Source organism: Taudactylus pleione, unplaced genomic scaffold, assembly GCF_031769625.1.
Source record: "Taudactylus pleione unplaced genomic scaffold, aTauple2 ptg000377l, whole genome shotgun sequence".
Classification (NCBI taxonomy): Eukaryota; Metazoa; Chordata; class Amphibia; order Anura; family Myobatrachidae; genus Taudactylus; species Taudactylus pleione.
This window is the reverse complement of record NW_028284778.1, coordinates 1,021,668-1,165,846: the sequence shown is the minus strand read 5'-3', so window position 1 is coordinate 1,165,846 and position 144,179 is coordinate 1,021,668. Positions and strand designations below refer to the sequence as shown.

The 144,179-nt window shown below is 44.6% G+C and overlaps 7 protein-coding genes across 15 annotated transcripts in view; 4 read left to right on the top strand and 3 right to left on the bottom strand.

Moving 5' to 3' along the window:
- LOC148507989 (uncharacterized) overlaps nucleotides 1-11,421 on the bottom strand; it is an 18,028-nt gene extending 6,607 nt beyond the window's left edge. Inside the window, exons 1-3 of one of the 2 annotated variants that reach the window (XM_088445097.1) lie at nucleotides 11,350-11,421; nucleotides 3,225-3,360; nucleotides 1,690-1,778 (exon numbers count right to left, since the gene is read on the bottom strand). In XM_088445097.1, coding sequence (XP_088301223.1) covers nucleotides 1,690-1,767 — 78 coding nt within the window. In that variant the 5' untranslated portion in view covers nucleotides 1,768-1,778; nucleotides 3,225-3,360; nucleotides 11,350-11,421. Of the gene's footprint in view, nucleotides 1-1,689; nucleotides 1,779-3,224; nucleotides 3,361-11,192; nucleotides 11,320-11,349 lie in introns of those variants that run through there. The other variant, XM_088445098.1, reaches the window with a different exon arrangement.
- On the top strand, nucleotides 10,562-43,069 carry LOC148507988 (uncharacterized). 2 transcript variants are annotated; one of them, XM_088445089.1, is made up of 5 exons: nucleotides 10,562-10,581; nucleotides 20,882-21,010; nucleotides 21,439-21,627; nucleotides 23,997-24,075; nucleotides 40,368-43,069. In XM_088445089.1, the coding sequence occupies exons 2-5, from the start codon at nucleotides 20,933-20,935 to the stop codon at nucleotides 42,296-42,298; spliced, it is 2,277 nt and encodes a 758-aa protein (XP_088301215.1). In that variant the 5' UTR covers nucleotides 10,562-10,581; nucleotides 20,882-20,932; the 3' UTR covers nucleotides 42,299-43,069. The 2 variants fall into 2 exon arrangements, with proteins under 2 accessions (XP_088301215.1, XP_088301214.1); XM_088445088.1 differs by lacking the exon at nucleotides 10,562-10,581 and adding an exon at nucleotides 11,629-11,700.
- An 8,349-nt stretch (nucleotides 43,070-51,418) lies between these two features.
- LOC148507987 (uncharacterized) lies at nucleotides 51,419-57,501 on the top strand. The gene is made up of 3 exons (XM_088445102.1): nucleotides 51,419-51,452; nucleotides 52,735-52,801; nucleotides 55,380-57,501. Exons 2-3 carry the CDS (start codon nucleotides 52,771-52,773, stop codon nucleotides 57,185-57,187), a joined length of 1,839 nt encoding a protein of 612 aa, XP_088301228.1. The 5' UTR covers nucleotides 51,419-51,452; nucleotides 52,735-52,770; the 3' UTR covers nucleotides 57,188-57,501.
- A 9,938-nt stretch (nucleotides 57,502-67,439) lies between these two features.
- LOC148507986 (uncharacterized) lies at nucleotides 67,440-85,158 on the bottom strand. 4 transcript variants are annotated; one of them, XM_088445105.1, is made up of 4 exons: nucleotides 85,077-85,158; nucleotides 78,590-78,752; nucleotides 70,706-70,824; nucleotides 67,440-69,324 (listed from the first exon to the last, which is right to left on the bottom strand). In XM_088445105.1, the coding sequence occupies exon 4, from the start codon at nucleotides 69,305-69,307 to the stop codon at nucleotides 67,478-67,480; it is 1,830 nt and encodes a 609-aa protein (XP_088301231.1). In that variant the 5' UTR covers nucleotides 69,308-69,324; nucleotides 70,706-70,824; nucleotides 78,590-78,752; nucleotides 85,077-85,158; the 3' UTR covers nucleotides 67,440-67,477. The 4 variants fall into 4 exon arrangements, with proteins under 4 accessions (XP_088301231.1, XP_088301229.1, XP_088301232.1 ...); XM_088445103.1 differs by lacking the exon at nucleotides 70,706-70,824; XM_088445106.1 differs by lacking the exon at nucleotides 70,706-70,824 and having other exon boundaries at nucleotides 85,093-85,150.
- A 13,242-nt stretch (nucleotides 85,159-98,400) lies between these two features.
- Nucleotides 98,401-107,358, top strand: LOC148507985 (uncharacterized). The gene is made up of 5 exons (XM_088445092.1): nucleotides 98,401-98,505; nucleotides 99,438-99,588; nucleotides 103,946-104,137; nucleotides 104,883-105,006; nucleotides 105,088-107,358. The coding sequence occupies exons 2-5, from the start codon at nucleotides 99,505-99,507 to the stop codon at nucleotides 106,842-106,844; spliced, it is 2,157 nt and encodes a 718-aa protein (XP_088301218.1). The 5' UTR covers nucleotides 98,401-98,505; nucleotides 99,438-99,504; the 3' UTR covers nucleotides 106,845-107,358.
- Nucleotides 107,359-114,859: 7,501 nt separating this feature from the next.
- Nucleotides 114,860-123,679, top strand: LOC148507984 (uncharacterized). Of its 2 annotated transcripts, none has more exons than XM_088445094.1 (5): nucleotides 114,860-114,946; nucleotides 117,408-117,540; nucleotides 119,427-119,618; nucleotides 120,457-120,535; nucleotides 121,817-123,679. In XM_088445094.1, exons 2-5 carry the CDS (start codon nucleotides 117,463-117,465, stop codon nucleotides 123,577-123,579), a joined length of 2,112 nt encoding a protein of 703 aa, XP_088301220.1. In that variant the 5' UTR covers nucleotides 114,860-114,946; nucleotides 117,408-117,462; the 3' UTR covers nucleotides 123,580-123,679. The 2 variants fall into 2 exon arrangements, with proteins under 2 accessions (XP_088301220.1, XP_088301219.1); XM_088445093.1 differs by having other exon boundaries at nucleotides 120,412-120,535.
- An 11,251-nt stretch (nucleotides 123,680-134,930) lies between these two features.
- Nucleotides 134,931-144,179, bottom strand: part of LOC148507983 (uncharacterized) — a 13,730-nt gene continuing 4,481 nt past the window's right edge. For 2 of the 3 annotated variants that reach the window (XM_088445085.1, XM_088445086.1), the window contains exons 4-6: nucleotides 143,967-144,149; nucleotides 143,787-143,862; nucleotides 134,931-137,041 (exon numbers count right to left, since the gene is read on the bottom strand). In XM_088445085.1, coding sequence (XP_088301211.1) covers nucleotides 135,003-137,041; nucleotides 143,787-143,862; nucleotides 143,967-144,149 — 2,298 coding nt within the window. In that variant the 3' untranslated portion in view covers nucleotides 134,931-135,002. The remainder of the gene's footprint in view (nucleotides 137,042-143,786; nucleotides 143,863-143,966; nucleotides 144,150-144,179) is intronic. The other variant, XM_088445087.1, reaches the window with a different exon arrangement.

Below are 144,179 nucleotides of genomic sequence, written 5' to 3'. Positions count from 1 at the left end.
TAAATGCAGCAATCACCTGTATTCATGTATTGCTGGGATACGTTACAATTCATTATGGCTGATGTAGAATTTAAAACGGAAATAGTCACATTATTCCTATTGATTCCTTTTCCCACACTGATAGGAAAGGTAGGGTCACACATTATACTTTCCGAGGGGGGTTGCTTTTCGGCCTCTACTCACCTAACGGGTAACCCATTGGTGATGGCAGCCTTGGTGTATTTCAAAGTCAATAAATGAATGGTAATAAGTGTGACAAATTTACTTAACGGGCGGGTGGGGGGGGGGGTTGTCTGTCAGTTATGTTTTTTGCTTTTGAAGCAGAATTTGTTAATTTTCCTTCCCATCATAGGCATTTTTGAAAGACTCCGGTTACAAGGCTGGGCATAATAGTTTGTGTAATGGATGGTGCTCCATGCTTTTGGCCCCTCCTACATGTAATCAGCCTTATGGTCACCTGAACAGAGCCTGGTTGTTCTAATCAGATAAGACTCTATGCTGTGGGAATCCTGTGGGAAGCGGTCACATTGGCCTCGTCTGCTCTGCTAATGCCGGTCATGATAGGAGTGTGTGGTCATGTTATTAAAACATTTTCATTACATAGGGATTGGAGTTGGTACCTCCACGAACAGATTAGTAAGAAGAGTTCTACTGCTTCACTGTGCTGGAGATGTGTTTTGTTTATCAGGGAAACATGTTTTGGGGTTCCTTTGAATTTAATTATCCTCTCACACCTTTACATTTGTAATGCAACCAGTCCGGCACTGACCAGCCTTTGGGCTGAGTTTCCACATTTATAGGAGTGGTTTCATGTTGCAAGACTTTCCAGCATGGTCCTGTCCAGTCCAGGTAGGTGACTTCAGAAACGGCTTATAGAAAATACAAGGCTACACTGACCCTTCTTTATTAGTGGCCATAATGATGTTGGACTCTTGGTTTAAGATTTATAAATAAACTATTAGTGTCTAAAATGTATCTCTACAATAAAAGCAATGAGAGTGATGTCAATGTGACACTCCCAGACTCCCTCACCTCCCCAGTCAGGTCCCTGTGTTAGTAATAGAGATAAGAGTGATGTCACTGTGACACTCTCAGACTCCCTCACCTCCCCAGTCAGGTCCCTGTGTTAGTAATAGAGATAATAATGATGTCACTAAGACACTACCAGACTCCCTCACCTCCCCAGTCAGGTCCCTGTGTTAGTAATAGAGATAAGAGTGATGTCACTGTGACACTCTCAGACTCCCTCACCTCCCCAGTCAGGTCCCTGTGTTAGTAATAGAGATAATAGTGATGTCACTATGACACTCCCAGACTCCCTCACCTCCCCAGTCAGGTCCCTGTGTTAGTAATAGAGATAATAGTGATGTCACTGTGACACTACCAGACTCTCTCACCTCCCCAGTCAGGTCCCTGTGTTAGTAATAGAGATAAGAGTGATGTCACTGTGACACTCTCAGACTCCCTCACCTCCCCAGTCAGGTCCCTGTGTTAGTAATAGAGATAATAGTGATGTCACTATGACACTACCAGATTCCCTCACCTCCCCAGTCAGGTCCCTGTGTTAGTAATAGAGATAATAGTGATGTCACTGTGACACTCCCAGACCCCCTCACCTCCCCAGTCAGGTCCCTGTGTTAGTAATAGAGATAAGAGTGATGTCACTGTGACACTCCCAGATTCCCTCACCTCCCCAGTCAGGAGGCAGATGATCTCCAGGGTGAGATTTAATATCCTGTCAGACATCTCATTCCTGTTCTTGTCCATCCTTATATGACCTGCATAGACAACATAAATAACATAAAATATTACATACAGTAATTAAAATAGAACTGAACTAAATTAATAATCACAGCCAGCTAGCCACCGCAGATCACCGGGGAAATGGCACCACCTTTCCCAGCCAACAGCTTTAACACAACGGGACACAGAGTGAAGGGGCGAGCAGCAGTGACCGGTAAGTGACACGCCAACACCACCCTCAGCTAGCTAGGCCAGCCCACTCACCCACCTTCCCGGGCCCCACTTTACCGAACCAGAGTTTGACCGCTTTATTGCGGCAAGTAGAGCATGCGCCTGCATGTTTGTTATGGCGCACAGCGCACATATACATTGCCATTTAATAAGCTGAGCTGTGTGCATATGACTGAATACATTCTGCATGTATTATGGGGCAAGATTATTCTGGATGACAAACTAACTGCGGGTTTAGCTGATGAATCCTTTAAGGAAAAAAATTATTCTAGATTACAAAATGGTGTACACCCAGGTAACATTTGCACCTTCTATCTGTTATGGTTAATGCTCAAAACATGTAAAAAACATGCAGTCTACCATATAGCATTTCAGCATTATAAAGGTAATATGCACAGGTTACAGTAACAGGGGGGCGGAGAGAGAGAAAACAGGAAAGGAGTCAAAAGAGGTGGAGAGAGAAAAAAAAAGTGAAAAAAAAAAAAAAGGGTGATATAAATATCAGTGGTCGCATCAACTCATGTAGTGTTCACTCTAGCACCCTGCACCTGTCACAACCTGTGCAGTTCCTCTTTCCTGCCTGGGGTGTCGCTCTCTACTCTGGTGCTTCTAGCACACTCTGGTCTGTATCTCAGCAGTTTGTTGCATCGGCTGAGTGTGCTAGAAGCACCAGAGCAGAAAGCGACACCCCCAGGCAGGAAAGAGGAACTGCACAGGTTGCGACAGGTGCAGGGTGCTAGAATAAACACTATCATGTACAGTCGCCTATGATTCGTCATTTCCCAGGCGCTCCTCCAGATCAGTCTCTGAATACATAAACCTGATCATTATCCTGCAGAAGAGAAATGCTTAACAGCAGGAGGAGAAAGCAAATAAAATGTTGGCCAAGACACAAAAAAAAGAAAAACCAGCACAGCAGTGGTTTGTTTTGTTTTCTGAAAACATTAAAGTTTGTTTAAAATAGGAAAAAAAAAAAAATAATAATAAAAATATATAGCTTTGAATTTGTTAGTACTAATTATACATTTGAAACGTATGAAGACGTTGGACAGTAGTAAAATAGAGGAGTTGGAGTCTAACGTTTGGCGTACTGACTCCACAGCCCTGTTTACGGCAGGGGCTACATTCAGTAATTATATTTATTTAATTGATGTTTCTTCTTAATTAAGTTGGACCAGCATAATATTTCACACAACTGAAGACCGATCGTCCAAAGGGAAAGTGGGGACTGAAATGGTTTAAACACATACCGAAAACTCAGATTACAGGAAGTTACAATGGAGCCTGGCTGACAGTGAGCAGCTTGTGTGTGGTATAATGACTGGTCTCTTCTCAGCAGCCCAATTCTTGTGGACAGTCCAAGTCTTATCTTTATCACCCGAGTGCCTGTAAGGATGTGCATAAAGTAGGTTTTGAAGAGTTAGTAGATTTAGGAGACATGTGATACTTATGCCTAATAGAAGATCAGCCCCTAGATCAGGGATTGGCAGTTTAATATAGACTTCAAGGCCCACCTACCCTTTATAGGGCCACACATTACACTTAATGCCAAAGAATGATAAAATAGATCTAAAATAACCCTCCCACAATATAGACCTCACAAAATGCCCCCACATACATCCAATCCTCACAAAATAACCCCACTTGCACCTAATCCTCACAAAATGCCTCCCACATGCACTCAGACCTCACAAAGGCCCTCATTCAGAGCCGTACGCTCTGAGCAGAGCGCACGCTCTGAATGAGGGCCGCCCTCCATAATTATGGAGCGTCCTCCTGGACGCTCGTATAGCTGTGGGTCACCACCCACAGCCTATACGAGCGTGCAGTTTGATGGCCGCGATGGTCTTGACCATCGCGACCATCGCCACTGCGAGCCGGAGCCTGCGGTGGAGTTTTTCAACCGCAAGGCCCGGAGTGATTTTGGCTCTATCAGAGCCAAAATTACTCCCACTGACATCACAAATGATGTCAGTGGGCCGGCTTCTGACGGCAGGCGTTCCCTTGGGAACGCCCCCGTCAGGGAGGCACGCCCCTGGCACGCCCACCAAAGGGGGCGTGCTGTCAATCAACATCGACAGCACGCCCCCTTTGATCAGACACAACGAGCGAAGGAAAGTCCTTCGCTCGTCGCGTCTGGCGCATGCGCACGACGGAGCTCCCGCCGTCGTGCGCATGCGCAGTGCACAACATCGACCCACTTGCGAGCGGACAGCCGCTTGCGAGTGGGTCTGAATCAGGCCCAAAGTGCGCCCTCAAATGCACTCAGGCCTCACATATACTATTCATAGAACACCTACACATTAACCTGCCACATGCGCAACAGGGAATGAAGAATAGCCGCTGGTTCATATCCAAACTTCCCCCCCTTAAAACCTAACCCTGCTATGCTCCCTAAACCTAACCCCGTGTGGCTAAGGGCGCCCTGAACTTACCTCGTTTGGGCTGGCGTCCTTCGGCGTTCAAGCATCAGTATTAGCTCCCAACAAGCCCACCAGAGCTCCCTCACTCACTGGATAATCTACTGAAAATTTTTCTTTCGGCCTCTTATCCGCTACTCACTGCCCTCCTGTCCGTATGCGATTATCATTAATGCGGATGCCTTTTTGTTTTTTCCTAAGCAGCTCCCTATCCTCTCCTTATTGTGCTTCCTCTAAAATTTCCCGCTTCTCCATCACTACCCCACCCCCCTCTACTATATACGCCTGTAACTCATCTCTCCTATTCATTCTCTCTGCCCCTCCCAACTTGTGTCATGACTACTTCATGGCCCTGCGACGATCTGCGAAGCTCCTGTGATTGGCGGGGTGGGGGCTCACCCTGCCACGGGGCCTACAGAGGCTTATGCCACCTCAGCCATCTTGCGTGACTTGCATGCAGTGTACAGGGGCCATTACGTGACACAGAAGTCTGCTACTCCTGTTCAGTCTTGTTCTCGGCTTTCTAACAAGCCACGGTCGCTTTAATCATACAGAATTATTCACAGACCGATTAAAGACAAGTTTTTCTTCTATTTGTTCAAATTAATAATTGCAGCGTGTGGTTATGAAGCAGTTCTGCTGTATAAGTTTGGACCTTAATACCGGGTGTGATGTGTCACACAATATACACACAGATACGGATAACAATATTACAGTGCGTCACAAGGCAGCGCTTATCTTCTCACCGTAATATATTGGTTATTGTTATCTGCACTCAACTATTGTCACCTTTATATGGTTTCTAGATCATTTATTACATGCTGTATTTATTTCCCGTCCACCCCTTTATAGGGGTCAATTCAGTTAGGCGCGATTAGTTCACGCCTGTGAGCAATTGCGGCTACTAAATTGCTAGTGTGACTTTATACCGCACTTACGGGCTACGTACAAAAAGCCACGGGCAAGATTGGGCCGTGAGACCCCCCTTGCTACTACTTAACTGACCCCATAAAATCAAACCATTGCTATTCTCTCTTGTAACACTATGGAAGAGATGTATCAAACCTTGAAGCGAGATAAAGTACCAACCAATCAGCTCCTGTCATTTTACAGGCTGTGTTTGATCATTGCATTGTTTTCCATGTGTGTGTGATTACTGTGTGACCCATCGATTCAGCAAGCAGCGCGTTCCCTAGCGGGGAGTCCCACTGTAACAGTAACGCGGACTGTGCTGCATGTTTCTATGAAGGACACTCACAGGGTGCGACAGGGGTTAAGTACATGAAAGATTGGGGAAATCAACCTGAACCCCCAGAAAGTGGCAAATAAGATAGCAGGGCAGTGTAGGACGCGGTTAGTGGCCATTAGCAAAGTATTGGAGGCTGTTACATGGCGTAAAATGGTTAATTTCTGCAACCTTTACAAATTATTTAAAAAAAATTATAGATAACCAGCAAGTGCATTTCATCAAGTAAGTTCCGAGAGCATTGGGGGGAGGCATTAATATGTCTCTATGGTGATTTTTAAATGTATATACAACTTTGTAAGAAAAAAGGCACTTGTAGCTCCTATCTGCAAGTACAGAAACCTCTTTCCCATCAATACAGCAACTCCACATACCTGTGCCTCCTCACTGGCCCCTCTACATACCTGTCCTTCATCACTTACCCCACCACACCCGTCCCGCATCCCTTACCCCCACCGCGCCCCTGTCCCACATCCCTTACCCCCACCGCGCCCCTGTCCCGCATCCCTTACCCCCACCGCGCCCCTGTCCCGCATTCCTTACCCCCACCGCGCCCCTGACCCGCATCCCTTACCCCCACCGCGCCCCTGACCCGCATCCCTTACCCCCACCGCGCCCCTGACCCGCATCCCTTACCCCCACCGCGCCCCTGACCCGCATCCCTTACCCCCACCGCGCCCCTGACCCGCCTCACTAACCCCCACCGCGCCCCTGACCCGCCTCACTAACCCCCACCGCGCCCCTGACCCGCATCACTTACCCCCACCGCGCCCCTGTCCCGCATCCCTTACCCCCACCGCGCCCCTGTCCCGCATCCCTTACCCCCACCGCGCCCCTGTCCCGCATCCCTTACCCCCACCGCGCCCCTGTCCCGCATCACTTACCCCCACCGCGCCCCTGTCCCGCATCACTTACCCCCACGCGCCCCTGTCCCGCATCACTTACCCCCACCGCGCCCCTGTCCCGCATCACTTACCCCCACCGCGCCCCTGTCCCGCATCACTTACCCCCACCGCGCCCCTGTCCCGCATCACTTACCCCCACCGCGCCCCTGTCCCGCATCACTTGCCCCTGTCCCGCATCACTTACCCCCACCGCGCAACTGTCCCGCATCACTTAAACCCACCGCGCCCCTGTCCCGCATCACTTACCCCCACCGCGCCCCTGTCCCGCATCCCTTACCCCCACCGCGCCCCTGTCCAGCATCCCTTACCCCCACCGCTCCCCTGTCCCGCATCACTTACCCCCCCCCGCGCCCCTGTTCCGCATCACTTACCCCCACCGCGCCCCTGTCCCGCATCACTTGCCCCTGTCCCGCATCACTTAAACCTACCGCGCCACTGTCCCGCATCACTTACCCCTCTGCACACCTGGTGATTATCAGTACCCCGTAGTCAGCTATCAATAGCGAACAAGACCTGGGGCTGCGCTTACTATCAGTGTCGGGCTGTTGATTTCTAGTACCCAGGACAGACGGAGCCTGTGCTAATCACCTGCCTCTTACAGCCGGTCTGCAGTGCACACAGCCTGACTATCCTGATTGTTAGCCCTCTGTAGCCGGCACCGGGGTAACCTGTGACTTTATCCTGCCGAAGGCAATAAGCCAAGCAGCCCAACACAATACTGGAGCGTGCAGCCGGTCTCTTATAATAAGAGACATCCTGTGCCATCTTTTCCACTGGCCAAGGCACCCGCAACAGCTGACCATTTAATATCACTCCAAAGCTAGGCGCTTGGTGTGATGACTGTGACTGCAGCCATCTTGGGACATTTAAATACAGTACAGTATTTAAAAAAACAAAAAAAACACAACACTATTGGTACAGGTAGAGTCACCCAGTGACTGAATAATTTCTATTTGGCTAGTCATTTAAAATTAATATTACTATTGCTGCACTTCCTGTACAGTCTGTGAAAAACAGGTGCAGGTAAATACACTAATTTATACAATTATTAGTACGTCTGTATATTTAGACCAGTGGCGCGTTGAGAGGACGGGGCCCATATTCACTCACCGTCTGGGGCCCCCTCCTCTCTCACCGGTTGCCGTCAGCAGCGGTAGACTCCTGGCACTAAAGTGTACCCGGAGTCTACAACGCATCCGCAGATCACCGGGGAAATGGCACGGCAGCCATTTTCCCGGTGATTTCCTACTGGGCATTTGGAAAACTCCGGTAAAATGGCCGCGGCGGCCATTTTCCTGGCGTTTTCTGTAGCGCTACTCCGTGGGACATCGGAGAGGTAAGTATAAAAAAAAAAAAGTATGGGTGTGGGCCCCATCCCTGGACCCCGTGTGCACCGCACACCCTGCACCCATTATAAATACACCCCTGATTTAGACACTGTATCAGGTTGTGATTCAAACATTGTAACAGTTGCTAGTTACCAGTGTCTGCACAGATTCATATGCTAGTGTGGTTATATGCTTTTGGATATTCCATATAAATATTTTTGTTTTTTAAATAAACGTGGTCTCAATATCGCGCAATAAGACGTAAAAAAGACACCCGGTGCTCACAGAGTCTCAAGGGACCAGGCGCGGCAAGAGGGGCTGTTTGGCGCGACTGAAGCAAAGACGAGTGAGGACACATCTGTAACTAAAACGAACACATTCATTCATAAGGGGCAATCCAATTAGCCGCGAGGGGTGCGAATCGGGTGTGTATTGTCGTTGCCACAGCTTTCAAACGCCTGTGACGACACCGCATCTCGCACTCCTCTTTAAAGCTGAGGGCACAGTTTTGAATGAGTTCAGGCTGCCATCCAGTGCGGCTGTTGTCACGATGACTTACACACGCGAGTGCATCGCTTTCATTGGATTGACCTACTGTACATAGGTACACCTCAATATATATAGGAATTTACTTACACACATACACTAATATACATACTGTAGGCAGTCATATCCATATGCAATACCAAAATACGCATACCTTCGTACATATACACACACATACAGGCACTCATATACAGAAACAAATAGGTACAGACGGACACACATCCATATACAGGTACCAAATACACATATACTTAGGTAACATACAGGGCCGTAACTAGGGGCGTGCAAGCAGTGCTGCCATACAGAACGCAGGGCACCATCTCTGCCCCACAGCCCTTGCTTCTGGCTAGCAGAATGCCTGGAACGGCACCGTGCAGTCAGTATTTCTGCCGCAGTGCCGCCCACAGCATCCATCGGATGATCCAGGCATGCACCCTGCCGTCTGTACAGCTGCACTTCATAATGCTCTGAGGGGGCGGTACATGGCATTCCAGATCCTTGTTATGGCGCAGGTTACATACTGTGTAAAGTGCTGCAGAATATATATATATTGCTCCAGTGTGAGGCACGCTGGATTTATAGACTTGGCACATTGCAACCAAAAGGATTGAATGAAAATCTAGGATTACATTGCTTTTTGTAAATTAGGCAGTTAGTCTTTTTCCCTGCTGTATTTTGCACCTATTTGGCAATTGAATGTATTTTGATCGTTTTGTGAGGCTATGTTCATTTTGTTTTTAGTATTGTTGCCGGGCAACGGGGGTCGTGCTGATGACGTCACAAGTGGGCGCTCCTTAGCCGGACCCGGAAGCCGTGGCGACACACGTGGTGTGGTGAGGGGTATATGTAAGTGTGCTGTTTATCATACATTTTGTACCTTGACAAAGATGCAATAAAGCATCGAAACGTTGGAATTATATCCTGCTTACTTGCTTTATTTATACCGGAGTGCCGCCGATTTGGTGTGTATATATATATATATATACACACACACACACACATATACATATATATGACTACATACAGTACTGTACAGAAGTTTTAGGCACACATTAACTAGCAGATAAAGGGGTCTATTTACTAAGCAGTGTTAGGGGACAGAGTGAAAAGTGATAAGAAAGTGATAAGGTGCCAGCCAATCAGCTAATCCTAACTGCCATCTCACAGACTGTGTTTGAAAAATGACAGTTGGGAGCTGATTGGCTGGCACCTTATCACTTTTCACCCTGTCTCCTAGCACTGCTTAGTAAATAGACCCCATAGAAACGACTGCACGATTATGACATTGTAATCGTGCAGTCGAATGACAGTCTGTGCTGTGCCTACACTGACCGATCAGTCATTCAGTGTAGTCACATCAATCATCCCCTAACATGCTCAACCTGACGTTATCATCGGGTTGACCAGCATGTTCGGGCGATGATTGATGTCGTTAACGACCAGCGGGAGCGCGCATTGCTGGTCGTTTCCGACGTCAATGTACCCGATTCAGGCACGATTCTTGAACAATTGAAAGATATCGTTATCGTTCAATCACTCAAAGAAATCGGCAAGTGTATGTGCGCCCTTAGAATGATTTCAACAATAGAAGTGTTAATAGTATATTTTAATCAATTAATAAAATGCAAAGTGAATGAACAGAAAATAAATCTAAATCAGATCAATATTTTCTGTGACCACTCTTTGCCTTCAAAACAGCATCAACACATGTACATCGCCAGAGCATCATCATTAGTGACTTCTTTCTTTGGTTTGTTAATGAAACCAGAGAATAAGTCAGATCAGGAATTGGAGGCTGGAGGTGAAGGCTCACCGGGCAGCCTATTGCCCCCACCACTGCCCTAGATCACAGGTTCTCAAACTCGGTCATCAGGACCTCAAACAGTGCATGTTTTCCAGGTCTTCTCACAGAATCACAAGCGAAATAATTAGCTCCATCTGTGAATCTTTTAAAATGTGTCAGTGAGTAATGAGTACACCTGTGCACCTGCTGGGTAACCTGGGAAACGTGTCAGTGAGTAATGAGTACATCTGCGCTCCTGCTGGGTGACCTGGGAAATGTGTCAGTGAGTAATGAGTACGCCTGTGCTCCTCCTGGGTGACCTGGAAAATGTGTCAGTGAGTAATGAGTACACCTGCTGGATGACCTGGGAAATGTGTCAGTGAGTAATGACTACACCTGTACACCTGCTGAGTGACCTTGAAAACGTAGAATGCTCGGGTCTCTGAGGACCGCGTTTGAGAACCATTGACCTATATGAAGAAAAAATGTCTCTAACACAGATACGCTGTATTTTTGTAATTTTATTGCTATCCCGGCACTCACTGGCTTTGTGCTTTGAACTTTATTTTATTTATTACCAGTTATTTATATAGCGCACACACATTCCACGGCGCTTTACGGAAAATAGTTGGCCATTCACATCAGTCCCTGCCCCAGTGGAGCTTACACACAATAGGGTTAATTTTTTATTGGGAGACAATTAACCTACCAGTATATTTTTGGAGTGTGGGAGAAAGCCGGAGTACCCGGAGGAAACCTACGCAGGCACAGGGAGAATATACAAACTCCAAGCAGATATATATATATACATTTCACGTGAAACAGAAAACTAAAATTACTTAGACGCTATGGTCGTAGAGCGAGTAGAACAAATGCTAAACCAGGAACATCCCACCAGATGAGTCGCCGAACGGTTTTGTATATTTAGCAAAATAATTATAGAGGGAAAAATAGAGTAATAATGATAAAGAGAGGCTACAGCCCAATTACCTGCAGTCATCTGTGTACCCCATGGAAATAAAATGGCTTATTGTACTCCAAATTACCTCCCCACCTTGTTCAACACAGGTGAGTGTGCTCTGACCACAAGAGCTGACAATCTATAAAATCAATATCTGTGCCTCATGATAGCTAACCAAGCACTTACCTGCTCTTTACACTTGGCTTTCAGTGGACAAAATCAACGAAAACTGCGGACTCCCTTACAGGCTGCACATCGGGAATTTTTCTTTTCAACTAATACTTCCGAGTTGTGCGGTTCACCAGACTTCCGATTTGTGCGGTTCACCAGACTTCCGGGTACTGCGTTCCACTGTACAGCGTATTTTCCAGTCAGAACGTCCGTGATCTGCGTTCCACGGCACTTCCGTGTTCCAGCTGCGTTCCACCAAGCTCTACCCGGAAGTGTAATTGTATCCAGGATGGGGGGGTGTCCACTGTCCTGCTATTGTGTGTTGCTGCTGTGAGTTAGTCTGGCTTTTGGCAAGCAGGACTGTAGGTGAGTGATGCATTGCTCCATATTGTGTATGTCTAGCAGTGTGGGAATAATAAGATGCCCCTTCTCTGCACCCAGACTTCTACTGCCGGGCTCATTGCCCCCCTCCTAGGTTGGATGTGTGTATATAGATATGTATGAATGGACTCCTCTATTGATTTCTCATCACCTGGGGTGCTTTATACCTTAGTGCCCATACTGTGCATCAGGTACTGTAGATGTGCTGGTGTCAGCAGGAATAACATCTGTGCTCACGGTGGTATTTACGTGGGGGAGCCACCTAACAGCACTATCCCAGGACTTTTCCCATAGTTACTCACACAAGAAGCTGCAGGACTAGCAGCTTGATATAAGATGTTGGTCTGTATAGTGGGAGACCTGGTCAAGATTTAGTGAGTTCCCTCTCATAATGGATTTGGGTAACGTTCATCCTGTGTGACACTTATGTATTAGGGGTGAGGGTGACATGCACTAATATCACTCAGACTGGTCTAATGGTGTTGGGGAGCGAGATGAGGGTCACAGAATTTTTTTTTTTTTCTTGTTTTATTTTTTTATTACTTTTTATTTGTTTAGTGGTGTGTTTATATAGCAAGTGGTGCAGTCATGGCCGTGTTTTTGATATGTGTTTGTAATTTAATTAAATATATTATTGTTTACATTTCTGATTGAGCAGCGCTTCCCTGGGGGGGAGGAGAGAGATTTATATTTTTCCTTCTCACACAAGTTATTATTATTAATACCCATAATAGAGCACAGTACTGTTATTAAATGTTGCTGGGATTTGTAACAGTGGACCTCATTCAGAGCCACTCGCAAAATGCGAGCGCTCGCTCTGAATGAGGGCGGCTGCATCTTTGGAAAGCGCTGGCCACTCGCTAAGCTGTGGGTGACCACCCACAGCTTTAGCGAGCGGCCAGGTTGATGGTCGCGATGGCGACGAGACCCTTGTGGTAGGGTCTCGTCTACTGCAAGCCCCAGGGAGCTTCCTGCTCTGATCGAGCAGGAAACTCCGTACTGACATCATTGGTGATGTCAGTGAGGCTGCCCTCAAACGGTCAGGCATTCCTTCAGGAATGCCTCCATTTGTCTGTCCTCCCCCCCACCCCGCCTACAAAAAGGGGCGAGCTGTCGATCACCATCGACAGCCGCCCCTTTTGTAGTGAGCCCTGGAGCGAGAGAATTTCTCTCTCGCTCCGGGGCTTGCGCACACGCAGTGTGGCCGCTGCGCGTGCGCAGGGCCTCAACATCGACCCGCTTGCGAGCGGGTATGAATGAGACCCAATGTTCAGTGTCCTATCTATAGTGGGTGCTTGGACCTTGCACACGCACCTGCCTGTGTATAAAGTTGTCCTGAGGTTCTCATGTCTGTGAAAAAAAAAAAGTTCTTCTGCTAAATTTTTGCATCATTTCCGGTGTACAGTATGTTATCTTCTTTTAAGGCTTATAATTTACTAGTTTTATTTTTGTTTCTGGTTTGTATTTTAACTTTGTGTGTTTTGTGGTACATATGATCACTGGTGTCCGGTCGACACATTCCGAATGTCGAGAATCGGTCAATATGTAGACATTCATTTAGGTCAACATCGTTAAAATGACGTTACATTCAGAATGTTGACATATGGGTTTTTGTTGACGGTTAGGGATATGCAAAAATAGCCCAAAAACCCATATGTCGACATTCTGAATGTGCCATTTTAACTATGTCGACCTAAATGAATGTTTACATATTGATTGTCGACCTATTGACCATGTTGGCATTTGGAATGTTAGCCTTCTGAATGTCAGCCAGTCGTACAACACCCTAATCATGATGTAGGATGTAGTCATCAGACCGGCAGACGACATGCCACCAGCCTGAATCCCAACGCTGAAAGCCTGACACGGGATTTAAGCTAGACGTCGATATACAGACGGCTATCTTAATATCGACGCCAGAATTTAGAAGGACGCCAGACCGAACGAGGTAAGTCCGGTGCGCCCTTAGCCGCGGAGGGGGGGGGGATGTTAGGTTTAGGTAGCGGGGTTAGGTTTAGGTTTTGGCAGAGGAGGGTTAGGGTTAGACACCAAGGGTGGAGGGTTAGTTTTAGGTACTAAAGGGGAGGGTTAGAGGGTGGGGAGGGTTAGGGTTACGCTACATGAGGGAAGGGTTAGAGGGGGAAGGGTAAGTATACTTACCCGACCCCTGTAGGAATACCAACTATCGGGATGCCGCTGTCGGTATTTTGACAGGAGGCATCCCGACAGCCGGCATTACATACCCATTCCTGTTATGTAGAAAAAAAGGAGATTTGCTCCCCAGCACACTGCAGCAAAAACAATACTTAAATCCTACATGATAATAGCGATTCAGAGGTATTAGTTACATACATTTGCAAATATATGAATAAGCGCCAGGCCAATCGTCAAGGCTCCTCTATACTGGCGTCCCTAGCATTAAGGGGTTCACGTCCGAGAAGCAAGGCACCCCAAAAAAATTCCAACCAAGGACCATCCCCAGGGCATCACACGAAAAGGGAAAAAGGTGATAGTGAAGTATAAAGAAAAGATGTGTAAGTATAAATCAATAAGTGTTAATGAAATGAGAAAGAATTAAAATGACATAAATAATATACAAACAAATACTTTTATCACTTTTCTATTTGTTTGTATATTATTTATGTCATTTTAATTCTTTCTCATTTCATTAACACTTATTGATTTATACATACACATCTTTTCTTTATACTTCACTATCACCTTTTTCCCTTTTCGTGTGATGCCCTGGGGATGGTCCTTGGTTGGAATTTTTTTGGGGTGCCTTGCTTCTCGGACGTAAACCCCTTAATGCTAGGGACGCCAGTATAGAGGAGCCTTGACGATTGGCCTGGCGCTTAATCATATATTTGCAAATGTATGTAACTAATACCTCTGAATCGCTATTATCATGTAGGATTTAAGTATTGTTTTTGCTGCTGTGTGCTGGGGGGCAAATCTCCTTTTTTTTCTGTGTTCAGAGTAAACCCCGCCCTTTACAAGCACCTGTGTTATGCAATTAAGCTGATCTGAGCAACTACCATTTCTTTTGCCATTCCTGTTATGTACTTGCAGAATACAACTGTTTATTGTATAATACACAAGAGAAGAAAGCATAGTAGAAAACCTGCGTATTGATTCCCAGCATATCAGAAATGAACTCGCCGTCTTATACAAAGTGCTGTCGGGTTGAGAATTTAGTGCAGATCAGGATTAAGGGCCTGATTCATCAGCGATCGCAATTACGTACACAGATTGGCCAATTGTTCAGTACTGTGCATGCACCACGCTGCGCTTGTGCTGTGATCGCACTGCAATTACACATGCACACAGGAATCCATCGCAGAGTGAGTGACAGGCTGTGAGTGTTTGGGGGTGGCGTTAGGGAAGTGGTCGGAAAAACGCAGGCATGCCTGTCCGTCGGCACCCCGTTGCATGAGCATGCATAAATTAGCCATCGCGACGGCATACGCAGCTTGAGTACTCACTGCGTGCGACATGTTCCCTTCCATATGCTTTCAGGGCAGTGGGACTAAAGCACAAAATCTATACACACCTCCACACTGCTATCCTGGCACCGTGTCCCTCCGCTCTCTTACTGTTGCCATGGCTCCAGCCCTTGTCCGATGGAAGGATTACTTCACCATAACCCTTGCCCGGTCCAGTCCATTGCCGAATGCCAACACCCACACTCCCCATCTAAGCCCACCAACTCCATGGGGAGATAAAAGAATAAGGGGGAGATGTACCAAGGAGGAGTGTAAAGAGTGGAGAAGTGGACCAGTTCAGAAGTTGTCCATAGCAACCAATCAGCTTCTGCCTATCATTTTATAGACTGTACTTGGATGCTACCTTGAAGCTGATTGGTTGCTGTGGTCAACTCCTACATTTTTTACACTGCTTGATACACCCCCCCCCCCCCCCCCCCCCCCCTTCCTATATCTGGCAAAGTATGAGGTTTTGTGGATAAACCAAGGCAGAGGATCAAGGTGCGTAAGTGAGGAGACATTGCTTGCTGTGTGGCCAGCTACACAGCGAGGGGCAGTTGGTTGCCACCACAGCTCGTCTGTTAGATCCAGATACCCCAAGTGGGCCAGACGGAAAATGGGGAGACTCAGAGTTATTGAACTGCCTGCAATTAAAGCAGACAAAGGACCCCTTAATGCCCATTGGTTGGCTCCTGGGTTACCTTGTCGATAAGGATTAGACCATTTAGGCCTGTCCGTGCCCTTTGGCTGGCACATGTTTTGTCTTACTTGATAATAAGTCACTAATATGGTCCTGCTGGAATAATAGGACAACTGTAGGTAATTCTCACTGTAAATGAAATAATTTCGCTCCCCTCCACCCCAGTATGATGCACCGATTCCAAAAGTGGTGATTTAAAAAAAATATATTCTCTTATGTAACCAGTGATGATCAAATGCAGCTCCCTGCTCCAGCCTATAATATAACTGATTTGATGGGCATAATAATTACAAACACATAGAAAGGATTACATTATTTAAATTTATTAAGTAATATGGGATTAAATACACTATATATTTGTATAATCTGTTGGAATGATAGAATGTTATAAACCTAACTATTGGAGTTATATCATATTTGTAATATGTGATTAATGGAGTGTATTGTGGGAATTTAGTAGTGGTGTTTATGATAACAATGTAAATATATGTTAATAAGAGAGAACTAAATAATGTACTATGTAATAATTAAGTGAATTTAATAAATCAATATGCTAAGTAATTAATAGAGATTAATGTACAGTATTATAAATAATATTTGTAACATAAATATTGTATAATGTATATGAGTTGATAATTGTAGTTTGTTCAATAAAGAATTATCATAATTTAGGGATAGATGTCTATATATATATATATATATATATATATATATATATGATGAACTGTATTTGATATTAATCTTCGTAACTGTATAAGAGTGGATAAGATACAGATTTAGATCTATATAATTAATGATAATAATGGGATGAATGGATATAAACCTAGGGGATCATAGTATTATACACAATGTATTGTAATATGAATTCATTGATTCTTTTTTAAAATCAAGATATAGGGGTCTATTGCAACAGTGACGATGTTGACCATAATATTATCGGGCAACATCATCATGATTTTTGATGAATTATTGAAATTTATGGCTGCTATTCAGCATTATTTTATGCAGGGACAGCGGTTGCGTTAACACGCTGTCCCTGCGATGTCACAGAAGGCATTGTTATCGGTTTCCGAAAAGAATACCTTCTGTTTCTGCGCATGCTCAGTTTTGTACTCAGGAATAGTCTCCGTTCCAGCTTTGCGGTGACCGTCGACGGATGTGTTCAAATACAGTCTGTCCAAAGTGATTGACATGTGTACACAGGCTTTTTATTAGTATGTATGCATGTATATTTATGTGCTTTTATATTTAACATTTATATATAAATGTTAAATATAAATGTATACAGGCTAATATAAAGTCTGTGTACACATGTCAATCACTTTAGGCAGGTTTGACAGGCTCTAGAGTGACTTACCTGACGGCGGTCACCGGAAAGCAGGGACGGAGACTGGGTGGTGTTACAGACAGGGGCGTATCTATAATGGGTGCGGGGAACACGGGCCCCTGGGTCCAGGGGGGCCCCGCACTGCACAGCACACCCTGCACCCATAATATTACTTACGTCTCCGAAGTCCCACGCCGGCGCGGGGGTCCAACGCTGTAAAACGACTGGAAAATGGCCGTGGCAGCCATTTTCCCATCATTTGCGCATGTTCAGTACGACGGGAAAATGGCTGGGGCGGCCATTTTCCCGGTGACCTGTGCATACACTATAGACTCTGGGCACACTCTAGTGCCCAGAGTCTATAACTCCGGCGGCGGCCACGCACAGCTCAGTGCGCTGCCGGGCGGAGAGGAGGGGGCCCGTTTCGGAGACTGTACACGGGCCCCCTCCTCTCTAGAAACGCCCCTGGTTACAGGATGCTGAGGGTCTTATGGGAAAAGTTCCCTCTGTCCCTGCAGTTTTCGGGGAATTTAATGTATTTTCTTCATATAACGCCATTCTGAGATAGTAATGATTTTTCAAGTGATTTAACGCTTTTTGCTTAGCTGAATAGTAAAAAGTGTTACAGCACTGTAGAGATCAATGACTGATCCCTATAGTGCAGTACTCTGCCAGATGGAAACTAATAGAGAAGATACTGGCATTATCTTCTCCATTAACCCATTGCTGATTATGATTTTGATTTCCGCATTTTTTATGTAAAAAAAAAAAGAAATAATTGCTGACCTGATAACATGAGTAAGGATCATGAAAACGCGTCGGCGTTAAGCTGTAAATGTCTGACAAAGTGCCCCAAAATAATATAATGTATGCTGTAATGTGTGTATCTAATGCAGAACAATAGAGGTATGTAGAACGAGGGAGATGGACCGTGATGGCAGAATCAGTGTGACACGGAGCTAATGGATAGAGGGCCTGTTTCTGACCCGCTCGCGAGCGCTGTACGCTCGCAAGCGGGTCGATGGTGCCCAAGTGCGCATGCACACGACGGGGGGAGCTCCATTGTGAGCATGCGCGAGACCCCTGGAGCGACGGGGAATCCATCGCTCGGGGTCTCGCACCAAAGGGGGCGTGCTGTCGATGGTGAGTGACAGCACGCCCCCTTTGGTGGGCGTGCCAGGGGCGTGGCTGCCAGACGGAGGCGTTCCCATGGGAACGCCTACCATCAGTGTCTGGCCCCACTGACATCACTAGTGATGTCAGTGGAGTGATTTTGGCTCTGATAGAGCCAAAATCACTCCAGGGCTTGCGGCAGCGATACCCTACCGCAGGGTCTCCGTCGCAAGCCCGATGGTCGCGATGGTCTTGACCATCGCGACCATCATCATGGACGCTCGCATAAGCTGTGGGTGGTAACCCACAACTATGCGAGCGTCCAAGAGGCCCGCTCCAATGTTAGGTAGGCCGGGCCTGATTCAGAGCGAGCGCTCTGGTCAGAGCGTCCGGCTCTGAATCAGGCCCAGAGTGACCGTGGATGGCCGCACTGGTATAATAATACTGTGTAGAGAAAAACATTGTGGCATAATACTGGTCATTGAAACAAGTGATATGTGGGAGACCTGTGTTGAGAACAGAGCTTGTATATGAATTAAATACAAGTAAGGTTGAAGTTATGAGGAGCAATATATAAAGGCTACTAATTATGGTCTATATGTAATTGTATACGTTACACTGATTATAAATGAGAACTGCCACATACTGCATAAATAAGAGGACAGATTTGAACTATTCACAAGCCCGACATATACGGGCAGAGGATCTGTATTAGTGCCGTGTCCTATGAGTATTAAGCGTGCAGTGTGCGTAACATATTATGAATGCTTAAATCCATGATAGAAAGTACATAGGACAAGTCTATATACTGGGCCTGATTCAGCAAGGAACGCAGTGGCTAATACGCAAGATATCGATCGATTGTTGCGTACTGCATAAGCAGCGCGCGTGCGCGAACTAGCCACTACGATCGGTACTGCGATCGCAATGGCTACGCAGATCCATCGGAAAGTGATTGACAGAAGTGCCGTTTGGAGGTGATAACGGGGGGAGGGGGTCGGCTGAACGCAGGCCTGCTAGTGCGTGTGCAAGTTGTTACAGGGGCGTACATAAATTATACACTGCAAGGGCCCTACGCAGCTTCAGCTCCCATAGCGTGCGTCCATGTTTTCTGAGTTAGGTGTGACCTTGTGTAAGTGTGCGTGAGTGGTCGATGGTACTCGATGTGTCCGATGGTTTTGCTATTCATCTAACGATTATGGATGTGTGTAAGGTAAAGTGGGCGTCCTTATGTAGTGCTGAGATTGCATTGCGATCGCCATGGATTAGCATACTATCGCAGTGAGACCCCGTGTAATCGCTATTGCATTCACATCTACGTCCCTTGCTGAATCAGGCCCACTGTGTACTGTGATATTCTGTACCATGAATAGGACGCGCACAGACGACGTGTGTGAATCCTCAATGTGAGCCGCCGATACACAGGATAAGAGATCGGAGCCATTTTAGATTATAGGTTTCAGATCTTTCCCTTGAGACAAAACACAGTGGGATACATTTGTCTGAATTGGCTGCCATTTTCCAATAAGTATACCCTGTAGTGAAATCATGCCCCTGTAGCTAAGGGTTTAATCTATGACGATATCTGGATGCACATAGTAAAAGTGGGATGTAGTTAATAGACCGGCGGACTAAATGCCGCCCGGTCTGTATCCTGACACCAGAATGGAACAGAAGATAGGCGTCGAATTACCAATACCCATCTTCATCCCGTCGCTGGAGTGCCGAAGGACACCGGACCAATCAAGGTGAGTCCAGCCGTCCCTAGCACTTAGCCGTGGGGGGGAGGGGGGGATTAGGTTTAGGCACCTCCCCGGGGAGGGTTAGGCTAGGGGAAGGGGAGGTTAGGGTTAGGCGCCGCGGGGGAGACTTAGGGTTAGGCAACACCCCGGGAGTTTAGGGTTCGGCATGCCTAAGGGAGGGTTAGGTGACTTGCCTGCCGCTGCCGGGATTTCTAAACAGCCGCCGGCATTTCAATCCCATTCCAGTGAAAGTTTAGAATCCCATAAATAGTTAGAGGATTGGTGTGCCTTAATGAAAGGCTATAAGGCTGTGCATCCACTTTACTGCTGTAACTAATAATAAATAACTGTCATCGGTGGAGAGCCCTGTTGTGTACGGAGAAATATCACAGCAACCTAACAGCAATAAGTGGGGCACAGAGACAAATTACAGCCTTGATTTTAATTTTCATTACTATTCTTTCATTTTATTTTGCTGATTTTAATAAAGTGTCACTTTAAATTACATATACATGATATGCATTTAGAATGACAGGTACACTTGAAAATGCAGTGTTTATTGCATAGATAATACACCAGATTTTTACTTTGGTGAGACTCTGTTGTGATTGATTTGATGGGTCTGCAGACCTCCGTTGCCTTGTCGTTTTGCCTGCCTATATAATGCACCTCAGTGTTCTGTAGGCGTTACAAGTGCTATATTTCCAAGCTCTTTGCAAAAGGCATTTATTTATAGTTTTCATGTATTTTATATTCTTTCCTCTCTTTTTTTTTTTTTTTTTTTATTTATTTTTGACAGATCTGTGACGGGTGAGGCTAGACTTTCTCCAGACCAGCACAAACACTAATAATGGTAATGGACAGAGAGATGATGTTTGAGAAGATATTAAATCTCACCCTGGAGATCATCAGCCTCATGACCGGAGAGGTGAGGGAGTCTGGGAGTGTCACAGTGACATCACTATTATCTCTATTACTAACACAGGGACCTGACTGGGGAGGTGAGGGAGTCTGGGAGTGTCACAGTGATATCACTATTATCTCTATTACTAACACAGGGACCTGACTGGGGAGGTGAGGGAGTCTGGGAGTGTCACAGTGATATCACTATTATCTCTATTACTAACACAGGGACCTGACTGGGGAGGTAAAAGGTTCTTGGAATGCAATAGTAGTGGTTTATTTCATGTAAATGGTAAAAGATAGTCCTGGTCATCACTTGTATGTCAATTAATAAAACTGGAACCTTGACTTACTAGATGTTTATAAGTGTATAATAAAGTGACTGTATATACTTGTGTTCAAGATCAGACATTTTTGTATAGTGATATTTCTAAATGATTCTCCTATGAGTAGGATTATATTGTTGTGAAGAAGTCTTGCGAGAATATGACACCCAGCTGCTGTCCCCATGTGTCTGGAGGATGGAAGAAAACCCAGAGCCCCATCACGGTGCCCCCACCTCACTTACTGATACATAAGAAAGACTATGACCAGAAGATCCTGGAACTCACCAACAAGATCATTCAGCTGCTGACTGGAGAGGTGACTGCTGGGAATGGGACATTATACAGTAACACCAGGGGATGTGTCTGGGTGATGACTGGAGAGGTGAATGCTGGGAATGGGACATTATACAGTAACACCAGGGGATGTGTCTGGGTGATGACTGGAGAGGTGAATGCTAGGAATGGGACATTATACAGTAACACCAGGGGATGTGTCTGGGTGATGACTGGAGAGGTGACTGCTGGGAATGGGACATTATACAGTAACACCAGGGGATGTGTCTGGGTGATGACTGGAGAGGTGACTGCTGGGAATGGGACATTATACAGTAACACCAGGGGCTGTGTCTGGGTGATGACTGGAGAGGTGACTGCTGGGAATGGGGAATTATACAGTAACACCAGGGGCTGTGTCTGGGTGATGACTGGAGAGGTGAATGCTGGGAATGGGACATTATACAGTAACACCAGGGGATGTGTCTGGGTGATGACTGGAGAGGTGACTGCTGGGAATGGGACATTATACAGTAACACCAGGGGATGTGTCTGGGTGATGACTGGAGAGGTGAATGCTGGGAATGGGACATTATACAGTAACACCAGGGGATGTGTCTGGGTGATGACTGGAGAGGTGAATGCTGGGAATGGGACATTATACAGTAACACCAGGGGATGTGTCTGGGTGATGACTGGAGAGGTGACTGCTGGGAATGGGACATTATACAGTAACACCAGGGGATGTGTCTGGGCGATGACTGGAGAGGTGACTGCTGGGAATGGGACATTATACAGTAACACCAGGGGATGTGTCTGGGCGATGACTGGAGAGGTGACTGCTGGGAATGGGACATTATACAGTAACACCAGGGGATGTGTCTGGGCGATGACTGGAGAGGTGACTGCTGGGAATGGGACATTATACAGTAACACCAGGGGATGTGTCTGGGCGATGACTGGAGAGGTGGACTGCTGGGAATGGGACATTATACAGTAACACCAGGGGATGTGTCTGGGCGATGACTGGAGAGGTGACTGCTGGGAATGGGACATTATACAGTAACACCAGGGGATGTGTCTGGGCGATGACTGGAGAGGTGACTGCTGGGAATGGGACATTATACAGTAACACCAGGGGATGTGTCTGGGCGATGACTGGAGAGGTGACTGCTGGGAATGGGACATTATACAGTAACACCAGGGGCTGTGTCTGGGTGATGACTGGAGAGGTGACTGCTGGGAATGGGACATTATACAGTAACACCAGGGGGTGTGTCTGGGTGATGACTGGAGAGGTGACTGCTGGGAATGGGACATTATACAGTAACACCAGGGGATGTGTCTGGGTGATGACTGGAGAGGTGACTGCTGGGAATGGGACATTATACAGTAACACCAGGGGATGTGTCTGGGTGATGACTGGAGAGGTGACTGCTGGGAATGGGACATTATACAGTAACACCAGGGATGTGTCTGGGCGATGACTGGAGAGGTGACTGCTGGGAATGGGACATTATACAGTAACACCGGGGGATGTGTCTGGGCGATGACTGGAGAGGTGACTGCTGGGAATGGGACATTATACAGTAACACCGGGGGATGTGTCTGGGGGGCTGACTGGAGAGGTGACTGCTGGGAATGGGACATTATACAGTAACACCAGGGGATGTGTCTGGGTGATGACTGGAGAGGTGACTGCTGGGAATGGGACATTATACAGTAACACCAGGGGCTGTGTCTGGGTGATGACTGGAGAGGTGACTGCTGGGAATGGGACATTATACAGTAACACCAGGGGCTGTGTCTGGGTGATGACTGGAGAGGTGACTGCTGGGAATGGGACATTATACAGTAACACCAGGGGCTGTGTCTGGGTGATGACTGGAGAGGTGACTGCTGGGAATGGGACATTATACAGTAACACCAGGGGATGTGTCTGGGTGATGACTGGAGAGGTGACTGCTGGGAATGGGACATTATACAGTAACACCAGGGGATGTGTCTGGGTGATGACTGGAGAGGTGACTGCTGGGAATGGGACATTATACAGTAACACCAGGGGATGTGTCTGGGTGATGACTGGAGAGGTGACTGCTGGGAATGGGACATTATACAGTAACACCAGGGGATGTGTCTGGGTGATGACTGGAGAGGTGACTGCTGGGAATGGGACATTATACAGTAACACCAGGGGATGTGTCTGGGTGATGACTGGAGAGGTGACTGCTGGGAATGGGACATTATACAGTAACACCAGGGGATGTGTCTGGGTGATGACTGGAGAGGTGAATGCTGGGAATGGGACATTATACAGTAACACCAGGGGATGTGTCTGGGTGATGACTGTATTATTGTGTGTGTCAGGTTCCAATAAAGTGTCAGGATGTCACTGTCTATTTCTCCATGCAGGAGGGAGAGTATAAAGAAGGACACAAGGGTCTGTACAAGGCCATAATTACTAAGGATCACCAGATACATACATTATCAGGTAAGCGAAAGCTTAATTAATGTAACTATCTACAATTCTACATGTATATGAATCTGACTGTTAGTACTTGCCTGCTGTACCCTTCTTGCTGTTTGTGAAAAGTCAATGGTTACGATTCAATTCAGCATGATGCAGAATAGCTCCCAAGGCTACTCAATTCAGCGCACTGTTAAGTCGGAGAATGCCGGTTTTTGCGACTTAACTTGGGTGTTAGTCACGAGAACCGGCATTCTGCGACTAAAGTGCCGGCCGCAAGACTGCTAGTGCCGCACTAAGCTGTCAAACAGCCGCATGGCCGGCACATTTGTCGGTTTTCCCCACGCACCCCCAGGAGGGTGCGAGAAGAAATCCTTTAGTCGGACCATACATTGCGCTGAAATTTATTATTTATTTATCAACAGTTTCTTATATAGCGCAGCAAATTCCGTTGCGCTTTACAATTTGAATTAACATTATACTGGGTTGTAAAAGACATACATACATAACATACATAAGGGTAAGAGGGCCCTGCTCGCAAGCTTACAATCTATAGGGAAATAGGAGAGGTGCTACATATTGCAAATTGGTCCAGCCCGATTGCAGATGTTCTTGGTGGGCTGTATAATCCAATCACACTGGAAAGTGGCCTAGGGTTAGGAGGATGTTAAATTGAAGAAAGAGAAGATGTGATAGGTGTTTACTATTAGAAGAGAGTTCGATAGGGAGCTATAAAAGGTTATGTGGGTGGTTCTGGAATCTGATGAGCTTGTCTGAAGAGGTGAGTTTTCAGAGAACACTTGAATGTTTGGAAACTAGTGGAAAGTCTTATTGTGCGTGGGAGGCCATTCCACAGGGTGGGTGCAGCCGGAAAAAGTCCTGTAACCGTGCATGGGAACAAGTAATGCGCGGGGATGAGAGACGCAGATCTTGTGCAGAGCGGAGATGTCGGGTTGGAAGATATTTCTACTTCAGGGTCCATAGGGTATCCACAGGATACCTTGGGGTATAGGCGATGGCGGCAGACATCCAGGCACCACAGAGTTAAATTTTCAGCCTCCCAGGATGCACTGGGGTCCCTCTCCTATACCCCGCCCCCGAGCCTCAGGCCACTCAGTTTTCGTAGGTGCCTGGCCGGACCAGTCGCACCGTACAGAGGGGGGTCTTTTTAAGGCCCCTGAATATTTCTTCGCAGCTGTGGCTGCACAACTAGAGTGCTCCAGCATAGGACAGTCAGTATTGACGTCCATGCTGTCACTCCTACACCCCGCCGGTACCAGAACGACGGTACCGATCCGGGGATGCTGGTAGGTAGCTGGGGTCACAGCTAGCGGTGATCCCCGGCTACCTGGACTGTGGCCGGATGCACGGGGAACAAGGTAAGCGGCGGGGTCCCGCGGTGGGCACCTGCCGGTAACACAGTCCTGTTTGGTCCCCAGACAGGGGGCTCCCTGGGTACCGGCTGCGCGTGGGGCCAGGTACTGATCCTGAGCCTTCCACTAGACCACCAGGGACAGCGGGCCGTAGCATGTGCGGTACAGCGCGGCGTCCCAGGGGTTGATGGCACGCCAGGGGAGAACGCCTTCCCTGTCTCACAGCCGGCGTCTCCCCCGCTGCACAGTGCCATTCCACAGCGGTCTGAGCGGGCTGTGTCAGCGCTCCTCCCCCGGGCCCTGCCTTCTCTCTGCTCCTCGGTGGCCATTTTCTCACTACATGTGCTGGGGATGGCAAACGCTGCTGGAAGCTGATACAGATGCCATTGCGGTCCGGGTCCCCCGCATACCTCTCCTTCAATTAAGGTCAGTGTATGCAGCACTGTTTCCTACCAGGCTCTGGTCTGTGTAGTTGATTGCAGTGCCTGTAATGCAGGATGTTATCTGTGCATTGTATGTGACTTAAATGCTAGCGCTGTTTGCCTGTACTTTCATTTCTGACTGTCAGCCTTTTCCTATCCCTGTTCTTCTGCTACAGCCCTTGCGGTGCGGTGTCGCAGGGTGTTTATTACCTCACAGTAAACGTGGTTTTTCTGTGTGGGAGGTCACATACGCTCCGTTCACACTCCTCATGTCGGACAGTGAACGAGGATATCCTCTTCCAGCTATAATGTACTGATATCATGTGCAGTTAGCGGAGGGATATGTAGACGCTGAGGGTTTATGGAGGGCATGTTGTATTATATATCACGCCCCATTTCTGTCACTGTGCCTGCACAAAAAAGGGGACCGCCCTCGGCTGGCTAAGATGCTTACAGCCTTTGTGGGCAACGCCCCCTGCGTTTCCCCAAGGGGTTATCGCAGCCTGTGGTGGTCACATCACATGCAGGGGTCCGTGGACAGTTGATGGTACCCCAGTGTATCCTGTTTTTCGCCCCCCCAGGTCTCGCAGGAGCCTGTGTGGGTGAATTTATTGTCCAAATGGTATAGCACCTGATGGACGTTTTACAGGGGGAGTCACCATTTCGGCCTTCTAAACGGCCTTTCGGGTCTCAGACGGCTAAAGACATAACGTCTGATGACGGTGACATTATTGACTTTTTCAGACACGAGCCCCTTAGTGCAAAGGAAGCGTAGTCTGGGTCTAAAGTCTATATACCTGGCCTTCTACGGGCAGTCCGTGCGGCTTTGGTTATTACATATCCCCCGTGGCTAAATCCAAATATGCGTTGCCACTGTAATTCCTCTATCTGATCATTTTAGAGGAGGCGTGGAAAATCCGGGTAAGCGGGTCCAGCCTCAAAAACGGTTGACCTTTTGCATACCCCTTGTGCGGATAATTACATTTCCGAATGGGAGTTACCTTTACGGGTAGATTCTCATGTTACACGCCTAGTGAGGAGTGCTACGTTGCCCATGCCCTCCAGGTCCTCTTTGAAGGAAGTTCCAGATTGCAAGGTGCAAATATATCTAAAATCCAATATTCCCTTGCTGGAGGGGCTTCCAGGCCGGCTATGGCCGTGTGCTGGGGGGCCAGAGCCATGGAACACTGAGTAGGTAACTGGATCTCTGCACACTGACTCTCCAGCAGAGCAGGTGGATAGTGGCAAATTCTCAGAGACTTTGCCACGTTCATAGTGAGACGGTCTTGCATATAGCCTACTCCTTTCCAGAATCTCCTCGGCAGCAGTAGCGGCTTGCCGCTCCCTGTGGTTGCGCTCTTGGAAAGCGGATGCAGATTCCATTTGGAATGCTTTGCCTTTTACGGGACAAGTCCTGTTTGGCCCTCGTCTGGACATATGGTGTGGCCCTGCAGGCAGCAGCTACGTCTACGTGTCTGTCATCGGCTACAGTCCCATCAGGGTCTGGGACTTTGTCTTTTCGGCCCTGTGAGGCCAGGGTAAGTCTAAAATACAGCTTTCCAAGACAGTCAGTAGCCAGGAAATCTGCTCAGCCATAAGAACAGGCTTGGAGTACAAGACGTCCTACTCCCAAGTTGGACTATAAGCCTTCAGCCTCACGGGACGGGCCTCCTCTCGGGAGCCCCCAGAGTCGGAGGCCGGCTTCTCCAGTTCGCCCAGTGCTGGTGTCTGACCACCACGGACACTGGGGTAAGAGAAGTATTTGCTTGAAGGTATGTCTTTTCCTCCCGGTAAAAGCCTCCCAGAAGGTTTTTCGTTACAGGTCTTCTGTCAATTCAGGACTAGGCCCTGTAATTTTTGAGGGTGTTACACTCTATGCTCCAGGCAGGAGTTATAGTACCTATTCCGTTGTCCCAAAGGGGAACGAGGTACTACTCCATCCTCTTTCTGGTACAGACACCCAATGGGTCTTACCAGGACATTCTCAACCTCGAATCCTTCAACAAATTCTTAAGGGTTCCTCGGTTCGGGAGGGGGACCCTGCATTCCATCATTCAATGGAGCCTGGGAATTTTGTGGTGTCGTTGGATATATTCAGGGTGACTACCTGAATATCCCTCTTTTCTTAGCACACCAATGTTTTCCTCAGGTTTGCAGTGGTCGATAAGCATTTCCAGTTTCTGGTATTGCCCCTTGGTCTGGCCTCCGCGCCTCACGGTTTACCAGGGTCATGGTAGTTATGGCAGCCCACCTGCGGAGGTAGGGGGTCCGCTTGTTACCCTATCCGAGTGACCTCCTGTTGTTACACGGTCTCCAGAGATACTTCAGTGCCATATGCAACGGACAATATCTGTGTTGCTACGTTAGGGCTGACTGATAAACTGGAAATGGTCCTCTCTGATTCTTCAGAGGATGCTCCATATCCCAACATCTGAGGATCTTTGTGATTGAGGAAAAGATCTCTGCATTACAGGCAAAGGTACGCAGTTGCCTGCAGAATCGCCGAGTGTCTATTCACTTGGCAATGTGGTTCCTGGGTTACAGGATGTCGCTGTTCGACATGGTGGAGAGTACCCAGCTTCACTCTAAAGAACTTGATCCTCTCCGGATGGGATGGGTTGCCCCATAGGATAAAGTCAATAGGCTTTCCCCGGAGGTTTGTCTCTCTCTGGCCTGGTGGCTGCAGAAAGCTCACCTAAACTAGGGGCACCCCCTTTGGGATTGCGGACAGGGTCCTTCTGACGACGGACGCCAGTATCCGTGGCTGGGAAGCATGACGGGTCCACACTTGTTCCAGGTCAGGTGGACACCAGTAGTTTTTGCGCTTCCCATAAACATCTGAGAACTCTGAGCAGTATTCAGGGTTCTCCAGCATGCAGGACAGGTCCTCTACGGAATACCGTGCAGGTACAGTCTGACAACGCCATCATGATGGCTTATGTAAACCACCTAGGAGGTTCCCGAAGTCAGGCGACACTAACAGTGGTGTCCCGAATTCTGGCTTGGGTGGAAGGCTATATCCCTGCCATCATCGGCAGTGTTCATTCAGGAATCCTTGGAAAGCAGGCTTTCTCAGCCGTCAAGACGTGCATTCAGGGAAATGTCCTCTTTATCAGGAGGTGTTCAATCTTCTGGTGAACAAGTGGAGCCTTTCAGAGATGAGACTCTTCTGATAGACGTAGGCAGGTCCAGTGGACCTTCCAAGTTGTGTACCTCGTCCCTCCGTTATCCCTTCTTCCTCCAGTAATAGCAAGAAGGAGGCACGCTCCTGCTGATAGCTCCAGCGTAGGCCAGATGGCACTATTACTCAGATCTTCGGAGCCTCTCAGTTAACACTCCGAAGCTGTTGCCTCTACGCCCGGACCTGTTGTCTCAGGATCCTGGCTGATCCCCAGACCTGGGTTGTCTGTGGTGGAGACTGCCCTCCTAAGGTCTAGGAGTTTTTCCAGCTCTATAGTTAACAGGGGCTCTGTCCATGCTAAGAGCTCGGAAGTTTTTATCTGCAAGAGTTTACCATTGGGTATGGTATACTTTCTTTCAGGTGTCGCCCTAGAGACTAGGCTCCTCGGGTATTCCGGATATCCAGAGGTTGGCTTTCCTACAGGTGGGCTTAGATAACGGTCTTCGCCTTGCTTACCTCAAGGTGCAGGTTTCTGCCCTGTTAGTATGGTTTCAGTGTAGGATTGCTACTCTTCCTGATGTCTGCACCTTTGTGCAGGGTGTACGTTATATTCAGCATCCCTTTGTTCCACCTGTGGCTCCTTGGGATTTGGCTGTGGTCCTTAGGGCTCTCTGAGGACCGCCATTTGATCCACTCGGCTCAGTGGATTTCAAATGGCTTACGGCTAGGACTGTATTCCTTCTGGCTCTTAATTTGGCCAGTAGGATCTCAGAATGGGAGGCTCTGTCATGTAGACCTCCCTTTTTCTCATCTTTCCTAGGAACAGGGCAGTGCTTGCCTTTACTTCCCCAGTCCTGTCTGCTGGTGAGGCCTATTTGGCTGTGGTACGGGCGCTAAGAATTTAAGTTGACCGTACCAGCCCATTTGGGAAATCAGACTCTCTGTTTTGTCCTTTCTGGTTTCCATAAAAAGGGTTGGCCTGCCACTACGCTAACTTTGGCAGGATGGATTCACAGGTCTTCCTGTTCCATCCTCTATTAAAGCTCTTCCACTAGGTCTGTGGGTCCTTCGTGGACAGCTCGACGTGGTGCTTCAGCGGTGATTGGCAGCCACGTGGTCATCTGTCCATATTTTTGGTAAGGTATTATGCTTTTGATACCTTCACCTCTCAGGATGCTTCTTTTCGGCTGCGGATTCTCCTTACAGCACAGGAGCGTCCCCACCCTTAAAGGATACTGCTTTGGGACATCCCCAAGGTATCCTGTGGATACCCTATGGACCCTGAAGTAGAAAATATGAGATATGGTAAGAACTTACCCTTGTTATCTCTATTTCTACGAAGTCCATAGGGTTCCACAGGACTCCCGCCCTGTCGCTCCTGTACTGCAGATGGGCTTTGATCTGGTCACCGGTTTCTCCGTCTCCTTCTGGTGAGAATGTGATTCTTGTGTGTTCCAGACTGTCTTCTCTCTCTTTTTTGCTCCTGCTCCGGCCTATGGCTTGTTACGAAACTGAGTGGCCTGAGGCTCGGGGGCGGGGTATAGGAGAGGGACCCCAGTGCATCCTGGGAGGCTGAAAATTTAACTCTGTGGTGCCTGGATGTCTGCCGCCATCGCCTATACCCCAAGGTATCCTGTGGAACCCTATGGACTTCGTAGAAATAGAGATAACAAGGGTAAGTTCTTACCATATCTCATATTTTTGAGACAAGTGAAGAGATGTATGTTGGAGTGGTTTGGTTAATAGCTTTATGTGTGAGTGTAAGTATTTTAAATTGAATACGGTAGAAGATCGGCAGCCAGTGGAGGGACTGACAGAGTGGATCAGCAGACACGGAACATTTGGTGAGAAAGATCAACCTCGCAGCTGCATTCAAAATGGATTGTAGTGGGGAGAGCCTGTTTTTGGGAAGACCAATAAGGAGACTATTGCAATAGTCAATGCGGGAAATAATGAGTGCGTGTATTAGAGTTTTTGCAGTGTCTTGTGTAAGATATGGTAGAATTTTGGCTATGTTTCTTAGATGTATGTAACAGGATTTAGAGACAGATTGAATGTGGGGAACAAAAGACAGTTCAGAGTCAAGGATGACACCTAGACAGCGAGCTTGTGCGGTGGAGTTGATTGTCGAGTTGTCAACAGTAATAGAGATATCAGGTTGGTAACTGCTGTGGGCCAGTGGAAATATAATTAATTCTGTTTTGGATATATTAAGTTTGAGGTGGCGAGATGACATCCAAGATGAAATGGCAGAGAGACATTCAGTGACACGGGCCAGCACAGATGGTGACAAATCTGGGGAGGATAGGTAAATTTGAGTATCGTCCGCGTACAGATACTGAAATGAGTCGCGTCCAATAAAAACTAGTTTAAAAAAAAAAGAAGAAAAAAATAACAAACAGTAACATATAAGGGATGAGGCAATAGTACAGTCCAGAGAACATAGCAACAGGTCAAGGCAATAAGCAAACAAGTAAAATCCAATGGCAATTTGAGATCAGACACAATAGAGAAAAAACAGGTTTATCTAGCAGCAGGGAAAAATCACAATCCCTGGGGTCTAAATTTAAGTGGCTGATATGGCTGGAAAGCCCTGACCTTCCTCTACTTCCACACGTATTTTTGGAAAATTGGACCTTTAGGTGGCAGAGCAACGACCGGTCAGATAAGTGTCCCTGGCTTCCAACCGGCCTGTTTTAAGTCAATGGGATTTTGCCATCAATTTGGAGCCTCGTTGTTAACAATCCATGGGGTTAAAATTTAAGTGGCTGGTATGGCTGGAAAGACCTGACCTTCCTCTACTTCCACACCAATTTTGGGCAATTTGGACATTTAGGTAGTGGTGAATTAGGAAAAAAATGTAATCTATCACTTGTACACTTACCTATGTAGTTGTCTGTATAATCTACATTACTGCTCTTTAGACTGCACAGTTCCTGTCTTCCTCTGGCAGCCCCATGACGTCACTGGTGCTGCTGGAGCACAGGAGTACCGCGGGGAGGCCGGTCACTGCCATAGACTAAAGAAGAGGCAGCAGCTGCAGAGAGTAGGTGGGAGGCAGCACCACAAAGCATGGGGGAAGTCATATAGAGCATGGAGAGACTGTGTGTAGCAGGGGGCAGGCAGTGCCACAGAGCATGGGGTGACAGTATGTAGTGGGGGAAGTATCATGGTCCAGAGGACAGGATGTAGCGGGGGAAGGCAGCACAGGCGAGGGGGTGGGATGGAGTCAAGGAGAGGCAGAAACTGCACAGACCAGGAGGGAGATGGGTCAAACCAGGCGGCGGGATGGAGCAGAGGCAGCAGCTGTAAAGACCAAGAGGGGTGGCGGGACAAACCAGAAGGTGGGATTAAACAGAGGAGAGGCAGAAGCTGCATAGACCAGGCGGGGTGGCGGGACAAACTAGGAGGTGGGATGGAGTAGAGGAGAGACAGCAGCTGCATAGACCAGGAGGGGAGGTGGGACAGACCAGCAGATGGGATGGAGCGGAGCAGAGTAGAGGCAGCACCTGCGTGGTTGAGGAGGGGAGGTGGGACAGCAGAGAAGAGGCAGCAGCTGAACAGACCAGGAGGGGATGTGGGATGGAGCAGAGAAGAGGCAGCAGCTGCACGAACGAGGGGAGATGGGATGGACAAGGGGGGGAAGGGATGGAGCAGAGACGAGGCAGCAGCTTCACGGACCAGGAGGAGAGGTGGGATGGAGCAGAGAAGAGGCAGCACCTGCATGCACCAGGAGGGGAGGAGTGATGGACCAGGGGATGGGTCAGAGAAAAGGCAGCAGCTATTGGCAGACACTACGTGGCAGTAGTGTCAAAATGGAAGTCCACACGGCAGATTACTTTACCAGAGGGTGGTTTATTAACCAAGTAGAAACATGAACAGGTAACACAGGGTTAACAGCAGGTACAGGTTACAAGAATTGTTCAGTTGCAGCCAGGAGCATTAGGGTTATGCTGGGTTTTGCGGTACGCCAGGGTAGTGCACACATTATATGCTGACTTAAACCATAGTTGCCAACTTTCTGGCTGCCTCCGACCGGAGGCATAGCAGGCAGTGTTGGGGCGTGGCGATGAGGCCACGTCCCCTGCTATACGATACAGAGATTATCGCCATGCAGCCTGGGCGGGGCTACGATGATGAAATTCAGTGCGAAATGCATCATCTGCCGCCCAGATCGTTCACTTCACAAGGTAAGTAGGCGGCTGGCTCCGGGAGGTTGCCCACATTTCCAGGTGGACAGGAACGCCACAAGATTTTTGTTAATTTCCGGGCCTTTGGAGAAGGGTAGGCAAGTATGGCTTAAACACTGTAGGATTTACATAAGTATTCTGCGGTTGGTGTCTGAGTGGACTTTAGCTTCTCAGGGCACTCTCCATTATACGGAGTAACTCAGGGCCACGTCCATTCATGCAGGACGCCGGTGAAAAGACGAGTGGTAGAGTAGCTCATGCACAGAAGCATCGGGTTGGAGGTCGGGCCTCTGTGGAGGGCCGCTGGGTCCTAGTGTTCGGCGGCCACCGCATAAAGAGGCAGCGCATAGCCCGTCAAAAACAGCAACTGCACGGACCAGGAGGGGAGGTGGAATGATGAGGAGACTGAGGCCGGGCTGACTGCAGCTATTCCTTTCCATTACAGCACTCTAGATGACGGCCCCATCAGCCCACCCCTTATGCCACTGCTGCTGCTATTTAAACTGAAGGGCACCCAATGAAAACCCACTCCTGCACTGATTGCCTCAGCTGCACCAATCAGAGCAGCTGACAAACATAGTTGGTAACTAAGCAACAGACAAACTAGTTCTAACAGTCCCACGGTGTTCCACTTCATACATGTGAAATTGTTCCACTTTCATAAGTGTCTATGTAGGAGCACAGCTGCCTTCACAATTTAAGGATATTTGAGGATATCTATTACTGCTAAGTGGATGTCGAGTGAAGACTTGTAAAAACTGTGGAGTCCTGACTAGGTTCATCAAAGCCTTTCTGAAAGCGTTTTGAATGATGAAATCATTCTTCTTCCTGTGCGGCAGAGCCCAGGCAAGAGCTTTTCCAGAAAGGATCAAGGTGCTATATAATCCCTGGGAGCACTTCCAGGCTGTAGCTTTATCTGAATACCGCACTGGTTATGTGGGACCCTATTACAAAAATGGTGCATGGGGAATATGTGGAACTGGTAGAGGGTTGCTTGGCCATCAAGTGCGGTAACGCTCATATTGATTGTGGCAAGAGAAGCCTGAAATCATTGGGTGGGGGGGGTTAGACAGAATTTGCAAGAATGTATTTATATAGGCCTACTTCTCCACTTGCTAAGAATGGCCCAAGATAGCCAAGGTGGGCACAGGGACATTCGTGAGGAACATGGCCTGAGAAAACTGTCATAAATACTATTGTTGAACCCATTTCACTGCCAGCAGTTGACCTTGGCTCACCTGGGACATCTAAATGAGTAAATGGTCTTTACCAAGGTCCACTGAAAGGAAGTGATGGACTGTGTCATACGAGATCCACAGACTGAGGCTCCCAAGGTTGTCCCACTAGGCAGCGGTCGACACAGAGTGGCCCAGGATATCGGGCCTTATTTGTTAATGGGTGCATATTTATGGGATAATCTGACAGAGATTGCCGGATCTTGAGATAGTTAACTGGACTATCAATAGTACATATATTTTTTTGTTTAGAATATTTTCAGTTTTATCTACATAAGCTATACTCTGGGAAAGTGATTGCGCATAAGACACTAGCCAGTTAGGAGATCCTATGCTTTTTGTCAATCCTAAATCATAGGGTCACTCCTAGAAAATGTTTTCAACCTTCATCGACAGAGCCAGGCTGTAAAGTTATACCGTCGTATAATCTATCACCGGTATCAGAAGCTCTGGATGACTTGGGGAAGTTCAACATCAAAGTGCCGGGGAAGTGTGGTCGACAATTTGGCCAATAGTCATCTCAGCTTTTGAGAAGTTTACAGAGTACAGTAATGTATTCAAAGTTGGGGAAGATGTTCAGGGGAGCTGAGGCAGACCGGTTACTAGTGCTGAGATAGGTGTCATCATTATCCTCACTACTATCATTAGAACCTACATGACCCGCCCAAACTTGATGACATTTGTGACTATTGAGTTCTAGTAGAGTTATCAATAGAGATGAGCGGGTTCGGATTAGTTCGGGTTTTCCCGCCAAATTTGGATCTTTCCCCGCCAAAATTTGGGCCTCAGAAAGAGGCAAAACGTCATCTTTCATGGACAATCCTCATCATTGATCCCTGGTCCATTACTATAACAGGGATGTGACAGCTGCAATGGATATTATTGCCCCTGTGCGTATATGACCCCTCATACCACACCGTCAAGCCCCTTGGTTTGACAATAGTGTTAGTGAACTCAAGAAAAGGGGGCGTAGACTTGAAAGACGATGGAGGAAGACTAACCTGGTAGAGGATAAGTTAACATTAATCAAACATATAAGAGAATATCAATCAACAATCACCCATAAGAAAACAGAGTTCCTTTCAAATGAGATCAAGGCAGCAAACAATAGGCCGGCTCAGCTTTTCCGTACAGTGGAGATGCTTTGCAAACCAGCATGCCTGCAGCATGATGAAACCCTCTCCCAGTCAAGATGCAATGAGTTTGCAAAATTCTTTGCAGATAAAGTATCCTCCATCCGGGCTGGAATCCCCACAGTGCCATCAAAGGAGTGCCAAACTACCAAGCCTGCCAAGGTAAGCCACCTGTCTCCCTGGAACAGCTTTGACATAATGGATGTAAAAGACATTGCTAAAATTATCAGAATGTTGCGACCCACCACCTGTGATCTGGACCCTGCCTCAACCAAGCTTCTGATAGGGTGTATAGACATTATTGGCCCTGTAATTGCAAAAATAGTTCAATGCTCTTTGCAAACAGCCATTTTTCCAGAACCACTAAAGGAAGCAATTGTTAGACCACTTCTTAAAAAAAATCTAATTTAGACCCCGACTGCATGACCAACTATAGACCAGTATCAAACCTTCCTTTACTAGGAAAAGTCATTGAGAAAGTGGTGGCAATGCAACTGGAAACCCACCTGTCTACCCATGATATTTATGATCCATTCCAGTCAGGATTCAGGAGAAGACATAGGACTGAAACAGCCCTGGTATGTGTGCTTAATGATCTTCTGATGGCAAGAGACAGAGGTGATTGTTCAATCTTAATCCTTCTGGATCTCTCAGCAGCATTTGATACTGTGGACCAATGGGATTCTAATTGAGCGCCTGAAAAATTTCTGTGGTCTGGATGGCACAGTCCTTAAATGGTTCAAATCATTTCTCACTGGCAGGTCACAGAGAGTTTCTTCTGGAGTAAACTCTTCATCACCAGTGCCACTTCCATGCGGTGTCCCACAGGGTTCTATACTATTCCCCATGCTTTTTGCAGTATACATGCTACCATTGGGTGAAATAATCAGACGTCATGGCCTGGTCTACCACTTCTGTGCAGATGATACACAACTGTACCTGTCCTTTGCTCCAGGTACAAAGGACCCAATAACAACCCTAAATGGCTGCCTAGCTGAGCTTCAGGAGTGGATGAGTGCCAGTTGGCTGCGACTGAACCCTGATAAAACAGAGGTCCTTATGATAGGTCACAGGACAGGGCTACAGCATAGCCAACCAACAGGATTTACGCTTGGGGGTTCAGAATTACAAAACACTAAACAAGTGCGGAATCTTGGTGTTGTCCTGGATAGTGGCTTGACACTTAAACATCAGGTATCAGCCACAATCAAATCCTCATTCTTTCATCTGAGGAACATAGCCAGAATCAAGCACTTAATTCGCTCAGAAGATCTGCCTAAAGTCATACATGCATTTATATCATCACGCCTAGACTACTGCAATGCCCTCTACCTCGGTCTCCCAGCAAAAGAATTACACCGCTTGCAGATGGTACAAAATGCAGCTGCCAGGCTATTAACCAACCAGCCCCGTTCCAGCCACATAACACCCATTCTCTACTCCCTTCACTGGCTGCCTGTCAGATGGCAAATTGCTTTCAAGATTGGATTAATAACTTACAAAGCCCTTCATGACCATGGCCCAGGGTACCTGAAACAGCTTCTGATTCCTTACTGTCCCACTCGATTACTGCGATCCATTGACGAAGGACTATTAACAGTACCTAGAATCTCACGGAATTCGTCTGGGGGTCGAGCTTTCAGTTTTGTGGCTCCAACCTTTTGGAACTCACTTCCCCGCACAGTTCGAGAGGCCTCCACTCTAGAGTCCTTCAAAAATAGACTCAAGACTCACCTATTCACCCAAGCATTTCACTAATGTCCCTTGTTTAAGCTTATTTTGTATTTTGTACTGTAAATGTAAAGCACTTTGAGTCCTTTAGGAGAAAAGCGCTATATAAATAAAATTATTATTATTATCATTCCTGGACTTCTGTCCAAGAATGATGATTATCCATGAAAGATGACATTTTGCCTCTTTCTGAGACACGATTTTTGGCGGGGAGAATCCGAACTAATCTGAACTAGGGGTGAGCGGGTTCGGATTTCTGAAATCCGAACCCCCCGAGGCCGACCCGAGTCAGGCTCGACTTTTCCCGCCTGACTCGGATCTGAAATCGAGGCAAAACGTCATCATCCCGCCTTCCGGGTCTCGCGGGTTTTGGATCCTATATAAGGTACCCGCGTCGGCGCCATTTTCTCACTTGGCTGTGGACAGTGAAGAGGGAGGGTGGGAGTAAGGGCTGGCTGGGCTGTGTAGTGTAGTGTAGTGTAGTGCAGAGTAGTGTTGTGCTGCGCTGTGCTGCTGTTGTCCATAGGGGCTGTCCACTACTTCAAAGTCCATAGGGGCTGGCTGGACTGTGTTGTGCAGTCAGGTGTACACTCCAAAGTCCTGTGCAGTGTCCCAGTCCTAAAGGGGTGCTGTAGTGTTGTCCAGGGGGTGCTCTGTCCGTCAGGGGTGCTCCCCCCAAGTGCTAAAAAAAATACATATATTTTCTGTGTTTGTGAATTGTGTGCGCAGTAGCCGCACGTGCATCAACAAAGTAGTGCCAAGCGTGCGCCTGTGTCATAAGTAAAGGGCCGGCTGGCTTGACCGTTAAAGGGTGCTGTAACCCCCAAAGTACACTCCAAACCAAATAAAAAAATATTTTCTGTGTTTGTGAATTGTGTGCACTGTGGCTGCACGTGCATCAACAAAGGAGCAGCGCCAAGCGTGCGCCTGTGTCCCATAAGTAAAGAGCCGGCTGGCTCATTTCTTAAAGGGTGGTGTAACCCACAAAGTGCACTACTCTCCAGCAAAAATAAAAAAATATTTTCTGTGTTTGTGTGCGCCTTAGCCGCACGTATATATCAATATAACATAAATGGAGGACCAAACTTTCTCCGATAAAAATAAAATAGGGAAAGATCAAGAACCACTTCCTCCTAGTGCTGTTGCTGCTGCTGGGAGTTGTTCATCATCCCAGAGAGGAAGTAGGAACACAACTACTTTTACTAAACAATTGACCCTCCAACAGTCCCTAGCGATGAGGATGAAGTACGACAGCAGTCATCCTGAAGCAAAACGTATAACTGAGGCCTTGACTGCTATGTTGGTGTTAGACGTGCGTCCGGTATCCGCCATTAGTGCAGTGGGATTTAGACAATTGATGGAGGTAGTGTGTCCCTGGTTCCAAATCCCATCTAGATTCCACCTGCATCCTCAAAGCAGGAGTGACAAGCGTGCGTCTGTCTGTTAAAGGTTGGTGTAACCCTCAAAGTGCGCTCCACAAACAATAAAAAAATTCTTCTTTCTTTTTCTCTTTGTGAAATGTGTGGGCTGTAGCCGCACCTGCATCCTTAAAGCAGCAGCGACAAGCGTGTGTCTGTCTGTTAAAGGATTACATCGGTGACAGCATCCAAGTAGGCATGTCAGACAGTCCGTACCTGTACTGGCAGGAAAAAGAAGCAATTTGGAGGTCCCTGTACAAACTGGCTCTATTTTACCTGAGTTGTCCCCCCTCCAGTGTGTACTCCGAAAGAGTGTTTAGTGCAGCCAGGAACCTTGTCAGCGAAAGGCGTAGGAGGTTGCTTCCACAAAATGTGGAGAAGATGATGTTCATAAAATGAATTATCAACTCTTCCAGGGAGACCAGCCTCCAGAACGTACAGAGGGACCTGTGGTTGTGGATTCCAGCGGGGACGAATTAATACTCTGTGAGGATGAGGATGTACACAACACTGAAGAGGGTGAGGAATCGGTGGATGAGGACGACATCTTGCCTCCGTAGAGCCAGTTTGTGCAGGGACAGATTAATTGCCAGCTTGTTTTGTGGGGGCCCAAACGAACCAATCATTTCAGCCATAGTCGTGTGGCAGACCCTGGCGCTGAAATGTTTGGTTTGTTAAAGTGTGCATGTCCTGTTTATACAACATAAGGGTGGGTGGGAGGGCCCAAGGACCATTCCATCTTGCACCTCTTTTTTTTCTTTGAATTATGTACTGTTTGGGGCCTAGTTTTTCAAACTGCCATCCTGTCTGCCACTGCAGTGTCACTCCTAGATGGGCCACGTGTTTGTGCCGCCCACTCGTATCTCTTAGCATAGTCATCCAGCTACCTCGGTGCAACCTTTTGGACATAAAAACACTATTGTGAGGTGTGAGGTGTACAGAATAGACTGGAAATGAGTGGAAATTAAGGTTATTGAGGTTAATAATAGCATAGGAGCAGAAAAACCCACAAATTCTGTGATTTTAGCTGTTTTTATGCTTTTTTAAAAAAAAATACAGATCCCAAACACAAAACCCAGAACCCAAAACACGGAAGGGTGGTTTTGGCAAAACCAATCCAGATCCAAAACACGAAGAAAGATCCAGATCCAAAACCAAAACACGAAATGTGGCCTGTGCACACCCCTAATCCGAACCCGCTCATCTCTATTTATCAAGTGTGTGAGATTAGCACCATGTTATGTATGCCTGAAGAGCTTGAAATAATGTGTACAATGCCCTTACATTTTATTTTAATCATGTATTCATAACAGCAAATACCATTAAATAATCCTACAATAAAAAAAAAAAAAAAAACTAGAGGCGGGGGATTAAATCGGAGGAGCCCGCAGTTTTACGTCCTGATGTGTGTCAGTTCCGTACCACTTCAGCCTACTAAATAGGAAGTAAACTGCGATATTGTTTTGTACTTTTGCCCGTTATGCAACATTTGCTATATCAGGAGGGAGTTTTTAGAGTTCCAAATGACTTATGGTGAAAGACTGAATATAGTTATAGAGAGGTGTAGCGGAGAATATCAAATAATATACAGGTTTTATCTGAATAGCACCATATCGGCAAGACTTGTATTATTATAACAGGAATTTTTTGTCGATTAAATCTATTTATATGATTGTCCTTTTCTCCTCAACAGGTTTCTCTGACACCAGCAAAAGCCTAAATGAGGAGTTGCGTACAAAAGAAAATCTAATGGACTCCAACAATTATACACCCACAGATCATACACCGTATACATCTCATATTAAGGAGGAATCAGTCTTATGTGATGGAGGATCCCTCACAGACATTGATCATTATACACCCACAGATCATACACCGTATACATCTACTCATACTAAGAAGGAATCAGTCTCATGTGATGGAGGAGAACTCACACACACTGACATGTATACATCCACAGATCATACACCGTATACATCTACTCATACTAAGGAAGAATCAGTCTCCTGTGATGGAGGAGACCTCACACACACTGACATGTATACACCCACATATCATACACAGTATACATCTACTGATACTAAGGAAGAATCAGTCTCCTGTGATGGAGGAGACCTCACACACACTGACATTTATACTTCCATAAATCGTACACCGCATACAACTACTCATATTAAGAAGGAATCAGTCTCATGTGGTGGAGGAGACCTCACAGATACTGACATGTATACACCCACATATCATACACAGTATACATCTACTCACATTGAGGAGGAATCAGTCTCATGTGATGAAGGAAACCTCACAGATACTGACATGTACACGTTTACTCATATTAAGGAGGAATCTGTCTCATCTGATGGAGGAGACCTCACAAACACTGACATATACACGTCCACAGGTCATACACAGTATACATCTGCTCATATTGAGGAGGAACCAATTCAATCGACAAGCTCTGAATGTTTGAAATCTTTATCTACTAACACAAATCTTGCCTCACTCCAAGACCATCATGCAGGAGATACATCTTATATATGTCCTGAATGCGGCAAAAATTTTAAAACTCCACATACACTTGGCCAACATAGAAAAACCCACACAGGGGAAAAACCATTCTTCTGCACTGAATGTGGAAAGTCCTTCGCCTTTAAGGCCTATCTTAAAGAACATCAGAGAACACACACTGGCGAGAGGCCGTATAGCTGCAATGAATGCGGCCAGTGCTTTGCCATTAAATCCAACTTATCTCGACATGAAAAAATTCACACAGGGGAGAAACCGCACGTGTGTAGCAAATGTGGGAAATGTTTCTCCCAGAAATCAAGCCTGGAGCTGCATCAGACGTTTCACTCAAGCGAGAAGCCATTTTGTTGCCCTGAATGCGGGAAATGTTTTAGTATTAAAGCAAAGCTTGCCAAGCATCAAAAATACCACACAAAAGAATATTCAAATGTGTGCTGTGAGTGTGGGAAATCTTTTATCAGTAAAACCGAGTTGCGTATTCACCAACGAACACACACGGGAGAGAAGCCTTACTCCTGTAGTGAATGCGGGAAAGGTTTCAGCACAAAATCAAATCTTAATTTGCACATGAAGGTTCACGTACGGGAGAAGCCATTTTCTTGCCCCGAATGTGGGAAGAGCTTCAAAAGAAAATCCTCACTTGCTGCTCATCAGATGGGACACACGGGAGTGAAGCCATTTTGTTGCTCTGAATGCGGGAAAAGTTTCCACAGTAGACAATACCTTTTAAGACATGAGAAGACCCACTATGTCAAGAAACCACATTGCTGCCCTGATTGCGGGAAGGGTTTTGTTGACAAGACGAAAATGTTGGAGCATCAGATACGACACACTGGAGAGAAACCGCATTCGTGCACAAGTTGTGGGAAAAGTTTTGCAGTCAAATGGGATCTGGTCATCCATCAAAAAATTCACACAGGGGAGAAGCCATTTTCTTGTCATCTGTGTGGCAAAGGTTTTGTCTACAAGTCAAAACTTGTCATCCATCAAAAGAGACACACGGGGGATAAGCCGTATCCATGTCCCGAGTGCGGGAAGTGCTTTGCTGTCCAGTCAGATGTCCGTAAGCATCAGAAAATCCACAAATTACCTCAGTAGAGTGCTCCCTGTGAGGGAAACCTTCATAGAAGGATTCAGAAATGTCATTATTATCTTCCTGTTCACGACAACACAATAAACTTCTCGCAGACGTGAGTTATCTAGAATTAGGGCAACAGGGCCTATGACAGGAGACAAACAAAATGGCTGACATTTTAGGAAGACTAAAAATGAAGTCAGTTGTAGCTACATTTTTCTGGGCTATCGTGCTTCATCGACTTAATGCAAATCGCGCTACAAAGCCCTTCCCTTGTGTACATCCACGTGTATGAATGTGCAAGGACATGGACGCTCACTTAAAACATCCGTAGACACTGTATTACAGTCTGGTGCTTCTTTAGGCGCCACCATTGGGCGCCCCATTGAAACTTGCACCCACACTATGACAGGGGCAGTTTCTCTGTCTGAGTTCGGCCTGCTAGGTCAGCGGTTGTGCGTTTGTGTAGGCAGCCATTTTCACTGATTCCCACCAGAATCACATAACATGCCCATGAGAAGTGAAATGGCGGAGATGGGCGTCCCTGTGCACAAGATGGTGGCTGAGTCATTTGGCTTTTTTTTTATCTGGATTTTAGAATAGTCTTTGCTTAATAAGAAAGTAAACATGGGGCAGTTTGGGAGTGGAGAACGAGATGGCTTCCAAGTGGTTGATGACATAACCCGTGTTGATATAATACGTTTTGTGACGCCATCACTGGTTATATAACTCATTACATTACTGTATTTAATTTTATCTGTTTCTATGTTGTCTATTTCAATACAGTTAATTTTTTAAAAGCTTTGAGTACGAGTATGTTTTCAATGTGCACTGTTTAAAAAATGACTGGGAAAAAAAGTATGTTTGTGTCAGTGGGTGGGTGACATCTCAGAAGCCATGTAAAGGCGATTTACAACATTTGTTAATGTAAGTGTAACGCATTCTTATAACTTACATCCCAAGTAGCAACCTTGTGCCATGGTGGTGTCCTGCTCAGAATAGTTCATCCCACCAGTGTCTCAAGGCTTCTTTGTCTGGCATGGACCACCTGATGGACAGGACATTCTAATATAACTGGTGCTGCTCTGTCCAATCAGAGCCTTCGTTAGTTACTGTCCCGACAGGTTTGACTTTGAACTTCTCCCAGTTTCTACCTTAGAGACAAGAAGTTTTACAGCGCCGGTGGTAATCCTGATCCACACAGGTCTGCCAGTTGGGGAGATGTGGTCAATTTTCTCTACTCACCATGGCCACAGTTACCAAACGTAGCTAGATCACAATATTAACATGATTTTACCTTATTTTGGCTATAACATGAAGGGCATTGTCTCCTAATCGTTCTCCCAGATTGTACAGACAGACTGGTCCTTACATAGGTGGTCCCGTCGAGCCAAAAACTGTTCAGGGAGGTGACAAAAGGTCAGTGTGGAGCTGCAATGTAAATGCTCTTTTGAGACATGGTGCGCCTCCTTTTACTTCGAAAGCGAATGGATTTGCCGGCCTCAATGGTAGCTAAGATCAGTTCTGTAGGCCAAAGGGTTCAGACGAGGCCGACGAGTACACTGAAGAGCAGCAGCAATATTTCTTATTGCAGAGTAGGATTATATGACATAGAGAGGGATCCTTTCCTGCTTGGCGCTTGAGGTATGCAGTTCCATTTCAATGCTTCATTCAGCCCATGTACAAAAATATTCCAACACATAAATTGACACATTCTAGACAGTCCCCTCAATCAGTCAATAATTACCTTAAACTGCACGATATTTCCCATAAAAGTTTAATTGAATAAAGAAGGTGGTAAAAAATTGGTGATATTAATCTTCTTATACATTTGGCCTCTTGAGTCCATGCCTCTTCTCTTCCTTGTGCTGACATCTTTCATCACCACTGGGCAGAGCTTGCTTGCTTGCTGCCTCTTAGCAGAGGTGGAGGTAAGGTGACAGTAACAGAAACAGGGAGAGTAGCAGATAAGGAGGCAGTTAGAACACAAACATAATTATTCTTCCTGAAGAAGTCAATCTAGTCATGATGAAACGCGTTGACCCTGCACATCCACACTACTCAGTTACGAGTCCACATGTAGACACAATCTCTCTTACCAGTAAATACTGCTACATAAACAATGATCTCAAATTGAAGAATGTTGCAGTCCAGCTACACATTAGATCCTGTGTAGCAAGCTACCTACCTATATGGTCTCTATTGCTTTATAGACAGTGCTTGAAGTGTGCCAGTATACCAGCACTGAGCCACCTGCTGCCGATGGAAGATCTTGTCCCGGGCTGCCAGCTGGTGCACCGGCAGATATCCATGGATGGAGAGACTGCAGAACCACACCGCCGTCAATTCGAATCTGGAGCTGTCCGCGAGCCAATTGGAACTCGCAGCCCAGCAGCCAGTCAAGAGCAGGTGCCACTGTCTCTCCGTGGATGCCTGCTAGGCAGGGCACCAAATACATGTGGAGATGAGACTGAGGCTGCTGGAGGGACACAAGAGGAAGGTAAGAGGCTGCAGGGGGGGGGGGGGGTCTTGTGTTATAAGGTGCATTACTGTGTGTGGCATAATGTGTATAAGGGGCATTACTGTGTGGCATAATGTGTTATAACGACCACTACTACTACATGGCATAATGTGTTATAAGGGCCCCTACTATTGTGTGGCATAATGTGTGTAAGGGGTACTACAGTGTGGTACACTAAACTGATGAAAAGGGTGTGTGTCTTAAGGACATGCCCCTTTTGAGTGGCCGTGCCCCCTTTACATACCCCCACTTCGACCACTGTTTATAGATGAATAGTTTGATATTTTTGCATAAATGTTCTTTCAATTACCTTGAGAGCCTGCCTCCCACATTCACATGGTAGAACATTGGATACCACAACACATATGGGCCTGGATAAGTGGGTACAACAAAAGTGTTAGTACATCTGCTTTCAAATTATGCTAGACTAAAATCCTGCCTCCGCCTTACTGCATGCATTCACAATGCACTCTCTCTTGAGGTGACAACTTGGACATGAGGAAACTAAGAAGGTGGTCGATCTAGGGCTCTATACAGAAGCAACTAGTAAAATCATCCAATCTTGATCCACAAACCTCCACATTATTGTGTCATTGGATGCCGCTAAGGCATTCGATTGAGTGGATATTTCTTTGGGAGACCATGGAACATTTTGGTATTGGCCCGGGTTATATTAAGTGGGTAAAGCTGTCCTATACGGATGCTGTGGCGAGAGTGTCAGTGAACGGATTTATTTCCACATAATTTTCACTCCATAGGGGAATGAGGCAGGGTTGTCCCCTGTCACCCATTCTCTTTGCTATGGCCATTGAGCCCTTAGCTTGCATGATTAGAGATCATTCTGACATTCACGGGTTTCAGCTAGGATCAAGGGTAGATAAAATTGCGCTGTATGCAGATGACATACTATTATTTATCACGCAATATGTTACCTCTATGCCTAAGGCTCTTGAAGTTTTTGATTTATTTGGGAAATACTCCGGTTATTGATTAACTGGGATAAATCATGCATCCTACCCTTCAGGGGGACTTGTCCCAATGATCCTATTATTAATTTTCCTCTAAAATGGGTGAACTCATTTAAATATTTAGGAATATGGATCTCCAATACACCTCAACAATATCTGCCATTGAATATGTTGCCGCAAATTGAATATCTTAAGTCTCGTGTCCCAGTTTGGAGTAAACTGCCACTAACTTTAACGGGAAGAGTAAGTTTAGTTAAAATGGTTCTCCAACCTAAAATCCTGTACATTCTCTTTCACTCTCCGGTGTATATCCCTCAGAAATTTTTTAGACAGATTGATAGCCTCTTATCTTCACTAATCTGGGCCAACAAAAGGGTCAGGATCAAATTGGATACTTTAACTAGACCTCGTGATTTTGGAGGCTTGTCATTACCCCTTTTTAAATTTTATTATTTTGCTGCACAATTAACATATATGGGAGTGGATTAATGATCAGGCGGATAATTCCTTGCCCGCCCTGGTCATGGCTCATTCCAACACAGGTTTATCACCATTGCAGCTAATATTGAGTGACAATATACGTATAGTTAATATGCCCATAATCAGGCAGATCATCACGATTTGGAGACTGGTCTCACGTCTATTACAAGCGGAGGGCATAGATCCAGATACTCCTCTTGCTTATGCTAATTCCTTTAGGGAGCTCTCTGCTCTTCAGGTCGGAGAAGCCTGGGGTCAGTGGGGCGTGGTGTCTATTGGACAGATAACTCAGGCAGAAACTCTAAAATCCTTCCATCAACCTCGGCTAGAGTTTGATGTCCCTAACCATTTCTTCTATCGATACCTCCAGCTTAGACATGCTATCAATGCTCAGTTCTCTGATGTTCCTCTGTCTTTACAGGAGTCTCCCATTAAAACCTTATCGCAATCTGCTAGTTCTAGCCGCTTAATATCTACGATATACTCTAATTTATTGAACAAGCATCATAAGTCTGATTTATTATCGTTGAAACAGCAATGGGAAAATGATATTGGGGTAATGGAGGAGGATGAGTGGAGAGTGGCTCTTGCCAGCCCTCGCACCGCCACCTCGTCTGTTAGATATCAGCAGATACACTATTTCATATTACACAGAGTATATATGACACCCGCTCGATTAATGAGTATAGGGGGTAGGTCGGACTCAAAGTGTCTTAAATGTAATTCAGCCGAGGGGAACTTTTGGCATTTATTATGGTCATGTCCCTTGGTACATACCTTTTGGCAAGGGGTATCCCGTGTTATTGTCTCTACGGGTATACCTCAGGATATTATTACCCCTAGGGCATGCATTCTGGCAGTGATAGATGCAGACATAATCGACAAACATGCCGTACGCTACACTACCAATCTCTGTACGCTTGCCAAAGTCTGCATAGCAAGGGATTGGATGGCGACCACTGTGCCAAATATGGAAACTTGGTTATCCTTGGTTGGGGCGGTTGCTGCACATGAAAAGTATGTTTATACCGCTAGAGGCTCTATACGGAAATATTATGGTACCTGGGAAAGATGGCTCGATTCTCCTTATAGCCATTCAAGGTTGTTGGCTCCTAGCCCGCTCATTGTCTAGTCCCAAGTGTTTATATCTAATTACCAATAATAATAAGATTTGATTAGTGCTCTGCAAACTGTCTTTACCGTGTATAGTTATGCCCAGATAAGGTATTTGTTGTTTGATATGTATGCGATGGAAGATATACAGTATACATGTTATTTGGATAAGAAGTGAAACCACACCCACAATTTTTTTTTTATGTATTATTATTTTTATTGTATTGTTTGTATTGATGTATAATTATTAATTATTGTATATTTAAAAACTCAAAAAATTATTGGATTAAAAAAAAAAAAAAATCATCCAATCTTGCAGAAGGCACAACTTTAGACATGGGACTCATTGCAAACGTCATCTCTTTTTTTTTTTTTTTTTTTCAAGGCTTGTGGGGGCCCCCGGGGCCACTAAGTTGTGGGGTCGCCCTTCAAGCCACACGGAGTCAACCCCCCTGCCCCCCCCAAACCACACAGAGCCTACTCCCTCCACCCCCACCTCTGATTACCTATCTGACCTCCCGATTCCGGCAGAGCTGCTCCCTAGTCCAGTAACATGGACGTGAAGTGTCACATGATGACGATGAGGGGACTCGGGAGCTGCTTTGCGGTCTGTGCTGTGTGCAGCCGCATTGACTGTGCTGTTGCAGGCACTAGAACACAGATTTTCGGCAGCTAAGCCCCCATCCGGTAACAGGCGCCACTGGACACTTGTTCTCAGCAGGATCACACCGACCCTGCGTGGGGGCCCCGGGGTTACCGCCCCTGTCACCCCCCCCCTTTAATCCGGCCTTGGTTTGACAATATTTGGAGAAATCGGAGAAGCAGAAGTGAGTTTATAATAGGAAGTATAGTAAATATGTTAATAGGCTCTTTTTAATGCTGGAGACTAGGGGTATATTTACTAAAGTGCGGGTCTTTAGAAGTGGAGATGTTGCCCATAGCAACCAATCAGGTACTAGCTATTAAAGTCTTAGGACCTCATTCAAAGGCGGTCGCAAGAAGCGTCTGCTCGTTCTGAATGAGGGCGGCCGCTTCATTATTGAAGTGCAGCCTCCTGGTCGTTGTAGTTACCACCCACAGCTTAACGACCGACCAGGTTGATGGTCGCGATAGTGATCACCATCGCAACCATCGGGGCTTACGACGAGACCCTAAGGTTGGGTCTCGGCACTCGTAAGCCCCAGGGAGCTTCCTGCTCTGTTTGAGCAGGAAACTCCCTGATGATGTCAGTGCGGCCGCCCACAAAACGGTAGGCGTTCGTTAAGGAATGCCTTCGTTTTGCAAACCACCTCCCCCGGCCCACCTACCAAACGGGGCGAGCTGTCGATCAACATCGACAGCCGCCCCTTTGGTAACGAGCTCCGGAGCGACAGAGTTTCTCTGTCGCTCCGGGGCTTGCGCACGCGCAGTGCGGCCGCTGCGCGTGCGCAGGACTAAACATCGAGTTGATTACGGGCGCATCGGCGCTTGCGACCGACTCTGAATGAGGTCCTTAATACTTAGGGGTATATTTACTAAAGGTCGATTTTAATCGATTTAAAATTGATAAAAATCAATTAATATTGATGTGTTTCTGGGGCTAAATCAGTTTTTTAAGTAATAGTAAATGTGTGATTTAGCCCCAAAAACACATCGATGTTAATCGATTTTAAATCGATTAAAATCAAGCTTTAATAAATATACCCCGTAGAGTGGATAGGAATATTGTAAGGGGGTGTCTGCCAAAAGCTAATAAAAGGACTTGGCATATGCTGGGTCACCATGGCCCGACCCTTGCTCCACCCAGTGCTCTGTCACACCCTATCCCTCCCGTGGTTGTATACTTACATGTTCCCGGTTCCCGCGGCTGGTGGGTCCTCCATCCTCTCTGGCTAGGGGCTGTCCCATCAGTCACTGCAGTGATAGCCATTGGAGGAGTGGCTCTAACTGCACATGCATGTTAGAGACAGGACAGACCTTAGAGATTATATAGATATGGGAAAAAGCACCCACAAAGCACCATTTGCTGGGAATCTGAAGATCAACACAAATTCTTTAGAATATGTGGTGCAGTCCATATATACTAGAAGTCTCACGATGGTGTCTGAAAATGAGTTTAAAATATGTTGATGGAAGGAATCTGAAAAAATGTCACCCATGGTCAAGTTAATTCTAAGCAAATTCTAAATTCACTGTATACGAATTCTTAATAGAAGTTATCTCATGTAAAGTCAGGTCTAATAACGTTTACAAATATATATGTAAATGTTCCCATACCTTTGCAGAACTTAAACATTCGCTCTGTAGCTCAGTGTTAAATATTACTCTCTTATCAAACATCTCCTACTAAAAGAGTCGTACAATACATTTTTTGCAGAGTGTTATAGAGCAGTTTCAGTTGGGTTGCCCCAAAATATAGGTTACCTATCAAAATAGTGACAATGTTCACATTTGGGACTGCACTCTGTACTCAAAAACCAACGTGAAATGCTGGATGGACCAAAAATGGATCAAGCTCTGTCTTTGAAGTGATGGCCACACAGGACAGCTCATCATTGCTGGGTCTACAACCACGAAAGGCTGTGTACCACAAAATAGACTGAGCCTTTCCATGGGATTGCTGACTGGTAGCCTGCTGTTTATTGATTACATTTTGCCTTGCAATCATAAACCTGTACAGTAGACAACCTCATAGGTTCATTTTTGTTAGAAGGTGGAACACTGGTGACAAGGCACTACGATTGGAGGGCATAGAACCACAACCATGCATGGACAATTGTGTGACATTATGCAGGTGTTATTAAATATTAGCTTTTCTTCCTAAAGTACCAGGATATTTAATATATAGCTAAGCTTAAGACAGGCAATTGTGTCTTTTTGATTGGACATGCCACGATAATGCTTTGCTTGTCCACCAGGACCGTACACCATACTTACACTTTCTACATTCTCAAGGCCTGTGGCCTACAGAATAAATCAAGGGGAAACCGGAGATGGGAATCACCAGAATAGTGAGTATCCTCTGCAGATCTCAGGTGGTGGATGAGATTTAGGTACAAAATTACTGGAAGTAAGGAAAGGTTGGCATAGAGCAATTGTGTCATACTGTATGTCTGTAATCATAACAATTGAAGAGCTATCAGACTTGTCAGGGGCTGCGAAGCCACTAAGAATTATAGGCCCTCTCACAAGGGTTGATCCTGGGCCCCCTTCACTGTATTCTTGAGGCACCTGAAGAGTTAACCCACACCCTCCAGTGTCCCATTTGTTTCCACTGCAGAGATATTACCCCACCACACCACACACGTGACAATACATCTACCCCTCTCCCAAATGCAGAGTGTGTTTCAGTAGGGACTGATCAGCACTCGCAGTGACTGCGGAATAGTGATCACAGGTGACCGCTTCAATCCCACTCTCTACACTTTCGTAGTTGGCGCATGAGCTCCAGAATGCATTCTGGGATGCAAAATGGGCATGCGATGTCGGTGGTCTCAGACCCCCAGAAGGGAAGGGGGGGAGGCGGACCAGCGGAAGAAATCAGCAGACCCAATTATCTCTTTAAAATGATGGAAGACGGAGAACATGGACGTTTGGTACGCTCCAGGGAAAGCCTGTCTGGTGGCAACCATGCCAGGTAAATTTGGTGACACCACCAGACCCCCTTCTCCCCCCCTGAACTGCCAGCCCCCCTCCCTGGCAGTGCTAGACCCTGGGTGCTGGTTAAGTGCTGCCAGTAATTACAAATATCACTGTCACCTCCCAATGTTCCAGAGGGACACAGTTGGGCTAATGGGGGAGGGGGCATCATGTATATCTGACAGAATACAGAAGCCCCTTCCTCTTCTGGCACCGACCCTCGGGATTAGCCGGCTAACAACCCCCTCGCAGTATACGGAGGGGAGGTGACAGTGATACGGTTCAGAATATAAGCGATAAAAGTTGGCTGGAAGGCGCCATGGCAACCACGGGTGGAACGCAGAACCCGGAAGTGAGAGGGTTCGCAGGCTGATGACGTAACGAAAGGAGGACGTGACATTTAAATCACAACCCGGAAGATTAAATTGTCCCACAGACAGAGAGCAGCAGCCAGAGTATCTCCTACTCCTGCTATAAGTATGCCATGTTATATAGTGCTCCATGTAATAATATATCACTACTCAATGTTATACATATCTCCACATATTATATCTCTCATCTATAATATAATATATATCATTATTCAATGTTTTACATATCTCCATATATATTCTCTGTATTATCCATCACTATTACATGTTATATATTTTTACATATACAATATAGAGGTAAAATAGTATATCATTATTCAATGGTATATAGCTCTCCAGATATTATATATATATATATATATATATATATATATATAAATATGTGTGCATTACTATTCCATGTCACTATATTGCTCTCCATATAATATTGTATCACTTCTCTATACTATATATCATATTTACTGTCTATAGTATAGATATTTTCCATCTAATAGTATATATCCTTAGTCCGTGTTTTATACGTCATATTATTATATCTCTCATCTATATTATTTATCATTATTCCATGTTCTATACCTCTCCTCTATATTATATATCATTATGCCATGTTATATCTTCACTATAGTATTTATCAATATACCATGTAATATATGTCATTATTCCATGTTATATATTATTCAACTACTGTTGTTACTATTGCATCTTCTCATTTCTCTTGTTACTAATCTGACTACTCCATACATTGTGTGTATGTATGTATGTATATATATATATATATATATATATATACATATATATATATACACACACACACACACACACACATATTGTATTATGCTTTTTTTTTCTCCAGGTATCTTCTTTCATCAACTAAGTGGTGTATTATATGATTATTCCATCACTCACATGGCTCTTTATGGTGGTCGTGTGTGTTGTCCTCGTGCATCTCACTAAGGTCAGATTATTAGATGTGTTTATTTTTATCTGTCTTTGTGGAGGTGTGACACATAACCATGATCTAATTGTCTATATAATCTTAACAATGTTTTGGTGGTGTGCAGGCCACTGTTATGCAGTTCAGCCATTACTAGCCAGCCATATATCTGAGTAATTGTGCCTAGGACTTTGAGGTGTTCTATTATCTTTCTACAGCGCTGTGTGAGAACTATGGAGAGCTGAGGTTGTCCACTCTCATCCGTTGCCCAGTTGTTACGTTATGGCCAGGTCCAAAATTAATCCTCCTCATACTAACATCAGAACATCTCTAGTGGTGGTGTGAATTGAATTGGCCTCCAGCTAATATATTAACATAGTTGATATAGGTTTATGTAGTAATATAAAATATATTTGTTTTTATGATCATGCTGTCACTTTATTTCTCTATGCAGGAAAGGAGAGTCCTTGGCATAACATATGACTAGACTATGGAGAATCACCAGACCCTTCGATCGGTGGGTAAGTGATGTATATAGTATATGTTATCCCCATGTAAATACCTTCTGAAATTGTTGTGGAAACAATATAGCAGCTTCAAACAAGTAGTATTGAGTCCCAAAGATCAATGTGCAGGTCCAAAGCATGAGCGGATAGATATCGTGGAATATAATTATTTGTTACAACCCAGCATTTTAACCAAAAATGTAAAACCAAATTTCTGATTGAATGTGATAGAACAGTGACCGCTTGTCAGTACAGTCCTGACAACACTAAAATTGTCTCAGTCCACTTCTATCTCTGGTATAGGTACTCGGAGACCTTATACTAATGTAGGATCACTGTAGGGGCAGCAGTTCCATCACTCCAATCATAAACCAAAGCTACATTTAAACTTAAACATAATCATTAAATACCATCATTAAATGAGGTTCGCAGGGGGGGGGGGGGGAGAAAACCACCTCTAGGTTGCGTTTCCAATTAATGACAGAATTTTTTTTAATTGTTTTTGAAAATTAATTAAAAAAATACTCAAAAATAACATAATACACCTATTTATAATGATAAAAAAATAAAACAAAGCTCAAAACATCAGGGTAATACTATTTAGCAGAAGAAAAAAAAAAAGGACAGCACAGACTACAGAGATTTGGTAACATCGCAAGATATCACTGAAACATAAACATAACATCATGGTGTAACATGTATACAAAAAAAAAAAAAGTAGACATAGAAGTACCAAAACATAATATTAGAAAAACAAAAAGTCTATCACTACCACTAGGGGTAAAAAAAAAAAGTAGGTAAAAATTACTGGAAATAAAAGTATATCACTATGTCCTTGTTATTGATTCAAGCAATCAGAATATAGGGACATCGGACCTATCATCTGACGAATTAGCATACCTGGACTGTAACCACCTCTGCCAAATATGATTACATTTAGGCTCAGCCTTACAGGCAATGTATAGATATCGTTCGTGGGACACTGTGCTATTGACCAAGGAAACCTATTCTTGGAACTCTGGACCTGTAGTAGCCATCCACATAAGTGCAATGCAAACCTTGGCAATGAATGACAGAATTGACTATAACAGATCGAACCTAGAAGCTTTGATATTTCATAAGCAAACATCAGGCCATAGCAGTGACTGACTGGGCAAAATGTGATAATGCCCAAGTAAATACTGTATATCAGATATAAAACACCCAGGTACTATATACTAAAATTGAGACACTTTAAAGTTTTGATCCAAGGTGTAAAAAAAAAACCAAAAAACAACTCTTATTCAGAGTTTATTAGGTTAAAATAGTCATTGCTTTCTCCCTTATAGAGGGGTGGTACCGTAGGTGAGTTAGGCTAGTTACTGAAGGCCCTGCTCCAGCAAAGAAGAGAGAGTCTGCATCCAAGGCTTGGAAGGCGATCATTACTTAGCATAGTTACCGTTCTAAAATGATCACAAAACCTCAACCTATTGTCTGGCTTTGGAATTATTTAATACTAGATTCTTCAGTCACTTTAAAAACTACATTTATTGGACCGAATCAAAAGATTGCATGTTTGAGCTTTTGATACCCACTACCCATTTTTGGTTAACACTTAATGTAGCCACATAATAGATGTGTCCAAAATGGCATCTGGCCAAACTGAAGAGAGCTGGCTGTTCGCTAGTCAGGCTAAAAGGTCCGAATCCTGTGGGACTTTAAAACTGCCATCAGCTCATGGACACACACAGAAAATGGTCACCAACCTACAGCATTGTCATCCACGCATGATTAGATTATTCTATCAAGAAAATGAATGTATAGAAGGGCTATAAAGGACAATGGCAGAATTTGACATGCAAATCAAGCCCGTAATAGTCAGGTATACCAAAACAAAAGGAGCATAGTAAAGATCATATTATAATATAATGATGTGATATAACACAAACTTAAGAAACAAAGACATAACAAAAAAAAGGTAAAAGAAGGATGGCATGGGGAAATGTGCACTCAAGGTAACCAAAATAAGTCAATCAAGGCAAACACTGAATACAATTGATTGGCAATTGTATTCAAGGCCTGAGGTGACCGCCAATGCCACTGCGGTTGCGATTTGTTTGCAGACTCGCAGCAGTGATAATATGCAAATGCTAGTTTCAGGCTGCCCTTTGTGTACTAGTGTGCGCTGAACAGTGCAAGTCCTGAGCTGCCCACTTTCAATGCCTGTGAATACTGCAAATCCACCGGTGGTTCCAAACACTCCACCATCGGCGCACTGTCCGGTCCACCATCAACATTTGCACCAGCCTATGGCAGGCGAACTCCACCTTAACATGTGACTCTGTAAGCAACAGCGTAGGGAGCCATACACTCGGGGTGACTCTTGCGCCATAGGGGTTTTTAAGACATTTCGCGCATGAGCAGTAAGCAATCGCTCAACTGTGCAAACATAGTAACTGAGTCCACCTCTGAATGAAGCCCTCAGTGTAGAATGTAGCAAACTGGAGATTGAGGTATATGTTTGTATTGGTGTCTAATCTGGTAACAAACGCTCTACTCCGGTGTCTGATATGTAATTATTTCATGCTTAAACATATCTATTCCTCCTCGACAGATCCATACGTCTGCCGAACAAATGTGACGGAAGATGGTAGTCTCAGGGAATGTAAACCCAAGGAACATCTAGGGACTACTATCAAGGAGGAATCGGTGTCCAATAATAAGGGGAATCTCATGGTCAACACATCGACGGAACATCAGGAGACAAAATGTAGCTCTATGCATATCAAGGAGGAATCTGGGTCATGTGACGGTGGATTTCTCCCAGACTGCGCGTCTACCAAACACACGGAGACACAACACAACGCTACACATGTTAAGGAGGAATCCGGCTTATGCAAAGGAGATATTTTGAAGACTGACTTTGATACATCCACGGATCATGCACTGACACAATATTTATCTATTCAAATTAAGGAGGAATCTTTGTCTTCTGAAGAAGGAAACCACAGAGTTACCCTCACAGAACACACACAGTACCCATCTAAGCATATAAAGGAGGAATCAGTCTCATGTGAATGGGAAAATCTCACAGACACTAATACACCTATAAAACAGGAATCTGTCTCCGGAGAGGAAGAAAACTTCACAGACACTGAGGCGTTGCAGACAGAATATTTATGTATTAAAATTAAAGAGGAATCTTGTTCATCTGAGGACGGGGACTTTACGGACACTGACAGTTACAGGAGCATAAACCATACACCATTTCCATCTCCTCATAGGATAAAGCAATCGATCTCATGTGAGACCGCCAGCAGTAAGTTTACCTGCCCGGAATGTGGGAAATGTTTCCCTTATAAGTCAATGCTTACTGCTCACGAGCGGACGCACACAGGAGAAAAACCGTTCTCCTGTTCTGGCTGTGGTAAATGCTTTACAACTAAAGGCTATCTAATCGTTCATGAGCGGATTCACACAGGCGAGAAGCCGTTCTCCTGCTCCGAGTGCGGGAAGAGTTTCACCGCCAAGTCCAAACTTGTCCAACATAAAAAAATGCACACGGGAGAGGAGCAGTTTGTCTGCGCCGTCTGTGGCAAAAGTTTTCCCGAGAAAACCCGGCTCGCTAAGCATCAGGTCACTCACACAGGAGCCAAACCGTTTTCATGCTCCGAATGCGGGAAGTGTTTTACGCAGAAGTCGAGCTTGTACGAACATCAGAAACTACACACCGGGGAAAGACCGTTTTGCTGTGCCGAATGCGGCAAGTGTTTTGTTGGGAAATCAAATCTCGTCGCTCACCAGAAAAGCCACACGGGTGAAAAGCCATATGCGTGCAACGAATGCGGGAAATGTTTTATTAGTAAGTCGGAGATCCGTAAGCACCAGAGAATTCACACCGGGGAGAAACCATTTTCCTGCCTCGAGTGTGGGAAATCTTTCACCTGTAAGTCCAATCTTATTTTACACCAGAAAATCCACACCGGAGAGAAGCCGTTTTCCTGCTCTGAATGTGGCAAATGTTTCCTCAGTAGATCGAATTATTCCCGACATGAGAAAAGTCACAAGGGGGAGAAGCCACACACGTGTTCTCAGTGTGGGAAATGTTTTACCGATAAGTCGACGCTCGTGGCACATCTGAAAAGACACACTGGAGAGAAGCCGTACCCGTGCCCAGAGTGCGGCAAGTGTTTTGCAGTCAAGACGGGTCTCTTTAATCATCAGAGAATCCACAGAGGAGAGAAGCCATATAGTTGCTCAGAATGCGGGAAAAGTTTTATCTACAGGTCGAAACTTGTGGTGCATCAGAAGAGACACAGCGGGGAGAAACCACATTCCTGTCCCGAGTGCGGGAAGTGTTTTGCTGTGAAATCTGGTCTCGCTAATCACATAAAAACACACAAACCCAAGGTGACATCTTGAACTTAGAAATCGAACCTTAAATGTAAAATGGACAGGATCATGAAACCTCTAGCTTTACTCTGGAATTGGGAATGTTTTACACAAAGGAATGTATTATATGTTCTCTTGCTACGCACTCAGGGCCAGAAAGGTGCACTGCTAGGTCCCATAGGAAATTTTGGGTAAGGGCTGTAAAATACTTCTCAACTCCTAGGACCCTGGTTTTCTCTTTAAGGGCCGGATTCAGTTAGTGGTGAAAGCTGACTTTTTTTTCGCTATTCATGAAAATGGCAACATTTTCGGCAAAAAAAAAAACAGTAAAAACAAAAAAAAAAAAAACGGAGAATAGTTTTCTCCATCCCAGGCCAGGAGAAAAAAAAAAAGCAAAATCCCTATTTTTGGCTAAAAAGTGGGGATTTCGTTCAGAAACCTTTGGACACCCCCCCCCACACCCCCCCCCCCCCCCAATGATAAATTACTGGGTGAAAAAAATCATAAGTTGCGTACTTTGTCGAAAATTGACCGCGCAAATTTTGGGCGAAAAAAAAAAAGCCGTTGAAAAAAAAGATAGAAAGCTATTTTTTTCCAGGGAATTACTGTGCCAGGTAAATTGGGGGTACATTAAAATGGGTGCAAATATATATTAATGTTGTATAAGTTCTTAAAAATATTTTTAAAAAGCCTGCTGTGAATGCGCGCGATGCTTAAAACACCTGCATCCATACTGCCCATCGAAAAATCAGACCAAATACGTTAAAACCATTTAACGTTTTTTTTTTTTCACCCAAAATTTGCTCGGCCGTTTTTTTGTCAAAGTACGCAACTTATGATTTTTTTTTTCCGGTAATTTACCATTAGGGGGGTGTCCAAAGGGTTCTGAAAGAAATTCCCACATATTTAGTCAAAAATAGGGATTTTGATTTTTTTTTTTTCTTGTCTGGGATGGAGAAAACTTTTCTCCATTTTTTTTCGCCTGTTGGTTGCTGTTTTCGCCTGTTTTTTTAACAAAAATGTCATTTTTTTTTGGCGAGAAACGGACGTTTTCGTCAATGGCAAAAAACACCACCCTTTTCACCGCTAATTGAATACGACCCTAAAGCGCAGAGTGGGGGCTTCTGGGAATGCGCAGGTCCAGCGCATGCTAAGATCAGGTCTACACCTTTTACAGTAGAGCTGGGACCTTATAGTGGGGGGCATTCTGGCATTGCTGGGCCCACCTCTTCTCCAGGCCCCGAAGCCCCTGGACCTCCACCAGTGACGGTAGTTCTGCCACTACACCCACAAAGCTAACAACATAATTGTATAACTTTTGTCATAACCTTCATGTTTTAAAGGTGTACTTGCTTTGTGTATTATAACATGTAAATATGTTGAATGCAGGAATGCTTAAATTATGTTAAAAGCATGCTTACATGTCTGACGGTGTGATTTGACTTTACAGTCAGGTGCATAAATATTGGGACATTGACAGAATTTTCATATTTTGGCCTATATTCACCACCACAATGGCTTTGAAATGAAACAAACAAGATGTGTTTTAACTGCAGACTTTCAGATTTAATTTGAGGGTAATTACATCCAATTCAGGTGAACGGTGTAGGAATTACAATGGTTTCTATATGTGCCCTCCCACTTTTTAAGGGGCCAAAAGTAATGGGACTATCAACTCAAAAGCTATTTTATGGACAGGTGTGGGCTATTCCCTCGTTATTTCATTATCAATTAAGCAGGTAAAAGGTCTGGAGTTGATTCTAGGTGTGACATTTCATTTGGAATCAGTTGCTGTCGACTCTCAATATGAGATCCAAAGAGCTGTTACTATCAGTGAAGCAAGCCATCATTAGACTGAAAAATCAAAACCCATCAGAGAGATAACAAAAACATTAGGTGTGGCCAAATCAACTGTTTGGAACATTCTTAAAAAGAAAGAACGCACCGGAGAGCTCCGCAACACCAAAAGACCCGGAAGACCACGGAAAACAACTGTGGTGGATGACAGAAGAATTATTTCCCTGGTGAAGAAAACCCCTTCACAACAGTTGGCCAAATCAAGAACACTCTCCAGGAGGTAGGTGTATATGTGTCAAAGTCAACAATCAAGAGAAGACTTCACAAGCATGAATATAGAGGGTTCACCACAAGATGTAAACCACTGGTGAGCCACAAAAACAGGAAGACTAGATTAGAGTTTGCCAAAAAACATCTAAAAAAAGCCATTACAGTTCTGGAACAACATCCTATGGACAGATGAGACAAAGAATAACTTGTACCAGAGTGATCGGAAGAGAAGAGTATGGAGAAGGAAAGGAACTGCTCATGATCCAAAACATACCACCTCATCAGTGAAGCATGGTGGTGGTAGTGTCATGGCGTGGGCATGTATGGCTGCCAATGGAACTGGTTCCCTTGTATTTATTGATGATGTGATTGCTGACAAAATCAGAATGAATTCTGAAGTGTTTCGGGCAATATTATATGCTCATATTCAGTCAAATGCTTCAGAACTCATTGGACGTCGCTTCACAGTGCAGATGGACAATGACCCGAAGCATACTGCAAAAGCAACCAAAGAGTTTTTTAAGGCTAAAAAGTGGAATGTTATGCAATGGCCAAGTCAATCCCCTGACCTGAATCCGGCTGAGCATGCATTTCACTTGATGAAGACAAAACTGAAGGGAAAATGCTCCAAGAACAAGCAGGAACTGAAGACATTTGCAGTAGAGGCCTGGCAGAGCATCACCAGAGATGAAACCCAGCGTCTGGTGATGTCTATGCATTTCACACTTCAGGCTGTAATTGCCTGCAAAGGATTTGCAACAAAGTATTAAAAAGTGAAAGTTAGATTTAGGATTGTTTAGTTTGTCCCATTACTTTTGGCCCCTTGTGGGAGGCAAATATAGAAACCATTGTAATTCCTACACCGTTCACCTGATTTGGATGTAATTACCCTCAAATTAAATCTGAAAGTCTGCAGTTAAAGCACATCTTGTTTGTTTCATTTCAAAGCCATTGTGGTGGTGAATAGAGGCCAAAATATGAAAATTCTGTCAATGTCCCAATAGTTATGCACCTGACTGTATAAAAAGCTATACAGGACGTTAAGTGGTTATCTTGAGAGACCAATTGTACTGTTAAACCAGGGGTGGACAATAAGGGGCCCTCCGGCTACTGTTGAACTACACATCCCAGCATGCCCTGCAACAGTTTTCAGCATGACCAAATACCTAACTGTGGCAGAGCTTGCTGGAATGTGTTGTTCTACAGCAGCTGTGTCCACCCCTGTGCTAGACCTTCATACAAGAAGATAACAGCGGACTCCCTTTGTCCGACAAAGAAAAAAAAAAAAAAAATTAAGTGCAAATAAGAAAAAAAACAAAAGTTAAGTGACGTTATCTCTTCTGGAAATGCTATTCCATGCAACACATACCAAAGTTATCCTGTAGGAGTCTCTACACTTTTGATAAATGTTGTTCCTTGGTCCATTTAATGGAAAAAAAAAATCTTTTAAGCCTGAATTTTTTTTCCAAAATTTTTTACTCCTATAGTGGGAGCAAGATAAAGTGGAGAAGCCGCAACCAATCAGCTTCTGTCATTTTATAGACTGTGCTAGATTAATCACAGCTGGAAGCTGATTGGTTTCTATGGGGCAACTTCTCTTAGTGGAAGGTAGGACACATGTCACAGAGTAGTATACAGCTATCAGAAAATCACACGGTCAGGGTTTTCATACGATCACAGGAACCGCCACACCTAATTCTACATTTTGATCAGCGAAGATGGTCAAAGCAAGAACAAAATACAAAAATAGAAGGACGGGTGTCTCAGTGATACCACAATAAATCTGCACAGGCTGAAATGCTCCAGTGTTTTATCCAGAACGTACGATAGCAAATGGCCATGACTGGTTGCAGTTGTACGGAGATCCCCTAGAGAACCTGTGATATTTTTTCCCAAAAAAAATGTATGAAACAGAAAATTAATACTCTGCTCAACCATGGATATCCTTAAAACCTGGACTGGGAATCTCTGTCCGAAGTAACACTGCTAATTACATAATTACAGCTCAGGCAGAACAGTCCTTATATACCAGCCATTACCCGTGTCTATGCAGCCGTATGCAAGTAGATGGCTATTTTGCCTCAAAACTCGAAAATACATTAACCCAGAGGTTCCCAAACGCGTTCCTCAAGGCTCCCCAACAGTACAGGTTTTAGAGATATCCATGGTTGAGCACACTGTTACATCAAATTGACTGATGTACTAATTAAGTTACCTGTGGTCACACATGGATATCCTTAAAACATGGACTGTTAGGGTGCCTTTAGGACCGCGTTTGGGAATCTCTGCATTAACCAACAAAACCAGGATGTGCAGTATTGTGGTCTCAAGAAGGCCTTGCTCGAGTACTTACAATGAAAGGAACCATCAGTAGCTCCACCAACTTAGATAAACAAGGGGAGTAACAGGTGGTACAATTGAGTAGGCTGTCCCAGCACTTGGACGTTATACCAGCGTATGAAAGCCAGCACAGACAAGAGAACAAGCCTGCCTTGAAATCAGTATGGGATCAAAATGGTTCTTTAGTTGATTAGGGTTTTTTGGGGGGGAGGTCATAGCCCAATGAGGTCTTATCCCTTTAACAGGGGAGCCGCCAGCTCTGTTATCGCTATAAATTCTCTGTTGCTGTGACCTCTACAGAGGATTATAAGGGAATTGGGAAGGAAAAGAGTTAAGGATTTTATACTGGCCTGTTGGAATCTTTTAACCGCTCAAGGATGCGGTAAGAAACACTGCAAGCAACAAGTCCCACTGGTCCTCAGCACTACAGTGCTATTGGTTAAGTAAAAAAAAAAGACCTGTAATTACAATTGGTGGAGAGCAGGCAGCACTTTACTGGCGAAAGGCCGGTGTGCTAAGTCACTGAGGGGATGGGGCTTACATACACTACAGAAAAGTAATCGGACATGTGTGGGGGAACAAACGTCCCGTATCTCCCCCCCCCATCCTTTCACCTACAGACCTGGGGTACAATGGTTTGAAAGAGACGAGTCTCCTCTCTTAAAGCTGTGTGTACCCTTAGAAGTGTTTGTCCAGTAATCAGGGTGATCTGCAGATAAAACCCCCTTACACTATTGAATATCCTCCCTCTGTCCTGGCAGGTACTCTCGTTTGAAAGAGGAAAGTCCCCTCCGTCAAATGATGTGGTCCCTTAGTTCCTGTCTAGTGATAACATGTAGAAATGTCGGCGCTGGCGGCTGTGCGCTAGGGAAAGACATTGGAAGCCAATGGTTAGCAACCATCGATGTTTCTGATTAGGTGGAAATACTTTTTCCATCGAATACCAGGAATTTGATGGTTACCAGCCATCGGATGCAGCTTCCCGATGCCCATACGATGGCTAGACGTGTTAAGGGGAGCAGCGGAAGAATAGATGCCATGCGCATGCTCATGGTATCTATTCACAATGTAGGGGCAGCCAGGGGACAGCCCAGCATCTCGAGAGTACTGGGCACGCCCCCACAGTGACTTAAGTCAGGGGAGCCATGAGGCTCCACCTGCTTTCACACAAGTCCCACCCCTTTTTGCACAAAAGTATAACCATCGTATACTATCGATTTGTTGCGATGCGATGGCTAGTTGCCATCGCATGATTTGATGTCGGAAGCCCGGCAACCATTCAATGCCGGGCTACTGTTGTCAATTCCTGTGCGCGCCCGAACGGAGCTCCATCAGGCGCCATCTTGTGGCCTTCGGTGCGCAAGACACTTGAATTCCCCCCCATAGAGGTGAGGAGCTGCTTTAGCCTTTAGATATATAGATTTTAGCCATAGGTGTTTTCTCCAAAGCGGAAGAAAAATAAATACAACAAATTATTTTATTTTTTTTCACACTTCCAACAGAGATCCGTGTAGAACATTATTCTATGTATGATGCCATAAGTATTAAAAAAAAAAAAGTCTTCAATGGCAGAATAAACAAAATAATCTGGTGAACATAAATTGAAGATTATGGGAAAATAATTGTTATTTTGGTCGTTTAATACAAATAAAGTTGGTTTAAATGTGTACTTAAAAAAAAAAAAAAAAAAAACTCAAAAGGACTAATTTGGAAAAAGGAAAAAGCTTTTGAATGTGAAAAGTATTGAATTATAGAAATGAAATTAGTTTTTACTGTAGTAGAATATATGACTGTTATATGATTATAACTATGTTGTTACAAGTGTGTCTAAATATATGACTAAATTACCAGTAAGCCGAGCACACCAGGTTCTTGCATAATATATAGACATTTTAGGCCACGCCAAGTATCTACAATATTAGATAGTTTTGCTGTAGTACACTTGGGATTGTTCAATAAAACAAAAGAAAAAAAAAAAATGGACAGTTATTAAACAAACATACAAAAAAGATTTACAGATGCACAACTCCAACATTACTCATTATATATAATAATAATACATTTTGCAAATAATAAAAGAGGTTTTGGCATAATCATGGCCATGGTTATGGGCCTACCCACCGTGCCCAGGTAACCTCTGCGGGTAGGTCCCTAACCTACTGGGGTTGAAATCCAGAGCGCAGGATACGCTGGTTTGGGGTTGTGCATCTGTAAATCTTTTTGTATGTTTGCAACAATAGTCTCCACAGGTAGCACCTCCCATTGTATATATTTTCAGGGTGTGCAGTCTAGGTCCCCCCTTTCCACATATTCTATTTAGTGTATTCTTATGCACACTTGAAGGTATGAGACGCCTTCAATCTAGGCTAACACCCCTTCCCACCTGTCCCTTATTGGTTTTAAGCAGGGATCTGGCATTTTGACTGCACTTTAACAAGAGGCACAATCCTAGGTAAGTCCTAAAAATGTTTATACTGCAGTGCAGCTAAGGGTTGATATTTGGGGCGTGGGTCCCCTGAATTGCTTTGGTTGGGCTGCTTCAGGGCATCGCATTATATACACATATTTCCTTTCTTGCACTTTTAGTACATCCATTGTTTGTTTATTATATATGTATTATTTTAACATCTTTATTTTTCACCTCCCTACATGCAGCAGCAGCTGCTCTTATCTATCCTCCACCTTTTTACACTTCACCTTTCCTTATTGGAGCGATGCCCTGGGGTGGCTCAGCTGGGCTGGTTTGGGGGTATCCTGCGCTCTGGATTTCAACACCAGTAGGTTAGGGACCTACCCGCAGAGGTTACCTGGGTGCGGTGGGTAGGCCCATAACCATGGCCATGATTATGCCAAAACCTCTTTTATTATTTGCAAAATGCTATTGCAAAATGTATTATTATATATAATGAGTAATGTTGGAGTTGTGCATCTGTAAATCTTTTTTGTATGTTTGCAACAATAGTCTCCACAGGTAGCACCTCCCATTGTATATATATTTCAGGGTGTGCAGTCTAGGTCCCCCCTTTCCAGTTATTAAACAAACACTGAATATTTAAAGGCGCACACCCAAATAGAAAACAAAATGGTGTTTAATCAGTAAGTTTTGTATTTTTCCTAGGATATTCTCCTATAAGTAAGTCTTCCCTAATTTGTGTTGCAGATTCCTATGGGTAACATAGCCAGTTGCTGAGCCAGTCAGTCACCAAGCTCCTCGGTGGTCACATGATAGCAGACAAAAAATGGGACAGGTGATTTATGCTATAAGACAGAAGCTCTAAAGCTCTCCATACAGGTCATGTTTTGAGAATTTCTTTCTGTGGAAGCTGACCCAGCACAATAGATTAACTGCATGTGCATGAATAAGGAAATCCAGAAAACATGACCTTTTGGAGGTAGTTGAGGACTGAAGGTGCTATAGAACATTCCAAAGCCTGTTATTAGTGGTGAAGTATGACGCTGCCAACTTGTTTCATAGATAATTGCAGTACATACCATTCCGTGCTTCATCCAAAAGAACTGAAACGGATACGGTTATACAGTGAGTTCCCAACGCTTTCTCCAATCCACTCTCTTTTTACCTCCAGTAACATGACCTTGGGTGATGATTCTGCTGGAGATCACCAGATATGTACACGCAAAGATATTTTGCCCCAATATATTTTATGACCACTGGTCATTATTCAAAGCGACAGTTCAGAAAACTATATATTTACACAGATTTATTTAAAATATTGTAGCACATTTACCATTGGTCATTTGTCAAACCCTAAAAAGATTATCTCTATCTCGAGGCCAGTATACTCTGACAGCTTGACTATATCTGGCAGTTATGAGGGTAGTGGATAGCGATCGATAGACAATGAAAAGGTCCAGTGTGTCTAGGTAGACACCAAATGGTCGACAGGCACAAAATGTCGAGCTGGTCAAAATGTCAACATTAGGCTGGTCAACACATGGTTTGTTTGGGTTAGGCAGCGGGAGGGTTAGGCACTAATGAAAGGGTTACGGTGAAGATTAGGGTTAGAAAAAAATAAAAGTGTCGACCATTTTTTTGTGTGTCAACCTTTTGTATCAGTCGATCTTTCGATCTTCATCAATGTCAACCTTTTCTGCGTCAACCTATTGCCAGTGTACCATTTGGTGTCGATCTTTTGACTGTCTATCTAAGTAGTGTAGATCATTTAATCCACACCCAGGGTAGAAGAAAAAGGCATGTCAGCAATACAACAGAGCAGGCAATTAGGATTGCACACATCTAATTTAGTATATATTACCAGTCTTCTTCACAAACGCCCCAACACACTTACCAGCGTATGGTCACCCTGGCTTTAGCACAGTGAGGAATCCATTAAATCTGCTCTATTTCCCGTACCTCCAGCAGATACCCATCTCTTCACACTCCCTGCATACTAGGGGGTACATTTACTAAAGGTCGATTTTGATCGATCTAAATCGATGTGTTTCAGGGGCTAAGTCGCACACTTACTAACATTTAAAAATCAATATAAAAATAAAAACATCGATTTAGATAGGGGTAAATTTACTAAAGGTCGATTTTAATCTAACACTGCCCTCTGACCATTTACCTTTCCCGCCCCTGGGAGCAGCCACAATTTCATCCTTCACACTCTGTCACTCAATGAGTCTTCTTTGTGAGGTATTTTGTTGCTCAATGTCACAAATTATATATATATATATATATATATATATATATATATATATATATATATATATATACATACATACATACTGTATATATATATATATATATATATATATATATACACACACACTGTATATATATATATATATATATATATATACACACACACTGTGTGTGTGTGTGTATATATATATATATATATATATATATATATATATACACACACACACACACACATATATATATACATACATACACACACACACACACACACACACACACATAACTTAAATATGATTAAACAGTTTTGCCCCAATGTAACAGTCTTCGAGTTGCAGGCAACGTTAGCCGCTATATTTAAAGCAGCAATTTATTTTATTCAAATTTATTTTAAAAGGAAAGCCCAGGTTGATTTTGCTTTAAAACAAATTGCCACTTTGAATCTAGCAGCTACATCGCGGATATCTCGCAGCTGCCCACAACCCGGATTCTACTACATTCGGCCAGAGCCGTAACTACACTTTTTAGTGCCCTGTGCCAGAGAGAGCATTGGTGCTCCCCCCCCCACCTAATTTTTTAAATAGTTACATAAGATAGTACACCTGAAAAAGGCCCATGGCCTCATGGACAAGGGCCAGGGAAGAGATAGGGGAGGCTATGAGATGCTGAGGATAAAAGAAGAGGAAGCTACAAGTGAGAATGATAATAAACAGGAAAACTGGCAGGCCCAAACAGTGCCCCCTGTCCTGCAGTGCCCTGTGCCATGGCACAAGTCGCACTACCCTAGTTACGGCCCTGCATTCGGCTATTTGTCTGTTGTCAGTTTTGGGCACCAGGAAAAACGGTCTTAAAAGTGCAAAAATTGATTTCTGGCCACAATAAAATACAAATTATAAATTGAAACATCACATCTGAAGACCAGGGTTCCAGACCTGTGAAAAACAGAGCTCAGGACTGTAGCGATCCCAGTAAAAGGTTTAACTTTGGGACACACAATTCCAATGGACGTACTTTGTATAAAAGAACCAGATCATGAAATATATATGATTTTCAGATTTATTACTCAATTCAGACATATTTAAACTTATAGAATACATTATTTGGGGTTATGCACAAGAAAATTGGTAGTTTAAAGTTCACGATTTATTTATATTATAAAAAAAAATAAAAAAAAAATGAGGGACATATTTTTGTTATCCCAGAAAAGTTCTGTTTTTTTTTTTTTTTTTAAATTAAACTTTATTCCCCATTCAGGACACCACTATAGCTTCTATCTTGTTGTGAACTTTTTGATGAAGAATGAGGCCCGATTTGACGGCAAAACATTTCCCGCACACAAAACATTCGTAAGGCTTCTCTCCCGTGTGCCTGTGCTGGTGTATCGCCAGATCCGACTTATGGAGGAAACATTTCCCGCAGACATTGCAGCAATGGGATTTTTCCCCGTTGTGAGTCTTCTGATGGTTATAAAGATATGCTTTCCTAGTAAAACTTTTCCCACATTCAGAGCAAGAAAATGGCTTCTCCCCTTTGTGGGTTTTCATGTGTTCACCGATGTAGGACTTACTGGCGTAACACTTGCCGCATTCAGGACAGGAGTACGGTTTTTCATTCGAGTGACATTTTTGATGGATCGTCACATCAGATTTGTTCATAAAACATTTGCCACATTCCGGGCAGGGAAAGGGTCTTATCCCCGTGTGCTTTTTTTGATGATGGGCAAGACCCGACCTCCCGAAAAAACTTTTACCACATTCGTCGCAACAAAAAGGCTTCTCTCCTGTGTGAATCCGCTGGTGGTCGGCGAGGATGGTTTTACGAGAAAAACCTTTCCCACACTTGGTGCACAGATACGGTTTCTCGCCCGTGTGGGTTTGTTTATGCCGGTCGAGCGTCACTTTTAGAGTGTAACATTTCCCGCAATCGGGGCAGCAGTACGGCTTCTCTCCCGTGTGAATCCTCTGATGCTTAATTAGATTTGCCATTGAGGCGAAAAAATTCCCACATTCGGCGCAAAAGAACGGTTTCTCCCCCGTGTGCGTGTTTAAGTGTCGGCCGAATTCCGCTTTGACGGCAAAACCTTTCCCGCATTCGGGGCAGGTGAAGGGCTTCTCTCCCGTGTGTTTCATCCGGTGGACGTTTAGGTTGGATCGGCAGGAGAAACGCTCGGCGCACTCCGAGCAGGCAAAAGGCTTCTCGCCGGTGTGAATTCGCTGGTGCGCTGCGAGAATGGGCTTGGTGCTGAAACACTGGCCGCATTCAGAGCACGGGAAAGGTTTTTCTATCGTGTGGCTTTTCTGGTGTGATACAAGTCTGGATTCCAGAGAGAAATGTTTGCCGCACTCATTGCAAGTGAACGGCTTTCCCGTGCTTTGGCACGACACCGGGTCCTCATTAATACGAGCAGAAGTGTACTGTGTCTGCAGATTATCAGTAGAGGCAAAACTGTCCGTGTCTGCGAGATCGTCTTCTTCACTGGAGACCGATTCCTCCTTAATATGAATAGATGTGAATGGCGACTCTGTAGGTGTACATACCTCAGTGAGTCTTCCTCCTTCATCTGAGGCGTCATCTCCCTCTACATAAGTAGCTTTATGTCCTGTATCCGTACAAATGTCAGGGTCTGTGAAACTTTCTTCTACTGGTAAGACAGATTCCCCCTTAATATTAATAAGAATAGCTGAATACTGTGCATTAACTGAGGGTATATCAATGTCAGTGTCTGTGAGGTTTCCTTCATCACATGAGACTGATTCATCCTTAATAGGAGTAGATGCATAGTGTATATGACCTATGGGAGTATCACTCTCAGTATCTGTGATGTCTCCGTCCTCACTGGAGATAGATTCCTCCTTAATGTGAAAATGTGAATAATCGGCGTACATTTCACTGTCCGAGACATTCCCTTCAGATTCTTCCTTAATAGTAGCGGGCGTGTTTTGCCCAAATTCCTTCGCCGTATTGTCGACACAAATATTACCGTTTAGGTCACACGTGGTTGAGAATTTGTCTTCCTTGTTATCCCTAATAAAGCTGTGATCTTCATTTTTTAAACCTGACGGGGGGAAATGGAGGTCCATTCCTCCAGGGGATAAATCTGTAGATAGAAAATACATCATGAAAAATGTCTGAACACAAATTAGCAGCTTTATGAAACAGTTTACACACACGTGTCCTTATACATCTTTGCTGCAGTCGCGCTAAAAAACCCCTCTAGGCGCGCCAGGTCCCGCGAGATTCTGCTAATGTTGGGCGTCTTTTTTTTGCCAAAAATGTGACTAAGTCGCTGATTCATTTGATATGTGACACTTGTATATCTGTGTGTACGACTGTGGGGCATATTCAATTGAGGGCGAGAGTAGCAAAAATCCTGCACCTGCGAGGTATTTCCTACAGGTGCGGGATTTTTGCTATTCGATTAGGTGCGGATTTTTTCCTTTCTTGAGCGCCGGGAGTTTGTTTTTTTTTCGCACCTCCAGAGCAAGTTTGAGTTTTCCTAAAATCGTTATTTTTATGAAAAATCAGTAGGACTTGCTCTGGAACCCCAGCGGTAACCCCCCTGAGGACTAATTAAGCAATTGGAAGTTTCCAATTAGCTTAATCAGTCCTTAATTACTTACCTTCTGCAGCGCGGTCTTCTGCATCCAGTGTTGGGTCTGCAGCAGCGGTGAATATGCAGTGTGTGTCAGACTTTGTAAGTGTGTATGCCCCCTGGAATGGGCACTGGGAGAACTACATCTCCCAGCAGCCCTTGTGCATCCCTACAGCCCCTGGGACTCCCGACAGCCCCCTCCCCAGTGAGAAGATGGAAGGGAGACCACCAGGAGCTGTAGAGACCACCGGATACCCCCGGGCAGGTAAGTGACTTTTTTTTTTTTTTTTTTACGCGCCGCAGGATTTTCAGCTCTGAAAACCCCTCAACCACTTTTTTTATTAATTGGATACCGCGGGTATCGGGAGCGCGCATAGCCGCGATAATCCAAGATTGGGCGCAAGGATTTTTCCTTGCTGAACCTCGCGCCCAATTGAATATGCCCCTTAGTCTCTGGATCTGTATATGAAGTGGTACAATATAGCGGCTGCAGCTTTTTTCATTCCAAGTCTTGTTGTGCCTCATATACAGACTCAGGTGCAGACAGATATACAAGTGTCTCATGTCAGACTGATCAGCACAGTCTGCTGGTGCGTCCCAGTCTCATCCCATTGCAACTTAAGCGCATTTTTGGCAAAAAAAAAAAAAAAGATACTCGACGCTAGCAGAGTAGCATGAGACCTGGCGGCTCATTCACACCAGGCAATTCGCGCTGTGTGGCGTAGTGAGGACACATCTCTACCATTCACTAGTTAACGGAACTTAACAACTATTAAAGTGTGAAAAGCGCTAATTAATTATAATTCAGGCTGATGAGTTTTTTTTAAATTAATTTAGCATTTTATTATTTGTAACTAATAAAGGGATCTAGCGTATGGCGTCTTACCTCTGTGCGCCTCACCATTCTGTCTCCGCTGTATATTTTCCCCTTTCCCACCAAGTGCTCCTCCTCTGTCTTGCAGCAGTGGAAGCGGTTGGCCCCTGAGGCGTACGCTCCAGTTCCTACTGCGCATAGCGGAGAAGGGACAGCCCGAAGCAGGTTTGTTAAATAGATAGTGGAGATAACAGCTGGATGTCACAGTAATTAGGGCCTCATTTATCAACCAGTCTTATCGTTCACAACGAGTGATAGAACTGGCTGTGCCTGATAAATGGTGCTCCAGCCAATCAGCTCCCAACTGACATTTTTCAGGTGACACTTGGGAGCCGATTGGCTGGAGCACCATTATCATAGGAATCAAGTTTTATCACTCCTTGTGAATGATAAAACTGAGGGCCTGATTCAGAGCCGCTCGTAAGTGGCCGCTCGTTCGTTCCGAGCGATGTTCGCACATCTGCGCATGCGTATGGGTCGTAATGCGCATGTGCCAACCAGTCAGTGCGGTCGGAAATCATGTGCTCGCAAAATAGCGAATGCCTGCTAATTTGAGTGACAGGATGAGGCGTTTGTGGGTGGTAACAGGGGAAGGTGCTTGAAAACGGGGAGTGGAGATCCGAACGCAGGCGTGCCAAACGGTCAAAACGGAGGTTTTAAGGGTGTGCATAATTAACAAAGCAGCGTCATCGACCACGTCACTTGGTTGTCTTTTAGCCTGAACTGCTCGCATGATTGCGGTAGGAAAATGCTACCACAAGAATAGCGAGCAGTTCATACGCCTTTCAATGTACTCGATTAATCTAATAAATAGCGGAGATGATGTATGATGCGAACGGCCAGGGGGCGTTTTTTCAAATTAGCGAGCGCATGTTTCGTTCGCTCGTTCAGACATAGAGGCGTCAACAGACCGCAAAGAGCGAGCGCTCTATTTAAATATCCAACCCATTTTTCAGAACGACCGTCCGCAAATAGCGTCCGGCTCTGAATCAGGCCCTGAGGCCCTTAATGTGGCTGGATCCACCTTCACCCACACAACAAGTGAGAAATAACTTATTGTATAAATGCATTTCTATTATCGGTGCAGCATGCCTAGTGTATTATTGTAAATTCAGTGTATTAGGGTACTTACATTTCACAGGCAGCCTGTTTTGTACACTGGGGTTACCCAAGATTATTCATGTTAATTAAGTATTTGGTCCAAGCCCAGGTAGAATGAAAGGCATCACCTTGACAACTGCATTCCTTATATCATGTGCCTAAGCTGGACTGTTCAAGCGCGCGTGTTTTTAGAGCAAATAGTAAAAATTGTTCTATTGGTGAACCATACTGTCATTTGGGAATTACAGATTCCTGGAAATGTATTTAAATAGCAATTTAACCCTACAGTTCCCTGCCTCCAGACCTATTCCCTGACCAATAATATGTATATCACGGTGTTTAAAGTGAGAGGTATGGCCTGTGTCCATGTGAGTAACCAGGGGAGAAATAAACAACACATGAGCATATTGTACTAGTACATTGGCCCAGTCAAACCTAATCATCATTGTCTTAATGCAGGCAACCCCCTCTCCAAGATTGACTGCCCCGATTGCCAGAAGGAACCTGTCACAGCCACCAGCAAAGAGGTGCTGCAGCAGCCACAACCCCCAGGAGTAAGCAGTTCCATCAACTGGACCGTAGTTGGCACTTACAGTGGGGGCCAGTGTTTGGGTGGCCAAGGAACGCCAGTGGAACTGGATCGCTACCTCTGGTTACTAACGACAACAAGAACCCCCAGATGATCCAAATATTTAATCTTCTATGAACAGCATTTTTTTTAGCATGTACATTACAGATTTGAGTTTTATATTTGTTGCACTGAATACCTGGTTCTACAATTTACAGGCGCCAAACTAATACCTGAGGGATTTATTCTATGCGAAAGGCTTATGGGGTTTGCAAACTCTATTGGTGCTTACACACTGGGCGATATTACTGAGCGATTGCACGATTACGACATCGTAATCATGCGATCGCTCAGTATTCGTGCACATATCGTGCACTTTTATGTCGGAAACGACTAGCAATGCGCGCTCCTGCTGGTCGTTTCCGACATTGTCCATCGCCTGAACATGTAGCACAATCTGACGATAACGACAGATTGGCATGTTCAGGAATGATGGACTGTGCCTGCACCGGACATATCGTTCAGTGCAAACACTACAGGTGATCAGGAACGACGGTACGATTACGATGACGTAATCGTACTGTCTTTCCTGATCGCCCAGTGTGTACCCACCATATGATTAGGTAACATGATTCCAATTTACAACTGGTAAATATTATTCATAATTACATAGAATTGTATGAATTGCTGTGATTTCATATTATTTTCATATAGAGAATTTTTTTTATATATATATATATATTTTTTTTTAACAATGTATTGTATTTATAATAATTATTACCCCCCTGAACCTCTCATCAGACCGATTCATTTTAGAACCAATACTAGTGCTGATCAATTGTCCAACACTGTTCAAACAGCTTAATTGGTGGTTGATAGTGACATCCTGACACCTTATAGGAACCTGACACACACACAATGATACAGTCATCACCCAGACACATCCCCTGGTGTTACTGTATAATGTCCCATTCCCAGCAGTCACCTTTCCAGTCATCACCCAGACACATCCCCTGGTGTTACTGTATAATGTCCCATTCCCAGCGGTCACCTCTCCAGTCATCACCCAGACACATCCCCTGGTGTTACTGTATAATGTCCCATTCCCAGCAGTCACCTTTCCAGTCATCACCCAGACACATCCCCTGGTGTTACTGTATAATGTCCCATTCCCAGCGGTCACCTCTCCAGTCATCACCCAGACACAGCCCCTGATGTTACTGTATAATGTCCCATTCCCAGCATTCACCTCTCCAGTCATCACCCAGACACATCCCCTGGTGTTACTGTATAATGTCCCATTCCCAGCAGTCACCTCTCCAGCCATCACCCAGACACATCCCCTGGTGTTACTGTATAATGTCCCATTCCCAGCAGTCATCACCCAGACACAGCCCCTGGTGTTACTGTATAATGTCCCATTCCCAGCAGTCACCTCTCCAGTCATCACCCAGACACAGCCCCTGATGTTACTGTATAATGTCCCATTCCCAGCAGTCACCTCTCCAGCCATCACCCAGACACATCCCCTGGTGTTACTGTATAATGTCCCATTCCCAGCAGTCACCTCTCCAGTCATCACCCAGACACAGCCCCTGGTGTTACTGTATAATGTCCCATTCCCAGCAGTCACCTCTCCAGTCATCACCCAGACACAGCCCCTGATGTTACTGTATAATGTCCCATTCCCAGCAGTCACCTCTCCAGTCATCACCCAGACACATCCCCTGGTGTTACTGTATAATGTCCCATTCCCAGCAGTCACCTCTCCAGTCATCACCCAGACACAGCCCCTGGTGTTACTGTATAATGTCCCATTCCCAGCAGTCACCTCTCCAGTCATCACCCAGACACATCCCCTGGTGTTACTGTATAATGTCCCATTCCCAGCAGTCATCACCCAGACACAGCCCCTGGTGTTACTGTATAATGTCCCATTCCCAGCAGTCACCTCTCCAGTCATCCCCCAGACACATCCCCTGGTGTTACTGTATAATGTCCCATTCCCAGCAGTCATCACCCAGACACAGCCCCTGGTGTTACTGTATAATGTCCCATTCCCAGCAGTCACCTCTCCAGTCATCACCCAGACACAGCCCCTGATGTTACTGTATAATGTCCCATTCCCAGCAGTCACCTCTCCAGCCATCACCCAGACACATCCCCTGGTGTTACTGTATAATGTCCCATTCCCAGCAGTCATCACCCAGACACAGCCCCTGGTGTTACTGTATAATGTCCCATTCCCAGCAGTCACCTCTCCAGTCATCACCCAGACACAGCCCCTGATGTTACTGTATAATGTCCCATTCCCAGCAGTCACCTCTCCAGCCATCACCCAGACACATCCCCTGGTGTTACTGTATAATGTCCCATTCCCAGCAGTCACCTCTCCAGTCATCACCCAGACACAGCCCCTGGTGTTACTGTATAATGTCCCATTCCCAGCAGTCACCTCTCCAGTCATCACCCAGACACAGCCCCTGATGTTACTGTATAATGTCCCATTCCCAGCAGTCACCTCTCCAGTCATCACCCAGACACATCCCCTGGTGTTACTGTATAATGTCCCATTCCCAGCAGTCACCTCTCCAGTCATCACCCAGACACAGCCCCTGGTGTTACTGTATAATGTCCCATTCCCAGCAGTCACCTCTCCAGTCATCACCCAGACACAGCCCCTGATGTTACTGTATAATGTCCCATTCCCAGCAGTCACCTCTCCAGTCATCACCCAGACACATCCCCTGGTGTTACTGTATAATGTCCCATTCCCAGCAGTCACCTCTCCAGCCATCACCCAGACACATCCCCTGGTGTTACTGTATAATGTCCCATTCCCAGCAGTCATCACCCAGACACAGCCCCTGGTGTTACTGTATAATGTCCCATTCCCAGCAGTCACCTCTCCAGTCATCACCCAGACACAGCCCCTGATGTTACTGTATAATGTCCCATTCCCAGCAGTCACCTCTCCAGCCATCACCCAGACACATCCCCTGGTGTTACTGTATAATGTCCCATTCCCAGCAGTCATCACCCAGACACAGCCCCTGGTGTTACTGTATAATGTCCCATTCCCAGCAGTCACCTCTCCAGTCATCACCCAGACACAGCCCCTGATGTTACTGTATAATGTCCCATTCCCAGCAGTCACCTCTCCAGCCATCACCCAGACACATCCCCTGGTGTTACTGTATAATGTCCCATTCCCAGCAGTCACCTCTCCAGTCATCACCCAGACACAGCCCCTGGTGTTACTGTATAATGTCCCATTCCCAGCAGTCACCTCTCCAGTCATCACCCAGACACAGCCCCTGATGTTACTGTATAATGTCCCATTCCCAGCAGTCACCTCTCCAGTCATCACCCAGACACATCCCCTGGTGTTACTGTATAATGTCCCATTCCCAGCAGTCACCTCTCCAGTCATCACCCAGACACAGCCCCTGGTGTTACTGTATAATGTCCCATTCCCAGCAGTCACCTCTCCAGTCATCACCCAGACACATCCCCTGGTGTTACTGTATAATGTCCCATTCCCAGCAGTCATCACCCAGACACAGCCCCTGGTGTTACTGTATAATGTCCCATTCCCAGCAGTCACCTCTCCAGTCATCCCCCAGACACATCCCCTGGTGTTACTGTATAATGTCCCATTCCCAGCAGTCATCACCCAGACACAGCCCCTGGTGTTACTGTATAATGTCCCATTCCCAGCAGTCACCTCTCCAGTCATCACCCAGACACAGCCCCTGATGTTACTGTATAATGTCCCATTCCCAGCAGTCACCTCTCCAGCCATCACCCAGACACATCCCCTGATGTTACTGTATAATGTCCCATTCCCAGCAGTCACCTCTCCAGCCATCACCCAGACACATCCCCTGGTGTTACTGTATAATGTCCCATTCCCAGCAGTCACCTCTCCAGTCATCACCCAGACACAGCCCCTGGTGTTACTGTATAATGTCCCATTCCCAGCAGTCACCTCTCCAGTCATCACCCAGACACAGCCCCTGATGTTACTGTATAATGTCCCATTCCCAGCAGTCACCTCTCCAGTCATCACCCAGACACATCCCCTGGTGTTACTGTATAATGTCCCATTCCCAGCAGTCACCTCTCCAGTCATCACCCAGACACAGCCCCTGGTGTTACTGTATAATGTCCCATTCCCAGCAGTCACCTCTCCAGTCATCACCCAGACACATCCCCTGGTGTTACTGTATAATGTCCCATTCCCAGCAGTCATCACCCAGACACAGCCCCTGGTGTTACTGTATAATGTCCCATTCCCAGCAGTCACCTCTCCAGTCATCCCCCAGACACATCCCCTGGTGTTACTGTATAATGTCCCATTCCCAGCAGTCATCACCCAGACACAGCCCCTGGTGTTACTGTATAATGTCCCATTCCCAGCAGTCACCTCTCCAGTCATCACCCAGACACAGCCCCTGATGTTACTGTATAATGTCCCATTCCCAGCAGTCACCTCTCCAGCCATCACCCAGACACATCCCCTGGTGTTACTGTATAATGTCCCATTCCCAGCAGTCATCACCCAGACACAGCCCCTGGTGTTACTGTATAATGTCCCATTCCCAGCAGTCACCTCTCCAGTCATCACCCAGACACAGCCCCTGATGTTACTGTATAATGTCCCATTCCCAGCAGTCACCTCTCCAGCCATCACCCAGACACATCCCCTGGTGTTACTGTATAATGTCCCATTCCCAGCAGTCACCTCTCCAGTCATCACCCAGACACAGCCCCTGGTGTTACTGTATAATGTCCCATTCCCAGCAGTCACCTCTCCAGTCATCACCCAGACACAGCCCCTGATGTTACTGTATAATGTCCCATTCCCAGCAGTCACCTCTCCAGTCATCACCCAGACACATCCCCTGGTGTTACTGTATAATGTCCCATTCCCAGCAGTCACCTCTCCAGTCATCACCCAGACACAGCCCCTGGTGTTACTGTATAATGTCCCATTCCCAGCAGTCACCTCTCCAGTCATCACCCAGACACATCCCCTGGTGTTACTGTATAATGTCCCATTCCCAGCAGTCATCACCCAGACACAGCCCCTGGTGTTACTGTATAATGTCCCATTCCCAGCAGTCACCTCTCCAGTCATCCCCCAGACACATCCCCTGGTGTTACTGTATAATGTCCCATTCCCAGCAGTCATCACCCAGACACAGCCCCTGGTGTTACTGTATAATGTCCCATTCCCAGCAGTCACCTCTCCAGTCATCACCCAGACACAGCCCCTGATGTTACTGTATAATGTCCCATTCCCAGCAGTCACCTCTCCAGCCATCACCCAGACACATCCCCTGGTGTTACTGTATAATGTCCCATTCCCAGCAGTCATCACCCAGACACAGCCCCTGGTGTTACTGTATAATGTCCCATTCCCAGCAGTCACCTCTCCAGTCATCACCCAGACACAGCCCCTGATGTTACTGTATAATGTCCCATTCCCAGCAGTCACCTCTCCAGCCATCACCCAGACACATCCCCTGGTGTTACTGTATAATGTCCCATTCCCAGCAGTCACCTCTCCAGTCATCACCCAGACACAGCCCCTGGTGTTACTGTATAATGTCCCATTCCCAGCAGTCACCTCTCCAGTCATCACCCAGACACAGCCCCTGATGTTACTGTATAATGTCCCATTCCCAGCAGTCACCTCTCCAGTCATCACCCAGACATCCCCTGGTGTTACTGTATAATGTCCCATTCCCAGCAGTCACCTCTCCAGTCATCACCCAGACACAGCCCCTGGTGTTACTGTATAATGTCCCATTCCCAGCAGTCACCTCTCCAGTCATCACCCAGACACAGCCCCTGATGTTACTGTATAATGTCCCATTCCCAGCAGTCACCTCTCCAGTCATCACCCAGACACATCCCCTGGTGTTACTGTATAATGTCCCATTCCCAGCAGTCACCTCTCCAGTCATCACCCAGACACATCCCCCGGTGTTACTGTATAATGCCCCATTCCCAGCAGTCACCTCTCCAGTCATCACCCAGACAAATTCCCTGGTGTTACTGTATAATGTCCCATTCCCAGCAGTCACCTCTCCAGTCATCACCCAGACACATCCCCTGGTGTTACTGTATAATGTCCCATTCCCAGCAGTCACCTCTCCAGTCATCACCCAGACACAGCCCCTGGTGTTACTGTATAATGTCCCATTCCCAGCAGTCACCTCTCCAGTCAGCAGCTGAATGATCTTGTTGGTGAGATCCAGGATCTTCTGGTCATTGTGCCTCTCATGTATCAATGAGTGAGGTGGAGGCACCGTGATGAGGCTCTGGGTCCTGCTCAGTCCTCCTGATAATCTTACAAAACTTCTTCACAACAATAGAAACCTAAATATTGAGAGACTCTAATCAATATTTACGGAGAAGAGAGAGAGGAGCCTTCAGTACAAACATGTCTCTTCATAGGTCATATTCGGTCATGCATTGGCCTAATCTTATGTTATCTTAAGTTACTATAAAAATGACAGAAGTTATCTTATTTTTTGCACACCAAAACACCCCCACAATGACGTGCGTGCGTGCGTGCGTGTGTGTGTATTATTTTTTTTTTCTTTCTTTTATTATTATAAATATTAATATGAATACCTCACCAACACATCAAATATATCTTTCAAAGCATAAAAGTAACACTAAACACAAAACAATGTCAAATAGAATAGTACAGATGTTCTGTAACCGTCAGCAACCAGGCTTTCTTCACTCATCTACTTAAATTAAACTAAACAATGATACCAGGTAAAATGCTGTGAGACAAAAGTGTCTAATATGGCTACTAAGTGGGAGATTTATCAAAGCTTGGAGAGAGAAAGTACCAACCAATCAGCTCCTGACTGTCATTTCTCAAACACAGCCTGTAAAGTGACAGTTAGGAGCTGATTGGTTGATACTTTAGCTCTCTCCAAGCTTTGATAAATCTCCCCCCTGACTCAATTAAGTGCAAGTTCTCTCGCACAACGTTTGGCCAATTAAATGAAATCGTGCCTGAAATTCCAGATTTTTGGTCGAACCGCAGAGTGGCATTGAGGGTTAGGGGTCTTATGCTGGGCATAGGCGTCTAAGAAAGGGTCCGATCTGCGTATAAAGCAGTTTGCTTGGCATGAGGCTATTATACTGGGCTTTAGTGTAAGGATACAATGGTGGGAATGAGGTTGTTCGTTTTGGCACAAGGCCACATATGGAAGGCATGTGACTGCAGAAAGCTGTTAGGTTGGGTATCATCAACAAGTCTTTCAAATCAGGGAAAACGGTGTATGGGGTTGGCATGGAATTACATGTGGCATGAGGCTCTTATATTAAGCAAAGAGCTGTATATTATACACATATAATGGGCATGAAGCTTTTATGTGGGACACAGAACTGTTGATGTAACTGTAAGTGGGGCCAATATGCCGGGAACAAGGCAGTATGAGGTGGATATTAGGTTGATATACTGAGCACGGGGCTGTATGTGGGGATATTAGGCCAATACATGGGGTACAAGACTGTATGTGGGGGTATTAGGCCAATGTATCGGGTACAGGACTGTACAGTGCATCCGGAAAGTATTCACAAGGCTTCACTTTTCCACATTGTGTTATGTTACAGCCTTATTCCAAAATTGAATAAATTCATGTTTGTCCTCAAAATTCTACACACAATGGCCCTCATTCAGAGCCGTACGCTCTGAGCAGAGCGCACGCTCTGAATGAGTGCCGCCCTCCATAATTATGGAGCGTCCTCCTGGACGCTCGTATAGCTGTGGGTCACCACCCACAGCCTATACGAGCGTGCAGTTTGATGGCCGCGATGGTCTTGACCATCGCCACTGCGAGCCGGAGCCTGCGGTTGAGTTTTTCAACCGCAAGGCCCGGAGTGATTTTGGCTCTATCAGAGCCAAAATCACTCCCACTGACATCACTAGTGATGTCAGTGGGCCGGCTTCTGACGGTAGGCGCTCCCTTGGGAAGGCCCCCGTCAGGGAGGCACGCCCCCAGCACGCCCACCAAAGGGGGCGTGCTGTCAATCAACATCGACAACACGCCCCCTTTGATCAGACACAACGAGCGAAGGAAAGTCCTTTGCTCGTCGCGTCTGGCACATGCGCACGACGGAGCTTCCGCTGTCGTGCGCATGCGCAGTGCACAACATCGACCCACTTGCGAGCGGACAGCCGCTTGCGAGTGGGTCTGAATCAGGCCCAATACCCCATAATGACAATGTGTAAAAAGTTTTTTTGAGATTTTTGCAAATTTAATAAAAAAACTAAGAAATCACATGTACATGTATTCACAGCCTCTGCTATGAAGCTCAAAATTGAGCTCAGGTTCATCCTGTTACCACTGATCATCCTTGAGATGTTCCTACAGCTTAATTGGAGTCCACCTGTGGTAAATTCAGTTGATTGGACATGATTTTGAAGGCATACACCTGTCTATAGAAGATCCCACACTTGACAGTGCATGTCAGAGCACAAACCAAGCATGAAGTCCAAGGAATTGTCTGTAGACCTCCAAGACAGGATCGTCTTGAGGCACAAATCTGGGGAAGGATACAGAAAAATATCTGCTGTTTTGAAGGTCCCAATGAGCACAGCAGCCTCCATCATCCGTAAATGGAAGAAGTTCAGAACCACCAGGGCTCTTCCTAGAGTTGGCCAGGCCGTCTAAACTGAGCGATCGGGGAGAAGTGTCCTAGTCAGGAGGTGACCAAGAACCCGATGGTCACTATCAGAGCTACAGCATTCCTCTGTGGAGAGGGGAGAACCTTCCAGAAGGACAACCATCTCTGCAGCAATCCACCAATCAGGCCTGTATGGTGGAGTGGCCAGACGGAAGCCACTCCTTAGTAAAAAGCACATGGCAGCCCGCCTGGAGTTTGCCAAAATGCACATGAATGACTGTCAGACCATGAGAGACAAAGGTTGAACTCTTTGGCATGAATGCAAGGAGTTAAATTTGGAGGAAACCATGCACCGCTCATCACCAGGCCAATACCATCCCTACAGTGAAGCATGGTGGTGGCAGCATCATGCTGTGGGGATGTTTTTCAGCGGCAGGAACTGGGAGACTAGTCAGGATAGAGGGAAAGATGAATGCAGCCATGTACGGAGACATCCTGGATGAAAACCTGCTCCAGAGCGCTCTTGACCTCAGACTGGGGCGATGGTTCATCTTTCAGCAGGACAACGACTCAAAGGAGTGGCTTCAGGACAACTCTGTGAATGTCCTTGAGTGGCCCAGCCAGAGCCCAGACTTGAATCCAATTGAACATCTCTGGAGAGATCTGAAAATGGCTGTGCACCGACGCTTCCCATCCAACCTGATGGAGCTTGAGAGGTGCTGCAAAGAGGAATGGGCGAAACTGCCCAAAGATAGGTGTGCCAAGCTTGTGGCATCCTATTCAAAAAGACTTGAGGCTGTAATTGCTGCCAAATGTGCATCAACAAAGTATTGAGCAAAGGTTATGAATACTTATGTACATGTGATTTCTTAGTATGTTTTTTTCTTTTTATTATTATTACATTTGTAAAAATCTCAAACTTTTTACACCTTGGCATTATGGGGTATTGTGTGTAGAATATTGAGGACAAAAATGTATTTATTCAATTTTGGAATAAGGCTGTAACATAACAAAATGTGGAAAAAGTGAAGCCTTGTGAATACTTTCCGGATGCACTGTATATAATGTGTGTGGGTGAGAATGAATGGGTTATTATCACTTCCTATGCATATGATATGTATGGGAGAGAATGAATGGGGTATTATCACCTCCTATGTATATGTGTATGGCAGAGAATGAATGTGTATTATCACCTCCTGTGTATACAATGTGTATGGAGAGAATGGATGGGGTACAGTCACCTCCTGTGTATGGGAGATAATGAAAGGGTATTATCACCTCCTATGTATATGCGTATGGGACAGAATGAATGGGGTACTTTCACCTCCTATGTATGGGAGAGAATGAATGGGGTATTATCACCTTCTGTGTATATAATGTAAGCTCCTATGAGCAGGGCCCTCTACCCTCTTGTGCTTCTCCTTACTCTACCCTCATCTACTTCTTACTCTCTACCAGGGAACATAACACTTGGTTGCTTTGCATTGTTGCTTATCTGGGTGTTATGGTCGCGAATGTAGCACTGTATATTATCCATGTCCTGTATTGTATTGTACTGTACTGTAAATCAATATATTTCTTTATGTACTTTGTAAGACGCTGCGGAACACTTGTGGCGCCATATAAACGATAATAATAATAATATAATGTGTATGGGAGTGAATGAATGGGTATTATCACCTCCTATGCATATGATGTGTATGGGAGAGAATGAATGGGGTATTATCACCTCCAATGCATACGATGCGTATGGGAGAGAATGAATAGGTATTATCACATCCTGTGTATATAATATGTATTGGAGTGAATGAATGGGGTATCATCTCCGTCTCCGGCGTATACAATGTGTATGGGAGAGAATGAATGGGTATTATCACCTCCTATGTATACAATGTGTATGGGAGAGAATGAATGGGGTATTATCACCTCCTATGCATACGATGTGTATGGGAGAGAATGAATGGGTATTATCACATCCTGTGTATATGTGTATTGGAGTGAATGAATGGGGTATCATCTCCGGCGTATACAATGTGTATGGGAGAGAATGAATGGGTATTAGCACCTCCTATGTATATAATGTGTATGGGAGAGAATGAATGGGGTATTATCACCTCCGGCGTATACGATGTGTATGGGAGAGAATGAATGGGGTATTATCACCTCCTATGCATACGATGTGTATGGGAGAGAATGAATGGGGTATTATCACCTCCAATGCATACGATGTGTATGGGAGAGAATGAATAGGTATTATCACATCCTGTGTATATAATGTGTATTGGAGGGAATGAATGGGGTATCATCTCCGGCGTATACAATGTGTATGGGAGAGAATGAATGGGTATTATCACCTCCTATGTATATAATGTGTATGGGAGAGAATGAATGGGGTATTATCACCTCCTATGCATACGATGTGTATGGGAGAGAATAAATGGGGTATTATCACATCCTGTGTATATAATGTGTACTGGAGTGAATGAATGATATTATCACATCCTATGCATACGATGTGTATGGGAGAGAATGAATGGGGTATTATCACCTCCTATGCATACGATGTGTATGGGAGAGAATGAATGGGGTATTATCACTTCCTATGCATACGATGTGTATGGGAGAGAATGAATGGGGTATTATCACATCCTGTGTATATAATGTGTACTGGAGTGAATGAATGGGGTATCATATCCGGCGTATACAATGTGTATGGGAGAGAATGAATGGGGTATTATCACCTCCTATGCATACGATGTGTATGGGAGAGAATGACTGGGGTATTATCACATCCTGTGTATATAATGTGTACTGGAGTGAATGAATGGGGTATCATCTCCGGCGTATACAATGTGTATGGGAGAGAATGAATGGGGTATTATCACTTCCTATGCATACGATGTGTATGGGAGAGAATGAATGGGGTATTATCACATCCTGTGTATATAATGTGTACTGGAGTGAATGAATGGGGTATCATCTCCGGCGTATACAATGTGTATGGGAGAGAATGAATGGGGTATTATCACTTCCTATGCATACGATGTGTATGGGAGAGAATGAATGGGGTATTATCACCTCCTATGCATACGATGTGTATGGGAGAGAATGAATGGGGTATTATCACTTCCTATGCATACGATGTGTATGGGAGAGAATGAATGGGGTATTATCACATCCTGTGTATATAATGTGTACTGGAGTGAATGAATGGGGTATCATATCCGGCGTATACAATGTGTATGGGAGAGAATGAATGGGGTATTATCACCTCCTATGCATACGATGTGTATGGGAGAGAATGAATGGGGTATTATCACTTCCTATGCATACGATGTGTATGGGAGAGAATGAATGGGGTATTATCACATCCTGTGTATATAATGTGTACTGGAGTGAATGAATGGGGTATCATCTCCGGCGTATACAATGTGTATGGGAGAGAATGAATGGGGTATTATCACTTCCTATGCATACGATGTGTATGGGAGAGAATGAATGGGTATTATCACATCCTGTGTATATAATGTGTATGGGAGTGAATGAATGGGGTATTATCATCTCCGGCGTATACAATGTGTATGGGAGAGAATGAATGGGGTATTATCACTTCCTATGCATACGATGTGTATGGGAGAGAATGAATGGGTATTATCACATCCTGTGTATATAATGTGTATGGGAGAGAATGAATGGGTATTATCACCTCCTATATGTATGTGTTTGAGAGAGAATGGTGGGATATTATCACCTTGTGTGTATACAATGAGTATGGGAGTGAATGAATGGGGTATTATCACTTCCAGAGCATAAATTGAGTATGGAAATGAATAAATGGATGGACTATAATTACCTCCTCTTTATATAATGTGAATGAATTGAGTAAATATTATGTACAATATGGTGAATGGATTACAGCCACCTCCTCCTATATATAATAGAACAGTACATACATATTTTATCCACATAATACTATATATCAGGATGTATATAAATGATACTAGTGTATATACAGTATAATGTCCTTGCCTCTATTTATATAAGAGTAAATACCATATCGAGCACCAACCGGTAGCGGCGTCTCTCCGTCCCTCACATAACAAATCACGGATCACTTTTTATTCCGGGTTGCCGGTGACATACATATAACTTCCGCATCCAGACATCAGACTTCCGGGTTCTGCGTTCCAGCCGTTTACCGGAGTCTGCGTTTCATCCGACTTCCGTGTTCTGCGTTTCATTCGACTTCCGTGTTCTGCGTTCCATACTACTTTCGGGTTCTGCGGTCCATCCAACTTCCGTGTTCTGCGTTCCATCAGGGTTCTGCGTTCCAGTAGACGAAGTTATGCCCGGACGTTAAATACGGAATTAGCGCCTCTGCTGGCCAGAACATATTTATTTCCAATGTGAATTACTTTATTAACCGTTCTGAGGTGATATTAGGAGTATTGACATGTTCTGCTGTTTAATTACAGTATTTGGGGTATTATTTAAAATGTATACATATAACCCCATTCGTTTAACACCAACAGTTACCGGTACTGGGGTAATATGAGGGGCAGTTATCCAGTCTGGGGTTATATGAGGGATAGCTATTGGGGCTGGTGGTAATTTGAGGACTAGTTACCTGGTCTGGCGTAATGTGAGGGACAGTTACTGCAACTGGGGTAATATGAGGGCTATGTTACCGAGTCTGGGGCAATATGCATTCTAGTTACTGGGTCTGTGGTAATATGAGGGACAGTTACCAGGTCTGGGGCAATATGTTATCTAATTACCGGGTCAGGGGCAATATGTGTTCTAGTTACTGGGTCTTGGGTAATATGAGGGACAGTTACCTGGTCTGAGATAATATGTGGGATCGTTATCGGGACTGGGGCAATGTAAGTTATAGTTATCTGGTCTGGGGTAATATGAGGGACAGTTATTGAGTCTGGGGTAATATGTGGGATAGCTATCTGGACTGAGGAGATATAGTACAGTGAGTGGCCACAATGTCTGTGTTCTTTCAAAGGGGAGGAAACATTTCCCCGTTCCTCCCATGCAACGTAGGAGGTTGGCCACGGCATACATACATTACTATCAAATTTGTCGGACATGTTTGACAATTTCATGATGTCCGGCAGTGTACACCATGTCTCTATTACTAACACAGGGACCTGACTGGGGAGGTGAGGGAGTCTGGGAGTGTCACAGTGACATCACTATTATCTCTATTACTAACACAGGGACCTGACTGGGGAGATGAGGGGGTCTGGGAGTGTCACAGTTATGTCACATTAAAATTTATTACAAAATGAGAGATGTAACTAACGAGGTCAAGGGATGTTGGAAATTATTAGTACTATTTAATAGAGATGAGCAGGTCCGGTCCTCTGAGAACCGGACCGACCCGAACTTCCAGATCCGAGGCGAGAACCGAGCTAAGCTCGGGTTTTCCAGCCTGACTCGGATCTGAAAACGAGGCAAAACGCGCCATACTCCCACTGTCGGATTCTCGCGGGTTTTGGATGATATAAAGGTCCACGCGATCTGCGCCATTTTCACTCCGGCTGTAGAGAGAGAAGCTAGCAGACGTAGTCACTCAGTGTGTGTGTCCAGTCGGGGTCTTGGCCTGAAAGCTGCTGCTGTGTTCTCCATAAAGGGGCTTAGGCTGCAGTATAGGGGGACTTCCTTCAATGGGTGCTGCAGCTGCTGTGTCACTTGTCCTGTCAACTAACTGTGCGTTAGCAACTTAGCTGCGCTATTATTGTACGGTGACACTGCCGCAGTTTATCGTCCACTTATTTGTGACTCTGCAGGTGGTCTGTCCGCACTCGACAGGGGTGCTTTGTTGTCCATCAAAAAGGGGTGTTTTGTTCAAGAGGCTGTTGCCTCATTCAGGGGTGCTCTTCCCCAGTGTAAAAAAATAAAAGTGAAATTAAATTAATAATAATATCAATCCACAAAAAAAATTAAATTATTTTTTGTGTGTGTTAGCAACTTAGCTGCGCTATTAATGTTTGGTGACACTGCCGTCCAGACCGCAGTTTATCGTCCACGTATTGTGATACTATAAGTGGTAGCGCAGTGTGTTATTCTTAAATTAATCTTGTGACACTGTAAGTGGTAGCGCAGTGTGTTATTCTTATTTATTAATATTTAATCTTGTGACACTGTAAGTGGTAGCGCAGTGTGTTATTCTTATTCATAAATAATTAATCTTGTGACACTGTAAGTGGTAGCGCAGTGTGTTATTCTTATTCATAAATAATCTTGTGACACCAAGTGGCAGCGCAGTCTCATATTCAACTTTTCACTTTCTTCAATTGTGAATAAATTATTAGTCCACATGCTGACTACAAGACCACAACAAAGTGCTAAATAACATGCGTTATATCATATAAAACATAATAACATCACTGTAAGTGGCAGCAAAGTGTGTTATTCTTAAGGTGCGTACACACGATTTTTTGAACGATTTAACTATAACGACGATAATCGTTCATGCGCGTTCACGTTTGTAGTTTATTGTCCATTCTGACTGTCCAACAAACGATTTTCGTTCAGAAAATCGCTCATGTTGTGCAGAATAAACGAACGATTTCCATTCACTGTATACATGATTAAAAAATCGTTCATCGTTTTTGAAAATCGTTCATTATTTTAGTAACCAACGATTTTTAGTGAACGATTTTCGTTCACTTTTTCAAGGGAAATTCTGAACGAAAATCGTTCACTAACATCGTTGTGTGTGTATGCAGCTTTATTCATAAATAATTAATCTACTGACACTAAATGGTAGCGCAGTGTAGGCTGCGAAAACCCATTTTTGGCTAAACTTTTTCGCTGATGACGTCATTTTCGCCGATTCTACTTCTCCCTTTATTCAATTTGGACGACTTTTTGCCGGTGTGAAAAGTCAATGCATCAGACTCGGCGAAAAAGTATCACCTATGAATAGGTGGCGAGAAAAAGTGCAGAATTGGTGTTTTGGGGTACAAACTTCTATAATCTGTGTCAACAGTTTTTTTAAAAAGTACCTTAGGACACCCCAAAAAAGTACTTTCATTTTGGGGGCGAAAAAAAAAAACAAAGTTGGGGGACAAACTTTTTTTTTTTTCCAAAATGTTTTTTTTATTTGGGTTTTCAAACATTTTAGTTATGCATACTATAACATTTGGATATTAATACAGTAATATATTTGTTGTCATACAAAATGCAGAAATCATGTTCTAGAGAAGAAGTAATAAGTTCTTATGTCAATTATTATTAATCAAAAATTTAAATCATGAAAAGAAATAGAAAAGAGAAAAGTAAAGAATGAAGGGAAGGGGAAGGGTCATCTGCAGCTCTATCCCGCCACTCGCAGTCGAATACTTCAACTAAGTTGGGGGGACAAACTTTTAAACCTGACACTATTATTGAGACACTAGTCCAGCGGGTTTATTTATGATGTCACTTATGTTTGAATTTATGCCCGATATTTAAAAGGGCAGTGCTCTTACTATCTGTGTCTTGCTAGTAAAACCATTGCCCTTTTAAATCTTGTACATAAACACGGATAAAAGTGTCAGGTTTTACAACCCAACGCTTCGTAAATAATCCCCTAGGTCTCTAAAGCTTGTGGTTGAAGCATGGCATAAAGTTTATAGTCAGTAAGAGGTTTCTATTTCCTGCACAGACAGTCACCTATTATCTGTAATGCACTATTCATGGCGAATTCAGAGGTTGCTCATCCTAATAAGCATGGGAAATTATATTTTATGTGACACAAACAACTGTGTACTAGCATTCAGAGCAGTGATATGCAGTGAGGCAAATGGCTCGAGAGATATGGCGATGGGTCTGAGTGCTGGAAGCCTGTCTCACACCCTATTCACTGTAACTCTCCCCTCACTACACTAAGCTTCAGTGTCCATTGACTGTCCTACCTGCATCACTGTCTTCTCTTGCTGCTGCTGACTCAGCTACGATCTCTAAACACTGAAGTGCACTTCTTGGTCACATGACACATCCAAGGTGTCCATCAGCGCTCAAGGCACGCCCAGCTTACTGCACGTTTTGAGACCCCACCCCCAGCTCTGCAAGCAGTGTCTGACTATACAGAAGTGAGGCTGAGCTGCTGCTGCCTCATCTCTCGTCTCCCTGCAGTCCTAGAAATTAAATGATTACAATAAACAAAGATGTTTATAAGTTATAAATATCTTCTATGTATTATATATCTTCTATGTATTATTCTAATAATTTTGACATCAAATCTCAGGAGTATTGCCTACCCTGATTGCACGTCCCTGATTCAGAGAGAGAAACGTGTAGAGAATCTTCATCCTGGAAGCATGCAAGGATTGGTCACATAGGTCTCGAAGCCTGGCCATACATGGGGGGAGGATACTTCCGCTTCTGACAAAAAACAGTAACCATTTGGGGTTACAATGTTCTGAGTTGAGATTTCAGCTCAAAGTAACACACGCTTCTCCTACTACTCCCATGTGATTTATATTTTATTTATTGCGCCAAATGTCTTTATTTGCATCTTTGTCACCGTGACGTCTTAGGGCCTGATTCAGACCCACTCGCAAGCGGCTGTCCGCTCGCAAGTGGGTCGATGGTGTGCACTGCGCATGTGCACGACGGCGGGAGCTCCGTCGTGCGCATGCGCCAGACGCGACGAGCGAAGGACTTTCCTTCGCTCGTTGTGTCTGATCAAAGGGGGCGTGCTGTCGATGTTGATTGACAGGGGGAAACGCCTACCGTCAGAAGCCGGCCCACTGACATCACTAGTGATGTCAGTGGGAGTGATTTTGGCTCTGATAGAGCCAAAATCACTCCGCGCCTTGCGGTTGAGAAACTCAACCGCAGGCTCCGGCTCGCAGTGGCGATGGTCAAGACCATCACGGACATCAACCTGCACGCTCATATAGGCTGTGGGTGGTGACCCACAGCTATACGAGCGTCCAGGAGGACACTCCATAATTATGGAGGACGGCCCTCATTCAGAGCGTGCGCTCTGCTCAGAGCGTCCGGCTCTGAATGAGGGCCTTAGTTGCAAACAGACAAGACAAACCGCTTCAAGAGAATGAGCTGATTTATTTGATATGCGACACTTGTACAGTATATCTGTGTGCGACTGAGTCTGAATACGAAGTTTCGTTGTATGGAACTTGGCGTGAAAAATAAGCATCACATATATAAAAAAAAAGTGTCCCATATGAAATGATCAGTGCAGTCTCATGAAAAGGTTTATCTCACCCGCTTGTGACTAAGACACATTTTCGGGCACTGGATCTCGAGCCAGGCGTCTCATTGTCGCATGGCGCTTTGAGGATACGGTGTATGAGGACACATCTGTAGTATCTATCTATCTTATTTTTATTTATTTTTGTACTTTTTTTTTTTTAAACAATTTATTTTATTGAGACACCGCACATAAGCACAATCAGATACATCAAAATAACAATCACGCAAAGTATAAATATACATAGAGTACAGTAGACATACAGATCATAATTGTTGTGAACATAATATAGTAACAGTGTGTCTACCAAAGAAGAAAAGAAACCCCCCCCCCAAAAAAAAAAAAAACAAGTCAAAAACCACATAGACATATATATATAGCTCATGATAGCAGTACTCCACCATATAAACACTGCATATGTCCTAGTTATCAGAACATAATGTATATCAGATAATATTTAAAACTTTCAACATCTGACTAATACAACCAAAAACAAATAAATAATACTACAAAAAAAAAAAAAAAAAAAAGAGCTCTCTCCCAATCCTCCCCCCCCACCCCCAAAGGATCCATAATCATCTGTAGCTGATGAAAACACATTAGGTCGTGGCAGAGTTGATGTCTATTGGTGTATTATTTCCAACAGTCTGGAGTAAAAACCAAGATGTATCCTTCACACTATAATATATTTGGCGTCTCACGTCGAGGGATAATGTAGATATATATGATTCCCACATATCAAAAAATTTCTCCACTTTCTTTTCCTTCTCTAAGACTACCTCTACCCAATCTATTCAAAATATGTTATATAACTTTGTCTTAAATAACACAAAAGATGGGGAGGTGGTCGAAATCCACTCCTGCAATAATGTTTTACGAGCAGCCGCGCTAATTGCCAATAACAGTTTTCTGCTTCCTTTGCTAGCTCTTGTATCTGTAGGTATAATGCCAAAAATAGCCCACTCTGGAATGAAAGGGACATAATTGAGTAAAGCTGACTCCGCATATCGTTTGATCCGTAACCAAAATCCTCGGACTATTGGGCACGACCAAAAACAATGATATAAGTCCGCATTATCTTCTCCGCACCTATAACAGGAATGAGAAGCCGAACGTCCCATTAAAAAACTTCTATGCGGAGACAAATAAGCTCTGTGAAAAATGTTTAGAAACATCTCCACATATATTGTTGATAAAGTTTTACAGGAATAATTAAGGGCAGTCAATAACTCTTCCGGTGTATACAGAGGAAATTTTTGAACCCACTGCGAAAGTCCCCTAGCATTGGACGCGTGATCCAAAGATATTTTAAAATACTGATAATAATTAGAAATTGCTTTCTTGAGTATTGGGGGCCTGGAAAGAAGGTCATCTACTGGATTATTCCAATATTCCGCCACAAACACCTGGATTACTGAGTTGATATAATGCTGTGCCTGCAGGAAGGCCATGGGGAACCCCAACAAAGCATTATACTGTTCTGCCGCTTCGCTAAAAGATAAAACCCGACATGCTTCTTTATCTACCAAACAGCCTATTCTCTGAATGCCACCCACACGCCATATTGTGAATGGATATGTCGCCTGCCCCGACTGAAAATGTGGATTTTTTACTAGAGGAAGAAATAATGATTTGTGTGAGTTAAGGCCCGCCTCTTGTCTTATCAAGTGCCATACTCGTTTTGTATTCCACAATAAAGGATTATTTTTAATTGCGATTGGTATCTCCTGGTCACGGGAGTGAAGAAACGTAATCAAATCGCCCTGGTCTAAAAATTCTCGCTCAAGTGAGGTATTAGCATAATTCTCTGATCCATTTATCCAATCCGACAAATAACGGATCATAGCTGCTTTATTATATAATCTGAGATCTGGAAAGCTTATTCCACCATTCAATTTGGTTTGTTGCAATTTTAACAAACTAATCTTAGACCGCTTACCATTCCATATAAAGGACCTAAATATTTTATTTAAAAGACTCAGATCCTTAACTGTAATGAGCAAAGGTAGGATTTGGAGCGTGTACATTAATCTTGGAAATGAAATCATTTTGATTAAGCTCGCGCGACCCATATATGACAGAGTGATATTCCTCCAGCCATCCAATTCGTCCGAAATTTTTTTTATAATGGGTCTATAATTAAAAGGATATAAATTTGCCAAATTGCTAGGAAGCACAATACCTAAGTATGTTATCCTGTCTTTGGCCCATTTAAGTGGAACATCACTAGGCAGACGTGGCAATGAATTGCGCGAACCCAAATAAAGTGCCTCTGATTTACCTATGTTCACCGCGAACCCTGATATTTCTTCAAAACTTTTCAAAAGCCCCAGTATATGCGTTAGGCAGTCATGAGGATTTGCAATGTAAAGCATTATATCATCTGCAAATGCTGTTAATTTGATTGTTTTAGAACCAATCTTTATTCCCTTAAAATGATCGTCCTTCTCCAGTATTCTAATCAGCGGATCTATAGCTAGATCAAATAAGAGGGGTGAAAGAGGACACCCTTGTCTAGTACCTCTGAACATCTCTATAGGTGCACTAGTACAACCATTTATCATTAGGGACGTCGTTGGGGATAAGTAAAGATATTTGATCAATCCGATAAATGAAGAGTTGAACCCATGCATTTGTAATACATTAAATAGATGGGGCCATAACACTGTGTCAAAAGCCTTTGTCGTATCTAAACTTAATAGAGTGTTAGTAGAAATTGAAGATGCCCCAGCTGACACTGCCACTGCAGCAATAGCCGCTCTAACTCCTCGAACTGAATGACGCCCTTTTACAAAACCCAATTGATGAGGAGTTGGTAATTCTGGCAAAATAGTTTGTAAACGACTTGCCATAATTTTAGCTAACAAATTCGCGTCTGTATTTAACAAACTGATAGGTCGGTACAATTCTAATTTTTGTACATCCTTTTGAGGTTTAGGGATCAATATTGTAGTTGTATTTGTAAAATATGGGAATGGAGAATTGTTGTCTATCATGTCATTAAACAAATCCACTAAAATCGGGGCTACCTGGTGCCGCAATAATTTATAATATTCATTTGAATAACCATCTGGGCCCGGTGATTTCCCGAGTTGTAACTGTGAAATAGCCGACAGCACTTCATCTGGTGTTATTTTCCCAGAAAGTGCCTCCTATTGTTCTATAGTTAATAAAGGCAACAAGTCATCAGGGATCAAAGCTTCATACCGAGACTGATCAAAAGGAAGATCTCTATACAAGTCCTTATAGTACTCTTCAAACTTATTTATAATTTCATTATTCGTTGTGAGTAAAGCATTGGTATGCGGATCTGTAATGGCTGTGATATACGTTTTTCTACGCCAGGGCTTAGACATGTTAGCAAGCAACTTTCCAGCTTTGTTCCCCCACCTGTAAAATGTATGCTTAGTGAACAGTACATCCTTTTTAGCTTGGGATAAAAGGTGCGATTCTAAGAGTTGTTTTGCCTGAACATACGTTTCTCTAGAAACATCAGTAGGGTCTGCTATATAATTTTGTAAATTTTTGTACTTTATATCTTAAAAAGATTGGGGACAACCACATTTTTATTTTCTAAATATTTTGTAGGCTGGGGGTGAATGGTGCCTCTCCAAAAACATTTTGAAGAGTGACATAATGCAGGGACCTCCATGATGCCACAACTCTAACAACCAATTCTATTCATCCATCTGCAATATCCATCCCAATCACCCTAATCCATCCCTTCCAATTATTATCATGCATTAGGTACCGCAAGGATCTGAGGAGAAAATAGGTTTCCTTGTTTGGAATGCGAAAAGCATTATAGCAGGAGATCAACTCTATTTGTTGACTGTAAAACACACAAGAGGTCTCATTTCTATGTACATAAGGAATGGGATTGAATGCTGGCGACTGTTTAGCCTCCGGTTCAAATCTCGACAGCGTGAGCCCGACAGCAGGAAATCCCGACAGCAGCAGGTAAGTGATCTAACCCTCCCTTAGGGGTGACTAACTCTAAACTCCCCGGTGGGCCTAACCATAACCTCCCCTTACCACTCCCTAAACCTAACCCTCCCGGGTGGTTGCCTAACCCTAACCTCTCCCTGGGGGTGCCTAACTCTCCCCCCTAGGGGTGCCTAACCCTAACCTCCCCCCAAAAACCTAATGCTATCCCCGCTAACTGCCCTAAACCTAACCCTCCCCCCCCCACGGCTAACAGGACGGGCGCCCCAGACTTACCTCTTTCGGGCACGCGTCGTCCTGGATTCAGGCGTTGGGATTATGATAGGCGTCGGTATTTCGACGCCTATCATAAATCCTTTGCCGGCATTCTGCAGTCGGGATTGTGACCGACGGACGCATAACTACATCCCGTACATAATGTAGGAAGGGATTTCAGGAGGAAATCCATATTCTCGGACGATTATCTGATGATTGGTAAGTGCATGCACATTTACCAACCGTCTGCCCAATGTGTTATGCCTGACGCCACAAGTGGTCGGGCATTTACATGTGCCCTCCCAGTTGAGATGTCAGTCACCGGCAGCCTCTGTAGCACGTGTACAGGTGGTCAGCTGACCGCCCGTACACACAACATGATGTGCCGATATATCTGCAGATATATATCGTCCGTCGCCTATGCTGCACAGCCGACGCGATATGTCTGTGAACGACATCGTTCACAGACATATCGCTGGTACACAGACTCCCACGCGCCTACGATCTGATGAACGGCCGATATATCAACCAGTGTGTATCTAGCACGAGAACCCACATAAGGGAGAGGCATTTCGCTTGCTTGCAGTGTGGCAAATCTGTGAGCGTGAAATTGGTTTTCCTCACTCACCAGAGAATGCACACAGGAGAGAAACCATTTTCGTGCTTAGACGGGGTCACGTGTTTTAGTCACGGAACGGGTCTTTGATTACATCGTTAAACAAAATACACAAAAGAGAAATAGTTTATTCGTTCTGAATGTGAGAAAGGTTATTTGATAAGCTGAAAGCGTAATGTGCGCCAGAAAACGCACACCGGAGGCATTACACACATCCGTAATGTTTAGCAAGACTGTGAAACCATCGGTAACATGGAGTACCATCTCAGCCTCACATACCCTTGCACAAGCTCTGACCTTACTCAGGTATTGCTAACTTCATTGCACGTTATGAGTCCTCAGGCTGCGTACTGCAGTGCAGTGAATAATTTAAGCACGCCCATGCACCAGCGTTCAAACGCACCGGTACACCTGCGTTTTGCCGACCCCCCCGTCACCTCCCACAATCGGCACTTCCTGTCAATCACTCTGCGACGGGTCTGCGTGGTCACTGCGATAGCAGTCCCGATCGCAGTGGCCTGTTCGTGGATGTGCACCCAATGAATGCACAGTGCGCAACAATCGGCCGATTGCATGCGGAATCGCGGTATGTGATCGGTAATGAATCAGGCCATATGTCAACGTCACTATGCCCCCAAGGATAACATGCAACTTAAAAATGTTTATCATATCGGCAGTATAACTGTTAACATTATGTTTTAACAGCTTGTTTACATTTATACTGCCGACACCATTAAAAAACTTTTTGAACTTTGTAGGCAAATTCAGATTTTCCGGTGATTTTTCATTTCCAATTTAAAGCAGAATTATTTTTTTTTATTAAATCTGGTTTCACCTTTAAAAAATGCAGCTGCAAAATAGCTGAAAAATCGTCACTTTTGCCAAATCGCACCCTATTACTATTTGATCCTTAGTGGTTGACACTTTATAGGTGATGTGTTCGAAAAAGCCTTTTATATTTCCTTAAGCTGGGCATACACGTCCAGATAAAATGCCTGTCAGAGCGACAGACATTTTATCTGGCAGCCTGTCAGCCGCAGATGTCGGCGGCTTACACTGTGAGGCAAGGCCGGCTCCAGGGGTCGGAGCACCCTGTGCCGGCTCAGATAATAGCACCCAATACTCGCACGCGGCAAAAGTGGTGGCGTGGCCTAATTCCCATAGGCCACGCCCTCTAAGTGCCGTTATTTGGAGGCGTGCCCGCAAGACACGCCTCCACATAACATCAGGCTGGAGCAAGCCCAGCACACCATCACTAGCTGGGCTTCCCCCAGCCCTCTCCTGGCACTGAATGGATGCAGAGCGCATGCGCGCAGCATCCATTCAGCTATTCCGGGGTCCGGCACCGCCGCACAGCTGCGGCAGTGGGGGTTCCCAACCTCCCGATTTGACCACCCGCGGGCCACTTCGGCCCACGGGTGGAAGAGCGGGACAGTAGTGTCCGCTGAAGTCGGGATGTTGAGGAGGGGTGCGCCCTCTATGGGGTGGCGCCCCTGTTTGACCGCACTGGTCGACCACCCCAAGAGCTGGCCCTGCTGTGAGATATCTCACAGTGTATTAGCCCAGACATCTGCGCTCCGCCCCCGGGGGAGGAGACATTTCCCTGTTCCGAACACAGGAAATGTCTGTCTGTCGGCCTCGGCTGGGCATACACTGCCCAATGCAGCCGACATTTTAACTCACAAATATCGCATCGAACGGGCATGCTAGTCAATCTGGCATGCCCGACCGAGGGATTTTTAACCCTCGGTCGCCCGCGTACACGCTACAATTATCGGGGATATCGAGCGGATCACCCCGATAATTGTAGAGTTTATTCCCAGCTTTACTCATAGATGAAAGCCATACTTATTGTATTCCCAAATCCTGTTAAATATCTCACACGCATTTTGGGGTCTATGTACTAAGCCGTGGAGAGAGATAGAATCCCAACCAATCAGCTCCTGTTATTTTTCAAACAGTCTGCAATGTGACAGTTAGGAACGGATTGGTTGGTACTTTATCTCAGTCCATTTTTATCTCTCTCCAAAGCTTAGTACCCCTGTGTCTCTTATAGACTTTCAAATATTACATAATAGCAAAAATCCCAGCTACAAGACTATGGGGTCTATTTGCTAAGCAGTGTTAGGAGACAGAGTGAAAAGTGATAAGGTGCCAGCCAATCAGTGTGTTTGAAAAATGACAGTTGGGAGCTGATTGGTTGGCACCTTATAACTTTTCACTCTGTCTCCTAACACTGCTTCATAATAGACCCATATATCAGGTTATGTGATAATGTCCAACGTCTCCATGAAGACTCTGGTGAAAGAGTAATTTTGCTAGGTGCCGCTAAACCATTTCACTCTGTTGTGTGGACATGACTTAAAGCTACTGTACACCAGAGGTTTCCAAAATCGGTCCTCAAGGTGCCCACACACATACCAACTATACTCACGTTCCAACGATGTATCCGATTTCCCTTGAAACTCTCCCGGCAGCTCTGCACACAATATGCTGTCCAATCTTCGTCCGATCTTCAACCGATCTCCTGCAGCCAGACTTTTTCACAGTGCATTTGAGTCTAGATCGACAGATCTGCCCTACAGCACGGCAGATCTGAAGATGCAATGTACGACCTGCGGGGGCGCGCATTGCATCGTGATCGTGAGTGGGGACTCACGATTTGGTAATTTTTTACCCGATCTGTCGTTACGATGTGTCGGAATCGGCCAGATCGGGGGGAAAAAATCGCTATGTGTGTGGCCAGCTTAACAATCCAGGTTTCAAGGATATCAAAGTTTGACCACAGTTGCCCTAATTAACACAACAATCATGGTTTACTCTAATACCTGACCTGTGGGGTGCCTTCAGGACCGCGTCTGAGCTACACTGATCGCCTTTTGGACTTAAAAGCTTCATCCAATGGCTAGACACATTGCACAAGGATTCTAGAGCTAGAGACTAAACCAATGGGTGAATTTCAAAACGAATTCCCTGGAGATGCACACTAGACAGGGATGCGGATAGGATCAATATTACATATACATACAGAGACCAATGGTTGACTATTCATTCACAGAGGAAGTCGTGCGTTCCACCTAACTTCCAGCTTGTGCGATCCATTGGGGTCTGGGGGGAGAATACGAACCCTGTACTTTTGGGTCTTGCGTTCAAGTCAATAAAAATATAAAATGCGGTGACCCCCGAGCGCGACTTTGGAGACACACACGGCTCCCTGGGATCACGGGCGAGAGCGTGGAACGCAGAACCCGGAAGTGCGTTGGAACGCAGGAGCTGAATGCGGCGTGGAACGCAGAACCCGGAAGCACACTGTAGATGCGCTCTTGCCTACGCCGTGACCTATATTTCAGGACATGGCTGTGGGTCGGTGACTGTGCTGGGCGCAATTTGTCACACGCCCCGACAATGTCCGAACCCATCTCCTAAACCCTAGAAACCCCGTAGGACAGGTGCGGCTCCATTTCCCTCATTCCCCTTTTACTCACCAACACATACCCAGGTCTCATCCTGGACCCTCGTTTGGGGTAACACTGCGGAGACCCCACACAATAACTGCTACTCCGTGCCAGAGACTTCAGCCCAGAAAACAGCTCTTCTATGGTGGAACCCCCCCAACCCCCCTAGGACAAGTGTACACTTTGGCCAACCCCAATTATAATTTATTTTTTATAACCTGCTAAATAGTGAAGTTCCCCTAGACAAACACCCTCATAAGTGCTCCTTCGTGCATTGCCGGTGCCACGCCCTGATTTCCGTACTGTCCTGGGCAATCGCGGACAGATCCCAACGTTCCCCTAGGAAGCTTCCCAGTCACACTGTGCCTAGATCCGGCATTGCCTCTATTGTATTGACGGACATTGGTGCACGGGCTTTCAGCATCACATCATGAGATTGTTAGAACCATCTCAATGTTTCGTGCCTGCACAAAAAGCCCGGGTTTGCGCATGCTGTCGTGCCACGAAACTTGTATTTTTAACAGCTGTATTAGGTAGTACATTAGCGTTAGAAGACCATGGCTTCTACACCATACAGTGGTAGTGAACATTGGAAAGCCATCATCAAAAGGAAAATGAACTATTGGAAAATAAACCTTTTGATGGTTGACAAGTGTCAAGTATCGATGTCCATTCCTAGTGTACAGACTAGTACCCTCATAGCAGTTCCTCCACGGTTGAGACCCTACCAGGTTTATATGACCAATCCCACTAGTCCACCCATAACGGCTTCTCTGTAGCTGAGAACCTATCCAAGATAAACAGACGGATTCTCCCATAACTTTTACTATGTGGCACAAATCCTGACATAGAAGTCCACCACTTATATACACATTTACCCACAATCCACATAGCGTATAAATAAGTTTCTTGTTTCTGTCTTTAAGATTGACGCCAGAAGGCGGAAGAGAACATCAGATCATTGCCGGATTGGTGAAGTCTAGCAGAATAACGATGCCGAACAGCAGCATGAGCCCTATTATTACTGAGAAGATCTTGAATCTCACCCTGGAAATGATCTACCTGCTAACTGGAGAGGTGAAGGGTTCTGGGATGTCACAATGACATCACTCTATTAATAAAAGAGGGAACTGACTGTAGAGTTGAGGGACTCTGGGAATGTCACAGGGAAACGGTTAACTATTCAGAGAGATGAGGGATTCTGGGAATCTTTACCTTAGTGAAGACCATAGACTGCTCTGCCATTGATGGTCGATTTTTTTTTGCCATCGATGATTAGGCTATGCACATGTGCAGATGACGCCCCACGCTTGTGCACAGCGGGCCGGCAGTGAGCTTCGGGGATCAGTCACCAATGTTTACCATCCGTGGCCTCCCATCCATGGCGAAACCACTCACCGTTCTCATCAGACCATCAATGGTTGCAAATCATTGATGGTTGATGGCCACCCCTACTTTATCTGTTTCTTCACATATACAGAGGTTATAAGTAATCACACTAGATTAAAATAAATCCTCAAACCTATCTAATACATGCATAGCTCATCCCCCCGCCACCACAGTGTCTGCACCACAACAGTCATGAGTACAGGGTACATTACTTATTCATCTCATGTTCGCAAGAGTGCCATTCTGTTCTTATATGAATAGAATTTGAGAGTAACATGCTAGAGGACCTGCAGCCATTATTCAGTTCAGAAATCAGACACCTGTACTGTGGTGGGGGGAGAGGGACTGTGATCTGTTATATTTATGTCCATTGATTCCATAATTGGCCATTCAGAAAATTTTGGCTCCCGTGATGGACAGAAAGGTTGGAGATCTGTGTTCCAGTCCTCAGGTATGACCAAGTGTCAAATGAAGAAGATGAGAGACAAAATTTACTCATTAATGTCTTAGTCTCTGGAAGTGATTGGGTGTATGCCAGCTGAGTGCTATGTAAGAATGGTCTCCATTGGAGAATTTCTTTGTTAGACGGATATCTGAATTCGGTCAATGTACTCACGCATTGAAGCAGAGTTCCGACTCTTGCTGTTTATTTGGCAACTGACAGTTTCCTGCTGAGCAAACCCGATAGACACGTTAATTCCCTGCAATCTATGTTGCAAACTGTATCGAACCAATAGGAGATAATGCAGAAAAAACATAAGGTCACAACCAGTACCTGAAAATATATTACGTCTCAGTATGCCTTCTGGCTTATTGCTTTCTTGTTTCCAAAGTGGCACAACTGCCCTGGAATTTCGGCAAACAAGCAATACTTCCTTTTGGGAACGTATATTAAGATAAAATTGAGTTTATTTTGTGGAATTTCTTTGGATTCCGATCTTCACTGGCAGTATCAGTAGGGCAGATAATTTAGCCTGAATGGAATCGTGAGGAATTGCTCTTGATTACCTCTGTGAGTTTTCACCTATCAATGATAGGGGTTCGAGTGAAGTTACAAGTTCAACTAACCCACCAATCATCTCAGCCTCTGTCACAGAGTGAGTGAGTGGTTCAGTGTTCATTTGCCACTGAACTTTCCAGCAATACCAAAAATTAAAAGGATCCGAGATTTTATGTGGTCTCAGGTTCTAAGGGGTCTATTTACTAAGCCTTGGATTGAGATAAAGTGAATGGAGATAAGGTGCCAGCCAATCGGCTCCTAACTGCCATGTCACAGGCTGTGTTTGAAAAATGACAGTTGGGAGCTGATTGGCTGGCACCTTATCACTTTCACTCTATCTCCTAACAATGCTTAGTAAGTAGACCTCTTAGAAAGTGAAAGATGTTGCAACAGGTTCTTGATAAAGGGAAGTTGGGAAATATAAGAAGAAGATTTTGAAGTTTTAGGGAAGACTGCTTAATGGGGATTGGTAATAAAGGGGAAAACAATGGATAGGTTGTTTATTTTATAGTATTATACTAACTGTACCAAACAATCCTGAATTTTTTGGAACTTACGCACCTACAGAAGACCCACTTGCCTTTTTTTTTGGAATGGTTGCTGCTAAGTTTTTTTTTTTTAACCTATTTGTTATTGAGTGAGTCGTAGATTGGTAACCTTGTTTTCCATTCAGAAGTAGATAGACATCATACTTAGAAAAACATAATGACGATACAAAGGGTTTTTTGTTTTTTTCTTCCATCAATACACTACGCGTTTCATCAATAAAGTATAACAAATTTAACTTACGCTCATGATAATTCAGCAAAATCTTTCCTAACACAGCCCTTTTTCTTAATGCTTTAGAGCAATTTTCTAAACTTGAAACTAGGGATGTGCAGGCTCGGTTCTACTCGGTTCCGTTCGTTTTTTTTTACTGAATCTTATTGGGTATCAGCTGTCACGAGTTTTGGATAGCCAATAAGATTCGGTAAAAGAAAACGAACGGAACCGAGTAGAACCGAGCCTGCACATCCGTTGAATCACGTAGAAATGATCCCTGAATTTATAGTCTTGTGGTCAGTTCTTTCATAAAACCATTATGTAACTTGCATAGTATTGTTCTGTTATCTCTCACTGCACCGATTTTACTATCTGAATTTTATTTTAGTTGCTGATTGAGCCTCTAGCTACCTTGATATTATGCTGATGAGGGTGGAGAATGTGAGGTGCAATATTAACCGTAACTAGTGAAACCAGTTTTTGAAATTTTTTGGCACATATTCGGAGATGAAAACAATGTGGCATCTATGATAGACGTACCTTATATTTTAAACAAACGGTGGTAGACTTATTCCTGCAGTGACTATTCTAATGTTCACTAAGTCAGTCTTGGGGCTGTATTCAATTAGCGTCGAAAGCAGACGTTTTTTTCACCATAGGCGAAAACGGACGTTTTTAGAAAAAAACGGCAATATTTTCGACAAAAAAAAACAGGCAAACGCAATTAGCAAAAAAAAACTGGAGATAAGTTTTCTCCATCCCAGACCAGGCGAAAAAAAAAAAGCAAAATCTCTATTTTGGGCTAAAAAGGTGGTGATTTCTTTCAGAACCCTTTGGACATCCCCCTAATGATAAATTACCCCCCAAAAAATGTGTAAGTTGCGCACATTGGCGAAAAACGACTGCGCAAATTTTGGGTAAAAAAAAAATAGTTGAAAATGGTTTTTATGTATTGGGTCTGATTTTTCGGGGGACGGTATGGATGGGTGAAGTATTTTAAACATCACGTGGTCGCAGCAGGCGGTTTTTTACGTTTTTTAAAATTGCGTTTGTATGACACGAAAATATACTTGCACCCATTTTAACGTACCCCCAGGTTACGTGGAACAGTAATTTCATGGAAAAAAAATTGCTTCCTATCATTTTCAACGTTTTTTTTTTGTTCACCCAAAATTGCGCGGACGTTTTTCGCCAAACTGCGCAACTTACTAATTTTTGGGGGGTCATTTATCATTAAGGGGGGTGTCCAAAGGGTTCTGAAAGAAATCCACTCCTTTTTAGCCAAAAATAGGGATTTTGCATTTTTTTGTCGCCTAGTCTGGGATGGAGAAAACTTATCTCCAGTTTTTTTCCGCCAATTGCGTTTTTGCCTGTTTTTTTGGTCAAAATATTGCTGTTTTTTTGGCAAAAAACGGCCGTTTTTGCCGCTAATTGAATACGGCCCTTGGTCATGGTTCGGAACGACAAACCCATAGACTGTGCAATTGTACATGCAATGCAGTTGTATCTGACTACTAAATAAAGGACTCCCTTTGTTTGATTGATATAGTTTGACTAATTTATGATCTTTGGGTGGTGCATTTTATCCTTAATTAAGAATGGGAGTCTCAGCTATATCCATTATATAGATGTAACCATATTTTATTGTGTGTTTCATAGATCTGTTATAAAAGCTTATTGACTCTAAACCCCGACCTTGCAGAGCTTCAAACGTGCACTGAAAACCCACCTGTTCAACAAAGCATACCCTTTCACCACATAACCATGTCACCAGGTCTCTGTCCCTCCCGCCTCAGCCATCTCTACTTCGCCTACTTCCTGCACTCAGGTCCCCCTCTACACACCCATGCCTCATGTCATCTGTCTGTCTCCCCTCTCCCCTAGATTGTAAGCTCCTAGGAGCAGGGTCCTCCTCCCCACTGTCTCACAGCCTTCTTCTCTAGCACTTCTATGACAGCCTTCACCTTCAGAGCTGTACTGTGTATGGAGAATTGTGTTGCTAATTGTTACTTGTGTTCTGTTTATATTTTGCTTACTGTATTGTAATGTAATGTTCTGTGTACCCTTTACTGTATGTACGGTTCTGCGGACCACTTGTGGCGCCCTATAAATAAAATATAATAATAATAATAATTATAGTCCACCCTCTCCGTGAATATTTCTATTTATTTTATCTGCTATGTTTAGCTAGTCCATACTCGTGTTTCATGGAGTACAACATGTTTATTGAGGGAACTCCTTTATTATAGAAAGTATATTGGAATTGTCTTTCTCTGTATACAGGATTGCACAGTAGTGATGAAGACATCTGGGGAACGTGTGACACCCAGCAGCCGTCCTTGTGTGTCAGGAGGACTGAGCAGGACCCAGAGCCCCAACACGGTGCCTCCACCTCACTCACTAATACACGAGAGGCACAATGACCAGAAGATCCTGGAACTCACCAACAAGATCATTCAGCTGCTGACTGGAGAGGTGACTGCTGGGAGTGGGACATTATACAGTAACACCAGGGGATGTATCTGGGTGATGACTGGAGAGGTGACTGCTGGGAATGGGACTATACAGTAACACCAGGGGAGATGTGTCTGGATGATGACTGGAGAGGTGACTGCTGGGAATGGGGCATTATACAGTAACACCAGGGGAGATGTGTCTGGATGATGACCGGAGAGGTGACTGCTGGGAGTGGGACATTATACAGTAACACCAGGGGATGTGTCTGGGTGATGACTGGAGAGGTGACTGCTGGGAATGGGACTATACAGTAACACCAGGGGAGATGTGTCTGGATGATGACTGGAGAGGTGACTGCTGGGAATGGGGCATTATACAGTAACACCAGGGGAGATGTGTCTGGATGATGACCGGAGAGGTGACTGCTGGGAATGGGGCATTATACAGTAACACCAGGGGAGATGTGTCTGGATGATGACTGGAGAGGTGACTGCTGGGAATGGGGCATTATACAGTAACACCAGGGGATGTGTCTGGGTGATGACTGGAGAGGTGACTGCTGGGAATGGGGCATTATACAGTAACACCAGGGGATGTGTCTGGGTGATGACTGGAGAGGTGACTGCTGGGAATGGGACATTATACAGTAACACCAGGGGATGTGTCTGGGTGATGACCGGAGAGGTGACTGCTGGGAATGGGGCATTATACAGTAACACCAGGGGATGTGTCTGGGTAATGACTGTATCATTGTATGTGTCAGGTTTCTATAAGGTGTGAGGACATCACTGTCTATTTCTCCATGGAGGAGTGGAAGTATATAGAGGAACACAGGGGGAAGTACAAGGACGTGATGATGGAGAATCACCGGCCCCTCACATCACTGGGTAAGATCCTATGACCACTACAAAATTACATGAGCTAAGAGTTATATATTTTGTAATATGAACACAATTTCTTTCCAACAGGTCTACCTAATAATGCTGCAACTGAAAATATGTCTACTCATATTAAGGAGGAATCAGTCTCACGTGACAGAGGAGACCTCACAGTCACCAACAATTATCAACCCACATATACACAGTATACATCTACTTATACTAAGGAGGAATCAGTCTCATGTGATGGAGGAGACCTCACACACACTGACATGTGTACACCCACATATCATACACAGTATACATCTACTCATACTAAGGAGGATTCAGTGTCATGCGATGGAGGAGACCTCACACATACTGACATGTGTACACCCACATATCATACACAGTATACATCTACTCATACTAAGGAGGATTCAGTGTCATGCGATGGAGGAGACCTCACACATACTGACATGTATACACCCACATATCATACACAGTATACATCTACTCATACTAAGGAGGAATCAGTGTCATGCGATGGAGGAGATCTCACACATACTGACATGTATACACCCACATATCATACACAGTATACATCTACTCATACTAAGGAGGAATCAGTGTCATGCGATGGAGGAGACCTCACACATACTGACATGTATATCCCCACAGATCATACACAGTATACATCTACTCATATTAAGGAGGAATCAGTCTCATGTGATGGAGGAAATCTCCTAGAGAGTGAGAGCAATACAGACACTAACTCTACACAATTACAATATATATGTGTTAAAGTAAAGGATGAGCCAGCATTGTGGGAAAAAGATCCTTCAGAAACTGAAATTTGTACACCCACAGATCAGACCCAGACTTTAAACATATCTGAGCAGCACAGTCCCAGGGACAGGACTGTACAACCACCGCAGGCCACAAGCATAGCGTATAACTGCTCCAGGTGCCCAAAGACATTCACAAGTCAATCAAACCTTTTGAGGCACCAGATAGCGCACATAGAGAAAAAACTAGCTTGTTCAGAGTGCGGGAAACATTTCCTGTACGAATCGCAGCTATCGTCCCACCAACTGATTCACTCTGGAGAGAAGCCATTTTCTTGTCTTACATGTGGAAAGCGCTTTAATAGGAATTCATATCTGGTTTTGCATCAGAGAACTCACAGGGGAGACAAGCAATTGCCCTGTCCTGAGTGCGGCAAATGTTTTTCCAAGAGGTCAAATCTTAACGGACACCTGAGAATTCACACGGGGGAAAAACCATTTACGTGCTCTCACTGTGGGAAAGGTTTTGCCATAAAAACAAGTCTTACCGCTCACCAGAAAACCCACACGGAAGTGAATTCTCTTGCGTGCACCAAGTGCGAGAGACGGTTTCCACATAGATCGGACTTGATAAGGCACCAGATAATTCACACCGGGGAGAAGCCATTTGCTTGTTCTAAATGTGGGAAGCAGTTCACCATGAAATCCAACCTTACTACGCATCAGATCGTCCACACTGGAGAGAAACCATTTTCTTGCTCCACGTGTGGGACTTTTTTCAACCGGCGATCCAGCCTTATCGCTCATCAGAAAAAACACACCGGCGAGAAACCGTTTAGCTGCTCGGAGTGCGCCAAATGTTTTTTAGACAAATCGAGTCTTAAAAATCACCAGATGATTCACACTGGAGAAAAACCGTTTTCTTGCTCCGAGTGCGGGATGTGTTTTAACCGGAAGTCAACGCTCAGGATCCACCAGATGGGTCACAGAGGAGAGAAGCCATATTCATGTTCCGAATGCGGCAAATGCTTCCTGACTAGATCGAAACTTACCAACCACCATAAAATACACACGGGATAGAAGCAATAAGCGATTTCTGACCATGGCAAGGCTGTTATAGCATAGACTATATAACGCAAGAAAAACTTCTTGTTAACCTGTCAAATATTTTGACACCCAAGTATTGCTGGTGACTCAAATGCTTCTTCTGTAACATCTTTATCATGTACAGTATTTATTTGTTCCTGTAATTTGATTCACTGGGCCACTGCTCATTGGCTAAATTGATGATCTACATGCTTTGTATTGTATTATATTTGCATTCTTGACTTATTTGGATCATGTACTTCTCAATTGGAGCAGATATCGCCCTACCGTCTAAGCAACTGGCAACGATATTAAAATCCTGTGCCGGATCCAGCCATGAGCACCATTGGAAATTGCCTTATGCCGAAGCCAAATAATGATGTATTGGACTGCTTTTGCTAGTGTACCATTAATAGTGTTTTGTATTCCAATTAAAGACTATCCACTCGTGGTCCTTCGGAGGTGGAACCAATGTATATAGTACTATTGATTATTTGTATCAATTTGTTTCTGGAAGACACATTTTATGATGATATGTAGTCAAGTTGATCAGTGCAGTGGCGTCCCTACCTCTTTTGACACCCGGTGCAGGTATGGGTTGGTGGGCATGTAGCGCAGGTACAAAGGGGACGTGGCCTCGGGGCCCGAACCCTTGTGTTTTTCACTCCGGGGGTCCTGGAGATGCTGACTGCCCCCGGGGACCAGTATGTTTGCAGTGCCGGCTCCCTCACTGTGTCAGAAGCCGAGTGCTGCACGTAATGCTACAGGAGGAGTCGGCACTTTGGCGTCACCCTTCTGCATGTGACACCAGGGTGCGGTCTGCACCCCCCCTTGTGATGCCACTGGATGGGTGTATGAGTTTATACATTGTTACTTGTTCATCTACATCGTAATATTAAACATTGATGTGATTCCTTCTGTTCATTAATTAAAATCCTTAATAGGGTAATAGGGACAGGTTGTCCACCGCCCTCCAAGTAACAGCCATACACATTGCTTTGTTAAAGAGTTCAACCGACTCTTCAGGAAGTCTCCACTCTGGTTGATCCGGAGAGCGGTAAGGACTTAATTGAAAGGCCCACTAATGCTAAAAATCCAAGCTGGTTTAATTAATCGAGCTATTAACAACATTCACAAATATATGTATATATGTAAATGTCCATATTCCATTGCAGAACTCGGTCAGTCTCTTTAGCTGTGTTTTGCAGATATATCTGACAACAATTATTAGTTGGACTGCCCTATAGTCAAAACAGGACCGTTAGTGCTAAATTACTGGGCAGAGCGAAGGCCAATTGGCTGGTTCAAGAATTCAGGACAAAATAGCAGTAGGAATAGTATATACAGTCAGGTGCATAAATATTGGGACATTGACAGAAATGTCATATTTTGGCCTCTATTCACCACCACAATGGCTTTGAAATTAAACAAACAAGATGTGCTTTAACTGCAGACTTTCAGATTTAATTTGAGGGTAATTACATCCAAATCAGGTGAACGGTGTAGGAATTACAACGGTTTCTATATGTGCCTCCCACTTTTTAAGGGACCAAAAGTAATGGGACAAACTAAACAATCCTAAATCTAACTTTCACTTTTTAATACTTTGTTGCAAATTCTTTGCAGGCAATTACAGCCTGAAGTCTGGAAAGCATAGACATCACCAGACGCTGGGTTTCATCCCTGGTGATGCTCTGCCAGGCCTCTACTGCAAATGTCTTCAGTTCCTGCTTGTTTTTGGGGCATTTTCCCTTCAGTTTTGTCTTCATCAAGTGAAATGCATGCTCGAATCGGATTCAGGTCAGGGGATTGACTTGGCCATTGCATAACATTACACTTTTTAGCCTTAAAAAACTCTTTGGTTGCTTTTACAGTATGCATCGGGTCATTGTCCATCTGCACTGTGAAGCGCCGTCCAATGAGTTCTGAAGCATTTGACTGAATATGACCTTATAATATTGTCCGAAACACTTCAGAATTCATTCTGCTTTTGTCAGCAGCCACATCATCAATAAATACAAGGGAACCAGTTCCATTGGCAGCCATACATGCCCACGCCAAGACACTACCACCACCATGCTTCACTGATGAGGAAGTATGTTTTGGATCATGAGCATTTACTTTCCTTCTCCATACTCTTCTCTTCCCATCACTCTGGTACAAGTTGATCTTTGTCTCATCTGTCCATAGGATGTTGTTCCAGAACTGTAATGGCTTTTTTAGATGTTGTTTGGCAAACTCTAATCTGGTCTTCCTGTTTTTGAGGCTCACCAATGGTTTACATCTTGTGGTGAACCCTCTATATTCACTCTTGTGGTCTTCTCTTGATTGTTGACTGTGACACATATTCACCTACATCCTGGAGAGTGTTCTTGATTTGCCAACTGTTGTGAAGGGGTTTTTCTTCACCAGGGAAATAATTATTCTGTCATCCACCACAGTTGTTTTCCGTGGTCTTTTGGGTCTTTTGGTGTTGCTGAGCTCTCCGGTGCGTTCTTTCTTTTTAAGAATGTTCCAAACAGTTGATTTGGCCACACCTAATGTTTTTGCTATCTCTCAGATGGGTTTGTTTTGATTTTTCAGCCTAATGATGGCTTGCTTCACTGATAGTGACAGCTCTTTGGATCTCATATTGAGAGTTGACAGCAACTGATTCCAAATGCAAATGTCACACCTAGAATCAACTCCAGACCTTTTACCTGCTTAATTGATAATGAAATAACAAGGGAATAGCCAATACCTGTCCATGAAATAGCTTTTGAGTTGATAGTCCCATTACTTTTGGCCCCTTAAAAAGTGGGAGGCACATATAGAAACCGTTGTAATTCCTATACCGTTCACCTGATTTGGATGTAATTACCCTCAAATTAAATCTGAAAGTCTGCAGTTAAAGCACATCTTGTTTGTTTCATTTCAAAGCCATTATGGTGGTGAATATAGGCCAAAATATGAAAATTCTGTCAATGTCCCAATATTTATGCACCTGACTGTATGTAATTGTTTGTGATGTGCTGATATACCCAAGACACAGAGTACTGAGGGTGTACATGTGGGTCCAAATTGGCGATGGGCCATGACGCCTGGAAACAGCGGTATGCATGCTGCATTGGTTTGGGTGTTTGGTGCCACAAATTTCCGTAGCGCTGTGCAGAGTGGCAGTACAATAGGTGTAGTACAGAAATGGCAGGCCACAGCTAAGTGTATCTATCTAGAGCAGCGTTTTCCAAACACTGCCGTGGCACACTAGTGTGCCGCGAGCGGTAGTCAAGTGTGCCGCGGCGGTCAGCTCAGCGCGCTTGTACTTAGGTGTGTTTTATTCCTGTGGAGGCCAATAAGTATTTATATTTTTATGTGGAAGCCAATGTGTATGTTATTTCATTGGTCACGCACGCCGCATCACCGGATAGTGGCCCTGATTCAGAGCCGGACGCTCTGACAGAGCGCTCGCTCTGAATCAGGGCGTCTTTTTTTTTTTTATGGAGCGGCCTCCTGGCCGCTCGCATTGCTATGGGTTGCCACCCACAGCTAATGCGAGCGGCCAGGATGATGGTCGCGATGGTCAAGACCATCGGGCTTGCGACGAGACCCTTGTGGTAGGGTCTCGTGGCCGCAAGCCCCAGAGAGCTTTCGGCTCAAACAGAGCCGAAAGCTCTCCCACTGACATCACGGGCCGCCCCCAGACGGTAGGCGTTCTCATGGGAACACCTCCGTCTGGGCAGCCACCCCCCCGGCCGGCCTACCAAAGGGGGCGTACTATTACTCAACATCGACAGCACGCCCCGTTTGGTGCAAGACCCGGAGCGACGGATTGCCAGTCGCTATCCGGGTCTTGTGCATGCGCACGACGGATTGCCAGTCGCTATCCGGGTCTCGTGCACATGCGCTCTGGGCTACCATCGACGCGGTTGCGAGCGCTCAGGGCTTGCTACCGGGTCTGAATCAGGCCCAGTGTGCCTTGGCAATTTTAAAATCTTGTGTAGTGTGTCTCAAGTTGAAAAAGGTTGAAAACCATTGATCTAGACTAGAGGGATGAGTTGTGTGCAGGATGTAGTACCCAAGGTAGCCAGCAAAACACTTCAGCAGTAGAGAGCAAAATTTGTGATGTCCAGTAATGCGATGAATGCAATCGGTAGTAGCAGGGAGGCAGTAGTGACAAGCAACAGGAAAGCATAGTAGTGACTAAAGGCCCACATGCATCAGCAATTGATTGAAGCAATTTTACAATTTGCAATCGATTGTGTATAAACATCTTTCTCTTTTTCAATCGATTGCAGAATTGCTGCAATCAATTGCTAACCACTGAGTGAGTACTGGTAGCCAAAAGAGAGGTCTAGGCATCGTATAATACAGAGTCGGTCACAAAGCAGAAGTCAGTGCAAGCGGTGCTCAGTGCAGAATGGGGGTCACAGGGCAGAAAGCTGGTCTGGGCAACAACCAGAGCAGAACCAGGGTGGTAAAGCAGAATGTGAGATGGCTGATGCCTATAGCGAATATCACAGTCTGTGACACAGCAGGAGATGGGTCCCAATAAACCCAGTCAACATAGGGAGAAGAGGTTCTCTGGCGCTGACTGAATATTGGCCGAACCCTTATAATAATGCGGAGTCAGTCTGTTAATCCAGGGAGAACCATGGGGTACAACTAAAAGGATGGTAAAATAAATTATTTTTACCCAGTAAATGAGCTATAAAATAGTAGAATATCTATTCAGTGGGTTGATTGTTAGTTTTTTATGAATAAAATTAAAATACATAATACACCATATAAACACACTTTATTTTATTGTCTTGGAGATTAGAGCTCATGATTAATAGCCATTATATGAATAAAGACAGTAACATAAAATATAGCAGGCATAAAAAAGCCACATATATTTTTATAACAAAAATAAACCAATAAAATAGTTAAATATTACTTAAAAGTCGCTGCAAGGAGTTACACAGGTGACCTCTGCTTCCTCAGGCAGTAGTAAGGTGTGAGTCCTGTCAGGAACCAATGCAGAATCACAAGCAGAGAAGAGTCAGGCAGATCAGCAGACATGAATACGGGAACACTATAATCGGTAAGTTACTCCGGCTGAAGGGTGATATTTAAAGCAGCTGGTGGCAATAAAATAAAAAACTAACTGAGATCAATCCCAGGTAACTGGAAAGCACATAAAAGACATGGACTACATGCATTAGTGATGCATAGGAGACAAAACAAACACCCAGTGACCGGCAGCAGCACAGTGTGAACAGTCACCAAACCAGACGCCATTAACTGCTGTTCCTAACAGGGCCTGCGGGTACAGACTGTATACTATACGGCCAAAACACTGTTTACTTGTAATATGAGTACACTGTACTGCAAATATCCAAACTATACAGGTACTGCGGTCAAAGACTATACTGGTAATATAGGTACACAGTATACTGTACTGCAGACACACTGTATGCTAGTAATATGGATACACTGTATAATGTACTGCACATCCAGGCTGTATGCGGGTACTGTGGACACAGAATATATACTGGTAATATGGTTACACTGTATACTGTGCTGTAAACAGACTATTCTGGCAATATAGGTACACGCTATACTGTACTGCACACACACAGACTGTATACTGGTAATGTGAGTACACTGTATACTGTACTACAGCCACGGAGTGTATAATGGTAATATGGGTACACATGGTATACTGTACTGCACACAGACTATATTTGGCTACTGCTGGTGCAGACTTTTTACCGGTAATATGGGTATAGACGGTATACTGTACTGCAGCTACAGACTGCAAACTGGTAATATGGGTACATGTGGTATACTGTACTGCACACAGACTGTAATTGGCTACTGCGGACATGGCTTGATTCAGCAATAATTGTAATTGCATAGCTGCACACAGGCTATAGATATTATGTTTGCACGCAGGTTATAGATATGATATATGCACGCAGGCAATAGATATATGATGTATGTACGCAGGTTATAGATATTATGTATGCACGCAGGTTATAGATATGATATATGCACGCAGGCAATAGATATATGATGTATGCACGCAGGCTATAGATATATGATGTATGCATGCAGGCAGCTTTGCAGTTGCGATCCTTGCAGATATGGTTATGCAGCAGGAGGCATCACGCCTCCTGTGCATTACTTATCTGAGCTGCATTGTCCAACGCAGCTTCGGATAATCTGCGTAACATCGGCTAATTGCAGTCGGCCACCGCAGTTTAGCGGAAGAGGCCAGGTCAGCTGATGGAGATCCTGGCTTCTTCCCTCCCCCGCAATGGTGGCGACAACTCCTCCATTTCGGGAAACGGAGAGCATCGTCGCCCCCTCCCCGTCCACAAACGGCAGCAGACTGTCAATCATTGATAGTCTGCTGCCAGTCTGCGAGCGAGTTAGCAGGACCCATTCTGCACACTCGCAGATTCCCAAACATCGGGAAGCTGCGTACAGCAGTGCACTAGCCTGCACTGCTGAATCAGGCCCACAGACTGAATACTGGTAATATGGTTACACTGTATACTGTACTGTAAACACTGACTATTCTGGCAATATAGGTAAATGCTATACTGTACTGCACTCTACACACACACACACACACACCTGGCAAAATGGGTACAGGCGGTATACTGTAACACACACAGTATACTGGCAATATGGGTACACATGGTATACAGTACTGCACACAGACTGTATTTGGGTACTGCAGACAGACTATATTGGTAATATGTGTACACGGTTATACTCGGTATATTGAACTGCAAACACACGGACTGTATTCTGGTATTTGGGCCTCAGAATGCATACTGGTACTAGGAGCACACACTGCATACTGGAACTAGAGACACAGATATATAAACGGTACTGAGGAACATGGACTGAATACTGGTACTGTTGGCACAGACTCTATATAGTTATTGGGGGTATATACCGTACACTGGTACTAGGGTCACAGACTCTATTGGGGTATATACCTCCCAACATGACCCTCTCCAGGATTGACAAAATGCTCTGCGCCTGGACTTCCCTGGTAATTTATGATTGCTACCATCTGTGGTGAAACACCTTTCTTATGCTGGGTATACATTGCCAGATAAAATGCCTGTCAGACCGCAGATATCGCGGGCATACACTGTGAGATGTTTCACAGTGTATTGGCACCGACATCTGCGCTCCACCCCTGTGGGAGTAGACATTTGTGTTTGTCTAACGGCCGCAGATGGGCATGCTGGACGATCCGGCATGACAGATCAATCGATATTTAACCCTCAGTCAGCCACATTAGCGGCCCGTTAATTGTAGAGTGTATGCCCAGCATTATCAATGAACTAGTTCACCACAGGTGATAGAAATCATAAATGACCAGGGAAGTTCAGGAACAGAGCATTGTGTCCCTCCTGGAGAGGGTCATGTTGGCAGATATGGGGGTATATACCGTACACTGGTGCTGGGTTCATGGACTCTCTATATTTACATGACGCGATTCAAGCTAAATGACGTAATAGTAGCGATCGTGCTGCCAAACCCCCACACCGTTCATCTATGCTGCCCCTGTCCCCCCCCCCCCCCACCCTGCTGCGCTGGCCTGGCGGGGCAGCCAAAAAGTTGTCATGTATGACACTATACTATGGCACCTACGTAACAATGACAAAAAGTACAGCCATGTCTCCTCTATCTGCTGATGCCCTCACAGTCAGTGCTGTATATCTGGAAATGTATATGTAATAAGCACCATACATTTTATAATATAACATCCTCTCCTTGTTTCTCCAAGATAACTCTGTGAGTGATTCCTATGTGGTTGAGACTAGTGACTTTTTATCTATGGAAATATGGCTGCTGCCCCAGCCAGACTACATGACTCAATGCACACATTCGTCCTCTTGCGACTAGAACTCAGTCTTAACTGTAATTGGCTAGTTTTAGTCACGTGATGCCAATAGTGCATTGCGAGGCTGGGAGAAAATGACTACAACACCCAGAATCCTCTTCTTCTCACAGCTATCACTTCCGGTGTGGGCTGTAAGGTTGTAAAAAGGAAGCATTCATTGTACTTTAAATATATTGTGCTCCTGTCCGTTGGTATCTGCTGGAAGGTAATATATCTGTTATTATATATGTGTATATATCACTGTGTTGTGATACCTGTAATACACCACTATGTTTTTATTCTATGTTATTATCCAATGACACTTATATAGCTGTATGCTGTCACTGTTATTATGTAGATTGATAGTATATATATCTGTATTCTGTCACTTTGTTATATATAACTGATAGTATGATATATCTGTATTACATCACTACTCATTTAAATATCTGTATTAAGTCACTATGTTATGGTATATAACTGATATTATATATTTGTAATATACCACTATTATTATAGTACAGAGACCTGGGTTACCTCAGTCAGCCCACCCTGCCCTTGCCCCCCTCTTTCCACTGCTCCACCACCTGCTTTGACCCGTTTCCGGGTTTCTTGAACGCTTCTGGTCGCCACCCTGAAACGCCTGCAGCCTGTCAGTCAGGCTGCGACTAACAGATCACTGCGACTGAATCGGAACTGCGTCCGGCCCCTGTCACTGTTATTATATGGTTCTGATTAAACATATCTGTATTAAATTCCTATAATTTTATGTATCGCTTACACTGTATATCTTTATTACACCATTGTTATTCTATAACATGGATAGTATTGTATATTATTATTATATCACTATTTTATTGTATATCACTAATTATACTAATGTACATCAATGTAATAACTAATTTGCATTTTATGCTCATATTTTGTAAAGTATGTTCACACAGAAATCCAAAAAGGGCTGTTGTAGATTAGATATACAGATGTGTCCTAATACAGTCGCACCCACCAGCCCCTTTTGGCACGCTAGGTTCCGGGTTACTCTGCTAGTGCCGGGCGTCTTTTTCTGCCCAATAATGCATCTTCCACTAGGAGACACCAGGAGACTGGGCTGATTCATTTGATATGTGACACTTGTATATCTGTGTGCGAACCAGTCTCTCTATACGAAGTGCTACGATGCAGCTGGCCCGCCTTTTTTTCACGCCGAGTTATGTCGTCCTTCGTATACAGACTCCGTTGCAAACAGATATGTGTTGCATATCAAATGAATCAGCACGGTTTGCTTCAGCATCCTAGCCGCATTTCATAGTGACAATTCAATTAGCGGCGAAAAGCCGTCATCACCAAAAAAGTATCGCGTATGACGTCATTTCGCCAGGCGGAAACTTTTCGCCGTATTCAATTGCCAAGACTTTTCGCGTACGCAGAAAGTCAATGCAATGTAATAGGCGAAAAAGTTTCACCTATGAATACCTGGCGTAAAAAAGTGCAGAATTGCGGTTTTGTGGTGCAAAAGTGCGGAAATCACTCTGCACCCTTGGGACAGCCACCCAAAAAGAATAACCGTCAAAAAAAACCACCCCAAAAAATTACTTTAAAAATGGGTGCGGAAAAGTTCAAAGTGGGGGTACACACATAAAAACTAGGGAAATAGACTTTTCAGGGGTCTGCAAGTATGGGGGAGGTGTTTTTTTGATTGCAGGTGCTTGCTGAAGGTGCGTTTTTTGACGTCACTTTAAACTTTAGAGAATTTAAACCATGCTTGCACCCATTTTCAAGTACCCCAAATTTGACAGGACTACTTATTGTCACCCCAAAAAAACTGCTTAATGCTATTCTTCACCACTTGTTCAAAGACGCTATATAGAGGCAATTGAAAGCACTTAAGTACCCCAAATAGTTTCAGGAGGGCTATTCGGGAACATCTGTACTGATCCCCAATGTTAGTGCATCTTTTGGGGGGTGTTAGGCTGATTTCCCCATCTTTAACAGCACTATTCGCCTGTTTGAGTTTCGCCGGGACGCGTTTTAGCGTACTTTGGAATTGAATACGGCGAATGGGGGGGGGGCGCACGAAAAGTTTTCGTATACAAAACACGCGAAGTAGGCGAAAAGTGCTGCAGGCGGAAAAGTATCGCGGGTGCGAAACTAATTGAATAAGGCCCTAAGACGCATTTCCGAGTGAAAAAGACGCACCGTGCTAGCATAGGCACACAGGACCTGGCGGCTCACTCATGACAGGTTTCTCATGCCACATTATGTATTGAGGCCAGATGTGAGTAGTCCATGACCCGGCAGATGGGGAGCTAGGGGTAACCCCTGGGCTGGCTTTTGCTCCTGGCTTTCTCTGCATTTAGAAAGGAGGGGCTGGGCTGCACATCCTAATATTAAACATAATAATAGGTGCTACCATGCCTACATAAATTCATTAGTGTGTCAGTATTAGGGATGTTAGGGACCCACCTTTTATAAGGTTCGCCGTGACGTGGCAGGTGGGCAAACATCTTTGGCCAAACATGTACTAAGAAACCTTACATTTAAAACCATGTTAATTGTTGCAGTTTATTATAGATTTTTTTTGATCATTAGAATTCTTAGTGCTTATAGTGTGCACCTGCTTCTCCCCCGTTTTTTGACTGCATTTATGTAATATGTTCCTGATTTGAGTTATTCACTTTTTATTTCAGATATTGAATATAGTATCAATATTTACTGAGATTCTCCATTCTACATGGACTAAGAATGAGCAAGTACAGGAATAAGATGACGGAGAGTATTATAAACCTCACCCTGGAAATCATCTACCTACTGACTGGGGAGGTGAGGGAGTCTGGGAGTGTCACAGTGACATCACTATTATCTCCATTACTAACACAGGGACTGACTGGGGAGGTGAGGGGGTCTGGGAGTGTCACACTGACATCACTATTATCTCTATTACTAACACAGGGACCTGACTGGGAAGGTGAGGGAGTCTGGGAGTGTCACAGTGACATCACTATTATCTCTATTACTAACACAGGGACATGACTGGGGAGGTGAGGGGGTCTGGGAGTGTCACACTGACATCACTATTATCTCTATTACTAACACAGGGACCTGACTGGGGAGGTGAGGGAGTTTGGGAGTGTCACAGTGACATCACTATTATCTCCATTACTAACACAGGGACCTGACTGGGGAGGTGAGGGGGTCTGGGAGTGTCACACTGACATCACTATTATCTCTATTACTAACACAGGGACCTGACTGGGAAGGTGAGGGAGTCTGGGAGTGTCACAGTAACATCACTATTATCTCTATTACTAACACAGGGACATGACTGGGGAGGTGAGAGAGTCTGGGAGTGTCACAGTGACATCACTATTATCTCTATTACTAACACAGGGACCTGACTGGGGAGGTGAGAGAGTCTGGGAGTGTCACAGTGACATCACTATTATCTCTATTACTAACACAGGGACCTGACTGGGAAGGTGAGGGAGTCTGGGAGTGTCACAGTGACATCACTATTATCTCTATTACTAACACAGGGACCTGACTGGGAAGGTGAGGGAGTCTGGGAGTGTCACAGTGACATCACTATTATCTCTATTACTAACACAGGGACCTGACTGGGGAGGTGAGAGGGTCTGGGAGTGTCACAGTGACATCACTATTATCTCTATTACTAACACAGGGACCTGACTGGGGAGGTGAGGGGGTCTGGGAGTGTCACACTGACATCACTATTATCTCTATTACTAACACAGGGACCTGACTGGGGAGGTGAGGGAGTCTGGGAGTGTCACACTGACATCACTATTATCTCTATTACTAACACAGGGACCTGACTGGGGAGGTGAGGGAGTCTGGGAGTGTCACACTGACATCACTCTTATCTCTATTACTAACACAGGGACCTGACTGGGGAGGTGAGGGAGTCTGGGAGTGTCACAGTGACATCACTCTTATCTCTATTACTAACACAGGGACCTGACTGGGGAGGTGAGGGGGTCTGGGAGTGTCACACTGACATCACTATTATCTCTATTACTAACACAGGGACATGACTGGGGAGGTGAGGGGGTCTGGGAGTGTCACACTGACATCACTATTATCTCTATTACTAACACAGGGACCTGACTGGGGAGGTGAGGGAGTCTGGGAGTGTCACACTGACATCACTATTATCTCTATTACTAACACAGGGACCTGACTGGGAAGGTGAGGGAGTCTGGGAGTGTCACAGTGACAACACTATTATCTCTATTACTAACACAGGGACCTGACTGGGGAGGTGAGGGAGTCTGGGAGTGTCACACTGACATCACTATTATCTCTATTACTAACACAGGGACCTGACTGGAGAGGTGAGGGAGTCTGGGAGTGTCACAGTGACATCACTATTATCTCTTATTACTAACACAGGGACATGACTGGGGAGGTGAGGGGGTCTGGGAGTGTCACACTGACATCACTATTATCTCTATTACTAACACAGGGACCTGACTGGGGTGATAAGGGAGTCTGGGAGTGTCACTGTTACATCACTCTTATCTATACCAATAAAGCCAAGACCTGATATTGCAGTGACATATCTTTTTTTTTTTTTTTGTGATTTATGGAGAATATCAGGGATATGGAAATGTTTTAAAATTTGAAGGAGAAGATTCCAACTAGTTAATCTACTTTGGTTCAACCTAAATGTTTCTCCAACTTTTTAGGATTATATTGTTGTGAGGATGACATCTGGTGAGCCTAAGACTCCCAGCAGCCAACCCTTTGTACATAGAGGACTGAGCAGGACCCAGAGCTACATCGCGGTGCCTCCACCTCACTCACTGATACATGAGAGAGACAATGACCAGAAGATCCTGGAACTCACCAACAAGATCATTCAGCTGCTGACTGGAGAGGTGATTGCTGGGAATGGGACATTATACAGTAACACCAGGGGATGTGTCTGGGGGATGACTGGAGAGGGGACTGCTGGGAATGGGACATTATACAGTAACACCAGGGGATGTGTCTGGGTGATGACTGGAGAGGTGACTGCTGGGGTTGGGACATTATACAGTAACACCAGGGGATGTGTCTGGGTGATGACTGGAGAGGTGACTGCTGGGGATGGGACATTATACAGTAACACCAGGGGATGTGTCTGGGTGATGACTGGAGAGGTGACTGCTGGGAATGGGACATTATACAGTAACACCAGGGGATGTGTCTGGGTGATGACTGGAGAGGTGACTGCTGGGAATGGGACATTATACAGTAACACCAGGGGATGTGTCTGGGTGATGACTGGAGAGGTGACTGCTGGGGATGGGACATTATACAGTAACACCAGGGGATGTGTCTGGGTGATGACTGGAGAGGTGACTGCTGGGAATGGGACTATACAGTAACACCAGGGGAGATGTGTCTGGATGATGACTGGAGAGGTGACTGCTGGGAATGGGACATTATACAGTAACACCAGGGGCTGTGTCTGGGTGATGACTGCTGGGAATGGGACATTATACAGTAACACCAGGGGATGTGTCTGGGTGATGGCTGGAGAGGTGACTGCTGAGAATGGGACATTATACAGTAACACCAGGGGATGTGTCTGGGTGATGACTGGAGAGGTGACTGCTGGGGATGGGACATTATACAGTAACACCAGGGGATGTGTCTGGGTGATTACTGTATCATTGTGTGTACCAGGTTCCTATAAGGTGTGAGGATGTCACTGTGTATTTCTCCATGGAGGAGTGGGAGTATATAGAAGAATACAAGGATCTGTACAAGGATGTGATGGTGGAGAATGACCCTACCTTCCCAACAGTCGGTAAGGAGAGTTGCTGTCATTCTCGTTCTGACCTGCTATAAGAATTTCTACAGATTTATAGTTGTCAGGCAGCTCCGGGTAAGTCATGGCTTGAGAGTTTTACCGCTTTTTGTTCCAGTGAACCTTGTAACATCTGGTTATTGTGTAGCCAGCAGCCAAGCCTTGACTATATTTGTAGCAATTTGGGTTAAGTAACAGATGTTTGATCAACAGAGTTCTGGTCCGCTTGAAGTAAAAAAGACAAGTGATCTTTATCATATTGATTTGGATCCTTAGGGGTATATTTACTAAAGTGAGAGTTTTTAGAAGTGGAGATGTTGCTTATACCAACCAATCAGATTTTAGCTATTATTTTCTAGAACAGGGGGTCTTCAACTGGAGCTGTTGCCCACTGATGGTTAGTGTAGTGCGGACCGCACTACACAGAAACAAACACTGCCGCCGGTGCCGGGTAGTACACTCATACTACCTGGCGGCAGTGTGTTTGTTTTAGCAGCCACTGAGAGTCAGACAGGCTCTCATTGGCTGCTGCATCCATGGCCGAAGCCGGGCTGGAGCTCACCCATGAGCTCCACCTTCCGGCTCCCGCAGTGGGTAATGGGAGAGACGGCATGACGTCTCTCCCATAGTGCAGATCGGGTCGGGAAGATGGAGGAGCGGACATCGGCAGGCGCGGGGATTCAGGTAAGTGTTTTCTTTGTGTGTCTTTGTCTTATATATGTAAGGAGCACTGCATAGGGGTGGGGGGACTACTACTGGGGGCACTATATAAGGGGGAATGCATAGGGGGGACCACTACTGGGTGCACTGTATAAGGGGCACTACTGGAGGCACTGCAGAAGGAGGCAGTTATGGGACATAATTGTTTGAGGATGGGGGCAACTATCTGACATAATGAATGGAGGAGGAGGGACATAATTATAATTGTGGGAGGAGGGGTGCCTTTCTGGAACCTAATTAAATTGTAGGAGGGGGGCAGTTATGGGACATACTTGTGTGGGGAGGGGGCAAAGTCTAAATACCGCAGTATAGCTTAGTGGCCCTCGGGCTTCGTTGAATTTTTTTATGTGGTCCACGCTGTCTTAAAGGCCCCTGTTCAAGAAGGTGCTAGTCAAATGTTAAGTAGAATCTGATTGGTTGCTATGAGCAACATCTGCAATTCTAAAAACTCTCACTTTAGTAAATATACCCCTTAATGTAAGACCTTTCTTATCCATGACAGCCTTTCATATATCATGGCTCTTTCTAAAAGTGTATTTACTGTCTATTTATATTCTTCAGATGGATCTGCGGCTGATGAAACATTATCTGTAGACTCTCACTCCAAATTTACTGAATACGATTCTGTAAATGATGACAAAAATAATATTAAAACTCCTCATCAAGTCAAATGCTTGAAAATCGAGGAAGAAAGTGAAATAGAGAGGACATCTCAGAAGACTAAAGTTACAAAACAGTCCATATCATATGAAGATGGAAATGTCATAGATACAGACATGTATACACTCACAGATCATACACAGTATACATCTGGTCATGCTAAGGAGGAACCAGGCTCATGTGATAGAGGAGACCTCACAGACACTGACAATTATACACCCACATATCATACACAATATACGTCTGCTCATACTAAGGAGGAACCAGTCTCATGTGATGGAGGAACCCTGACAGACACTGACAATTATAGACCCACATATCATACACAATATACGTCTGCTCATACTAAGGAGGAACCAGTCTCATGTGATGGAGGAACCCTGACAGACACTGACAATTATACACCCATATATCATACACAATATACGTCTGCTCATACTAAGGAGGAACCAGTCTCATGTGATGGAGGAACCCTGACAGACACTGACAATTATACACCCACATATCATACACAATATACGTCTGCTCATACTAAGGAGGAACCAGTCTCATGTGATGGAGGAACCCTGACAGACACTGACAATTATACACCCACATATCATACACAATATACGTCTGCTCATACTAAGGAGGAACCAGTCTCATGTGATGGAGGAACCCTGACAGACACTGACAATTATAGACCCACATATCATACACAGTATACATCTGCTCATACTAAGGAGGAACCAGTCTCATGTGATGGAGGAACCCTGACAGACACTGACAATTATACACCCACAGATCATACATCTGCTCATATTAAGGAGGAACCAGTCTCATGTGATGGAAGAGACCTCACACACACTGACAGTTCTACACCAACACATCATACATCTCCTATTAAGGAGGAATCCATGTTATATGAAGAAGAAAATTGCACCGAAACTAAACCCACAGGTGTTTGTGAAGAAAGTAATATAAATATAGTAACTGAAATGGACCAACTACCTAAAAATTATGACTTTCTGGACATTAGTAAATGGGACCTCTGCCCAGAGAAAATGTCTAACTCATCGTTGGTAAACTACCCTGAACACAGGGAGATTTTCACCAACAAATCAACTATTCCGTTGAATCCGAGGACTTGTGTAGGGGATAAAACTACTGTCTGCCCCGATTGGTGGAGATCTTTTGGCAGTAACTCAAATCTAGCGGTGCCACAGAAAGTGCACTCAATTGTGAAACCAACTCCTTTTTACGACCGGGAGAAAAGGTTCCCCAATCAGTCTGACTTTTACAGGCATCCGAGACTTAATGCCACAGAGAGACAGTTCTTCTGCTATGAATGCGGGAAATTTTTTTCCACTAACCCAGATCTCATCCGGCACCAGAGGATTCACACGGGCGAGAGGCCTTTCTCCTGCTCGGAGTGTGGTAAGAGTTTCAACCAGAAGTCGATCCTGGTTACTCACCAGAGGACGCACACGGGAGAGAAACCCTTTGTCTGTTCAGTCTGCGGGAAATCCTTTATCAAGAGCTCCAACCTCGTCACCCATCAAAGAGTCCATGGAGGGGAGAAGCCATTTTATTGCCCAGAATGCGGAAAGTCCTTCATGAAAAGTTCCAGTCTTGTCGCACATCAAAGAACTCACCGGGCCAAAAAGCAATTTACATTTCCATAATCCCGGGGAAACCTTCCCAAATGACTTATAACTTAATTTTAATTATTTAAAAAAAATTATATTATTTAAAAAAAATAAATAGCAGTAATTGCATTGCGAACTTTGAGATTTTTATTTTTTAGTTGTTGTGTGCCGTAATTTTATAATGTTTCTATCACTCCTGTTTGTAGGTGAATATAAGGTAACAAAATAGGCTCTCTGTACAAGATACGGTTTACTTTATACAGAACATGTGGAAACAACTCTGTGTATTTTTAAGGGTTTATTTTACCTTTAACCGTTATTGTGGTCGTTTAAAAAGTTTTTATTTTATTTCAAATCGGGTCAAGGTTAATAGACAGTTTGGGGAGAATAAATCCCTTAACCTACACTTTACGCCCAAAAGGATATTCCAGAAAGTAGCACAACCGGTATATAAAGAACAAAACTTTAGTACGCTCCATGTCCACATTGCGGAAGTGCTAGACAAGCGCAGTTCACAGGATTTAAACACTGAAAAACTTTTTTGCTATCGGCGCTAACAATAATATGCTGGAAATTTATGTGTGTGCAGAAAATAAAACAAAGGGGATTTTGTCATGATTTGATCAAAGCATTTAAACCTGCAGCCCAGCATCAAGGGACCCCATTTTTCTGCAGGTCCCTAACACTAGCATATATGCCTAGCACATCATTACATTGCAGGTAAATGTACTCACCTAGATACAGAGGGACACATCCATACAGAGCTGGCTGTTAGCCACACCCAACTAGGCTTTTTATAGCCTTAACTGAAAGCTGCCATGATAGCACAAGGCAAAATTTTGAAACAAAACAGAAAAGAAATATGTCTGCGCTCGGTTTTACCCATATCATACATGGTACCAGCAGCATGGCAATATTAATGCCATAAATGTATACAAAACAGAAAAACTTTTGCTATCGGCGCTAACAATAATATTCTGCAAATTTATGTGTGCGCAGAAAATAAAACACTGTTTACTTTTGTGTAGGGGATTAAACTAAATAACAATAAAGTACGAACAGTGGGTTCTTTATTAGAGGAATTATAGTCCTTTGTTTGACAAATCACCCAGTCACTTGCTTGTTCTTTAGTGTTTGTACCCAGGGGCGGAACTAGCGGCGGTGCAGGCGGTGCCTTGCACCGGGGCCCGCTGTGGTGCAGGGGCGCCCACCGACCTGGTCCCCATTATCTAAATGTTTGGAGCTGGAGCGCGCCCGCTTCGGCCGCTCCGACTCCAACATGAGAAATACCCACTGCGGCCCCGCCCCTTAATCCAGCAGCCCGGCCCCTTGTTATGACACGGCGCAAGTGACGTCATGACATCACGTGCGCTGTCATAATAAGGGGCCGGGCTGCTGGAGTAAGAAGATCGAGAGGAGCCGCGGATCAAGAGGAGCAGAAGAGGAAGAAATAAGGTAAGTGGCGGTGGTATGGGGGGGAGGGGGGAAAGAGGCTGACACGCTGGGGCTGGGGGGTAAAAAGACTGAGACACATGATGGGGCTGGGGGAAAGATGCTGACACGCTGGGGGGGAAAGGCTGACACACACACTGGGGCCTGGGGGGGGAAAGGCTGACACACTGGGGGGGGAGAGGCTGACATGCGGGGGCTGGGGGGGAAAAAGGCTGACACGCTGGGGGGGGGGGGAAGGCTGACATACTGGGGCTGGGGGGGAAAGGCTGACACGCTGGGGGGGAAAGAGGCTGACACACTGGGACTGGGGGGAAAGAGGCTGACACGCTGGGGCCTGGGGGGGGAAAGGCTGACACGCGGGGGGGGAAAGAGGCTGACACATGCCGGGGCTGGGGGGGAAATAAGGCTGACACATGCTGGGGGGGGGAGAGGCTGACACACTGGGGGGGGGGGATGAGGCTGACACGCTGGGGCTGGGGGGGGGAAGGCTGACACGCTGGGGGGGGGAAGGCTGACACGCTGGGGCTGGGGGGAAAGAGGCTGACATGCTGGCGCTGGGGGGGGGAAAGGCTGGGGCTGGGGGGGGAAGACGCTGACACGCTGGGGCTGAAAGGCTGACACACGCTGGGGCTGGGGGGGAAAGAGGCTGACACGCTGGTGCTGGGGGGGAAAGAGGCTGACACATGCTGGGGTTGGGTGGGGGAAAGGATGACACACTGGGGCTGGGGGGGAAAGAGGCTGACACACGCTGGGGCTGTGGGGAAGGAGGCTGACACATGCTGGCGCTGGGGGGGAAAGAGGCTGACATGCTGGGGCTGGGGGGGGAAGAGGCTGACACACGCTGGGGGGAAAGGCTGACACAGGCTGGGGGGGGCAAGAGGCTGATACACACTGGGGCTGGGGGGGGGGAAGGCTGACACATGCTGGGGAGGGGAAGAGGCTGACACGCTGGGGCTGGGGGGAAAGAGGCTGACACGCTGGGGGGGAAAGGCTGACATGCTGGGGCTGGGGGGGGAAAGGCTGACACACGCTGGGGCTGGGGGGGAAAGAGGCTGACACGCTGGGGGGGAAAGAGGCTGACACGCTGGGGCTGGGGGGGAAAGGCTGACATGCTGGGGCTGGGGGGGGGAAAGGCTGACACACGCTGGGGCTGGGGGGGAAAGAGGCTGACACGCTGGGGCTGGGGGGGAAAGGCTGACATGGGCTGGGGGGGAAGAGGCTGACACATGCTGGGGCTGGGGAGGGGAAGAGGCTGACACGCTGGGGCTAGGGGGAAAGAGGCTGACACGCTGGGGGGGAAAGGCTGACATGCTGGGGCTGGGGGGGAAAGGCTGACACACGCTGGGGCTGGGGGGGGAAAGAGGCTGACACACTGGGGCTGGGGGGGAAAGAGGCTGACACGCTGGGGCTGGGGGGGAAAGGCTGACACACGCTGGGGCTGGGGGGGAAAGAGGCTGACACGCTGGGGCTGGGGGGGAAAGAGGCTGACACGCTGGGGCTGGGGGGGAAAGAGGCTGACACGCTGGGGCTGGGGGGGAAAGGCTGACATGGGCTGGGGGGGAAGAGGCTGACATGCTGGGGCTGGGGGGGAAGAGGCTGACACATGCTGGGGCTGGGGGGGAAAAGGCTGAGACATGCTGGGGCTGGGGGGGTGGGGAGAGGCTGACGCATGCTGGGGCTGGGGGGGAAGAGGCTGACACATGCTGGGGCTGGGGGGGGGAAGAGGCTGACATGCTGGGGCTGGGGGGGAAAATGCTAAGACATGCTGGGGCTGGGGGAAAGATGCTGACATGCTGGGGGGAAAAAGGCTGACACGCTGGTGCTGGGGGGGAAAGAGGCTGACACACACGCTTGGGCTGGGGGGGAAAGAGGCTGACACACACGCTGGGGCTGGGGGGGAAAGAGGCTGACGCTGGGGGGGAAAGAGGCTGACACACACGCTGGGCCTGGGGGGAAAAGAGGCTGACGCTGGGGGGGAAAGAGGCTGACACACATGCTGGGGGGGGGGGAAGAGGCTGACACGCACACTGGGGCTGGGGGGAAAAGGGGCTGACACGCTGGCACTGGGGGGGAAGGAGGCTGACACGCTGGGGTTGGGACACGCGCTGGCGGGAAGAACGAGGCAGAGACATGCTGGGGATGGAGGGAGAATGAGGCTAACATGCTGGGGCTGGACAGACTGAATTTACTGACTGGGGGAGCAGTGAGGGGTGGTGATAAAACAAGGCTGGGCAGCAGGACAGACACTGTATTTAATTACTGGGGAGGGGTGAGGGGTGGTGAAAAAATGTTGGGGTGCCAGGAATGGGTGGAGTGGGGGTGGGATGGGTGGGCCCAAAGCATATTCTTGCACCCACCACTCTCTAGTTCCGCCACTGTTTGTACCTAGTTAGAATTCAGATGGGTGCTAGGTGCATGCAGCGTTATTTGACACTGTCATCACTGCTTGATCCTTTGTACAAGACAAGAATCTCTAGATCACAGGTTCTCAAACTCGGTCCTCAGGACCCCAAACAGTGCATGTTTTGCAGGTCTCCTCACATAATTACTAGTGATATAATTAGCTGCACCTTTAGATCTTTTAAAATATGTCAGTGAGTAATGAATACACCTGTGCACCTGCTGGGTGACCTGCAAAAAGTGAACTGTGTGGGGTCCTGAGGACCGAGTTTGAGAACCACTGCTCTAGATTAAAGCTCATTTCCTTTAGCTTGGGCTGTAGCCAGGGGCGTCAAGGGCCGCGTCAGGCCCTGGTAAAGGGGGGCATGACCTAATCGTGGGAGGCATGGCCACGCCCCCTTAGGCTAAAAATAAATAAATATATTTTTTGCAGCAGCATCTCGGTCCAAAGCCGGGGGCGCGATCAGTGTCCCCCAGCAGCGTGTTACTTCAACCTGACTGGGTCCTGGCAGCTTGCAAGGCCAGGAAATCTGCATCCACTGACGCAGACCCTGGCCTCGTCCCTCCCAGAAAATGGTGGTGACACTCCCGTTTCTGGAAACGCTGCCCAGGAACGCCCCTGCTCCACCTCCCAATTGCTGCAGCCTGTCAATCAGGCTGTGGCTGGGAGGCACTGCAGGGGACTCGCAGATGGAGGGCTGTGCACACACAGTCCTCTAACAATCGGAGATGTGCGCTAACCATTGGTTTGTGTACATCTCTGAAATCAGGCCCTAAGTCTTTCTTCCTTCCACTCATCTCAGTAGGACTGAAGGTTTTGAATCGAAAATAAACATGAAGGAGATTAAGCCATGAGGTGTTTCTCTGTGTATTGCCTCCTTTTTTTTTTTTTTTTCAATTTAGTAATTTTTATTGAAATTTACATAATATCAACATCCAATAAAAACATTAACAATAGCATAATACAATGCAAATTAATTATTACATTAATATGTATAGACACATAACAATATGATATACGGTTATACAGTACTTATATATCCCTAAATTATCGTTATGCTACTAAATAGCTTCCCAACTATATAGAGATATTATTCATATTGTAGAACTTAATTATTTTGGTACATCTCAGTCCCAATCATACTAGCAATATATCCCAATTAGGACATCTATTCCACATAAATATTATAAGTACCACACGGTGATCAAGTTCAACTTATACTATTAAATAACCATACAATATATATAACAAAAAAAGAAAGAAAAAAAAAAATTTAAATAAAAGAGAGACGAAAAGCTTCTCCCGTGCCTGCACCTACACCATACACCAATAAACAACAGTTATGCATTACATATCGGGGAGAGCGTAAGTGGACCCATTCCATCTACTCCAAATGCGGTCACATTTGAACTCTGCCTTTCGGGTTAGATAATGGTATTTCTCCTGCCGAACAGTGGTAGGGACCAATGCAAGCCATGCACAGAAGTCCGGAACCTGAGAGGCCAACCAGGTGCGAGCAATATTAACCTTAGCCAGAGTACACATATTAATGATAAACTGCATAGCATACTTATCAAGAATGTTATCCTCTAAAACACCCAAACAACATACTATTGGGGTAAGAAGAGGGGCATTAATCCTAGTGGTGGAAAGAACATGAATAACGTTACCCCAAAGTGTCTAAACTGTGGGGCAATCCCAAAGTAAGTGCCAAAAAGTACCAACAGCCAACTGACACCTTGGGCAAACATTAGAAGCAAGGCCACCAAATTTCGCCAACCTAATTGGGGTTAAATAAACTCTATGTAAAATATATAGCTGAATCTGTAGATATCTTACAGAGGCAGTGGAGATGCAGGGAATACTCAAGGCCATATCCCAGTCACTATTAGTTATTGAACCCACATCCGCCTTCCATTTCTCTTTAAGGTTAGGTAATCTGGAGTTGTGATGAAAGGACAAAAGCTATGAGTAAATAAAAGACAAAGACCTGCGGGACCCAATGAGATAAGTACTGTCTTAATGGGAAGGGACTGAATGACAGGGGGACCAACACTGAACTGAACACTGAGGGCATGCCTAAGCTGCAGAAATCTGTAGAAATGTGCCCTAGGTAAAGAAAACTCCTCCTGCAGTTGAGAAAAGGATTTAAGTGTAGAACCGACATATAGCTGTCCTAAAGAATGAATACGCTTGGTACCCCACACTTGTCTAATTTGAAGTGATCTCAGTTCAGACAATGGCCTAGAGTTCCACAGAGGTATATCAGGATCCAGTCCAGCAGATTGCGTGATATCAAAGGTAGCCCGCCAAATCTTAACAGCCTGTACTAGTATTTGGGGAAGGGATCTATTAACCCTATTGCTCAACAAGGCCTGTAGGGGCGTGTGACCAGGGGAAGCTTGAGACACCAGCAGTGAGTGTAGAGCAGTAGGAGAATTGTCCTGGAGCCATTCCCTCACATGTGTAAGTTGTGCCGCGTAATAATATAGTCGAAAGTTAGGAAGCGCCAATCCTCCAGCAGATTTAGGTCTCGTCAATATTTTTTATCTAACGCGAGGTCGTCTATTCGCCAATATCAGAGAAGATAGCATACTGTCTAATTTACGAAATGTTGAGGCAGGGATAAACACTGGGGACTGCTGAACTATATATAATAGTTTAGGTTGCACTATCATCTTAATCAGGTTGATCCTGCCTGTGACCATGAGGGGCAATTTAATCCAGGTTTTAGTTTTGTCCCTTAAGTACTCAAATAGAGGGTCCAGGTTAAGCCTTATATAGTCATGCGGGGAGTTTGTAATGTGAATGCTCAAATATTTAAACTGGGATACCCATCTCAGGGGAAGAGATATGGGAGAAGGTAAAGAAGGTTGTCCTCTAAGAGGGAGGATAAAGGATTTATTCCAATTAATTTTTAATCCAGAGTAATCGCCAAATAAATGAATAACTTGAAGAGCTATAGGCATGGCCTCTATATACTTAGTTAATAATAAAAGTAGATCGTCAGCATATAAAGCTACAGTGTCTGTTCTGGTATCTAATTGAAGGCCCACAATCTTAGGGTGTGATCTCAGAACACAAGCAAGGGGCTCAATTGCCAGTGCAAAGAGGGCTGGGAACAGTGGACAGCCCTGCCTCGTACCCCTTTCTAATAAGAAGGGTGAGGAAATAAATCCATTTACAGAGATCCTAGCAACAGGCCTATAGTATAACAGCTGAACCCACTGTAAATAAACAGGGCCAAAACCCATACATTTCATGACCTCCCATAGGTACAGCCACTCCACAGAATCAAAAGCCTTAGCTGTGTCCAAAGACACAATGACTGAGGAGGACTTGTCCCCATGAGAGGCCCGAACATGAGTGAACACACGTCTCACATTTATAGAGGTGGACTTGCCCGACATAAAGCCTGTCTTATCCGAGTGGACCACAGAGGTGATAACCTGATTTATTCTTAAAGACAGAATTTTGGCCAGGATTTTCACATCCGTTGGTATTAAAGAAATAGGACGATACGAGTCTGGGAGCCTGGGGTCTTTGTCAGGCTTTAAAAGGACAATAATTAGTGCTTCTGACATAGATGGTGGGAGGGAGTTCAATTCAAACAGGTCATTGTATACTTCTAGTAATTTAGGGACAAATACATTGGCATGCTTTTTATAAACCTCTACTGGGATACCATCTGTACCCGGTGCTTTACCCCCAGGGAAAGAATTAATGGCTGCATCCACCTCCTCTAAAGTCAGTGGAGCGTCAAGAAAGGTTTTAGCCTCTGGAGAAAGACGTTGCAGCCCAATTGAAGCAATATATGCACGCAAATCCTCCAAATCGCATGACAAATGAGACCTATAGACATCCTTGTAATATGATAGGAAGACATAAGCAATATCAGAGATGGATGTTGCCACACAGCCATCTCCACCCACAATTTCCAAAATGGTAATAGCAGATCAGGCGAACTGGACCAATCTTGCTAGATAACTACCAGGTTTATCAGCAAAAACATACTGGGAGGTAGCACGAAATTGAAGTTGACGATTAGTTCTGTCTAATAAATGGGAAGACCACTCCTCCTGAGCGACCAACCATTTTATACGAGAAGCATCAAGCCCATCTTGTAGAAACTGTAGTTCAGAATTTCTACAAGTGCATTCCAACTCAGCCTCCTTGACCCTATAGTATTTTGTAATTTCGGCCACCCTTTTCAACAAAGTCCCTCTCATGAAAGCTTTAAATGAGTCCCAAATCACATCAGACCTAGCGGACCCAAGGTTATCTCCAAAATATCCCGTCCAAAGCACCTTCAGCTCAGACCTTGCCCCCATCTGCGTCAACCAGGAGGAATGCAACTTCCAGAATTTCTGTCCTCTTGGTCCACCCAAATCTAATCCCACTACCAACGGAGAGTGGTCCAACACCCCTCGAGTCATATACTCAATTTTACTTATCGCAGAGACCAGGCCGGGTGAGACCAGTGCCATGTCAATCCTTGAAAAAGAGTTAAAGGAGGAGGAGAAACATGAAAACTAGCGCACTTCAGGATGCTTTTTGCGCCAGGCATCAACCCATCCTAAACCATCAATGAACCTTGCAAAACTAGTACTAGTTAACCCCTGAGTGCCTGAATTCTGTCGTCATCTGTCCAAATACCCATTCATAATGTTGTTGAAGGCCTCCCGGCATATAACGAGTATTAGGGGAGTCAGCAATACATCCAGTTGCTAATTTTAGTGCATCGTAACTAAACGGAGGAGGAATATAAACTGCTAACAAGAAAAGCGGGGTAGAGTGAATTTTACAAGTCTTGAAATACAAATCTCCCATATTTATCAGTTTGGAATCTATTTAACAAAAAGGGCACGTTTTTATTTTTGAGTACGGAAACCCCCCTAGATGATGTAGTGTGGGAGGCATGATATGCCCAGCCTACCCAAGGACGTTTTAATGAAAAAACTCTGCTACCCACCAAGTGACTTTCCGTCAGACAAGCAATATCCGGACAATATTGTTTAAGGAGCGCTTAATCTTGTCATTAGCGCCACAGACATTCCAGGTCAATAAATTCAGCATTAGCATAAACAACAATTGTATGTAACAGGAATAAGATCAGGCCCAGACCAGACCCTCCAGCCAAAATATTATAATCACATGATAAACAGTACCGTGCAGGCAAGAAAAAAAACATAACCTTACATAACCCCAATAACCTCCCCCCTCCCTGTATACCACCCAAAAACTGGCATACCTAGACCCAAAAAATACAACCTAAACTTAGCTACCCACTATGCCGGCTAAGTGGCGGAGTAAACAAAAAAAAACACAGAAGCCACCAAAGTAGTGAGGCTCTCCAGCGTATATAAGACAAATATAACATGACATAGACTGTCTGTAATCCAGTGCATAACCGTCTACAGTATGTATTCAAATATAAACATAAAGAAGGAGGAAGTTGCTTCTGGTCACATGCATCAGTATAACAGTTATCGTTACACGGCTAGGTACAATTTACTTAGAATTGTGCACTTACAAAACAAATAGCTGAATATTAATGCATATAAAAACTGTGTATTGCCTCTTTAATGTGTAATATTACTTGTTTTTTCTTGTCCTATAGGATTGTTAGGGGAGGAGTTTGTGGAGTCATTTATATGATACAGGTCAAAAAGTCGAAACTGAGAAACTTAAACTAGCGTGACATCATTGATCTTGCCCCTTTGTATAAATCAACCAATCTCCACAGAAGGTAATCTGTCATAATGCCAGTCAGCCTGTGTCTGCACTGCCCATCTCTCCTAATGTGGCTACCTACTGTACAGGTGTGACCGAGAGCATAAACACTCCCATGTTCTCTATACAAGCCACCCTACACTTTGAACTCCATAGTTAAATAGGCGAAAATGGTCTAAATACAAAAACGGTATTCTTGCCCCTATGAAATGCTCCCAGATTCTATAGGCTCTGCAAGATGAGATGTGACTGTCCTTTACCGGGATAGTGAGAATGTCGACATTAGGGTTAGCGTTATGGTTTGGGTTATGCTAAAAACTGCTTGCCTATATTATCACCATGTTGACATTTCATCTGTGTTGACATGGTGAACGTTGATTGTCTATATTCTCATGTCGACATTATGAACGTCAACACGGTGAATTTTTACATAATGGGCGTGCACGCAAAAATGGCCCGTTCAGTGGACGTACTATGGCTGCGTTCCTCGAAGCACAGCCCCAAGCATAGGAGGCCGTGGTCAGACGGAGGCACTGCACTTTCCATTAGGCTGGTGGAAGTTTCGAGACTTGCTGAAACCTCCTGAAGGCAAAAAGGACTCTATAAAAAAAAAGAAAGAAAGAAAAATATTGGGTGGATTTTTCCTATAAGCATTTTCCTATTGATGATCAATTACCTATGCAGTCAAAACAACATTTCCCCAAACTTCCATTAAACTATCTTTATTTCACTTTACTGCTTAAGTAGGTTGGCAGTTATACTCACCGTCACAGACAGCTTGCTTAAGACGGATATCCACTACCCGATTAAACAGAGCGATTGAACGATAACGGCATCGTTATCATTCAATCGTTTGTTAATCGGGCAGCTTAATGTCAAAAACGACCAGCAATGCGCGCTCTCGCTGGTCGTTTTTGACATATATCATTGCCCGAACATGCTGGTCAATGAGGGAGGGTTTCTACACTGAACGACTGATCATTCAGTGTAGGCACAGCACAGACTGTGAAATGACTGCACGATTACAATGTCATAATCAAGCAGTTGTTTCACAGTCTGCTAGTGGATGTGCCCCTTTAGAATCTCATGTGGACAGATTACTTCTAACCATAGTGGCTTTTCTCATGCTCTGACCAATCAGAGTGAAGCAATAGCGAAGCAATTGCAATAGCGATTACGCACGCAGTCTCACTGTGATAGTATGCTAATCCATTGCGATCACTATACCGTCACAGCACAACATAAGGACGCCCACTTAACCTTACACACATCCGTAATCCTTAGCAAGACTACGAAACCATCGGTAACAAGGAGTACCATCGCAGCCTCACGCACACTTGCACAAGCTCTGACCTTACTCAGAAATTGCTAACCCGGTCGCACACTGTGAGTACTCAAGCTGCGTATGGCATCGCAGTGGATAGTTTATGTACGCCACTGCAACTGCCTTCTAGCACACTGGCACGCCTGCACTTCTCCGACCACCCCCCGTCACCTCCCACAAACGGCACTTTCTGACAACCACTCTGCGTTGGGCCTGCGTAGTCACTGTGATCGCTGTCCCGATTGCAGAGGCTGGTTTGCGCACTCCTATACATATGCATGCGCAGAACGCAACAATCGGCCGATTGCGTGCGTAATCACAGTTGCGAACTGTAATGAATCAGGCCCTGAGTTTGTAAACCAATACAGGTGTAGAACCTATCATTCACGTTGCAGCTCCCTGCAAGGCTAGTCTTGTAGTTTGAAATGTTTGCCAAGTTGATCAAAATGTTTCATCAATGAAAATAAATAAGGAGACTTTTTTAAAAAAATGCTGATTTTATTTTTTGTAATATTCAGGATTATATTCCAGCAACAGTTTTGTCTCACCTTATTCAATGACAAATTGTTTTACTTGCAAATGAATTTTTAAATGCGCGTTCAGGTTACTCTTGTGTCCAAAACATTTTCCGCATACAGGGCAGGAGTAGGGCTTCTCTCCAGTGTGGACATTCTGATGCGTCACAAGATTTGAACCCCTGGCAAAGCATTTCCCACAGTTGGAGCAAGAAAATGGCTTCTCCCCCGTGTGTACTCTCTGATGTTTAATCAGACAGTTCTTCTGTGCAAAACATTTCCCGCATTCAAGACACGAATAAGGTTTCTCCCCAGTGTGAATCCTCTGATGTTTGACAAGATCTGACCTACTGCCGAAACGTTTTCCGCAGTTGGAACAAGAATACGGTTTCTCCCCAGTGTGAATTCTCTGATGTGTAATAAGATTTGTGCCGCTCGTAAAGCATTTCCCACACTCGTGACAGCAATATGGCTTCTCTCCAGTGTGAATTCTCCTGTGTTTGACCAGCGATGAGCTGCAGCTAAACCGTTTCCCACACTCAAAACAAGAAAATATTTTCTCCCCGGTGTGAACTCGCTGATGGATGCCGAGACTTGACGCAGTGGCAAAACATTTATCGCAGTAGGAACACGGAAATGGTTTCTCTCCTGTGTGAGTTCTCTGATGTTTCACAAGGTCTGAGCTCCCCGCGAAACATTTACCACATTCCGAGCAAGAATACGGTTTCTCTCCGGTGTGAATCCTCTGATGTGTAGTTAGATTTGTGCTACTCGTGAAACTTTTGTCACAGACAAAACATGAATATGGTCTCTCCCCTGTGTGTATTCTCTGGTGCCTGGTAAGCTTTGAGGAACACGGGAAACACTTCCCACATTGAGAACAGGCAAACAAAGACGTGACTTGGTCTATACTCTGATGTCTGGGCTGTGATGAGTTTATTTTGGGAAACTTCTGGTGTATATTATAGGCTGAATTACTACTAACCCATTCAGGGTAGTTATACATAGTGTCTGTACGTTGTATTAAGTGGCGAGATTTTTGAACGGCTTTATTATTATTAAAACTACTGTACTGAATTTTTAAGGAGTTATTCTCCATTGTAGATCTTGCCTCCGTATCATCAGTGTTTGTGAGAGTTCCCTCGTCACATGAGACTGATTCCTCCTTGATAATAGTTGTATAATCTGTGGGTGTATAACTGTCAGCGAGGTTTCCTCCATCACATGAGACTGATTCCTCCTTAGTATGAGTAGATGTATACTGTGTATGATATGTGGGTGTATACATGTCAGTGTGTGTGAGGTCTCCTCCATCACATGGGACTGATTCCTCCTTAGTATGAGTAGATGTATACTGTGTATGATCTGTGGGTGTATAAATGTCAGTGTGTGTGAGGTCTCCTCCATCACATGAGACTGATTCCTCCTTAGTATGAGTAGATGTATACTGTGTATGATATGTGGGTGTATACATGTCAGTGTGTGTGAGGTCTCCTCCATCACATGGGACTGATTCCTCCTTAGTATGAGTAGATGTATACTGTGTATGATATGTGGGTGTATACATGTCAGTGTGTGTGAGTGTTCCTCCATCACTTGAGACTGATTCCTCCTTAACAAGAGTAGATATATATGGTGTATGATCTTTGGGTATATAAATGTCAGTGTCTGTGAGGCTTCCTCCTTTTGAGTGTGTATTAATGTATTGGCCTGTTAAGTTTCCTCCATCAGATGAGACTGATTCCTCCTTAATATGAGTAGATGTATGCTGTGTATGATATGTGGGTGTATACATGTCAGTGTGTGTGAGGTTTCCTCCATCACATGAGACTGTTTCCTCCTTAATAGAAGTAGATGTATACTGTGTATATGTGGGTGTATAAATATCAGTGTCTGCAAAGTTTTCGGCATCACAAGAGAAGGATTCTTTACGCAAATGTTTCCCACTGTTATCAGTGTTTTTGGTACATATTTTCAAAACTTTTGAATTTCCATTCTGCTTCGTAATACTTCCATCTTCTGTTGCATTATTAGGAGGTTCTCCCAATATGTCCCTCGTCTTGAACACATCTACTGAACAACAACAACAAGAAATTATAAAAAAAACACAATAAATAACTTTTTAGCCAATGTACAATGACAATAAAAGGGATGAAACCTATTTATCTTGCACCTTATTTTTAATTTTTTTGAAATATAGGAACTTTTATTTTTAAAAACCATTTAAACATCTCCACTTAATTATTTTTGTTCTACACAGCAATTTTCCTAATATGAATGTTCAATAAAATATATTAAAGTACACCTTTAATTGAATAAATAAAAAAAATCCTCTGCATCACGCATTTAGATATTAATAAATGCATTTATGTATGAAAATAAAACCCCTCTCTCCCCACCCCCTAAAAAAAATTAAACAAGATTATTTTTACAGGCATTATTTATTTACACTATTTATTTTCTGTTGGAGAGAAGAGATGTTGAGGCCATTGCTAACTATAAAATTAGATAATCTAGTGATGGAATAATTATTTTATTAAAAACAATAAAACGGTTGACTTAATAATTTTATTATTCAGCAAGTCATTTCAAAGATTTAAAGATGACTAAATGTCATATTATAAAAAGTCATAACAATATAGCCATGCTTCTCCGAGAGGTGGCATTAAAATCTCCCTACATCGCTGGTGTGTCGCCTGGAGGAAATTGAGGTGATGCATGGCTAATCTTTTTCCCACCCTCCCGAGTCCCCTCACCTCCATTGATTTCACTATCCATCGACAACATCACCATCTCTTCTATCCTTCAAGTCCGCTGTCTTGATGTTATCCTCAACATCACCCTCTCCTTCAAACCCCACATTCAGTCCCTCTTCTAGGAGTAAATTTACTAATGGTCAATTTAAATTGATTTTAAACCGATCTAAATCGATGTTATGTTTTTGGGGCTAAATCATACATTTGATAACAGACAATTTTATAGTTAGTTTTTAAGTGTGAGTAAATGTGTGATATAGCCCCAGAAACACAACATCAATTTGAAATCGATCTAAATTGACCTTTAGTAAATTTACCCCCTAGTCGTTTTGCCTACACTTTCGAAACATCTCCAGGATCTGACTATTTATCACATTGGAGGAAATGAAGACTCAACCACTCACAGAGACTGCACTGCTGTAGCCTCTTATCTGCCCTCCCTGACTACTGCCCCTCTCCACTCCAATCTATCTTCAATGATTCTACTTGGCTCATCTTCCTCTCCAAATGAGATGCTTCTGCCTCCCCTTCAAAACACACTCCAAACTCCTGACACTCACCTATATCACCCAATCTTCTCCCCACTACATCTCTGATCTCATCTCTCTGCACACTCCCACTTGCCCACTTCACTTTGCCAATGACTGCCCCTTCCCCACAACCTCTTCCTTCTCCCCTCCCCCAAGATTTTGCCTGTTCTGCTCCCCACAACTGGAACTCTCTCCCTCTCCCCATGAGACTCTCCACCTCTCTGCAAAGTTTCAAATGGGTTCTAAAAGCCCACATCTTTATTTGAGCCTTCCAGCTATCATCCCAACCCACTGCTCTATGCTCCTCGCTCACGGTCTCTCTCCTCGGTGTCACCCATCTGTCTGCCCCTCCCCATTAAATTGCAAGCTCTCACATATGAAATCATAACCTTTAATAAGTCTTTTTTTATCTCTATTTGTAACGTAAGAGAAAAGTTGCACAACGGGGCAAGAAGATGCATATAGGTAAAGTTTGAGAAAAAAAGAGAAGCCCTCCCCGGGAATCGCAAGATACCATAGCAATACACAGACACCTTCAAAACGTCTCGAGTACATGTTCATATAACTCGTGTTGAGTTCTTGATTGGTAATTTTTTTCACACTATATAGCTATGGGCAGGGGGAGAGTGTTTGGGTAGCAATTACATAACTTGTGGAAATTCATCGTAAGAGCAGGAGAACTGAAGAACTCCCTAAGAGCCGAGCCCTGGTATCAAATCTTAGTGGCGATGGCAAAGATATTAGTAATTGTGTGGCAGGAAACATGGGTTTTAATTAATTAATTTAACCTCCTCCGATAACCGTCTCTATCTTCTGGGTCTTTAATACAGCCTACCCTAAACACACCCCCATACAACTCACCCTAGTGCACGCTCCATACTTTCCGCTGAGAGCCACCCTTAATCTTCTGGTCTTTGCAGTGCCCCTTCACTATTAGATAGTTTTCATGTTTACATTTATTTTGTCTACAGTGTTTGTTCCTGATTTATGCATGTCTTGTTTTCCCAACTGTTTGCCGCTACGGAGAAATGAGGCTTGTAATAAATAATAATACATGATCTCCAATAGGCTGAAAACAATCTACTTTGTTTAGTTGCCAAAGGGAATGCCTGTTAGAGAATTGCAGTCTCTAATGGCAATAGCCAGAGTCTCCAAATCAGTGGCATACAGAGCCCGTGAAAGAGGACAGCCCTGTTGGGTTTCTCGCTTCAGAGAAAAAAAGACATTGGCATCACTGCCCCGGTTTATATCCTGACTGTTGGTATTTACTTAAGGAAATTAAGCCTGAATCTAAACTTGATCACCTTTTGCCCAAGGAAAGCCAACTAAACACAATCAAAGTCCTTTGCTGCATATTAAGGGTAACCACAAATTTTTGGGCAGAATTAAAATGGGACAATTTTGTGTGTCATAAGATGAGTAATATTTATGTAGGGGAACTTACTCGATAACCTTTTGAACAGAAGGCACAATAACCTTATGAAGCTACATGGTGAAACGCAAAGTAACAAACAGGGCGATTCACAATCTATTCTAGTGTTCACTCTAGGTGCAGGGTGCTGATCAATGAAGAGGGCATATTTTAATTTTGTAGGGCAAAATTTCATACGTGATGTAGCTGTCTAAAATGTTGTCCTTAAAAATTTAAATGAGCCCCCCTCACTAATCAGCAGCCTGCACCTAGAGTGAACACGATGTTCCATCCTTTCTTTGGGAAAGACCGTTATGTGAGTTTCAGCCATAAGAGGTCAGTGGTCACAATTTCCAAGATGCTGTAAAGAAGTTCAAGAGTTGAAGCGCCAGGGAATTACTGAAACATTTATAAAAACCTGGTGTGATATTACCAGGGCCTAGGGCTTTCCACAGAGGGTATGAATTAATAGCTATCATCAACTCTTCAATGTCTAGCATTGCTTATCCGCAACTGTGGGAAGGCCATACCGGCTAGATAACTATCTATAGACTTTAACCCTTGTGTGAAGTTTATAGTGGAGTATAGTTCTCTTGAACCATAGATTATAAAAAGGAGTTGTGGGAATATTACCATGTGTCTCTGTGATAGAACCAATAGGGGGAATGCTAATAGACCACAGTCTGCCTAAGCTCTAAAACAGTTATATCTAAAACATCGCTGGGTACACACTAAACAATGTGTGTACCCAGCGATGTTGCCGACGAGTCGACATATCGTGTGATCCGTACACACGTGGTCCGTACACACTGGACGATCCGGTGCCCAAACGCCCCCCCCCCACATTAAGCTGCATGGGATCGTCAGCCGCATTGCCTGATCTTACACGTAGCACATAAGATCAGGCGATGAGGCTGACGACCCCACAGGAACGAGCACTACACGATATAGTGCATACACACTACACACTTTTAACGATTTGTCGTTGCAATGTGTCGGAATCGTCTAAATACTTAAAAATATCATGTAGTGCATAAGAGGTCAATCGGAACTTGCTTTACTAACATTATGTCGATTTTCTAATAATATGTCGATACATATCGGTGCGTCGCGAATTCTGATTATTATGAACTTTGAAAGAGGAGTGAGCTACTGCACAGGTTCCAGTCTTCCTGTTCCCCAGGGAGACTTCATGCCCTGTTCCAAGCTGGCTACTACTGAGCATGTCTAGGCACCAACAAAAAACTACCGCACCGGTTGGTCTGGATATACCCTTTCTAATATATATTTAAATTTTTTATAAGGGGTGTGCTACCTTCTGCCAGTAAACAGAGTTATATTAAAGAGGAAAAGAAAGGCAGTATAATGGTGCACTATTCGAGAAGAAATAATTTAAAAATTAACCTTTATTAGGTATTCATTAAAATAATATCCCTTTAATAAAATATTTATGGTAAGCTTAGCAAAATATTAAACAATTAATAGATATAAATATAATGCACTTAGTGTCTCACCCGTATTAAATAAGCTCAATATTAGAGTCAATCACTTAACAGAATTATTAAATAAATTTGTATTCAATATTCATCTCATATTGTTGCCCATTAATCAGAATAAACAAGAATACTCAGTGTTCATCTCTTATTATTATTTGTTAATCAGAATAGACAGGGGTTATTCTCCCAGGCAGCAACTTTATTAAATTAATGTTACATTATATTGTTACAACCCAATGTTGCTTTTCAATGGATACATATGTCTTCTGTTCAAAATAACAAGATTTTCCCTGTTGCTTATATAGTGAGTATCCAAGATCAAACCATTTAGGTAGTCATATTTAATATTCAATACTGCTGTCTTTATTTATTTATTCAAGTAACACTAACAGATTGACTGATCATATAGAGCCTTATGACTAATACTGTGGAGCTTCATACAATATATGGACATCAACGTCTGCCCTTCGGCGCTTGTTTTATCACTGCCCGGCTGATAAATACTACAGCTGTTTTATTCACTGGTAGATTTTAGCGTCGGAGCAAAGCAGGTAAACTTTTAATACAGAGTTCCCTGTTATCTTTATTTATTTATTCAATTAATACTGACAGATTGACTAATTGTATAGAATCTTAAAGCTAATACTGTGGAACTTCATACAATACATAGACATTAGCGTCTACCCTCCGGCGCTTGTTTTGTCACTGCCCGGCTGATATAATACTGCAGCCGTTACAATCACTGGCAGAGTTTAGCGTTGGAGGGAAATGGGTGAGCTTCTAGTGCAGAGTACCGATGCGCATCGGTACTCTTGACTAGAAGCTCACCCATTTCCCTCCGATGCTAAACTCTGCCAGTGATTGTAACGGCTGCAGTATTATATCAGCCGGGCAGTGACAAAACAAGCGCCGGAGGGCAGACGTTGATGTCCATATATTGTATGAAGCTCCACAGTATTAGTCATAAGGCTCTATATGATCAGTCAATCTGTTAGTGTTACTTGAATAAATAAATAAAGACAGCAGTATTGAATATTAAATATGACTACCTAAATGGTTTGATCTTGGATACTCACTATATAAGCAACAGGGAAAATCTTGTTATTTTGAACAGAAGACATATGTATCCATTGAAAAGCAACATTGGGTTGTAACAATATAATGTAACATTAATTTAATAAAGTTGCTGCCTGGGAGAATAACCCCTGTCTATTCTGATTAACAAATAATAATAAGAGATGAACACTGAGTATTCTTGTTTATTCTGATTAATGGGCAACAATATGAGATGAATATTGAATACAAATTTATTTAATAATTCTGTCAAGTGTTTGACTCTAATATTGAGCTTATTTAATACGGGTGAGACACTAAGTGCATTATATTTATATCTATTAATTGTTTAATATTTTGCTAAGCTTACCATAAATATTTTATTAAAGGGATATTATTTTAATGAATACCTCATAAAGGTTAATTTTTTAATTATTTCTTCTCGAATAGTGCACCATTATACTGCCTTTCTTTTTCCTCTTTAATATACTACTGAGCATGTGCAGGGCCCATCTGGTCTTTACTGTGTAGAGTGACATGGTAGAAGACGGAAGTCTCCTACTTAGCTCCTATGAGCGACCTGGTTAAAACCTGCATACAAAGCTGTATAAGCTGGTGAGCTGTATAGAACCCCGCTCCTCTCCAGCTCTGCTCCATTATAATCAGCGTATAACAGTGAGTACGGCTGTACCTTTTATCTATCAATAAACCAACACCACTGGTTAAGTTACTGGACATTTCATAGTTTGAGTCATCTGCTGGTGTGTACCCACATAACTTTACAATATCAACACCTGCACACACATCACTTCCACTTGTCTATTATTTGCTATCAACTGACCTCTTTGATGCATCTTATTAAATTGTGTTTTTGAATATATATATATATATATATATATATATATATATATATATATATATATATTATATATATAATTTTTTTTTTATTTTTTTTTTATTTTATTTTTTTGTGCACATCCGTACTATTGTTATTTACGTTCTATGAATCATTATATAAATCAGAAGCCCGGCGCCAGCATCCTGTCCGACAGGATACCGAAGGTAAGTATTGGGGAGTTAGGGGAGGGGTTAGGCACCAGGGGAGGGTTATGCACTGGGGAAGGGAAGGTTATGGTTAGGCGCCAAAGAGGTAGGGTTAGCATACCGACCAACAAGGGTCGATGTGCTAGTCCTTTCAAGATGCCAGCGTTGGGATTCTAACAGCCGGAATCCCGAGCGCCGGCATCTCATACCGATCCCCAGTAAGGTGTGTAGTTGCTCTTCCTCCTAATCTATATTTATTAGTTCTGCAAGTGGTTTATGTTATTTCTGTATTAGCATCATACCCAGCTAATGGAGTTCTTATTTAAAACAGAGTCTCTTCTGGGGTAATTGAACTAAAGAGAATGATGCATCATACAAGATCTTGGTCGTCTCAGAGTTATAACAGCTCTCTATTGCAGGTGGTTTTAGGATTATATATTTAGAAGGCTGGAAATGGTGTTAATTTTATTAATAGATATGTGGTTATGTTATTTAAACAAGAATGTAAAAATGTAAATTTCCGCTTACCTGACAATTTGATGAGCGGGTGATTCTGTGCAATCACGTCCTTGTACAGATCCTTGTGTCCTAAATACTTCCACACCTAAATAGAGACAGACAGTGAACCTGACACACACGCAATGATACAGTCATCACCCAGACACAACCCCTGGTGTTACTGTATAATGTCCCATTCCCAGCAGTCACCTCTCCAGTCAGCAGCTGAATGATCTTGTTGGTAAGTTCCAGGATCTTCTGGTCACTGTCTCGCTCATGTATTAGTAAGTGAGGTGGAGGCACCATCATGGGACTCTGGGTCCTGCTCAGTCCTCCACATGGACAGCTACTGGGTATCACATGCTCACCAGACTTCTTCACAACTGTGTAATCCTGTGTTTTGAAAAACATTATTAAATATCA

Bases quoted from the DNA above. Each gene is read 5' to 3' on its own strand.
- LOC148507984 (XM_088445093.1), top strand. From the start codon at position 117,463: ATGAGCAAGTACAGGAATAAGATGACGGAGAGTATTATAAACCTCACC. The intron at 119,619-120,411 runs GTGATTGCTGGG...TGTGTGTACCAG, and splicing joins TTCAGCTGCTGACTGGAGAG to GTTCCTATAAGGTGTGAGGA. The intron at 120,536-121,816 runs GTAAGGAGAGTT...TATATTCTTCAG, and splicing joins CCCTACCTTCCCAACAGTCG to ATGGATCTGCGGCTGATGAA.
- LOC148507988 (XM_088445089.1), top strand. From the start codon at position 20,933: ATGGTAATGGACAGAGAGATGATGTTTGAGAAGATATTAAATCTCACC. The intron at 21,011-21,438 runs GTGAGGGAGTCT...TCCTATGAGTAG, and splicing joins TCAGCCTCATGACCGGAGAG to GATTATATTGTTGTGAAGAA. The intron at 24,076-40,367 runs GTAAGCGAAAGC...TCTCCTCAACAG, and splicing joins CCAGATACATACATTATCAG to GTTTCTCTGACACCAGCAAA.
- LOC148507987 (XM_088445102.1), top strand. From the start codon at position 52,771: ATGGAGAATCACCAGACCCTTCGATCGGTGG. The intron at 52,802-55,379 runs GTAAGTGATGTA...CCTCCTCGACAG, and splicing joins CCAGACCCTTCGATCGGTGG to ATCCATACGTCTGCCGAACA.
- LOC148507986 (XM_088445105.1), bottom strand. From the start codon at position 69,307: ATGGACCTCCATTTCCCCCCGTCAGGTTTAAAAAATGAAGATCACAGC.
- LOC148507985 (XM_088445092.1), top strand. From the start codon at position 99,505: ATGCCGAACAGCAGCATGAGCCCTATTATTACTGAGAAGATCTTGAAT. The intron at 99,589-103,945 runs GTGAAGGGTTCT...CTCTGTATACAG, and splicing joins TCTACCTGCTAACTGGAGAG to GATTGCACAGTAGTGATGAA. The intron at 104,138-104,882 runs GTGACTGCTGGG...TGTATGTGTCAG, and splicing joins TTCAGCTGCTGACTGGAGAG to GTTTCTATAAGGTGTGAGGA.